The 128,810-nt window shown below is 39.2% G+C and overlaps 3 protein-coding genes, 1 long non-coding RNA gene and 1 other non-coding gene across 9 annotated transcripts in view; 3 read left to right on the top strand and 2 right to left on the bottom strand.

Annotated features, from left to right (window-relative positions):
* The first annotated feature begins 22,042 nt into the window (after window positions 1-22,042).
* Window positions 22,043-63,000, top strand: PRKAA1 (protein kinase AMP-activated catalytic subunit alpha 1). Of its 4 annotated transcripts, XM_050793426.1 has the most exons (10): window positions 22,258-22,353; window positions 38,019-38,070; window positions 45,190-45,331; window positions 47,314-47,407; window positions 50,950-51,094; window positions 53,349-53,436; window positions 55,146-55,370; window positions 57,603-58,089; window positions 58,201-58,327; window positions 59,819-63,000. In XM_050793426.1, the coding sequence occupies exons 4-10, from the start codon at window positions 47,348-47,350 to the stop codon at window positions 60,061-60,063; spliced, it is 1,377 nt and encodes a 458-aa protein (XP_050649383.1). In that variant the 5' UTR covers window positions 22,258-22,353; window positions 38,019-38,070; window positions 45,190-45,331; window positions 47,314-47,347; the 3' UTR covers window positions 60,064-63,000. The 4 variants fall into 4 exon arrangements, with proteins under 4 accessions (XP_050649381.1, XP_050649384.1, XP_050649383.1 ...); XM_050793424.1 differs by lacking the exon at window positions 38,019-38,070 and having other exon boundaries at window positions 22,043-22,353; XM_050793425.1 differs by lacking the exons at window positions 22,258-22,353; window positions 38,019-38,070 and adding an exon at window positions 40,086-40,369.
* LOC126956459 (uncharacterized) lies at window positions 31,306-66,732 on the bottom strand. The gene is made up of 3 exons (XR_007726381.1): window positions 66,578-66,732; window positions 59,949-59,998; window positions 31,306-31,791 (listed from the first exon to the last, which is right to left on the bottom strand). It is a non-coding gene; the product is annotated as an uncharacterized LOC126956459 (long non-coding RNA).
* LOC126957774 (small nucleolar RNA SNORA57) lies at window positions 31,537-31,672 on the top strand. Its single transcript, XR_007726942.1, has one exon. It is a non-coding gene; the product is annotated as a small nucleolar RNA SNORA57 (small nucleolar RNA).
* A 79-nt stretch (window positions 66,733-66,811) lies between the features above and the next one.
* TTC33 (tetratricopeptide repeat domain 33) lies at window positions 66,812-110,446 on the top strand. The gene is made up of 5 exons (XM_050793430.1): window positions 66,812-66,924; window positions 75,465-75,686; window positions 92,938-93,019; window positions 94,786-94,917; window positions 105,535-110,446. Exons 2-5 carry the CDS (start codon window positions 75,466-75,468, stop codon window positions 105,886-105,888), a joined length of 789 nt encoding a protein of 262 aa, XP_050649387.1. The 5' UTR covers window positions 66,812-66,924; window position 75,465; the 3' UTR covers window positions 105,889-110,446.
* A 13,393-nt stretch (window positions 110,447-123,839) lies between these two features.
* Window positions 123,840-128,810, bottom strand: part of PTGER4 (prostaglandin E receptor 4) — a 13,390-nt gene continuing 8,419 nt past the window's right edge. The window contains exon 3 of one of the 2 annotated variants that reach the window (XM_050793428.1): window positions 123,840-125,798. In XM_050793428.1, coding sequence (XP_050649385.1) covers window positions 125,199-125,798 — 600 coding nt within the window. In that variant the 3' untranslated portion in view covers window positions 123,840-125,198. The remainder of the gene's footprint in view (window positions 125,799-128,810) is intronic. The other variant, XM_050793429.1, reaches the window with a different exon arrangement.

The raw sequence follows: 128,810 nt of genomic DNA, 5'->3' as shown, positions 1-128,810 counted from the left end.
GCCCTAAGCCTTCCATCACATAAGGAAATAGCATTTGTCCGCTTTTGTCTTTCTATCGCTTCCACCATGTGAAGACACAGCATTTGTAATGATGCAGCATTCAAGGCACCATTCTGGAAGCAGAAATGGCCCTCACTAGACACTGAATCTGCCTATGCCTTGAGCTTGGACTTCCCAGCCTCCAGAACTGTGAGAAATACATTTCTTTTGTATATAATTGAAATAGCTTGATTATATATATGAATATATAGTATCATTTGAATATATGTCTCCACCAAATTTCATGTTCAACAGTAATCCCCAATGGTGGAAGTGGGCCTGGGTGGGAGGTATTTGGGTCATGAGGGGTGGATCCCTCATGGCTTGGTACCACCTCTAGATAGTGAATTCTCATGAAATCTGGTCGTTTGAAAGCATGTGGCACCTCCACCACTCTCGCGTGCTCCTGTCCTACCATGTAAGATGCCTGCTCCCGCTTTGGTTTCCACCATGAGTAAAAGCTCCTTGAGGCCTCCCCAGAAGCCAAGCAGATGTCGTTGCCATGTTTCCTGTACAGCCTGCAGAACTATGAGCTAATGAAGCCTCTTTTCTTTATAAATTACCCAATCTCAGGTATTTATTTATAGAAATGCAAGCATAGCCTAACAGAACAGTCTACCCAGTTTATGGTATTTTGTTACAGCAGCCCAAACAGACTGAGAATAGTTTTACAGCTTGCCTCAGTGGTTAATCAGCAAAGTGATTAATTCACTCCCAATCAAAACTTGTTTGAACATTGGTTTGCTAATGATCAAAAATAATTGTCAAACAGGCAGACTATCCGTGATGACGTGACACACACTTTCTCAACTCCAAAAGGGCATCTTATATTTGTTTCGTTAAGGAAGTACCTTTCTATAGCTTGCATGAACTGACCAAAGAGGCAAGAAAGTAGGGAATCTTTAACATAGAGCTAGCAGCTAAGGCATACTATTTAAGATCAGACATAGTGCCTTAGAACACAGCCACCCACAACTTGGTTGATTACATGATACAGGTGATGCAAGTGGGCCTGGACCTGAAACTAGACCTAATAACTAGGAGGAAATTTTGGGAAACATTGGACCAGCATTCCCAACTCTAAACATGTGCACTATCACAAAGACACAATGTTTTACCCATGGAAATGTGTTGCTGTATTATTTATAATACAAGAAAGTAGAGCAACTGTGCTGGGATTACAGGATGTGGTGGCTCATGCCTATAATCCCAGCACTATGGGAGGCCAAGGTGGACAGATTGCTTGAACCCAGAAGTTCAAGACCAGCCTGAACATGATGAAACCCCATCTCCACAAAAAATACAAAATTTAGCCAGGCATCATAGCACATACCTGCAGCCCCAGCTACCAGGGAGGCTGAGGTGAGAGGATTGCTTGAGCCCAGGAGGTTGAGGCTGCAGCCATGAGCATGCCACTGCACTCCAACCTGGGTGACAGAGTGAGATTCTGTCTCAAAAAAAAAAAAAAAAAAAAAAAAAAAAAAAAGAAAGAAAAAGAAAGTAGAAAAGTAGAAACAACTGGCAGGGTGTAGCTCATGCCTGTAATCCCAGAACTTTGGGAGGCTGAGGTGGGTAGATCACTAGAAGACCAGCCTACCCAACATGGTGAAAACCCACATCTCTACTAAAAATACAACAAATTAGCTGGGCATGTTAGCAGGCACCTGTAATCCCAGCTACTTGGGAGGCTGAAGCAGGACAATTGCTTGAACCCAGGAGGCAGAGCTGCAGTGAGCTGAGATCGCACCTCCATTGCACTCCAGCCTGGGCAACAAAAGTGAAAACTGAAGGCCAGGCACGGTGGCTCACACTTGTAATCCTAGCACTTTGGGAGGCTGAGGTGGGTGGATAACCTGAGGTCAGGAGTCCAGACTGGCCAATGTGGTGAAACTCCCTCTCTACTAAAAACACCCAAAATTAGCTGGCCATAGTGGTGGGCACCTGTAATCCCAGCTACTCAGGAGGCTGAGACAGGAGAATCGCTTGAACCCAGGAGGTGGAGGTTGCAGTGAGCCAAGATCATACCATTGCACTCCAGCCTGGGCAACAAGAGCAAAACTCCATCTCAAAAAAAAAGAAAAAAGAAAAAAACAAAAAGAAAAGCAGAAACAACTAAATCCCCTAACTAGAGGTTGAGGTTGAGTTAAATAAATTATGGCACATATTAATGAACTAGTAAAACAGCTCTTCAAACAAACAAACAAACAAACAAAAACAACCAAGGCTTTACTATAAAGCTTCAATAGTCAAGATAGTGAGTATTGGTATAATAATAGATAAATAGATCAGTGAAACATTATTAATAGAGTCCAAATATAGGCTCACACATATATGGTCATTGATTTTTGACAAAGATGCCAAGGTAATTCAATCAAGAAAGAATAATTTTTTCAACAAATGGTGCTGGAAGAACTAGACATCCATATGCAAAGATAAAATAAAAATAGAGTCTCTGTTCTGAGACTTAGCAGAGTTAATAAATAAATAAGTAGAATCTCTGAATGGAACTGCAGGTGAACAGGAAGAACGCTTTTAATAAAATTAAAAGACTCTCAAACCTTGACTTGTACCACTAAGTCAGGATGGATCAATGATATAAATGTAAAATCTAAAATTCTAAAAACTTATGAGAAAAACAGGAGAAAATCTTTGTGACTTTGGGTTAGCCAAATATTTCTTAGATATGACATAAAAAGCACTATCTATTTTTTTAAGTGATACATTGGGCTTTATCAAAACTAAACCCTCTGTTTTTCAAAAGACACAAGAATATAAAAGACAGGTTTGGAGAAAATATATAAATACATATATTTATATACATATATGTATTGAACATATATGATGTGTATTTATATAAATATATGACAAGCGACTTGTATTCCGAAGAACTAGATTTTTTTTTTAAAACAAAACAATTTTTAGGCCGGGCGCGGTGGCTCAAGCCTGTAATCCCAGCACTTTGGGAGGCTGAGACGGGCAGATCACGAGGTCAGGAGATCGAGACCATCCTGGCTAACCCGGTGAAACCCCGTCTCTATTAAAAAAATACAAAAAACTAGCCGGGCGTGTTGGCGGGCGCCTGTAGTCCCAGCTACTAGGGAGGCTGAGGCAGGAGAATGGCGTGAACCCAGGAGGTGGAGCTTGCAGTGAGCTGAGATCGGGCCACTGCACTCCAGCCTGGGCGACAGAGCTAGACTCCGTCTCAAAACAAAAAAAAAAAAAACAAAAAACACAAATTTTTTGGCCGGGCGTGGTGGCTCACGCCTGTAATCCCAACACTTTGGGAGGCCAAGGCAGGCGGATAATGAGGTCAGAAGTTCGAGACCAGCCTGGCCAATATGGTGAAGCCCCGCCTCTACTAAAAACACAAAAATTAGCCGGGCATGGTGGCGTGCACCTGTAGTCCCAGCTACTCAGGAGACTGAGGCTGAAGAATCGCTTGAACCTGGGAGGCAGAGGTTGCAGTGAGCGGAGATCATGCCCCTGCACAGAGCGAGACTCTATCAAAAGAAAGAAAGAGAGAGAGAGAAAGAAGGAAGGAAACAAAAAACAAACAAAAAACTTTTTTTTTTTTTTTTTTGAGACAGAGTCTCGCTCTGTGGCCCAGGTTGGAGTGCAGTGGCATGATCTTGATCTTGGCTCACTGCAAGCTCTGCCTCCCAGGTTCATGCCATTCTCCTGCCTCAGCCTCCTGAGTAGTTGGGACTATAGGTGCCCATCACCACGCCCGGCTAATTTTTTTTTTTTTTTTGTATTTTTAGTAGAGATGGTGTTTCATCCTGTTAGCCAGGATGGTCTCGATCTCCTGACCTCGTGATCTGCCTGTCTCGGCCTCCCAAAGTGCTGGGATTACAGGCTTGAGCCATCGCGCCCGGCCAAAACCAATTTTTTTAAATGGGCAAAAGATTTGAAAAGATAGTTCATCAAATAATAAATATGCATGGCAAATAAACAGATGCAAAGATGCTCAACATCATTAATCCTTAGGGAAATGCAAATTGAAATACAATGGAATAGTACTGCACATCTACTAGAACGGCTAAAATAAAAAATAAACAATGACAATATCAAGTGCCAATGAGAAATTCTTTGCTGGTAGAAATGAAAAATGATATGGCCATTTTGAAAAAAATTTGGCTGTTTCTCACAATTCTCAGTTGCAAAGATAACCAACCTAAGTGCCCATCAACGAACGAATGGATAAAGAAAATGTGTTATATATACACAGTGGAATACTACTCAGTCATAAAAAGGAATGAAATAATATCTTTTGCAGCAATTTGGATGGAGCTAGTGGCCATTATTCTAAGTGAAGTAACTCAGGAAGGAAAAACCAAATATATGTTCTCACTTATAAGTGGGAGCTAATCTATGAGGATGCAAACGCCTAAGAATGATGTGATGGACTTTGGGGACTTATTAGGGAAGTTCAGGAGGAAAATTAGGTATAAAAGACTACACACTGGGTACGCTGTCCACTGATTGGGTGATGGGTGCGCTAAAGTTTCAGAAATCACCACTAAAGAACGTATCCATGTAACCAGAAACCACCTAGACCCCAAAAACTATTGAAATAGAAATTATTTAAATGTGGCTGTTTCTTATAAAGTGAACAATACATTTACTATACAACCTCAGCAATCCCAGTCTTAACTATATTTACTCAAGAAAAATGAAAACACAGAGTTTTGTGTGTGAATGTGTATAGCAGACTATTCCTGCTCCAAGAACTGGAAACAACTTAAACATTATAAGTAGAGAATGGACAAATAAGTTTTGGTATATGCATACAATGGAATACTATTCATCAATAAAAATAAATGAACTACTGATACACGCAACACAATATGGATGAGTCTCAAAACAAAAGGATTATACTAAGTGAAAGGAGTTGGATACAAAGGGCTACACACTATACAGGTCCTTTTTTTCTTTTTCAGACAGAGTCTTGCTCTGTCTCCCAGGCTAGAGTGCAGTAGCGAGGTCTCGACTCACTGAAGCCGCTGCCTTCTGGGTTCAAGCAATTCTCCTGTCTCAGCCTCTGGAGCATCTGGGATTATAGGTGCTCAGCTCCGCGCCCGCCTAATTTTTGTATTTTTAGTAGAGACAGGGTTTCACCATATTGGCCAGGCTGGTCTTGAACTCTTTGTCTTTTTTTTTTTTTTTTTGAGATGGAGTCTCGCTCTGTTGCCCAGGCTGGAGTGCAATGGTATGATCTCGCTCATTGCAACTTCTGCCTCCTGGGTTCAAGCAATTCTCCTGCCTCAGCCTCCCTAGTAGCTAGGATTACAGGCACCCACGACCAGGTCCGGCTAATTTTTGTATTTTTAGTAGAAACAGGATTTCGCCATGTTGGCCAGGCTGATCTCCAACTCCTGACCTTCGTTGATCTGCCCGCCTTGGCCTCCTAAAGTGGTGGGATTACAGGTGTGAGCCACCACACCCAGCTTGGTCTTGCATTCTTGACATCTAATGGACCACCTGCCTTGGCCTCCCAAAATGCTGGGATTACAGGCATGAGCCACTGTACCTGGCCACAATTCTCTTTATATGACATTCTGAAGAAGGCAAAACTATAGGGACAGAAGTCAAAAGGCATAAGGGAATATTTTTGGATGATGGAGGTATTTTATATCTTTATCGTGGTATTTACACAACTATATACAGTTTCTTTTCTTTTTTTTTTTTTTTTTTTTTTTTTTGGAGATGGAGTTTTGCTCTTGTTGCCCAGGTTGGAGTGCAATGGCGCAATCTTGGCTCACTCACTGTAACCTCCACCTCCCGAGTTCAAGTGATTCTCCTGCCTCAGCCTCCCTAGTAGCTGGGATTGCAGGCATGTGCCACCACATCTGGCTGATTTTGTATTTTTAGTAGAAGAGGGGGGTTTCTCCATGTTGGTCAGGCTGGTCTCGAACTCCTGACCTCAGGTGATCTGCCCGCCTTGGCCTCAAAAGTGCTGGGATTACAGGCATGAGCCACTGCACCTGGCCACAACTATATACATTTTTCAAAACTCATAGAACTGTATACTTAGGCCAGGCAGGGTGGCTTGCATCTGTAATCCTAGCAGGGAGGCCAAGGCAGGAGGATTACTTGTGCTCAGGAGTTCGAGACAAGCCTGAGCAACATGGTGAGACTCTGTCTTTACTTAAAGAAAAAAATATATATATATATACACACACACACACATACACATATATACACACACATATATATGCACACATATGTATACATACATATATCTATATATAAAACTCTACACCTAGAAAAGGTGAATTTGACTAATTTTTTTTTTTTTTTTTTTTGGAGATGGAGTCTCGCATTTTTTTTGGAGATAGAGTCTCGCCCAGGCTGTGCAATGCGCAATATCAGCTCACTGCAACCTCTGCCTCCTGGGTTCAAGCAGTTCTGCTGCCTCAGCCTCCCAAGTAGCTGGGAGGCTGCCACCACGCCCGGCTAAGTTTTTCTATTTTTAGTAGAGAGGGGATTTCACTGTGTTGGCCAGGCTGGTCTTGAACTCCTGACCTCGTGATCTGCCCACCTTGGCCTCCCAAAGTGCTGGGATTACAGGCATGAGCCACCACGCCCGGCTGGGTGAATTTTACTGTATGTAAATTATACTTTAGTAAACTTGTCTTTGAAAAGAAAGAATAAGAGAAATTAGAAGATGATGGAGCAATACCTTCAAAATTCTGAAGGAAATGTTTTCCAACTTAAAACCCTGTACATATCCAGCCAAACTATAAAGTGTAAGAATAGAATAAAGATTTCCAACAAATATAGTCTCAGAAAAATGTGCTTCCCTGAGCCTTTCTCATGAAACTACTTGTGGGACACATTTCTCCTAAAACTAGGGAGGAAAAAAAAAGAAAAAGAAAAACACACAAAAGGAAAACTTTGGCATACAGAAAACAATAAATCCAACACAAGAGAAGGAGAAAGGGCGTATCCAGGATGGTGTTGAAGGAAGAATGTTGGATGATAACTGTGAGATGGGAGTAGGAGGCAAACAACTGAAGCAGGTAAGAAAGCTCCAGGATAGCTGTGTTCAAGATGAAACTGATAATACACTGTATGCATTTCAATGTCTTGAAATATTTCAGACAATTGGTAGAGAGTTTGTGTTGAATTAATAATAAGTACATAGAAGTCTAAGCAAGTAAAAAACATGATAAAGTCTTAATTCCAGACCAAAAAAAAAAGTTTTTAGTAAAGGCCAATTATAGTGTATGTAATCCAATGAAGCACCTAGAAGATCCTCTGTGTTAAAATTTCTTAGTTAAGCAATCAAGACCCATTTCAGAAAAAATAAAGTATATCTGAACAAATTCCTAACAGAAAGAAAGCGAAATTCCCTTGCAAAACCAACTTAATTTCTGAAATTAAAATCTCAACACATTTCATGATATATTTGAATTTAATTGTTTTACTCTGTGTAAGAGAAACAACAGATACAAAGACTGAGAGAATTAAATTAGTAATTCCATGTACTGATTATGTATGCGTCTTAATTTGTTTGGGCTGCTATAACAAAAGGTCTTAGGCTGGATAATGTATAAACAATAGAAATGTATAGCTCACAGTTCTAGAGGCTGTGAATCAATATCAAGGCACAGACAGGCTTGGTGTCTGGTAAGGGCTCTCTACTTCAAAGATGGTGCCTTCTTCTTGCTATCCTCATGTAACAGAAGGGAAAAGCAGCTCTCTGGGGCCATTTTAATAAGGCCATTAAATCCCATTCACAAGAGCAAAGTTCTCATGATCTAATCACCTCCCAAAGGTCCCACCTGTTAATATCATTGAGGGTTAGGTTTCAACATGTGAATTTTGGCAGGATGCAAACATTCACACCATAGCATTACATAAGGAATAATGTTCTTTTTTTTTTTTTTTTTTTTTTGAGACGGAGTCTCGCTCTGTCGCCCAGGCTGAAGAGCAGTGGCCGGATCTCGGCTCACTGCAAGCTCCGCCTCCCGGGTTTACGCCATTCTCCTGCCTCAGCCTCCCGAGTAGCTGGGACTACAGGCGCCCGCCACCTCGCCCGGCTAGTTTTTTGTGTTTTTTAGTAGAGACTGGGTTTCACCGTGTTAGCCACGATGGTCTCGATCTCCTGACCTCGTGATCCGCCCGTCTCGGCCTCCCAAAGTGCTGGGATTACAGGCTTGAGCCACCACGCCCGGCCGTTTACAGAAAAAGAAAAATAATTAGGTCTTTATCTTTTCTTTCTTTCATTATTAATTACTGAAACCACCAAAGCTATATAATTGCTTAGTTCTTTGGAGTATTTTATCTTGAAATATACAGTTAATGGGCTGGGTGCTGTGGCTCACACCTATAATCCCAGTACTTTGGAAGGCCGAGGCAGGCAGATCACGACGTCAAGAGATCAAGACCATCCTGGCCAAGATGGTGAAACCCTATCTCTGCTAAAAATACAAAAAAATTAGGCAGGTGTGGTGGCTCTTGCCTGTAGTCCCAGCTACTCGGGAGGCTGAGGCATGAGAATCACTTGAACCTGGGAAGTAGAAGTTGCAATGAGCCGAAATCATGCCACTGCACTCCAGCCTGATGACAGAGCGAGACTCCGTCTCAAAAAAGAGAAATATACATTTAATGTAATATTTGACAAAACTACACTATTGTAAGATTCCTTTAAAAAGTATAAACTATTTTCAAGTGTTTGAAAAAATATATTCAAGTGGAGACCAATCTTGCTTAAATGTTTTTATATCTTATATTTTGATTATTGCAAAAGCATCTGAGGCTGTCAGAAAAGATATGGAAGATCCTTAAATGCACATTGCTAAGGGAAATAAGCCAGTCTGAAAAGACTATATACTGTATGAGTCCAATTATATGACATTCTGAAAAAGGCAAACTATAGAGATAGTAAAAAGAGGTGAAGGGTTAAATAGGTGAAGCACAGGGGATTATTATTTTAAGGTGATGAAGCTATTCTATATGATACTGTAATAGTGGATATATGACATTATACGGTTGTCAAAACCTACAGAACTTTATAGCACAAAGTGAACCTTAAAGTATGCACATCCTTAAAAAAAATCATTTTGGGCTGGGCGTGGTGGCTCATGCCTGTAATCTCAGCACTTTGGGAGACTGAAGTGGGCAAATCGCTTGAGCCCAGGAGTTCAAGACCAGCCTGGGCAAAATGGTGAAACCGTGTCTCTACAAAACATACAACAAATGAGCCGGGCATGGTGATGTGTTCCTGTAGTCCCAGCTACTCAGGAGGCTGAACTGGGAGGATCAGATGAGCCCGAGAGATTGAGACTGTAGTGAGCCGTGATCATGTCACTACACTCTAGTCAGGGCTACACAGTGAGACCCTGTCTAAAAAACAAAACAAAACACCCCATAAAACATTTTGGAGGTTGTGGTTGTGATGTAAGGCCTAAACTTAAGGCTCAATATTACGTGGTGTCTTGACATCTGGTAAAACTGGGAGGGCCTTGAATTGCCTAGTGTTAAGTTCTCCTCCCCACTCTGCTCCCATGTGTAAGCTCCCCCAGCCAAACAACCCTCTTTGTCAAATGGACCAGGCAAAGTTCCTGCTAATCCCTGAGGAGCGGGTTTCAGTTTCCTGCCAGCTCTTGGAATTACTCAAACAACCAATTACATCCTCCACGGGAACCAGGAGCACCACATCCTCTTGATACCACAGAGCCTGCCTCCCACAGCTTGATTGTTAATTCTGCTCCTGAATGCAGAGTGTGGCCCTGAGTGGTATGCAGTATTCTTTTCCAGGCTGTGAGTATATGTAACTAATAGACTGCTGTTCACATCATCTGTTCTGTGTTGGGTGTTATGTGTTCGGTCATCCCCATTACCCTAGGGTACAAATCCCTCCCTCACCAACAGGGAGAATAGCAAGTGATTAAAACAGAGATTGGGGGAAATCTCAGATGGAATGCAGATTGTGACAACATGACCTATCTGGTATGATACAGGTATGAAACAACCTCACTGAAAAGAGTGGAGGATGGGCCAGGCACGGTGGCTCACACCTGTAATCCCAGCACTTTGGGAGGCCGAGGCGGGCGGATCACCTGAGGTCGGGAGTTTGAGACCAGCCTGACCAACATGGAGAAACCCCGTCTCTACTAAAAATACAAAATTAGCTGGGGGTGATGGTGCATGCCTGTAATCCCAGCTACTCGGCAGGCTGAGGCAGGAGAATTGCTTGAACCCTGGAGGTGGAGTTTGCAGGGTGAGCCGAGATTGTGCCATTGCACTCCTGCCTGGGTAACAAGAGCAAAACTCTGTCTCAAAAAAAAAAAGTGGAGGATGGCCAGGCATGGTGGCTCATGCCTGAAATCCCAGCACTTTGGGAGGCTGAGGTGGGTGGATCACTTGAACCTAGGAGTTCGAGACCAGCCTTGGCAACACAGTGAAACCTCATCTCTACAAAAAATACAAAAAAATAGTCAGGTGTGGTGGCGTGTGCCTGTAGCCCCAGCTACTCTGGAGGCTGAGATGGGAAGGTGGCTTGAACCCAGGAGGTGGAGGTTGCAGTGAGCCAACATTGTGCCACTGCACTCCAGCTGGGGGGACATAGTGAGACCTAGTCTTTCCAAAAAAAAAAAAAACCCAAAAAACAAAAAACAAAAAGAAAGAAAGAAAAAGAAAAGAACGAAAGAATGAAAGAAAGAAAGAGGGAAAGAAAGAAAGAAAGAAAGAAAGAAAGAAAGAAAGAAAGAAAGAAAGAAAGAAAGAAAGAAAGAAAGAAAGAAAGAAAGGAAGGAAGGAAGGAAGGAAGGAAGGAAGGAAAGAAAAGAGTGGAGGAAATACTTGCTTATCTAGGGAAACGGTAGAGTCTAAAATTACCCTTGGAAATCAGTGGAGGCTGTAAGATTAAACGCAAAAGGAATTGCACAAAAGCACTGGACTTAACAAGATGATAAAAAAAATTGATATTGACAAGGATAAAGGTTAACAATTTGCATATTTGTATAAATGTACACTTGAACAATTAGGTAAATGGATAGTAGATTATGGAAGTTAGCTTCCTTACTCTTGGAGTGGGAGTTTATAGATAAGCAAAGGTAGGAGGCTAGAACAATCCATAGGGTAGTGGATTAGAATTGCTTGTATGGATCAGTGTGAAGTCACGTTTAGCTTAACATATATAAGGATGTGCTATGGTCTGAATGTTTGTGTCCCCCCAAACCTTATATGTTAATCACCAATGTGATAGTATTAGGAAGTGGGGCCCTGAGAGGTGATTAGGTTATAAGGTTAAAGCCTTCATGAGTGGGATCAGTGCCCTTATAGCCAGAGAGCTGCCTTACCCCTTCTACCATGTGAGGACAAAGCAAGAATGCACAATCTGTGAACCAGGAAACAGGCCCCCACTAGACACCAACTCTGTCAGCACCTTTATCTGGGACTTCCAGCCTTCAGAAATGTGAGAAATAAATTTCTGTTGTCTATAAGCTACCCAGTTTATAGTGTTTTGTTGTAGCAGCTCAATCATATTAAGACAGGATGGTTCCACATGTGGAAATATTTAGAAATATGGGTATTTTTATTGGTTAATACACACACATCTATTTCTTTGCTCTGTCAGCAGATAGGATCTAGATGCCACAGCACCCCAGAAACAATGAGCAAAGCTAGCGCTGAATCTTGGTTTCTACTACCATTCTCCAATAAAAGTAATCAGGACCCCTTGGAGAAATGACTGATTCTAAAACTAGAGCAGGGGATATACAAAATGGGTCTGGAGCATCTTGTAGTGGCAGAAAGTAAGAAAGTGCTAAACAAAGAAACAATACAAACTATGTTGATGGAGGTATATCAAACGGATACAGGAGCCAACTGAAAGAGCACCCAAGGACTAAAGCTGGAATAACCTGAGCAATAAGATAAATTGACATTAGTTTATAATCCAGTGCATAAAATAAGCCCATGAGTCCACACTGCTATAAATAAATGACTCACTGAATACATAAATTGAAAAGAAGAGACAAATCTTCCACGAAGAATTCCAAATAATTAATTTGTAAAGCACTCACAGAACCCAGAGAAACAGTTTACTTATGTTTACTGGTATATATACACACACACACACACGTATATATGTATGTATATATACATATATGTGTATATATGTGTATATATGTATGTATATATATGTATGTATGTGTGTATATATATATTTGGTCTCTGCCACTGGTTCCTAAAGCACTCATAAACAGGGGCACCAGGTAAATCTTTTCTTCTAATATTTGGTCTTTGTCTTCATTTCCTGACACAGAGCTCCTAAATCTCTTGGAATTTCCTAGGTAATAGGAACATTTTTTGTTCTGATGAGGCAGCTTTCGATGGGCTCATGGACAGCCTTCAGGATGGAGGGTGGGTACCAAGGGAGCCAACTATGTAATTAGAGGATTGAAACTTTTCTGTCCTACCTCCCAATCTCTGGAGAGGGGAGAGGGGCTAAAGGTTGAGTTTATTACCAATGGCCAATGATGTAATCACTCATGCCTATTTAATGGATCTTCCATAAAAATCCATAAGGACAGCGTTTGGAGAACTTCTGGATTGCTGGATATGTGGAGGTTCCTGGGGGCGGCGTGCCTTGAGAGGGCATGGAAATTCCATGCCCCTTCCCAGATGCTTTGCCCTATGAATGTCTTCCATCCAGCTGTTCATCTGTATCCTTTGTAATAATACCCTTTATAATAAACCAGTAAACAGAAGTAAACTGTTTCTCTGGGTTCTGTGAGTGCTTTACAAATTAAAAGAACCCGAGGAGGCGGTTGTGGGAACCTCTGATTTATACCTAGTTGGACAGAAACATACACAAGTCACAACCTGGAGTTGTGGGGGTGGAGAGTCTTTCAAGACTGAACCCTTAACCTATGGGATCTGGCATTACCTCTAAGTAGACAGAGATAGAAATAAGTCAGAATGGAATTACAGGACATGCAGTTGGTGTCTGCTGGAGATCTGGTGTCAAAAGTGTTGTATTGAGTGGTGTTTGAAACTATAAAAAAGTGTTTTTTTGGTCTGTTTTTTGTTTTTTTCCCCTATCTCATTCACTTGCTGTAACAGAATACCATAGACTGGGTGGCTTTATAAACAACAGGAATTTCTCACAGTAATGGAGGCTGGAAGCTTGAGATCAGGGTGCCAGTACGGTTGGGTTCTGATGCAGGCCTCCTTTGAGTTTGCAGACTGCTGACTTCTTGTCATACTCTCAGGTGGTGGAAGGAAAGAGCCAGACAGTTCTCTGGAGTCGCTTTCATTTATGACGGCTCTACCTTCATGACCTAATTACCTCCCAAAGGCACGCCTCCTAATAATATAATCACATGGAGAATTAGAATTTCAATATATGAATTTTGGGAGGGACACAAACATTCAATCCATAACATCTAAATATAAGACAAGGCTCAGAGCAGTGGCTCATGTCTGTAATCCCAGCACTTTGGGAGGCCAAGGCACGTGGATCCACAAGGTCAGGAGTTCGAGACTAGCCTGGCCAACATGGCGAAACCCCGTCTTTATTAAAAATATAAAAATTAGCACTGCTACAGGTGGCACACACCTGTAGTCTCAGCTACTTGGGAGGCTGAGTCACAAGAATCACTTGAACCCAGGAGGCGGAAGTGGCAGTGAGCCGAGATCCCAGCACTGCACTCCAACCTGGGTGACAGAGCGAGACTCCATTCTAAAAAATAAATAAATAAATACATAAAGTATCCTGGATGGGATCCTAGAACAAAAAAGGGACCTTAGGTAAAAACTAAGGAAGTTGGAATAAAGTGAAGACTTTAGTTACTCATAATATATCAATATTGATTGGTTCATAAATCATAACAAATGTACCACGCGATGTAAGGTGTTGACAATAGGGAAAACTGCGTGTAGGGCATATGATAACTCTGTATTAGTTTAACAACTTTTCTGTAAATCTAAAGCTGTTCTGAAAAATAAAGTCTATTTTCAAAAAGCATTTGGGAAGGCCGGGCGCGGTGGCTCTCGCCTGTAATCCCAGTACTTTGGGTAGCCGAGGCAGGCGGATCACCTGAGGTCAGGAGTTCAAGACCAGTCTGGTCAACGGGGTGAAACCCCATCTCTACCAAAGATCATAGACAGTCATGGTGGCATGCATCTGTGGTCCCAGCCACTTGGGAGGCTGAGGTGGAAGGATCACTCGAGCCTGGGAGGCAGAGGTTGGAGTGAGCTGGAATCGTGCCATTGCACTCCAGCCTGGGTGACAGAGTGAAACTCCATCCCCAAAAAACAAAACAAAACAAACCAAAAAGCATTTGGGAAGCTTAGAGAATAATATCCAGCAAAGTAAGTAATAAATAAACAAGGAAATAAGGATCTTAGGGGAAGGAAAGTAAGATAAATCAAGGCATGAGGTTAGAAGACTAAAATGTATGCCTTTAGGAGACTACATCTTTGTTAGAGTTAGCTGTCATTGTGAGTCAGCTGAATTGAAAAAGCTTTGCAGATTTGTTTCTTAGAGCATCCCCCAGGGCCTGAGGCTAGAGGGCAGCAGCTCAAGGTTGGAGGGAGCTAAGCTGGGCCGGCTGCACAGGAGGTAATCTATAAGTGATATTATACACTGCCCCACTGCGCCCCCCAACCCCGAGGGTTGAAAGCATCACTAGAATTTCTATTTACCTGAGCTTCGTAATTGCCTGAGCTCTTCTAAGAGGGATGTGGCTAAACAGAACAACTTTGACAATCCACTTGGTCGGGGCGGATAAAACTCCCCGACCCACAAACACACTTAGATGGCCTGTTAACTGCTGTCTAAGAAGTCAGGGTCTGGTTACCACAAGGTCTTTGTTCACTGGGGCACTGATTCAGCAGTCCTCTTTCTCTGTCTTTCCACTTAAATAAATGTTGGATAGTTTTTTTTATTTTTTATTTATTTTATTTTTTATTTTTTTGAGATGGAGTCTCACTGTGTAGCCCAGGCTGGAGTGCAATGGCATGATCTCAGCTCACTGCAATCTCTGCCTCCCGGGTTCAAGCGATTCTCCTGCCTCAGCCTCCCGAGTAGCTGGGACTACAGGCGCCCACCACCACGCCCAGCTAATTTTTTGTATTTTTAGTAGAGACGGGGTTTCACCATGTTAGCCAGGATGGTCTTGATCTCCTGACCTCGTGATCCGCCTGCCTTGGCCTCCCAAAGTGCTGGGATTACAGGTGTGAGCCACCATGCCCGGTTAATGTTGGATAGATTTTAAATAATTTTGTTTTGAAGGAGACCAAATTCCTGGTTTGAATGGAGAGTCGAATAATTAGCTTACTAAAGGCATCTACATGTTTATCGGCTCTTTGTAGTACCAAAGTATAATTCAGTAAAAGCAATTTTAACAGTGACCAAAAAACAGGACAAATTACTCTCCCTTGCTGATGGTCTCAAATGATCCAAGGGTACAGTTTAGACTATCAACATATTCTTCAGGTGCCCATCCGAGGATATACCTTCTCTTAGCTGATAAGAATAGGGCACCAAAGAATTTAGAGTTACGTCTTTTGGTAAATATATATACTTTGTACTGCTGATTATGTATAGATCCATACATCTGATAATCAGCAAGTCAACTGAGGGGTGGACAGGGTTGATATCTTCTTGTTAACACTAAGGAATCCAACCAGGACTAACCAACCACATCCACATGGAGATGGGCCAACAGAGTCCTTGTGAACAGTGCAAAAATTTTCCCTAGAAGACAGTTCTGGGAAAACTGTGTGGCTCATGCCTGTAATCCCAGCACTTTGGGAGGCCGAGATGGGTGGATCACGAGGTCAGGAGTTCAAGACCAGCCTGACCAACATAGTGAAACCCCGTCTGTACTAAAAATACAAAAATTAGCCAGGCATGGTAGTGCGCGCCTGTAGTCCCAGCTACTTGGGGAGGCTGAGGCAGGAGAATCGCTTGAAATCGGGAGATGGAGGTCGTAGCTAGCCAAGATCATGTCACTGCTCTCCAGCCTGGGCGACCGAGCAAAACTCCGTCTCAAAAAAAGCACACAAAAAATAAAAAACAGGTCTGGGCCTGTTCTACAAGGGCAATTGAGCTTAAAATTCATCACTATGAAGGGATTGCAAATATCTTAGCCTAAAATAATTTCAAGACGCAGTGTGGTGGCTCACACCGGTACCCAGCACTTTAAGAGGCTGAGGCAGAATTCCTTTAGCCCAGGAGTTGAAGACCAGCCTGGGGAACACACCAAGACCCCGTCTCTACAAAAAATTTAAGAAATAAGCTGGGCGTGGTGGCACATGCCTGTGGTCCCAGCTACTCAGAAGGCTGACATGAGAGGATCCCTTGAGTCCCGAGGCTGAGGCCGCAGTGAGCCATGATCACACCACTGCACTGCAGCCTGGGCGACAAAGCAAAAGCCTGTCTCTTTCTAAACCAGGGTCTAGAAATCATCTATCATAGCTAAGGGGAGACAATTTTCTACAAGCTAATTTTAATCACTGTAACTTCTTGGGGAGCTTCTAATATAAATGGACTGCTGTTCTGTCTCTTCCACAGGTTTGTATTGCTTCTGGATCCTTTAATTATCCATGTTTTCTAAGTAAGTGCTTTGTCCTTGGATCCCTTTATAAACTGGAGAGATCGCATCCATATTCACTGCTCTACTTCATCTGCCATCTGTTCGGTGATGACAAACGATCTGTAACACTGGACTGACTTTTAAAAGAAATTAATAAGTATTTTATTGATATATAATATTTCTACATATTTGTGGGATACATATGATATTTTGTTGCATGCATAGAATATGTAACGATCAACTCAGGGTATTTAGGATAGCTAGCATTTTGAGTATTTATTATTTCTATGTGTTGTAAACATTTCAGATGATCTCTTTAAGCTATTTTGAAATATATAACACATTGTTAACCATTAGACTGCCTTATCTTTGGACCTATAGACCTGCATGACCGGTATCATCATGGATATTTTTACCTCTTTACCTGAATGTCTCTTTGATTTTTTTTTTTTTTTTTTTTTTTTTGAGATGGAGTGTTGCTCTGTCACCCAGGCTGGAGTGCAGTGGCACGATCTCGGCTCACTGCAACCTCCACTTTCTGGGTTCAAGCGATTCTCCTACCTCAGCCTCCCAAGTAGCTGGGACTACAGGTGTGTGCCACGATGCCTGGATAATTTTTTGTATTTTTTTTAGAGACGGGGTTTCACCATGTTAGCCAGGATGGTCTTGATCTCCTGACCTCATGATCCGCCTGCCTCGGCCTCCCAAAGTGCTGAGATTACAGGTGTGAGCCACCAAACCCGGCCTCTTTGATGTCTTAATGTTACAAATATTCATAATTTCAGTTGAACACCCATTCCTCTAAAATCCTACCAGAATCCTGGGAGGTAATTAAGATTCCTTCCTGGATGGGCACGGTGGCTTACACCTGTAATCCTAGCACTTTGGGAGGCCGAGGCAGCAGTAGTTCGAGACCATCCTGGCGAAGACAGTGAAACCCCGTCTCTACTAAAAATACAAAAAATTAGCCGGGCGTGGTGGCGGGTGCCTGTAATCCCAGCTACTCGGGAGGCTGAGGCAGGAGAATCTCGTGTATCTGGCAGGCGGAGTTTGCAGTGAGCGGAGATCGTGCCACTGCACTCCATCCTGGGCAACAGAGTGAGACTTCGTCAAAACAAAACAAAACAAAACAAAAAAAACAGATTCCTTCCTTTCCCTCTCTCTGCACATAACTCAATTCCTTCCTTTCTAATTCCACTTTATGAAAAGGTCTTGAGTTTTTCCTTTTCGTATGTGGTGACTGCCTCATTTCTTCATTAGATGATTGCAAGTTTCCTGATTTACCACTTTGGTGTTGCCCTTCTCTAATGTATATCCTCCAAAATAAAGTCAAGAGTTTTTAGAAATTTTTCTAAAAGTTTTGATTCTGTTATATGTCATAAGGCTCTAAATCAAAATTTACAAAGGGTATACAGAGAAAAGTCTGCCCCTTGCCCCTGACTTTTAGTCACCTCATTTCTCTTCCCAAATGTACCCACAGCTACCAATTTTGGAGAAAATAATTTATTTCTACACGGCATCTACTTCACATCTTTCCAAAGCTTATCACTCTACAAGATAATGTCCAAACTGAGAAGCACATGAGGCATTTCAGGATTTGGTCTGTTTAACTTTAGTGGGTTTACCTCTCATTTCTTCTAACAAGTCCCTCTATACATCAGATTCCAGCCCCTGTAACAATTAGCTCTTCCCTAAGCAGCCTACTTCCCTCTGTGAAAAAAAATTTTTTTTTTTTTAAGATGGAGTCTCACTCTGTCCCCTAGGCTAAAGTGCAGTGGCGCGATCTCGGCTCACTGCAACCTTTGCCTCCCAGGTTCAAGTGATTCTCCTGTCTCAGCCTCCCGAGTAGCAGGATTACAGGTGCACACCGCCATGCCTGGCTAATTTTTTGTATTTTAGTAAAGACAGGGTTTTACCATGTTGCCCAGGCTGCTCCAACTCCTGAGCTCAGGCAATCCACCTGCCTCGGCCACCCAAAGTGTTAGGATTACAGGTGTGAGCCACTGCGCCTGGCCTTCTTTACTTTTTTATTTTTATATTTTTGAGACAGGGTCTCACTTTGTCACTCAGGCTGGAGTGCAGTGGCATGAACACGACACACTGCAGCCTTGACCTCCTGGGCTCAGATGATTTTCTCACCTCAGCCTCCTGAGTAGCTGGGACTACAGGCATGCACCCCGACGCCTGGCTGATTTTTGGTAGAGATGAGGTCTCATAATGTTGCCCAGGCTGGTCTCAAACTCCTGAGCTCAAGTGATCCTCCTGCCTCGGCCTCCCAAAGTGTTGGGATTACAGGTGTGAGACACTGTGCCTGGGTGGCCTCCCTTTTGTGTGTAGAAAACATCATCTCTTAATACTTCACCATAAACATATTCAAGTTAAAGCTTTGGCAGACCTCCACAGATAAAGGTTATACTGATCTCTCATGATGGCCTTTAGCACCATATATGCGTTTTATTTTGTTTATTTTTTAAGAGATAGCGTTTTGCTCTGTCACCCAGGCTGGAGTACAGTGGCATAATCATAGCTCACTGCAGCCTGTACCTCCTGAGCTCAACTGATCCTCACACCTCAGCCTCCAAAGGATCTAGGACTATAGGTGAGAACCACCAGACCCAGCTAATTTTGAATTTATTTTTATTTTTTTTGTAAAGACAGAATCTCACTATGTTGTCTAGACTTGTTTTTATTATAGCACCTATAACATTGCTTTGTCTCCTATTAGAAGGCAGAACCATGTTCCTTTGTTTAAGTCCCTAGGATCTAGCGAACTGCCCAGTACATAGTGTTTGTTTAATACAAATAAAATATTAGTTACAATGTAGCTACAAGTAAGCTAAGGAAATATTAGCCTGCATTAATAGCAGTGTAGTACTCAGAAGTTTTAGTTCCAGCCACCATATTTAGAGATAGTCCTTGGAGAAGTGTAATATCCACCTGGCAGTATAGAGTCCAGTAATGCTGTAATAACCTTGAGAAGATGACTCCGAGGAGTCTGCCCACTCCTCGGAGTAATGTAATGAAATGTATATTCCAATACATTTTACTGAGATGGTGTACAGTTACAACAGATAGGTCAGGAAACTGGGTGTAAGTCACAGTCTACCTTATCTTTGCTTCCCCCTGGTAGAATGTTGAGTATGTAAATATTATCTCTCCTGGATGGGTGCGGGGATGGTGGAATATAGAGGACTGCTACTGTAGACCATGAGCTCTTTCAAGGTAGGGACCGTGACTTTTCATTTTTTAGAAAAATGAAATTTTCTATAGTGTCTGGCAGTTAACAAAAGTTTGAAGAATGAAGGAAGTGAACATTTGGGGAATAGATCAATGGGAGAATGAAAGGAAGACAGGGTGGAAGAAAATGTGACAAAAATTTAAAAAGGTAATTAAGAGAAAAAGCAAAGGAATACAGGAGACTTCTTAATACAGTAGTCTTACAAACAGTGAATTGGATTCAGTTTTTAACTCAACATGAATGGAAAAGAAACAAAACCAAAATTAAAAACACTGAGCAATTAAAGCTGCTTTAAACAGAGACTATGGGAAACTGGATAAGATGATGTCTAAGCTTCTATCCAATTTTTTGATCTATAATTCTAGGTTTTATCTCCCCAAAAACGCTTTTAAGTGTAAATGCCAGTTAATGACTATTTATTAAATAGAATTATAATCTACAATGGCACAAAGCAGAAACAAACCGATGTTTCTACTAAAAAAAAAAGTTATGTTACTTTCTTGAATTTTCATAGTTTAAAGAAGAGATTGGCAAATGGATTTGCAAAACTCAGCTTCAGTTTGTTCCCTTGCAACATGCTCAGTGAGTGGTACACAGTTAAGGTCCTTTGCTATCTTTTCCTTGTTTTTTTCCCTAGGGTACTCTCTCTCGCACCCTTGGGCCTGAGGAGAGATGTCAGATCTTTTTCTTTCAGGTTAGAAGAAATGGCAGAACTTTCCTGGGTTAAATTCTAGACATAATAAAAACTTAAAGTAATTTAAGATGCTATTTGGGGAGGGGAGGGAGTTTAAGGTTCCCTGCCGCACACGGAAATCCAGAGAGCTATTTCTGCTTTACAGAGATCCAAAATCCAAAAATTCTGCTTTGCAGAGATGCCTTGTGTAGAAATTCACAAGGCGAACAGATAAAAGTGAAAAAGCGAGACACCAAAAGTTACAACAGTAACCACCACACCACCTGCCCCCCAAATACATCAGTAATCAAAGATTTCTTAACTTTTTGCTCTTCAAACAATGTGCAGTCCTCAATACAGTAGGAACTTGGTGAAGGCTAGCTGGAACTGTTCTCTGCTTATCTGGTGTAATTCTAAGCTCAAAGGCAGAAACTTTTGCTTCCCCTGCAATATCTTCCTTGGAAGAAAACGGTGCCTAATGCATGTTACTTTGATTTCAGAAACAGAGAGGAGAAAATCAGGAGAATTGGGTAACTGATTTTTGTTGGGATTAAAAATGACTATTAGTTTTTTACTTTTCTTTTCATGAAGATGCAATTTTTTTGGGGGGGAGGGGCATTGACACTGGCCCAGTGCTATGACATTCCAAAACTGAGAGAATATAAACGTTTTAAAACAGAACACTTGATTTTGACTACTAATTAGAGGAGTGGAATTGAGTAACAAACTCAAACATTTTATTAAAAATAAGCAGACTTTATGCTATGGTATGGTTCCATTTATGTTTATATAATACATTAAGTATTACTCATTGTAAGTACAATAAATATTTGTTGATCCGGTTGATGTAACTGTAAGCCTTGTTCTCAGTCCAGTGAACGTATACATTTTACCGATAATCTGAAAGTATTAATTCCTATACACCAAAAGATTTGCGTATCATCCCCCTCTTGGAATACACATTCACTTGTACATATCCCCAGCCTGCTCCTCGCAACAGAGTTTGCTTTGGGGAAGAAATTTCAGGATCACCTCCAGAAGAAAACACCGACAGCGCTCCTAGAGCCATCGTGGTGTCCAGTAGCAATTTACGGGCTCCAAGCGAAAAAAGAGCGCGGGTTGGCGGCGGGGGCGGGGAGGGGGGAGCGGGAAACTCCATCACAGACGCAAGTGAAAACTCCTGCGGCTTCTAGATTCCATCCAAGAAGGAAAGATCAGAATCAAGATGAGAAAGGAGTGGCAGGGCGGTGCCCCCTGCCTTGCTTTAATTCACGCGCCCCTTGTAACAAGCCACGGATCTGCATCACTCAAGCGGGCTTCCCAGTCCTCATCTCCCCTCTGGAATCACCCGCAGAAGGGTCTTCTCCGACCCCAGAGTGGTAATTAGGGAAGCTCACTGCCGGCAGAAACTCTGCCAGAGGAGAAAGGAGCCGGGGGGGGCGACGGTTCGCTTAATCGTTCCAGTAAGCCCCTCCGCGTGCCGGTGGGCGGGCGCCCAGGCCCGAGGATGCGGGGCGAGGAGGCGGGTACCGGTGCTTCTCCCGGCAGCCCCCGCCAGCCCCGCCAGGGGGAGCGTCTGCGCCCGACGGCGGCTGCGGGGCCTGGGCTGGCGGCGCAGGGCGGTGGCTCAGCTCGGCGGCTGCCCTCCCGCGTCCCCACCCCCTCCCCGCCCGCCCCCGGCGCGGCCCTGCCCGCCCCCTCCGCCCCCTCCCGCAGCGCCATGCGCAGACTCAGTTCCTGGAGAAAGATGGCGACAGCCGAGAAGCAGAAACACGACGGGCGGGTGAAGATCGGCCACTACATCCTGGGTGACACGCTGGGGGTCGGCACCTTCGGCAAAGTGAAGGGTGAGAACCCCCGGGGCTAGGCTCGACCCCAGCTGGGGAGCCGCACGACTTCCGCTTTCGGCCCCTCTTCATCCTCCCCCGTCCGCTGCGTCCCTCCTTTCCAGGGCTGGGCAGCCCCTGTCCCGGATCCTGCGGGAGCTCTCCCCAGCCGCCGCGGGGCTGCGGCGCGGCCAGCACAGCCGGGTGGGGGTGGGGTGGGGACCAGTCGCCATGGCGACGGCGCCGCGGCCGGAGGGGCTGGTAGGTGCGAGGGGCGGGGATGAGGAGGTGCAAACTTTCCCAGGTGGGGCAGGCGGGCGGCGTGGCGCGCTCTGGGTGCTGAGAGGGGGCGCCGGGCGCGATCCCTGGGGAGACAGCCTCTTGTGCGCCCGGGTTGTGCTCCCTTGGCTCAGGGCCAGCCCATCGCTTCCTTGGCGGTCCTTGGCGTTGTCCATATTTCCGTCCTCTGTAGGAGGCCGTCGATTTACCGGCCCCTGCTGTTTCCCGAGAGCGACATGTGTTTCCGCAGAAGTAAGGTTTCTTTGTGGGTAGCCGACATCATTTTTTAAAAAAGGCCATCTCGTCGGAAAGGATCACTGGTTTCCTTCGGAGCAGTTAATGAATATAAACTGGTTCAGTATTTGCGATGCATGCTTTACGTTCTGAATGAGACTGTGCCTTTAGTGTTTCCGAATTAACAGGAGTTTCTCCGTGCGAAACTTGGTTGTTAGTTCAGATGTTGCCTCCAGATAGTATTTATTACTTTATTAATACAGTTCGTTTCCACTTATTTTCAAAGGCTATTTGTATTCTAATAAACGATTATTCTAATAAACATTTGAACTTTTGTTTTAAGAAAGGCATATTAGGTGCATTGTACACCATTCGAGTGACGGGTACACTAAAAGCCCAGACTTCACCACTATGCAGTTCATCTGTGTAACCTAAAGCCACTTGTGCCCCTAAAGCTATTGAAATTAAAAGAAAGAAAAATGTGTACTCTTTCAAAACAATATTCTGGAAATAAGCTTGCTCTTCAGTCCACCAATCCTGGCAAAAAAACGTTTAATTGCAAGTTTTGTGAGGTGTGATTTTTTTTTTTTTTTTCTTTAAAATATTTGACTTTGCTATAAGGGATACAGAGAAAGGAAGTTTGGAACTGATGAAAATAATTCATGCATTGGCTTTGGATAAATAATAGACTGACTTGCATATACTACGTTCTTGGTAAATATTTGACTTGAAAGAAAAAAAGTTTGTGAAAGTCTGTACCGTAACTCAACTGAGCCTTACTCTCCCAGAGCTAAATAAACATTTTCTGATTTTGTCTAGGGTTAGAAGAGAAGAACCCTTCCTTCTCTTGCCATTTTCTGAGTCATAGAATTGGAAAATTGTTGTATATCCCACAGGGAAGCAACTGCCTGAACCTTCTTATGAAAATCGGCAAGGCTGACAATGTCAGGAGGAAGTAAGAAGCAAATTAAGAAGCAAATGCAAGAATTGGGTAATAACAGCCATTGGGACAGGTCCATATAAGGCCAATAAGATGTTTCTGTGCCCTGGAAGTTTTAACTTTATCTTTGGCTATGATATTTCTTGTTAGCAATTACAAACTGCTTTTTAGTTTACAGGTGTTTGTAAAAAAAAAAAAAAAAAAAGTTCATTTTTGCCCCCACCCCTTCCCAGAGTTCTGCTTGGATTAGGGTGTTCATCATTCCCCTAATATAGACTTGAATGCTTGAATAAAGTCAGGTCTATTTTTTTTTCTTTTTTCTTTTTTTATTTTTGCCGAGATGGAGTCTTGCTCTGTTGCCCAGACTGGAGTGCCGTGGTGCGATCTTGGCTCACTGCAACCTCCGCCTCCTGGGTTCAAGCAGTTCTCCTGCCCCAGCCTCCCGAGTAGCTGGGATTACAGGCGCCCACCACCACACCCAGCTAATTTCGTATTTTTAGTAGAGATGGGGTTTCACTGTGTTGGCCACGAACTCCTGACCTCAGGTGATCTACCCACCTCCCTCCCTCAGTGCTGGGATTACAGGCGTGAGCCACGGCGCCTGGCCGATCAGAATCTTTAACCTGTTCATTTTTTAAGTTAACAGTTAGGATGCTTTTTGCCACAAGTAATAGAAAATCCAGCTTCACCTAGTGAAGAACTTGTCTGTGGTTCTCCAGAGCAGGGAAGGCCAGCATACCTCTTATGAGTCTCATTGGCTCATCCAGTCCCTGTGGCTAGGAATGCCATGGGCCAATTGGCTTATGCTTGTATTCCTAAGCAGGCGTTAGCAAGGGGGATGGCATTGCCCTTGGAGGAATGTGACCCTTTGATGTGTGTGTGCAAAGGAGGTGGGTGGGTGGGAGACATATTCTTTTGTTTAAAAATTTCTTTTATTTTTTAAATTTTTCTTTAAGTTTTTGGGGTACAGATGGTATTTGGTTACATGAGTAAGTTCTTTAGTGGTGATTTGTGAGATTTTGCTGCACCTATCTCCGGAGTAGTATATACTGCACCATATTTGTAGTCTTTTATCCCTCACCCCCTTCCCACTCTTCCCCCCAAGTCCCCAAAGTCCATTGTATCATTCTTATGCCTTGCGTCCTTATAGCTTAGCTCCCATGTATCAGTAATGAGAACATACTATGTTGGTTTTCCATTCCTGAGTTACTTCACTTAGAATAATAGTCTCCACTCTTATCCAGGTCACTGCAAATGCTGTTAATTCATTCCTTTTTATGGCTGCGTAGTATTCCGTCGTGTATATATATACCACAGTTTCTGTATCCATACATTGATTAATGGGCATTTGGATTTGTTCCATGATTTTGCAGTTGTGAATTGTGCTGCTGTAAACATGCATGTGCAAGTATCTTTTTAGAATAATGACTTCTTTTCAGAAGGGATTGCTGGATCAAATGGTAGTTCTACTTTTAGTTCTTTAAGGAATATCCACACTTTTCCATAGCAGCTGTACTAGTTTACATTCCCACTAGCAGTGTAGAAATGTTCCCTGTTTACCCTTTTCAACAAATGGTGCTGGGATAATTGGCCAGCCACATGTAGGAGAATGCAACTGGATTCTCACCTCTCAACCTCATAAAAAATCAACTCAAGATGGATTAAGGACTTAAACCTAAGACCTGAAACTATAAAAATTCTAGAAGATAACATTGGAAAAACCCTTCTAGACATTGGCTTAGGCAAGGATTTAATGACCAAGAACCCAAAAGCAAATGCAATAAAAACAAAGATAAATAGCTGGGATCTAATTAAACTGAAGAGCTTTTGCACAGGAAAAGGAACAGTCAGCAGAGTAAACAGACAACCCACACAGTGGGAGAAAATCTTCCTAATCAATACATCTGAAAAAGGACTAATATCCAGAATCTATGATGAACTCAAACAAATAAGAAAAAAACAAACAGTCCCATCAAAAAGTGGGCTAAAGATGTGAATAGATAATTCTCAAAAGAAGATACACAAATGGCCAAGAAACATGAAAAAATGCTCAACATCACTAATGATCAGGGAAATGCAAATCAAAACCACAGTGTGATACCACCTCACTCCTGCAAGAATGGCCATAATAAAAAAATCAAAAAGCAGTAAATGTTAGTGTGGATGTGGTGAACAGGGAACACTTTTTTTTTTTTTTGGACAGAGTTTCACTCTTGTCACTCAGGCTGGAGTGCACTGGCGTGATCTCAGCTCATTGCAACCTCTGCCTCCTGGGTTCAAGTGATTCTTCTGCCCCAGCCTCCCTAGTAGCTGGGATTATAGATGTGAGCCACCACGTCCTGCTAATTTTTGTATTTTTAGTAGAGATGGGGTTTCACCATGTTGGCCAGGCTGGTCTGGAACTCCTGACCTCAGGTGATCTCACCCACCTCGGCCTCCCAAACTGATGGGATTACAGGCCTGAACCACCGTGCTGGGCCAGGAGACATCTTCTAAGTACTTGGATAGTGTAGAGGGACAGGGTAGATACCTACACATAAATGGGTGTTGTTAGGAGAGAGAAAGGGGGACATGGATACTCAGTGAACAGGCAGAAATGGCCACTATCGTGATGATGTTGGTAATTAACACCAGTAGCCTTAATTATGCAAGAATTCTTGCAAATAATAGGGTTAGCCATATATTTAGACAATTTGGAATAAAGAAAGCTTTAAAAATTAGTTATATATATTGGTAAATTTAACATGAAGAGGGATCTAATAAAATATATGATATTGATATGCAGAAAAAGTCCCAGCATGATATTCCATGCTTATAGGAAATTTAATCTTGCGGGGAGAGTAGGCTGGAAGTTCGGAGTGATTGTTTCCTCTTATAGGCCAAAAAATTTGTTTGGTTACTTAGTGGTAGCATTTAGAGGGGAAAGTTTACAGAAAACTAGGGTTATTTTGTGATTATGCTTGAATTGTCTTTATTGTTTCCAACGCATCTTTTTTTTTAACTTCTAGTTATCAAGGTGTTAGGTTCCATGCCCTTGTGGGCCTTCCCTCTGCCCAAAAAAAGCATGGATGAGCAGAGTCATATCATTAAAATGGCAGTCTTTGTTAGTTTTTCTAGAGAAGATGATCTCTTTGGTAGGCTGGGTATGTCTTCGGCCAATGAGTTATTTATACATATAAACTATTAAATTGGTAAGTATTTCTCTTTTTTTTTTTGAGATGGAGTTTCACTCTTGTCTCCCAGGCTGGAGTGCAGTGGTGCAATCTCAGCTCACTGCAACCTCCACCTCCTGGGTTCAAGCGATTCTTCAGCCTCAGCCTCCCAAGTAGTTGGGATTATAGGCACCCACCACTATGCCTGATTAATATTTTTTTGTATTTTTAGTAGAGACGGGGTTTCACCACATTGGCCAGGCTAGTCTCGAACTCCTGACCTCAGGTGATCCACCCATCTCGGCCTCGCAAAGTGCTGGGATTACAGGCGTGAGCCACCAAGCTTGGCTTAAGTTCGTATTTCTGTGTAAAACTGCAATTTCAACTACATAGGTAACTGTACTCTTTGTGAATGAATCATCGAAGTTATTTAAAAATTCCTTTAAGTAAAAATTATAAAGACCATCCTGGCTAACACAGTGAAACCCCATCTCTACTAAAAAAATACAAAAACTAGCTGGGCGAGGTGGCGGGCACCTGTAGTCCCAGCTACTCTGGAGGCTGAGGCAGGAGAATCACGTAAACCCGGGAGGCGGAGCTTGCAGTGAGCTGAGATCCCGTCACTGCACTCCAGCCTGGGCGACAGAGCGAGACTCCGTCTCGAAGAAAAAAAAAAAAAAAAAAAAAAAATATATATATATATATATATATATATATAAACATGAACTAGAGCTATATATATCATTGTGAATGAGTCTTAAAAGTGTAAGGTTAGACCTCAAAAGCAAGTTATATAAGAATATGTATAGTCTGCTGTTATTTATATACATTTTAAAAACCTACAGAACCACTCATACTATGCTGGTGGAGTATAAATTGGTATCCTACCTCTACATGAGTGTGACAGCATTTATTAAAATTAACCTAACAATTCAACTTCTAGGAATTAGTCTATAGATGTACTCATGTGTATGAAATAATGGGTTATTCACTGCCATATTGTTGTAAATTTTTTTTTTTTTTTTTGAGACGGAGTCTCGCTCTGTCTCCCAGGCTGGAGTGAGTAGCGCGATCTCGGCTCACTGCAAGCTCCGCCTCCCGGGTTCCTGGCATTCTCCTGCCTCAGCCTCCTGAGCAGCTGGGACTACAGGCGCCGCCACCACGCCCGGCTAATTTTTTTTGTATTTTTAGTAGAGACGGGGTTTCACCGTGGTCTCGATCTCCTGACCTTGTGATCCGCCCGCCTCGGCCTCCCAAAGTGCTGGGATTACAGGCGTGAGCCACCGCGCCCGGCCTGTTGTAAATATTAATACAAAACTTTGGAAGTAACCTTTCTAATAATGTAATAGTAATGGTTTATCCATGTAGTGAAATACTTTTCAAACATTAAGAAAGAAAAAGGGAGGAACTTTGTATATTTTAGAGAACAATTTCCAGGGTGTATTTTTAAGAGGAAAAAGTAGAACAGTGTGTTTAATATGCCTACCACTTATGTATAAAACGCAGGGGCAAATCTGTATCTTAAGTGTGACTGCTTTTATATATAGAGTGTGTCTCTTTAAAGATACACACAAGCTTCGTTATGTTAGTTGCTCAATATAGGGGACTAGGTACAGGAGGACACTGTTGCACTGTAGATGCTTTTGTACTTTTGAATTGTGTGTATAGTGCAGGTATTGTGTTATCAAAATATATACAATTACATTTATAAAAAACATGAAAAATAATGTTACTGTATTTTTTATGGATTCATAACCATGTGAAAATATATAAACGTGGGAAACACAAACATCAAATTCAGGATAGTGGTTACTTCTGAGGACAGATGAAGGATAAGGGAATCTGGGAGGAGTCATGCAGGGCTTGAGTTGTATCTGTAATGTTTTATTGCTTAAGCTGATGGTGGCTCATGGGTATGTGGAATGCCCTTGATGTGCTTGAAATGTTTTGTTTGCTTTCTTAAATTACCACCCATAGCTTTTAAAGCCCGCCCTTCCCCAGGATTAAGCTATTTCCTTAACACGTTTTTATTCTTTCGATTTTAAAGTGGGAATGAAATGGTTAGGCATCTGGAATATCTTTAGTAGATATTTCTATCTTTGCTGCTTCTCTACCCCATTAAAATCCTCTGTTTCAAAGTATGATCTTGTTTCCCTGCAGGATTATATATCCAATTAGAAGAGCATTTGTTACAATGTTATGCAGTTAGACAAAGTTCCCTTAGATAGCACTAGCATGGTTGTTAGCTAATATTTAGTTGACTAATCTGCTATTCTTGTGAGGAGTGCATTGTGAATGCTGGTAACCTTTGCTCTGAGTAACGTGCAAGTCTTCCATGGCCAAAATATTTATCTTCCATTTCATTTAAAAGCAAAACCTTAGCACTATTCTAAAAACTAACAGTCTGAAGAGTAAAGTTTGAATTTTGAAAAAGGGGGGAATCCCTTAGTAATGCATATGCCTGACAAAGTCCATTTACTACATTCATTGATTGACTATGGAACAGCATTTAGTTTGGCTACAGCTGAGTTTACTCACTGGGGAGAATATTTAGCCTGGTTTTGAGAAAACAGTTTAGTTTCTGATACCATGCCAAGCCCTTTGTCCCTCTCACTGCACAGTGATGTTGGGGAGAATGGATAGGTCAAAAGACTTGGAGTCAGAAGACCTGTCCCAACTTGATCACAATAGCTTTACTTCCACAACTTATAGAATCTCTTAGGACCTCAGTTTCTTTATCTGTAAAGGGCAATACCTCCATCGTAGGTTTATGCTCAAATGTGATAATGTGAGTGTCTCCTAAGCTATTAGATGCCATGTTTTAAAAAGTATTATGCTACTGAAGGCCGGGCGCGGTGGCTTATGCCTGTAATCCCAGCACTTTGGGAGGCCGAGGTGGGCGGATCACGAGGTCAAGATATTGAGACCATCCTGGCCAACATGGTGAAACCCAATCTCTACTAAAAATACAAAAATAGCTGGGCGTGGTGGCATGCGCCTGTTGTCCCAGCTACTTGGCAGGATGAGGCAGGAGAATCGCTTGAACCCGGGAGGTGGAGGTTGCAATGAGCCGAGATTGTGTCACTGCACTCCAGCCTGGCAATAGAGCGAGATTCCATCTCAAAAAAAAAAGAAAAAGTATTATGCTACTTAAATTTTAATAGTGAAGTATGTTGGTAACTGGATTCAGGCAAATATTTCTGTTGCTTCGAGTAAGGGAAATGTAACAGATTATAATATGATGGCCTTCAATTACCAAGATTTTGCTGAGATGAAAGAGGGAGGGGAAGAATGGGTAACGTGGAGGGGATATTGCCCACCCTAAATGAGAACATTTTAGAGTCATCAGTGTTGGGATATTATTTCAGACTCTTAGAGGAAAAAATTTGTATCAAATTAAAATCGGGAATAATCATGTTATACAAAATTTACGAGGTTTCTTTAGGACTTCTCAGAGCTTTAACGTGTTAATAAGCATAGTGAGTGTACGAAAGGGACTCACTGTGCTTATTATTGACACATTAAATAATAAATGTGACTGGGCGTGGTGGGTCATGCCTATAATCCCAGCACTTTGGGAGGCCGAGGCGGGCGGATAACAAGGTCAGGAGTTTGAGACTAGCCTGGGCAATATGGTGAAACCCTGTCTCTATTAAAAATACAAAAATTACTCAGGCATGGTGGCGGGCCCCTTTAGCCGTAGCTACTCTGGAGCCTGAGGTAGGAGAATCGCTTGAACTCGGGAGGCGGAGGTTGCAGTGAGCCGAGATCGCACCACTGCACTCCAGCCTGGGCGATAGAGTGAGACTCCATCTTAAAAAAAAAAAAGGTTATTTCCTACCAAATGGAAATATAGGAAATATACATCCTTTCCCAGACATACTTGATTATGCAATCTTTTTCCCTGGAGAGTCTTCAGTTCTAGTGTGTTGTAGAGCGTACTTTAGAAAATTTATTCTAATAGTTTTCGTTTTATTATTTTTCTAGCCCATAGAAAATTAGAATCCCCACGGAGAACATTGGAGAGGGGATTTAAGAGTAGAATCCTGGGCTGGGCACAGTGGGAGGTGGGTGGATCACGAGGTCAGGAGATCGAGACCTCCCTGGCCCACATGGTGAGACCCCATCTCTAGTAAAAATACAAAATTAGCTGGGCGTGGCACATTCCCGTAGTCCCAGCTACTCAGGAGGCTGAGGCAGGAGAATCACTTGAATCCGGGAGGCACAGGTTGCAGTGAGCTGAGATTGCACCACTGCACTCCAGCCTAGTGATAGAGTGAGACTCTATCTCAACAAAAAAAAAAGGAAAAAGAAAAAGAGTTGATTCCTGATAGGCTATAAAGGCTGGGATACAAATTCAAAAAGCAGAAAACCACAGGAGCTGGAACATTCTAGGCTGGGAGCAAAAAACCCTATGCCACTAAATAACTCCCACTGTTGTCACTGTGTGAGGGTATAAGGAGCAGTTGATACTCATAAGTTAACATTTGCTTGGTTCCCAGTCTTCATGTACAGTGTGTTCCATTAATATTTTCAAAAAATATTACTTTTGTTAACTTGTTAATTTTAATGGTGAATATCATATTTCAGAAAATCCACCCTCCTTTTCTTGTCAGGGACTGACTGTGTGGTCCTGCTCCCTGTTATGTATGGAGGCAGAGGGAAAGGGGCTCTGGCCCCCTCAACATCATGACTTTGGTGCCAGCCGGTTCTGTCCTCAGTTGCCTGGATACTGAACTTCTCTGAGCAGGGCAGAACTGAGATCCAGTGGGCTGCTCCTGAGGATGCTTACGCTTTCTCATTTGATTTCAGGTCTCCTCTTTTGCTTCCCATTGCAACCAATAAAGGCCATTCCTACCATAAAGAAATAAAAAAGAAAATCTATCTTTAATGAATAAATAACAACTGTATATATTTATGGGGCACAATGTGATGTTTTGATACATGTATACATACATTCTACACTGATCAAATCAGGCCAAGTAGTATATCCATCTCCTCAAATATTTATCATTACTTTGTGGTGAGAACATTTAAAGTTCCCTTTTTTAACTCTTTTGAAAAATTAATATATTAACTGTAATCATGATGCTATGCAATACAACACCAGGATCCTGTTCCCTTAATTTTATGTAGCCATTGACCAATATCTTCCTTTTCCCCTCCAGCCCCACTTACCCCAGCTACTGGTAATCACCATTCTACTCTCTACTTCTGTGAGTTTGCCTTTTTAGATTCCAAATATAAGTGAGTCTTAGACACCTCTGACATACTGATTTCAATTCCTTTGGATTTATACTCAGTAATGGGATTGCTGGATCATATAGTAATTCTATTTTTAGTTTTGTGAGGAACTTCTATATTGTTTTACAAAATGGCTGTATTTATAGTTCCACCAACAGTGTATAAGTGTTCCATTTCTCTGTGTCCTTGTGAATACTTATCTTTCATCTTTTTGATAATAGCCAGTCTAACAGGTGTGAGGCGATACCTTATTGTGGCTTTAATTTGCATTTCTCTTACGATTAGAGATGTTCAGCATTTTTTTCATCTATCTGTTGGCCATTTATTTGTCTTTTTTATTTTTTATTTTTATTTTTTAGACAGTGTCTCACTCTGTTGCCCAGGCTGGAGTGCAGTGGCATGATCATGGCTCACTGCAACCTTGATCTCCTGGGCTCAAGCGATCCTCCCACCTCTGCTGGGACTACAGGCATACACCACCACACCTGGCTAATTTATGTATGTTTTATAGAGACAGGGTCTCACCATGTTGCTTAGACTGGTCTTGTACTCCTGGGCTCAAGCAGTCCACCCGCCTCGGCCTCCCAAAGTGCTGAGATTATAGGCATGAGCCACTGTGCCTGGCTGGATATTAGCTATATATCTGATGCTTTATTTGTAAATATGTTTTCTCAGTCTTTAGTTTGTCTCTTCACTCTATTTGTTCTTGTTTATTTGTGTTTTTTTTTTTTTTTTTTTTTTTTGAGATGGAGTCTTGCTCTGTCGCCCAGGCTGGAGTGCAATCGGCTCACAGCAACCTCTGCCTCCCTGGTTCAAGTGATTCTCCTGCCTCAGCCTCATGAGTAGTTGGGACTATAGGTGTGCACCGCTACGCTCAGCTAATTTTGTATTTTTAGTAGAGACGGTGCTTCACCATGTTGGTCAGGCTGGTCTCGAACTCCTAACCTTCTGATCCGCCTGCCACAGCCTGCCAAAGTGTTGGGATTATAGGCGTAAGCCACCGCGCCCGGCCTGTTTGTTTGTTTTTTGCTGTACAGAAGCTTTTTAGTTTGATGTCATACCATTTGTTTATTATTGCTTTTGTTGCCTGTGCATTAGGGGGTCATATCCAAGAAATAATTGTCCACCCCTGTGTCATGGAGCTTCTCGTCTAAGTTTTCTTCTAGTAGGTTTATAATTTCAGGTCTTAAATTTAATCCATTTTAAGTTGATACTTGTTAAGGGGTGAGATAAGGGTCCATTTCCATTCTTCTGTATGCGGCTACCCAGTTTTTCAAATAACATTATTGAAGAGACTGTCCTTTCCCCATTGTGTAGTCTTGGCACCTTTGTCAAAAATCCATTGACTGTAGATATATGCGTTTATTCTGGGCTGTTCATCCTATTCCATTGGTTGACATGTCTGTTTTTATGTCAGTGCCATGCTGTTTTAATTACTATAGGTTTGTAATATATTTTCAGACATGGTAGTGTGATGCCTCCAGCTTTGTTCTCTTTGGACCTCAAGTCTATTTTGTCTGAAATAAGTATCGCTACCTCTGTTCTCTTTCTGTTTGCATTTGTATGGAATATCTTTTTCAGTCCCTTCATTTTCAGTCTATGAGGTCTGTGAGTGTCCTTTATAGTGAAGTGAGTCTCTATTATAGGCAGCGTAGAGTTGGGTCTTGTTTTTTATCCATTTAGCCACTCTATGCCTATTGTTTGGAGAATTTTATTTAAAATCAAAGTAATTATTGATAGGTAAGGACTTAGTAGTGCCATTTTGTTAATTGTTTTCTAGTTTTTCTGTAGAACCTTTGTTCCTTTCACGATTACTTTCCCCCTTTGTGGCTCTATAGCTTTCTGTAGTGGTTCGCTTTGGAGTTTTTCTTTTTATCTTTTGCAAAAGCAAAGGCTTTTGCTTTGTAGTTACCCTGTGGCTTACATAAAACATCTTATAACTGGTATATAAGCTGGTAACAAGTTAACTTTGATCACATACACAAATTCTGTTTTTACTCCCCCTCCTCCATGTTTTATGTTCATGATGTCACAATATACATTTTAAAAATAATTTGTATCTTTAACAGATTATTGTAGCTTTATTATTTTTTTGAGACGGAGTTTCACTCTTTTTTTTTTTTGTAAAGGCTCACGCTGTTGCCCAGGCTGGAGTGCAGTGGCGCGATCTCCGCTCACTGCAAGCTCCGCCTCCCGGGTTCCCGCCTTTCTCCTGCCTCAGCCTCCTGAGTAGCTGGGACTACAGGCGCCCGCCACCGCGCCCGGCTAATTTTTTGTATTTTTTTTTTAGTAGAGACGGGGTTTCACTGTGGTCTCGATCTCCTGACCTTGTGATCCGCCTGCCTCGGCCTCCCAAAGTGCTGTGATTACAGGCTTGAGCCACCGCGCCCGGCCCGGAGTTTCACTCTTGCTGCCCAGGCCAGAGTGCAACGGCGCGATCTTGGCTCACCCCAGCCTCCGCCTCCCAGGGGTTCAAGTTATTCTCCTGCCTCAGCCTTGTGAGTAGCTGGGATTACAGGCACGCGCCACCACCTCCGGCTAATTTTGTATTTTTAGTAGAGACAGGGTTTCTCCATGTTGGTCAGGCTGGTCTCAAACTCCCAGCCTCAGGTGATCCACCTGCTTCGGCCTCTCAAAGTGCTGGGATTATAGGTGTGAGCCACCGTGCCTGGCCAGCTTTAACTATTCTTAGTAGTTTTCTCTTTTAACCTTTATATTAGATATATAATTGATTTACTCACCACTATTACAGTATTAGTGTGTTTTGGGTTTGACAGTATACTTACTTTTTCCATTGAGTTTTATACTTTTCATGTATTTTCTTGTTACTCATTAGTGTCCTCTTTTTTCAGCTTAAAGAACTTCCTTTACCATTTCTTTTTCTGTTTCTTTTTGTTTGTTTGTTTGAGACGAAGTCTCACTTTGTTGCCCAGGCCAGAGTGTAGTGGCGAGATCTCGGCTCACTGCAACCTCTGCCTGCTCTTTTCAAGCGATCCTCCCACCTCAGCCTCCCAAGTAGCTAGGATTACAGGCGTACACCATGACTCACAACTAATTTTTTTGTGTGTGTGTTTTTAGTAGCGACAGGGTTTCACTATGTTGGCCAGGCCTGTTTTGAACTCTTAACCTCAAGTGCTCCGCCTGCCTTGGCCTCCCAAGGTGCTGGGATTACAGGCAGAAGCCACCATGCCTGACCACTGTTTTTCATTCTTTATCCTTTTCTTCCTCAAGTCGTATGATTTCCAGTGGCCTGTCTTCTAATTACTAATCGTTTCTTCTGCTTGATGTAGCCTGCAGTTGAACCCCTTGATTGAATTTTTCAGTTCAGTTACACTATTCTTCAGCTCTGTGATTATGTACTTCTTTAGAAAATCCACTTTTCAACTGATAAACTAACTATATCCATTTCTAGGGTTGCAGTAACAGTGCCACAGATTCAATGACTTACAGCAACAGAAAATTATTCTTTGCCAGTGTTGGAGGTCAGAAATTTGAAATCAAATGGCCATCAGGGCCATGTTTCTTCTGAAGGCTCTAGTAGAGAATCTGTTCCTTGCCTCTTCCAGCTGCTGCTGCTTTTTTTTTTTTTTTTCCTTGAGACGGAGTCTCATTCTGTCACCCAGAATAGAGTGCAGTGGCGTGATCTCATTTCACTGCAATCTCCTCCTGGATTCAAGTGATTCTCCTGCCTCAGTCTCCCAAGTAGCTGGGACTACAGGCGCGTTCTGCCACACCTGGGTAATTTTTGTATTTTTAGTAGAGATGGGGTTTCGCCATGTTGGCCAGGCTGGTCTCGAACTCCTGACCTCAAGTGATCCACCCGCCTCGGCCTACCAAAGTACTGGGATTACAGGCGTGAACCACCGTGCCCGGCCCTCTTCCAGCTTCTTGTGGCTCCTGATGTTCCTTGGTTTGTAATAGCATAACTCCAGTCTCTGCCTCTGTCTTCACATGGCTGCGCTCTCTTGCTTGCTAGCTAGTTCGCTCGCTCGCTCTCTCTGTGTGTGTGTTTTCTCCTCTTCTTGTAAGGATACCAGGCATTTAGATATAGGGCTCACTCTAAATCCAGTAAGATTTCATCTTCAAATCCTTCACTAACCACATCTGTAAAGATCCTATTTCCAAATAATATAACAATCAGAGATTCTGGGTTGACATGGATTTTGTGGGGACGTTATTCACTTCACTACACTTGTTTTTATATTTTGTATGCTTTTAGTTTTATGCTTTCTTTCTTAGTTTTTGAGTAACTTTTAAATTGGTTTGATAGAATGTATTAATAAAATGTCTGTGGGCTGGGCACGGTGGCTCATGCCTGTAATCCCAGCACTTTGGGAGGCTGAGTGGGGGGCAGATCACCTGAGGTCAGGAGTTCAAGACCAGCCTGACCAACATGGTGAAACCCCATCTCTACTAAACATACAAAAATTAGCTGGGCGAGGTGGTAGGTGCCTGTAATCCCAGCTACTTGGGAGGCTGAGATAGGAGAATCGCTTGAACCCAAGAGGCGGAGGTTGCAGTGAGCCGAGATCACGCCATTGCACTCCAGCCTGGGCAACAAGAGCTAAACTCCATCTTAAAAAATAAATAAAATAAAATAAAATAAAATGTCTGTGGAATCCTAAGACATTGAAATTGATATGAGGCAGGTTTTCAGTACACTAGATTCATGTTCTGATACAGGAAGGAGGTCATAGTAGCAGTGCCTGGAACATAGTAGGAGTACCAACTGGTACTCACATATTTCTTGAATGAGTGAATTTGTATGATTGAATGCATTTTTGGGTAATTCTTATTAGTACGGGGAATTCAGTCTGTTCTTTTCAAAACTGTGTATACATTAAGAATTTCTCTGATATGTTTAACTTCCATTTATGTTTTATTGAAAGGATGTGTATGTTTATATGTCTTTCTGAGGATTATCTTTTTAAAAAATTATCAAATTTCACTTACCATGTTTGGAAAAAGCTAACTTTTCGAGTTTGACCTGGGTTGAAGTTTTGGCTTTTCCATTCATTAGCTGTGTAACTTTGGGCAAGTTATTTCATCTTTCTGCGCCTCAGTTTCCTGTAAAATGTTGCTACTGCCAGATCTTCCAGTTTGGTAAGAGTGTGTCAGTATGTTTGGGTACAAAGTGAGTATGGTACAAATATTAACTAGTAAGTTGTATACCTTAATTATGTATTATAATGGAACTAGATTTTTGTTGTAAAAAATTGTTTTTGAAAAAAAAAAAAAAAACCCTTGTTTATTAAAACTCACATCAAATTAAGTTGCTGTTTTCCTCTGTGTTCTTCTGTGACCAAACAAGTGTTCCTGTAGTAGGTGAAATCACTGTCAAGGATTGGTGTTATGTGTATATATGTCTGATAGTAATCTGTTGAACATTAACCAAAGTCAGGAAATGAGTTGAACTTTGGAAGGTAGAAATCTGAGGATTGATGGTAGTGGTGGTGGGGTAGGGGTGGTGGAGCAGGTTGGAGGGATTGAAGTATATGGGAATGGGAGCTAGATACATTAAAATGACAGCTATTATTTATTTAGCACTTATGTACCTGGATAAAGGAATGCTATTGCATCTAATGGATAGGGAGCACCAGTCAGAGCTGAGATAAAACTGGCTATTCAGAGATTAAAACAAATAATTCAGGGCTGATTAGATAAAGATGGGGGAACAGGTCTGGGAGCAGTGGAAAATAAATAACCCTAAATAATAATAGCTACCATTTATCAATCACTTCCTATGTGCCAGGCATTGTGTAAAGTGCTTTACAAACACTATTTCATGTATTTATTATAGTCACCCTTATGGAGTATGTGGTATTCTTATTTTACAGATGAGTAAATAGAAGGTTGAAGTTTTTTTAACTTGCCCAAGTCAAACGTCTAGTAAGTACCTTCAAACAGGAATAAAACCGAGGTCTGTGCGACTATAAAATCTATGCTTTGTATACATATTGCTTTCATATTGTGCAACTAGAATGAGGGGTTCAACCCTATTCAGCTCTACTCCCAAAAAAGGTGAATCTGCTAATACTACTTGTAATTGTTTTTTTCCCCTCTTTGGAAAATATTTTTATTTATTTATTTTTTGAGATGGAGTCTTGCTCTTTTGCCCAGGCTGGAGTGCGGTGGCATGATCTCCACTCACTGCAACCTCTGCCTCTCAGGTTCAAGTGTTTCTCCTGCCTCAGCCTCCTAAGTAGCTGGGATTACAGGTACATGCCAATACACCTGGCTAATTTTTTTTGTATTTTTAGTAGAGATGGGGTTTCACCATGTTGACCAAACTGGTCTCAAACTCCTGACCTTGTGATCCGCCCACCTCGTCCTCCCAAAGTGCTCGGATTACAGGCTTGAGCTACCACTCCTGGCCTTGGAAATTTTTTTTCTAACTGGTAAGAATACAAAATAGCAAGTAAAATTAAAAAAGGATCACAGTGGAATAACTATTTTCATTTTAGCATATTACCATTTTTATATAAATTTTTTTGTGTAGCTAAAAAATGTAAAGTGCATATATAACTTGTTTTTCATGTTTATAAGAACATTTTCTATAGTTTTCCTATGAGAGTCTGTTAGGTTGGAATAACAGTGTATTAAACTGTTCTCTGAAATTGGTCAGCCTTTTGTTCTTACATAATACGCTGTCATGAACATATTTATGCACATTTTTTCATCGACTTTTAAATCAAATTCTTGGAAAACTACAGATGAAAAAAAAAGATCCTGATCATGTAATTTGTGTGTGTGTTTATGAATTTGAATGGTCTCTTGACATTGCTGTCAGGGCACTGCCCCTTTTCCTGCCACTGTGATACAATCATACTTTTGTTATTTCTTCTATTACTTCAAAAGGGAAGAAGTTATACCACCATACTTTAAAACAATTAATTTATAATTTGATGAAATGCTCAAGTATTAGAAAAAAGTTTTATGGTATATCTTGATTGGTTATGGATTTTGTTCTGTTTATTATGCCTTTTGGGTGGTTGGGGGGCTTCTGTTATTTACAGGTGGGTTAATATTCTGCTCCTTATTACTCGTGAGTTAAATTATACTCAATTCCCTATTCCATAGTTACCACATTCCCTCCTATTTTTGCTAATTTCCTCCTCATTTTTTGTTATGTGTTCTATAAAATTTCCCATCACATTATTACTGCTACAACCTACTGTTTTCTACATGATTTTAATTGTATTGTTGTAAAATTCTTCTTGCTCCGCTCTGATTTCATACCTCCTATATTTTCTAATCACTCTGAAAATAGTTACACATTTTGCTAGTACAATCAATGCATTTCATAGATGAGTTTAATGTCTATTCTTTTTTTGTTTTATTCTTTTGTATTATAAGACTTTTTGCTCTTTCGTACTTTACTGTTATTTTTTTCATCATTACAGGCCGGGAAGGTCCCATAGCCCAGGTTGCTTTTGGTCAATACTGTTTTCCCCAGCAGCATTAACTGGCATGTAGGAGATGCTCAGTACATAATGCCAAAATAATGAATTTAAGAGAATGCTTTGAATTCTGATTCCAGTTCCTTATTAAATGACAGAATATATGTCCAGAGTTTTGGATAAGCTCCAATTGTTTCTTTTTTTTTTTTTTTTTTTTGAGACGGAGTCTCGCTCTGTCGCCCAGGCTGGAGTGCAGTGGCCAGATCTCAGCTCACTGCAAGCTCCGCCTCCCGGGTTCCTGCCATTCTCTTGCCTCAGCCTCCCGAGTAGCTGGGACCACAGGCGCCGCCACCTCGCCCGGCTAATTTTTTTTGTGTTTTTAGTAGAGATGGGGTTTCGCCGTGTTAGCCAGGATGCTCTCGATCTCCTGACCTTGTGATCCGCCCGTCTCGGCCTCCCAAAGTGCTGGGATTACAGGCTTGAGCCACCGCGCCCGGCCTCCAATTGTTTCTTAAAGTTAATTGAGGTTGAAATTCAGTTGAGCAGGGTATCATAGGAGTTTGGTTGGTTTGTGATGGTTTGGGAGTTCAGGCCCAAAGGGATTCTGTCTTAGTATTCGTTCCAAGTCTGAGTCCACCAGTATTATCCAGTACTGTGGGTATTTCCCAGTCTTGTTTCAGCTGAGCAGCTATCAAGAGAAAGTCTGTGCCAAGCCAGAGCTTGGAGATTATTGGAGGATGTGTTTAGCACCATGCTTCGGTTTCAGCCTACTTGTTCTAAGAAAGAAGGTACTTCCTGAAGCAAGCTTTAACAGTCAAATTGGCTGCTCTTAATCACATCTAATTAGTACTGGAGATTGGAGAACGTCTTACTAGAAAGCAAAATGTGCTTCATTTTCACAGTTGATTTCAGCTGTGATTATAGGGTTGCCCTCCTTCTTTATCTTGTACATTTCATACTAGACCCCCATCCTTCTAATATAGTTATATCATACTTTTAAAAAACCTATATTTAGTTTTTCATAATTGTGGCTGTGTAAACACTATTTGCTAAGTCAGTATCTATGACTATGTTTTATTTCTTAGAGAACTTTAATTTTTACTGGCATTCATGAATTATCTCATTTTTTTCATTTGTTTAATTTTTTTTTAACCTAAGGCTTAATTTCTCACATCTTCCAGTGCCTTTGTAAAATTTCTCAATATGATATTCCATATGTCTAAACTTGTTAGATTATCTCTCCTCCTACCCCCAGAAATAACTATTTTGGATTCTTTGTCACATTCCTATCTGGATTTGTTGCCTTCTAGGCCTTCTCCATATCTGTTACTGTGACTTTGCTTCACCATTTTGAGATTCTCTTAGTTTTTCTACTATATTGGATCCCTTCTTTACTGGATTCCATGCCATCTTTCTTGGGTTTCTTCCTCATTTTGATGGAATATATATTCTCCAGTAGGTTCCTGAGAAAGAGTGCACAAAGGTTAAATTTTTGGAGACTTAGCCTCATGACTGTCTAAATTCTACTGATGCTGATCATAACACCAAAAGACACAATCCCTAATGCCATAATCCCAAATGTTGAAATACTGAAAGATCAAAATCTCCAAACATCAGAATCCCTAAATTCTAAAAATCTCACACATCTGAAATCCTGAAAATCATAATCGTGAAATATTAAAATCCCAAATGTTGAAATGCTGCAAGCCAACACCTGGGGTAGAAATTAGTGCATATTCGGTTGTATGAAAGATAGTTGCATCATTTCACTTGCATCATGTTAGGTGGAACGGATTGCCTTTTTATTGTATTTATTTGGAAATTAAGTATGGTTTAAGGAGTTGGTTTATAGGTGTCAAATTGAGGGGTGGATTCATGAATTTAATTTTAAGTATCAGCTTGACTGGATTAAGGAATACTTAGAAACCTGTTAAAGCATTATTTTGGGTTTGTGAGGAGATTAGCATGTGAGTCTGAGTGGACTAGGTGGGGAAGATCTACCCTCAATGTTGGTAGCCACCACTAAATCTGCTGGGGGCCCAGAGAGAACAAATTGTTGCCTTTCTGAGAGCTGGAACAGACTTTTCTTCTGCTGAATTGGACATCAGAACTCCAGGCTTGTTGGTCTTTGGACTCTAGGACATAACAGCAGCAGCCCCTTGGGTCCTGGTCTTTCAGCCTCAGACTGAGACCTGGTTTGGCTTGGTTCTGAGGTCTTTAGATTGAGCCAAGCTACCAGCATGCCAGGGTCTCTCCAGCTTGAAAATGGCCTGTTGTGGAACTTATCAGCCACTATAATCACATGAGCCAATTCCCCTAATAAATCATCTCTCATATATCTACGTATATATACATCTTATTGGTTATGTCTCTCTGGAGAATGCTGACTAATACAGATTTGGTATTGAGAAAGCCAAATATCATTCCTTCTTACTGTATTCCTTACAGCACAATGGAAGAGACCCGTGAAATTGTTCCCTTGCAAAAAGTCTGTGATAAATTAAGTATACTAGGCTACTTAATGGTGAAAGAGAAAAGTTTAAAAGCTAATTATTATTGGTGTTGTGAAAACAGAAAATCACTTAATTATAATGACCAAGCAATAATTTCCAAATGGTCAGCATATACTTACAAAATATTTAGGCCACAACTGCTCTAGTCTAAACACAAGTGAATGTTTTGAAGATCACAGAAGTGAATATGCAAGTGAAAAATATAAGAAAGCTCCCCTGCCAAATTATTCAATCAGGTATGACTTCTGCCCTTTCACACATAGTGCCAATTTGCTATGCTATGTATTTTATCTTTGCCTCATGTCTAATACTGAAGGTATAAATTTTGTAAAGGCTTTTAGAGAATTCTAACTCATTTTATGCACTTTTTTTTGCATATTTGACTCCATGAAAGTGCATTATCATGATGTGATTTAATGTGTAAGCATTGTGCATGTACATAAAAATGTTGAAACTTGCTCAGTAAATGAAGAGATGTCCATTTTGTTCATCTGTATTTGTGAAAGATAAAATTTCTCAAGATCTTGGCTCTTTGGGTGACTCTATTGCGGTTTTTGTGCAAGTGGTAGTGACCCATTGCAGTTTTTGATTGATCTTGTCAGAAGATTCAGGTTGTCTGGTATGTCAGATGACCGCAGTTATGAATCTGGGTGCACCTGATTACCAACCATAGTGATATGTGTTTATCCATTTTGCTTTTAATCTATTTCTTCATGAATACAGTTTATCTGTTCCTATTATACCCATGTAATGGTTGTTAGTATACCTGAGTATTTATGATTGCAAAAATAGGTTATTAGTGCTTATTTTATTGTGTAAAGGGGCCTATGAACTATCCCATTGTGTTTTTATGTTTCTCAAATAAATCTTTTAAAAATGGAAATAAGTGTCTCTTAGATAATTTTCTACAAATTATTTTTCCACAATTCTGTTTTTAGGATTTTGTTCTTTTGGGATTGTGATTTTTGGAATTTTAGATTTTAGGGATTAAAAATGGAAATAAGTGTCTTTTAGATAACTTTCTACAAATTATTTTTCCGGAATTCTGTTTTTAGGATTTTGTTCTTTTGGGATTGTGATTTTTAGAATTTTAGATTTCAGGGATTTTGATCTTTTGGGATTTCAACATTTGGGATTATGGCATTTGGGATTGTGTCTTTTGGGATTATGTCCTAAACCCAGATTCTGTCACCACTGACTGTCTAGTGATAGCATTTAAAATGGAAAGACAAAATGACTTGATTTTTTTCCCCTTTATTTTTAACTGCATTTTAAAAAATAAAGACTGGGCATGGTGGCTCACACGTGTAATCCTAGCAGTTTGGGAAGTTGAGGCTGGTGGATTGCTTGAACCCAGGAGTTTGAGACCATCCTAGTCAATAGGGTGAAACCTGATTTCTACAGAAAAATACAAAAAAATTAGCTGGGTGTGGTGGGGTCTGCCTATAGTCCCAGCTACTTGGGAGGCTGAGATGGGAGGATCACCTGAACCTGGGGAGGTTAAGGCTGTATTGAGCTGTGATTGTGATACTGCACTCCACCCTGGGTGATAAGAGTGACACTCTGTCTCAAAAAAAATAAATAAATAAAAAATAAATTAAAAAACAGAAAAAAAAATAAAAATAGAGAAACCAAAAAAACTAGAAACCACATGCACATGAACCAGAATTTCAAAGGTATAAGAGGTTATGGATGGGGAAATGTATCTATGGCATGAGAGTCTTTTGGGATGATGGAACTGTTCTGTATCTGACTATATAATGCTGGTTACACCAATTTCTATATGTTTTAATATCCATATAAATGATACTATAAGAAAAATTTCGGTCTATATGTATGATAGGTTAAAAGGTGAAAAATTAAAAGAATTTAAAAATACAAAAAGGTGGGCCGGGCGCGGTGGCTCAAGCCTGTAATCCCAGCACTTTGGGAGGCCGAGACGGGCGGATCATGAGGTCAGGAGATCGAGACCATCCTGGCTAACACGGTGAAACCCAGTCTCTACTAAAAAATACAAAAAACTAGCCGGGCGAGGTGGCGGGTGCCTGGAATCCCAGCTACTCGGGAGGCTGAGGCAGGAGAATGGCGTAAACCCGGGAGGCGGAGCTTGCAGTGAGCCGAGATCCGGCCACTGCACTCCACCCTGGGCGACAGAGCCAGACTCCGTCTCAAAAAAAAAAAAAAAAAATACAAAAAGGTATACAGCGAAAAAGAAATCTCCTTTCTTCCTCTCTTCCTTTAGTCTTCCAGCTTTATTTTCTGGAAGAAACCACTGTTACCAATTTCTTATGTATTCTCCTACGTAATCACTCTTAAACATCTGAACATTTGGGATGAATCTGGCAAAAGAGAAAAGAACTTACATTTGCTTAGCTATTTTCTGAGAATGCTAGATAACTACTCTTATAATACGTCTAAATATATTATGACTTTTGTTTTGCTGAGACAGCATCTCAATCATCACCCCAGGCTGGAGTGCAGTGGTGCGATCTGGGCTCACTGCAACCTCTGCCTCCCGGGTTCAAGTGATTCTCCTGCTTCACCTCCCAAGTAGCTGGGATTACAGGCATGTGCCACCACACCTAGCTAATTTTTGTTATTTGTTTGTTTGAGACAGAGTTTTGCTCTTGTTGCCCAAGCTGGAGTGCAATGGCATGATCTCGGCTCACTGCAACTTCCGCCTCCCAGGTTCAAGCGATTCTCCTGCCTCAGCCTCCTGAGTAGCTGGGATTACAGCTGCGCGCCAGCACGTGCCACCAAATTTTTGTGTTTTTAGTAGAAACGGGGTTTCACCATGTTAGCCAGGCTGGTCTCGAACTCCTTATCTCAGGTGATCTGCCCGCCTTGGCCTCCCAAAGTGCTGGGATTACAGGCATAAGCCACCATGCCCAGCCATTAATTTTTGTATTTTTTAGTAGAGATGGGGTTTTGCCATGTTGGCCAGACTGGTTTCGAACTCCTGACCTCAAGTCATCTACCTGCCTTGGCCTCCCAAAGTGCTGGGATTACAGGTGTGAACCACTGCACCCGGCCAGAATATATGTAAATATATTATTAATCATAGTACTAATTTATTAAAACTACTTCTTTTACAGTTGGCAAACATGAATTGACTGGGCATAAAGTTGCTGTGAAGATACTCAATCGACAGAAGATTCGGAGCCTTGATGTGGTAGGAAAAATCCGCAGAGAAATTCAGAACCTCAAGCTTTTCAGGCATCCTCATATAATTAAACTGTAAGCTCTGTTTATATTAAATATAGTCCAGTTATCTTTTCATCTTTTTTGTTAACCTACTTAATGTGACAAGCGAGAAAAATGAGTGACACTTCTTTTTGTTTCCTGAGGGTTTTGAAAAGTTTCTCCCTAGGTCGAGTGCAGTGGCTCACACCTGTAATTCCAGCACTTTGGAATTACAAAGTGGAGGCTGAGGCAGGCGGATCACCTGAGGTCAGGAGTACAAGACCAGCCTGGCCAACATGGTGAAACCCTGTCTCCACTAAAAATACAAAAATTAGCTGCTCATGGTGGTGGGTGCCTGTCATCCCAGCTACTCGGGAGGCTGAGGCTGGAGAACGGCTTGAACCTGGGAGGTGGAGGTTGCATTGAGCTGAGATCATGCCATTGCACTCCAGCTTGGGCAACAAAAGCGAAACTCTGTCTCGAACAAACAAACAAAAAAAGTTTCTTCCCGTTCATGTATTTTTCTAACCCCACTGATGGTCATTTAAGCCTATGTTCATGTTTTGCCCTTGTGCTTATCAGCTGTTATCTTCTCATTCTTTCCGGTCTTCTGGAAAGATGCCCTTCTGATAATGTTTGGTGCCCCACTGCTTGCTGTAAAACCAACAATGATCTGCTAGTAAAAACTCTTGACCTCCAAATGCCCACATGATGTCAGTTAGCCTCACTAGCGAGAATGCGGTAGTAGAAAGGGTTTTTCCCCATCCTGCTTATACCTGACCATACAGATAACAAAATTTCAGGAATCCAGTATTTCAAAAGGGCAGTAATCTTAGTGTTGTTTTACAGTTGCCAGTTGTAGAGTCTACAAATAACATATTTCCTGCTCAGCTTCTGCTTTGTTATGCAGGCAATAACTTAAAGCTGCTTAGGTTTTTCTGCTGAACTGGCTAACTCAAATTTGTTTCACTCTCACCTCTTCTCATTTGTTGAGTGCTATGGTTTTAAATACCATCCATATGCTGACCACCCCTAAATGGACATCTCTTGCTTTAAGATCTCTTCTTACACCAGACTCATATGTTCACTGCTGACTTTACATTTCCATTTGTATATTCGCAAGGCATTTAAAACTCAACCCGGCCCAAAATGAACTCTTTATTACTCTCCCAAACCTGCTCTTCCCACAGTTTGCACCATCTTGGCTAATAGCCAGTTACCCAGGGCTAAAACTTAGGAACCATTTTTAACTTCCCTGTTTCTTTCACTTTCTTACCATCCATTTCATTTCTTCCTTCACAATCAAGCTAGGATGTGACTGCTTCCCAGTTCCTTTACCACCGTCAACCTGGTCTCAGCCACCTTCATCTGTCTCATGAAATCCTGAAGTAACCTCCTGTGTCTACCTTTACTGTTGACAGTTAATTCTTCACACTGCTGCCATAGTTTTCCTTTTAATATGCCAGATCACATGACTGCTTAAAACTTTTCAAGCTATCTTAAAGAAGATAGCTTTTCATCTTCCTTGGAGTAAAAGCCAAAGCCTTATCATGGCTTGTAAAATTCCGTGTCCTCTGGCCTGCAGTTAACACCTTTGACTCTACATCCGATTTCTCTCTTAATATTCCTTGAACATGCCAAGCAGGCTTCTACTTGGGGACTTTTGCAGTTGTTATTCCCTCTCCTGGGTTCACTTTCCTCCTAATTACATAATTTGTTCCCATTCTTCTTTTAGGCTCAGCTCAAATGTTACTTTATTAGAGGCCTTCCTTGAGTACTCTGTATACAAAGATTCCCCTCAATTTTTTTTATTTTTCTTCATAGCATGTTCCACCACCTGAGATACTGCTTATTTATTTAGTGTCTGTTTCCTGGTTCCTGGAACATGAACTCCATGAGAGCAGAGAATTTTTGTTTCCTGCAGTTTTTCCAGCTCCTAGCATAGTACCTGGTATACTATAGGTGCTTAGTAAATATTTATTGAATGAATGAATATACGTGTTTTAATATTCGTAGACAATGTTTTCTCTCACCAGGTACCAGGTCATCAGTACACCATCTGATATTTTCATGGTGATGGAATATGTCTCAGGAGGAGAGCTATTTGATTATATCTGTAAGAATGGAAGGGTAAGCTGTTCTGATTTAATTCTTTATGTATTTTGTAACTCCCCTTTATCCTTTACTAGCATCAAAATGTCAGCAAGCAATTTTAAGAGGTCTGTTTAATAACCAGTTCCCTTAGTCATATATTTGTTTAGAATCATAAACTGTTTAGAACTAGAAAGGATCTTCAAGATTATCTCCTTAGCCTGTTTATACAGATGTGGATACTGAGCCTCATGGCTTACATGTTTGCTTACAGTAATGTGATTTATTAATAACAGAATTGGCTTGAGCCCCAGAACTCATAATCCTCAGACTTATGCTTCCAGAGTATACAAACACTTTGTATATGTATCTTAATCCTTACAAAATATATTATTACTTAAAGATCTAGGCCTTGCTAGTCAATTCTAGCCACATTTAAATTGCATTCATGTTTTGGTTTCAGAAATCTGATGTACCTAGAGTAGTAAAAACAGGCTCCATGAAGGAGGTAGGAATTAGATACAAAGAATTTAGAGGTGGCAGGAATTTTACAGGACATTTTGAACACTACCTTAAGTTACAGATACAAAAACTCAACACTGCCCTCTGCCCATACTTTTTCTCATACCCAGGTTATGTGGTATGCAAAAGCCCCTTTGTGGGAGAGCTGTATCTAGCCCTGAAAAGAAAGCTTGTCTCACTCCCAATCTTAAGTTATTTACATTACTCATTAATTTGTTCTATATAGCATGTCTGTTTACTTTCAACAAAATCAAACTTATTAACCAAGTTAATTTTGATTTTACTATTTCTTAATATGATTCATTTCTATTTCAGGTACTCCCCTTCTTTACTCCTGCTTCTCCTTACCAAAACAAACAAACAAACAAAAGTTCTGCCTGGAGAAATGGGAAACAGGCACAATTGATATATTTTTTTCTTATCTTTTCTGTTGTTTATTTCTTGGTTTTACCTTGTGGGTGTTTCTTCATTTTTACCAGTTGAATATTAAAATTTCAGCACCCATATTTTCTATTTCAAAGGTTTCTTATTTTCTGAAATTTTCATTTCTTTAGTCTGCTGTTATTTGCCTCACAGATGTAATAACCTAGTCTGAGGATGGCATTTTAAAACAAGTTTTCCTCCGTTCCATCTTGTTCTGTACCTTCTGTGCTCTCTGCTCCCCATTTTTTTCTGTTCATTTTATTCATTTTTGTCTTTGATGCATGGCCCTTTTTCAGACATTTGGTGATTCTTGGCTGTCCACTAAATATTTAAGAATGAGGTACTAAATGCCAGGCTTATGTGGGTGGAACTTATTGATTGCTGGCTTTTCCCATAGCTTGAATACGTAGGGACTTGTCTATTTTATTACTGTACACCAAATGTTAATAATAACAAATATGTTTTCTTGGATCAGATATTTGCTCTAGAAGAAACCTTCCCATTTCCTTAAAGGCCTTAGCTTAACTGCCAGTGCTGCAGGAGCTGAGTGGGGAAAAGAGATGCAAGTCTCACTAGTTAGTATGTTGACTTTCTCTTAGCCCCCATGTTTTCCTTAGGATGCCTTATCCCTGCCTTGGTGTCCTTGAGAGCAGAGCTGGTTCAGCCTTACTAGAGTAAATTATAGGTCTTATTTCCCAATATGGGTGAGTTTAAAAGCTTCTTTCTTCAAGCACTTGTCCTGTTTTCAGCTCATCTCTCACTTCTACCTTGAGCAGTTCCCTATGTTTCCAATTTCTGAGGCTTCCCAGGGCTTTGTGTGCAGATGTTTATTTTTTCCTGGTTTCTACCCCTGTAGGCTTAGGTTTCAGCTTTCTCTTGTAGGCTTAGTCTTTATTACTGTTCATCTATTGTCCTCCTTGGTGACTCCTCTTGATTACTGCTGTCTCTTTTGTTCTTTTTGTCTTTATATACCTCTTTTATTGCTGATGTCATTTTAGTGATGTTTCAAGAGTTGGAGACAAAAGATTTAATCTGCTATGTTTAATTGGAAATGTATTTTGACTTTTCTAATCTTTCTTGATAGACATCCCTTTCTCCATCCTTTGTAATTGTACTTGTTATGAATACAGTATAATTTTCATTTTCGTAGCCTGCCTAGTTATTTTACTTTTTATATTTTGTTTAATCAAGTTTTCTCCTACTTTTTCATATTTGAACAGATACTCTTTTTTTCCTCCATGAACTTACAAATCTTCTAGAAATAAAAGTACTAGATTGCCAAAGGATTAATATTTTTCTAGAGGAACGGTATCTTATAATACTTTCTTTTTTCAAAATAAATTACTGATTTGTCTTTTCTCCCAGATTATCCATGCCCTTTAAGGTGTAAGTCTGGTTTTAGAATGCTAATTTGTGACCTGTGTTAGAGAATTGCATATTGGAGTCCTTCGCTTAGAGGATTTATAGCTTATTTATTAAATATGACTTCTTGGGAGCAGGCACATCCAAGTAATGATTGTCACTTATGTTGAAAAAAGTGATAAGAATATATAGGTACATAGAGAAGTTTAAAAAAAATACTTCAGGCTGCATGCAGTGGCACATGCCTGTAATCCTCAGCACTTGGGGATGTTGAGGAGGTAGATGGCCTCAGGAGTTCGAGACCAGCTTGGGCAACATGGCAAAGTCTTGTCTCTATCAGAAATACAAAAATTAGCGGGCTTGGTGGCATGCATCTGTGGTCCCAACTACTTAGGAGGCTGGGGTGGGAGGATTGCTGGAGCCCAGGGAAGTGGAGGTTGCAGTGAGCCGTGATGGCACTACTGAACTCCAGCCTTGATAACAGAATGAGACTGGGTCTCAAAATATAAATTTAAAAACCCAAAACAAACAAAAACAAAAACAAAAAGGTAGTTGCTACATAAGATTTTTTTTTCCAGCAAGCATATTAAACATAAAATGCTATGATATTTTATTAAATTAATTAAGGTATTTCTTGTTAAAATATCTTATATTTTGGGACATATAGCAACATAGTTGCGTGCTGGTTTATGAATAGTGCTTAAATATTACTTCCTCATGGTCTAAAATAGTATCCCCCATCCCACTGTCACTCACTGTACCCATATTTTGCTTTGTTTTTCTTCAAAACAGTATCACTCCTTCAGACTATATTTATTAGTCTATTTTCATCAACTAGATTAGGGCCTTTGTTTTATTCATTGCTGTGTAATGAATGTCTAAAACAATGTATAGCACATTGAAGGTATTTAGTAAATATTTGTTATAAGAATGAAAAATTAAACATTTCCAGCTTATAAAAGAAAATATGCCACATTTCAAGTAGATATTGAAATTATTTGAAATAACTCATGAGATATAGAGGAAGGCAAGCTGTTACAATGTAGTCATATGCAAATGATAATATTAGAAACTTGAGTTACTGATTTGGGTTCCAAGACCATCTTAGCATTTCTGTTTTGTGCTACAGGTATCTCCTCCTCCTGTCAAAAGTATCTCATAAGTTCATTTGGAAGATTTTCATGTATTTTGACAATTTTATATGTTGGAGAATTATATATAGGACAATTTACTTTGAAAGACACACCTTTAAAATGCCTCTCTACTTTTCTTAGCTGGATGAAAAAGAAAGTCGACGTCTATTCCAACAGATCCTTTCTGGTGTGGATTATTGTCACAGGCATATGGTAGTCCATAGAGATTTGAAACCTGAAAATGTCCTGCTTGATGCACACATGAATGCAAAGATAGCCGATTTTGGTAAGGATAATTTTATAGTTTCTTACGTTCATTTCTAATGTTCTTATAGTTTCAATGAACCTATATAGAATTCTTCAGAAAACTGTAAAAGATGACATAAAGTAATAGACTGAGTATGTCAAAGTATTCTATTTTGTCTATGAACATGCAAAAATAAGAAAAGCTAAGAAATCATCTTTTCTTAGGTTTAAATGCCTTTATTACTATTACTATTATTTTATAGAGACAGAGTTTCGCTTTGTTGCCCAGACTGGAGGGCAGTGACGTGATCATAGCTCAATGCAGCCCCAAACTGCTGGGCCAGGCGACCCTCCTGCCTCAGCCTCCTGAGTAGCTGGGACTGCAGGTCTGCACTACCATGCAAGGCTAACTTTTGTATTTTTGTAGAGACGGGTTCTCACTATGTTGTCCAGGCTTCTCTCGAACTCCTGGCCTCAAGTGATCCTCCTGCCACACAGCTTCCCAAAGTATGGGGATTACAGGCATGCACCACTGCACCTGGCTGTTTAAATATCTTTAAAATTAAATTTTAAACAACTTAAGTTGGTAGCATTAGAGAGACTATTCAAAAAGAGAGTATTATTTGTGAAGAGAAGGTAGCAGCTTTATTTCCAGTATGTTCAAAAGAATCAAGTATGGAGAAGAAGGAAAGTGAGTGGGATGAAATTATTTAAAACTTTGAAAGCCAGAAGTGAACTATGTGAATTATAATTATTTAAAGTTATTTAAAACAATTTTTTAATTAAAAAAATTTATTTAAAAATTATTTTAAAATGTTTTAAATGATAGTAAATTATAATTTGTTTAAAGAACATTTTGATTGTTAAAAATGAATTTATTTTGACTGGGCATGATGGCTCACGCTTGTAATCCCAGCATTTTGGGAGGCCAAGGCGGGCGGATCACCTGAGGTCAGGAGTTTGAGACCAGCCTGGCCAACATGGTGAAACCCCGTTTCTACTAAAAATACAAAATTACCCAGGCATGGTGGTGCGCGCCTATAGTCCCAGCTACCTGGGAGGCTGAGGCAGAAGAACTACTGGAACCCAGGAGGTGGAGGTTGCAGTGAGTCGAGAGTGTGCCACTGTACTCCAGCCTGGGCGACAGAGTGTGACATGGTCTCAAAAAAAAAAAAAAAAGTTTGTTTTTTCTGTATTTCCTATATAAATTGCCATTGACCTTACTAAACCTAAGTGAAAAAGGAATCTCTGCACTTCTTTTCTTTAGGTTGGTTTTAGTTCAAATCAGATAAATTTTTTTTGTTTGTTTTTTGTTTTGAGACAGAGTCTCACTCTGTCACCCAGGCTGGAGTGCAGTGGTGTGATCTCTGCTCACTTCAGCCTCCGCCTTCCAGGCTCAAGTGATTCTCCCACCTTAGCCTCCCAAGTAGCTGGGACCACAGATGCGTGCCACCACACCCAGCTACATTTTTTTTTTTTTGTATTTTTGGTAGAGATGGGGCTTCATTATGTTGGCCAGGTGGACTCGAACTCCTGAGCCCAAGTGATCTGCCTGTCTTGGTCTCCCAAAGTGCTGGGATTACAGGTGTGAGCCACCATGTCTGGCCCAGAGAACATTCTTATAAATATTTTCCTTAGTTTTGACTACATCTATATATCTATATTTACACCTATATCTACTTAAATGTTTAGATATTAACTGAAAAATGCCAACCAAACCTGAGCTGGTTGTTTTGGTGTTTCTTTCTTTTTTCTTTTCTTTTTTTAATAGTAATTGGCTTAATTATTTGAATTTCTTATTCCTCAGTTGATTATTTTTATAGGGTGCATTTTTGGGGGAGCAATGGTTTCTTTTTGGAGTAAAACTATGAGGGAACTTTGAAATTCAAAATTACTGGCTTTTTTAAAAAAATTTTTTTAAAGAATCAGAACAGGATTAATAGGAACTTTGAATTTTAATCCTTCTATTCATCTGTTATAGATTATTTTCTCTAGTAATTTCTGTATTAATAAAACTTAAACATGCCAAGTTTTTTCTAATAAGCAAAATAACCAATAGCTTAATATTTGCATTAAACTCTTAACAGTGCACTAACTTTAAATGTTGAAATAGATTACACATTTTAGGGCATAATGGCAGAATATTTGGCTACAATAGACCATAGGATTTTGTTGAAGCAAATAACAAAATGATGATTTGTCATTTTTAATGCAAACTCAATTTTACTGTTTAATGGGGTTTTAATTTTTGTCTTTGGGAAATCTTTTGAGTAGCTGATTTTGTGCACTTTCAGGTCTTTCAAACATGATGTCAGATGGTGAATTTTTAAGAACAAGTTGTGGCTCACCCAACTATGCTGCACCAGAAGTAATTTCAGGAAGGTAGTATTTGATACCCCACCACCCTCAATACATTTGAAATTGTCTTTTTATCCTAGATTCTGTCAGTCTATAGTGTCATAGTTAATTCTAATGAAAAGAAAGAAAAATAAGGCTTATTCTTAACCACATTTATATGTGAATGAGGGTTAAGGACTACAAGTCAACATTATATTAAAGTTGTTAGAAGAGAGTACATTAATTTTTTTCCCAGGTGGAAGAAATGGAAAGTTTAAAACCTAGGGTGTTTAAAAAGTAGGTAAGACACTGGAAACTTGAATAATGCAAACATATCTAGTAGTTAGAAAAGGATTACTATTTACTTAGAGGAAAAATTAAACATGTAATGTGTAGCTTTCATTTTTTACATAGATGGCATTTTGTAGTACCTTTATGTTTCATGATAAAATGTCTTGGGGAATTGGGCTGAAGTAATCTTTAAACTTCATTTATGTTGAATCTTTGTTCTTTAAACCTTTTAGAGACTGCAATATTATAAGAATTTTAACCTCTCAATTTACTAATTACCGGCATTGAGAACATGAAGATATTTGTATAGTGTCGCTTTTTGAATAGTTTGGAAAACAGGAGAATTTAATATTTTTAAGAGTAACCCTTTGTCCTTCACTATACTACTGAAATTGAAAACAGAAGCTGAAGTTTGCTAGTTTTGTAATGAACTTTTAATAACTTTTCATCCAAACCATGCTTATTTGTGTGAATGTTTCCCATCTTGATTAACTCAGAATGCAGAAATACTGTTTTCTTTCTGTTTTCATAAGCTTGTTGGCCTAGACTGCTCAAAGAAATGAGAGCTGTGTAAAAACATGGCTATGAGTAAGGCAGGAGTACCTAATTTTAGATTTGTCAAGTTTCATCTTTTTTAAAATATTAATGTCAAAAATTCTTTTAAATATTTTTAAAAAATTGTGTTGTCTGTCTTAATTCTTTTAGGAATAAAACAATTCAGGACATGGAGACTGTGGAAAGTGTTATTTAAATTAAAAAAAAGTGTTATAACTGTGCATATATGCAAATGGGCTGTTACTGAAATGTAGTTTTTCTAGTTTGGATAAGGTCTTTCTTCAAGCTCTTGGTGTATGAGAACTTTTACTTTCAAAATAATATTTATCGATCAGTTCAGCAATACATAACTTTAAAGAAATCCTTTTCCTGAATCCAAACTTTGAATGGGTGATCTAACTAGTCTGCGGTTAACTACAGTGCACTGCAAATGAGATTTAAAAAATCTGTGAACCAATTTGCCTGGCTTTCTTTCATAGCCTCAGGATCCTTTCACCTTGGTGTAAGGGGTCTTGCGTTATTGGGATTGTGGGTTCAGAGTCCATTACTAAAGAACATTCTCAGTTGATGAAATATCACTTAATCTCTCCTCTGTAACAAAAACTAATGGTTTTAAATTGAATAGTGATATGTTTGTTCAAGGTTTGGCCCTATTGTTAGATCCAATCAGGGCCATAGTAAATAGTAGAACAGAATTTTAGCCATGGTGTGTAATTTACAAAACTTCTTGACTTTTGTTTTCAAAGATAATACTAATGGAATTAACTTTATGTGTAACATGTAGTAGTGGCTATAAAAACCATATTCTGCTTATGAATTCTTTATGAAATATCCATATTTGAAATTTTTGATTAACTGATCCTTAGGTTAAAATGATTCCTTAATCCAATTGTTATTTCCTGTTACAGATTGTATGCAGGCCCAGAGGTAGATATATGGAGCAGTGGGGTTATTCTCTATGCTTTATTATGTGGAACCCTTCCATTTGATGATGACCATGTGCCAACTCTTTTTAAGAAGATATGTGATGGGATCTTCTATACCCCTCAATATTTAAATCCTTCTGTGATTAGCCTTTTGAAACATATGCTGCAGGTGGATCCCATGAAGAGGGCCACAATCAAAGATATCAGGTAATAAAGCAATTTGGAAGTTATCAGATCTAATAGTATCCATGATAAAAGTTATGTGAAAAAAAAAGTTGCAGAACAGAATATACAGTATAATCCTGTTTTTATGTGAAAAAATAGAGTGTAGAGACACATTCATTTTATTTTGTTATTAAAAATACATAGTAAACTGATTACCTTAGGGAAGTAAGAATAGTAAGAGGGAGGGCTTTCACTTTTTACTTACACATCTTTGTTTTGAAATGTTTACAGTGAACATTATATTACTTTTTAAATTAATAAAAAAGCTAATGAAAGGCTGGTGCGGTGGCTCACACTTGTACTTCCAGCACTTTGGGAGGCTGAGGGAAGATCATGTGAGCTCAAGAGTTTGAGACCAGCGTGGGTAACACAGAGAGACTCCATATATATGTATATCTTTTATTTTTATTTATTTATTTTTGAGACAAGGTCTTGCTCTGTCACCCAGGCTGGAGTGCAGTGTTGTGATCATAGCTCACTGTAGCCTGTAACTCCTGGGTCAAGTGATCCTCCCACTTTAGCCTCCCTAGTAGCTGAGAATATAGGCATCCACCATCACGCCTGGCTGCTTTTTGTTGTTGTTTTCTTTTGTTTTTTGTTTTTGTTTGGAGTGACAGGGTCTCGCTATTTTTGCCCAGGCTGGTCTTGAACTTCTGGCCTCAAGTGATCCTTGTGCCTTTCCCTCACAGTGTTGGGATTACAGGTGTGAGCCAGTATGCCTGGCGTTAGGATTAATACTTTTCAGTAGTAAATTTGTGGGTTGCTATTTGATTTCTTATCTCATGAATTATTGTATTTTTTTTTTAATCCCAAGGAATGAGAAAATTTTAATTTAATTGACATATTTTTCCTGGTAGTATACATTGAATTACATGCAAAATTCCTATTTTGTAGGTAAAAGTCAGTATTACCAGTTTCATCTGGTTCAACCTAATAGTTTAAATTAGACAAAAATGATGATGACAAATTTTCTTCTCAAATTTGGGTGAGCCATTTCTGATGAAGACTTAAACCATTTTACTGCAAGCTTTGTTTCTCCTTTTTTTTTTTTTTAACCCCCTATGGAAATTTTGGTCTCTTTTGGTCTTCTAATGGCTAGACTGCACATTTATCTGAGAGGGAAGAAAGAAATCAGATATGGATCTAGGAATAGTAAATACGAAAGCATTAGTGTAATGAAGAAGAAGGAAAGATTATATGTGGAACTTGAAGCTTGATTACTTTCCACTTACTACACATGTTTTAGACTAGCTAAAAAAGAGACCATCAATGGCAGGGCATGATTTTATCACCAAAGGGAAAGGACAAATCATTCTCTAAAATTTATATTTTAAGATATCTAGGTAAGAAATGTTTTTGCTTGTGTTTTACCTATTTTTTTCCAATTAAAATGTAATACATGACAATTAAAGACTTAGAAAAACACCAACAAAAATAGAGAAGAGAATAAAAATTATCTTTAATCCCATGACCCAGAAGATAACCATTGTTCTTTTTTTTTTTTTTTTTTTTCTCCTCTGGATTTTATTTAGTTTTAGCAAAGTGTTTGACATAGTTCACGTCAAACATATTCTTAAATATATGAAGTTAGGGAATTAGAATAGGAAATCATTCAGGGTATGGCCTTTCCAGTCACATAGGACTGGGTTGTAATCCTGGTTCTGTCACTTACTGTCTTTGTGACCTTGAGCATGTTCATAGTTTTTTTTTTTTTAACCTCAGTTCCTTCATTTAAAACAAAGAGATATTATCTTCATGTAATTGTTTCGATGATGAGGGGAGATAATGTATATGAAGTGTTTAGCATAAAACTTAGCATATAGTAAGTACTCAATAGTTGTCTACTATTTTTGTTGTTACATTATTTTCACTTAACATATCAAAAGAGTATTATAATGAAGCTACCTAATATGTTCTCTTTCTAAGCTGGAAATAAGCTGTTCTTTGTCATTGTCATTGTCATTTGTCCCATAACTTTTTCCCCCCATTGCTACCTCAGTGCATTCTCTCTCTTAAAACCGGAGGGAGATTGGAGCATTTTCCTCAACATACACAATGAAGTGCGAGCTAGAAGAGGAAAATTTCAGTGCAAAAAGTGACAGTAATACAGTATGAGTATAAATATAAATTAGGTCATATTCTAAATTCCCCAAACTTACTTTCAGTCTCAGCTGTATTCAAAATCATTCTCCTGATCCTGCCTTTTTCTCTCAGGGAACATGAATGGTTTAAACAGGACCTTCCAAAGTATCTCTTTCCTGAGGATCCATCATATAGTTCAACCATGATTGACGATGAAGCCTTAAAAGAAGTATGTGAAAAGTTTGAGTGCTCAGAAGAGGAAGTTCTCAGCTGTCTTTATAACAGAAATCACCAGGATCCTTTGGCAGTTGCATACCATCTCATAATAGATAACAGGAGAATAATGAATGAAGCCAAAGATTTCTATTTGGCGACAAGCCCACCTGATTCTTTTCTTGATGATCATCACCTGTCTCGGCCCCATCCTGAAAGAGTACCATTCTTGGTTGCTGAAACACCAAGGGCACGCCATACCCTTGATGAATTAAATCCGCAGAAATCCAAACACCAAGGTGTAAGGAAAGCAAAATGGCATTTAGGAATTAGAAGTCAAAGTCGTCCAAATGATATTATGGCAGAAGTATGTAGAGCAATTAAACAATTGGATTATGAATGGAAGGTAAGAAAGAGATAACATTTTGATTATTAGCATATTTGGCAAACCCACAGTCTATAAAATGTTTTATAGAAGAATTACTTTTGACTTGGTTTTTGTTATACCATGTGCTAGGTTGTAAACCCATATTATTTGCGTGTACGAAGGAAGAATCCTGTGACAAGCACTTACTCCAAAATGAGTCTACAGTTATACCAGGTGGATAGTAGAACTTATCTACTGGATTTCCGTAGTATTGATGGTATGTACGTCACACAAAACAACATAGATTAGACATTGTTACTAACTTGATATTTTACTCTTTGATTCTTTTGAGGCTTCTTGACTTGTTCCTAGTAATTCAACTGCAAAGGAATAGAAAATGTGACTTCTTGTGCCTTTGCAATATTAACATTTATGAATCTTATTATTGTAGTCTTATAGCATATTGTCCTTTTAAGATTATCATCTTGTAAAATCCTTAAAGCCAGGTGAAGTCTGATCCTAAGGTGATAGTTTTCTGCTGCATTTGTTTTTTTGGTGTAGTTCATTTTGGTAAGATAAATGTTTTATTTAGAAATAAATATTGACTCTTCTGTAAGCTTTTATTTATTATTAAATAAATTTTCAGTTAAGAATGAAGTTACGGCAATTCTTCATCGGCCAATTCAGTTGCATTAAGCTACAGTGTTGAGCATAGGTGTGGTGGCTCATGCCTATAAACAGCCCAGCACTTTGGGAGGCTGAAGTGGGAGGATTGCTTGAGTCCAGGAATTTGAGACCAGCCTTAGCAACATAGTGACACTGTGTCTTTACAAAATATTAAAAAAACAATATATATAGTATCACCTTTGCTTATGGAAGGTTGCATAGAATTATTAGATGAGGTTCACCTATGAAATTTTTTCTTCTTTATAAACTAAAAGATAGTACACACATAGTAGCAGAAAGACAGGTTTGAGGCATGATATGTTGGCCAAACCAGTTTGTCTGGTTATCTTGAGGTCTATATAGTATGTATCTGCTAACATATACTAATGCAGTCTGAAATCTGAAACACAGAATGTGTTTTATTTTTCTTGTATTTGGATCAAATTTGCAACCTTAGTTTTACTAGTACTGGGGTATACCAGTTGAATGCCCATTTTTGTTTTTGTATTGTGTTCCCAACCTTAGTTGTTCTTTGATTTTTATTCATTGGAATTGTTGCTCTTTTATGAAATACTAAATGAAATATGAAGGAAAGTGGAAAGTAAAAAGCACTAAGCCGAGCATTGGGAGAGTTGGGTTCTAGACTTACCTTTTTGTTCATTTGTTACCTTGGGCAAGTCACTTCTCTGGTTTTCTTATCAATAAAGTGAGGGGTTGGATGAGATGGTTTCGAGTATACCTTCCAAATTTGAAGTGCATTGATTCTATGATTTTAGTATAGAGGGATTACATTTTATTGCTGTAGAATAATATTTATTAATCCCTAGATTGTTGGTTTACTGGGCTCTTAACCTTGGATTGCAGCTGATGAGTAGCTATACTGTACCCAACTTTGATTAGCCATCTTGAGAATACATACTGAATGTAAAAAAGGTGAATAGTTTAATACAGGCTCATTGACTCTATTTTAGAAGGTATTTAGAATAAACGTGCTCTTGATAGCTGGCCAGCAGCCCCACTTAAAGAAGCAAATACAATACTGTTACAAAACTTTTTGGGAGAAGGTCATAGACTATAATAAATTGAAATTCTTTTTACCCAGATGAAATTACAGAAGCCAAATCAGGGACTGCTACTCCACAGAGATCGGGATCAGTTAGCAACTATCGATCTTGCCAAAGGAGTGATTCAGATGCTGAGGCTCAAGGAAAATCCTCAGAAGTTTCTCTTACCTCATCTGTGACCTCACTTGACTCTTCTCCTGTTGACCTAACTCCAAGACCTGGAAGTCACACAATAGAATTTTTTGAGATGTGTGCAAATCTAATTAAAATTCTTGCACAATAAACAGAAAACTTTGCTTATTTCTTTTGTAGCAATAAGCATGCATAATAAGTCATAGCCAAATGCTTCCATTTGTAATCAAGTTATACATAATTATAACTGAGGGCTGGCGTTTTGAAATGCAATTTGCACAGGGATTGGAACATGATTTATAGTTAAAAGCTAATATGCAGAAATGAATTAAGATCATTTTGTTGTTCATTGTGCAGTACGTATATAGCATAATATACACAGTGAATTATAGGTCTCTCAGGCTCACCTGATTTTTGGCTATTTTATATTTAGTGTACACAGGGCTTTGAAAATATTAATTTACATAAAGGCCTTCATATATTATTACATGTTATATATTTGCTTCATAAATTTATTCAATAAATATTTGCCTAGAATTCTCAAGACCTTTATAGGTGATTTTGTTTTCTGGGCTCCTTAACTTCTTAAATAGCTAGTATCTTCCAGCAGTACTAACAGTCTAGATAACTTCTTCCATATCCCTCCCTCTTTGTTTTTTTGAGACAGAGTCTCACTCTGTCACCCAGGCTGGAGTCTCCGCCTCCCGGGTTCAAGTGATTCTCCCGCCTCAGCTTCCTGAGTAGCTGGAACTACAGGCGCGTGCCACCACACCCGGCTAATTTTTTGTATTTTTAGTAGAGACGGGGTTTCACTGTGTTGGCCAGGCTAGTCTCGAACTCCTGACCGCGTGATCCACCACCTTGGCCTCCCAAAGAGGTGGGATTACAGGTGTGAGCCACAGTGCCCGGCCTCCATATCCCCCTTTAAAAATTCTGTAGTGTATGGTAAGTCATATCAGATATCAGATCTAATTTAAATTTTATTTTATCTTTACAAGTCCAAAAACACAGAATTTATATATTCAGATACTCTAGGACTAATTTTAATCTTAAAATATTCCCACTATATTCTGTACACAAAATGTTCTTTTTTTGTTACAAGAGCTGAGTTGCATATACTGTAAATAAATCATATTATTTTTGCCAATTTCACAAATTCCTCTGGCTCATCATGTCAGTCATTATTGAGTATATGCAAACATTGCTAGTTATTTGATTATGTATCTTTTAAGTTGATTCAGTGCATAGAAAGACTATCTCTTACAAACTTTAAGTGCTCTGATATGACTTCCCCCCCAAATTTTATTATGAACATTTTTAAAAACAGAAACATCGAAAACCTGTTCAGTAAGCACATGTATATCTACCACTTAGATTCAGCAGTTGTTAATGCTTTGTGATTTGTTTTCTCTATACCTATGTATAGATACAGCTAGTTATGCATATACATGCATATATGTGTGTGTGTGTATATGTATATGTGCTTTTTTTTCCTGAACCATTTGGATGTTACAGACATATCACCGTGAAAATACTTCAAGTATCTCCTACAGATAATGACATTCTCCTAAAAATCCATAATATCATTGTAAAATTAATAATTCCCCAATATCATCTAATCAAGCCATATTTAAATTTCTGAAGTTACCTCCAAATTTCTTTATAGCTGATTATTTCAAACCAGGATCCAATTAAACTTTACATTTGACACTTGGTGATAACTCTTTAGTTGGATATAACATTATTATTATTTTGATAAAATGTGGAACAAAGCAATTCTATTAATAAGTGGTCACATTTGTTTTGGGCTTGAAGTACTTTTTAAAGATACTGCATTTTCCTAAGATTTCTGATTTACATTGATATTTTCTTTTTCTCATTCTTAATAATTGCATCACACAATAGATGTAAATGAAGATTTAGTCACCTCAGATAAAATTGGTATCATGTGTATGATAATATTGTATCATTTATATTTGCCTTATGTTAACTTTAAGAAATTGATTTTTTTGTATTAATCATTTTCCCATTGCAACAGAGCTATATTTTTTCTATTTTAAGAATCATATTTTAGGATTATTTTTGGCAAATACAGTGAGCACTTATGTAACCAGATGATAATGAACTCAAATGTCATGATAGCTTGCATAAATGGTGACTCTAGTAGATTTGACTTAAGCACTTGTAGAATCATGCACTGAATTCAAAAGAAAAATCTTGCTGCTTTTTATCCGGGGCTTGTTCTATTCAACTTCTAATTTGAAAGCTGTACAAAGTAATAGAAGTTCCATTTAAATATGAGTTCAAAACTGTATTTATAACTTGTTATGTAGCCCTCTCTGTAGGGGATTCTAATTTTACTTAGGGTCTCTAAATGCAGCATAATGTTCCTGATGTTAACAGAAGACTGTATTTTTAAAGTTACAAATTTGTATATAGAATTAAGTAATGGCGCTATATAAGCTGTTGTGGGGAGGAGGGAAGAAAAGGAGGAACCAATTAAATAGGACCTTCTAAAAATTGTTAATTTTGTAAACTTTGCTTCTCTTATAAGTTATTGTGATTCAGTTTAGTTACTGCATTTTATTTTGAAAATATTTAAATATTGCACTTCTATAAATAGTATGATAAATGCACAGACAATTGCAGTAAATTCTTTTTTAAGCTAGGATATTTGAAATGACAACCTTTGGTTAAGTGTGTCAAGGTTGCACAGAATTTTCACAATTTTTTTGTTGTTTGCAAATTGTTACTAATATTAAAGAGGGAGGTAAGGGAGGCAATGCAAATGATTTTTAATCTTTTTTTATTATCTTTTCAGCAATTTATATTTTTTGTGACTTTATGCAACCATATTTTTACTTTGTCTTGACAACTGAAAGATGTATAAGGTTTTTTTTTTTGCCAGAAATGTACTGTATACATAGTTTTAAATATAACAGATTTTACTGATGTGTAAAAATTTTGCCATTAAAATAATTGATTTCTCACTGAGAGGAACTTTTCTACCAGGTTGGGGCATATGGGAGCTTAATATATCATATCTAATTTAAAATAATTTCAGTGAAATAAACTCCATTGCTTTTACTTAACTTTTTCTTGAGATGCTTTTGTAGTTTTTCAGAGTTTTAGATGATTTTATACAAAATCCTCTGCCCAGCACTGCTCTTTTTGATGTTGTAGTGACACCATTCACATTGAATTACTGCTTGGTAGCCTGTGGCTATATGTGGGAACTCCATGCATCTGTGTTCTGACTGGCACCTTTGGAATGAAAGAAAAGTGTGTGCTGTCCAAATCTTTTTTCCCTTAATTCCTTCCCTCCTCTTCCCACCCATAATAGAAATTTTATTTCCACTGTGAGTTCTGACAAGAATGAAATTCCACATACAACATAACTGTAAATTGTTGGTAGGTAGAAGTTAATATTTGTGGTTCATGTATATTTTGACCAGAGTATATTTAAGTATACAATTTCAACTTCCTTGATTTAGAAATATGATATAATAAAGAAAAACTTCATTTATAATCTGTTACAATGTACTTATGTTTTTTAACCTCTGGGAAAACTCAGTGGGAAAAAAAAAAAGGCTAAGTATCTGTGCACCTTGCGGTGGCTCACACTTGTAATCCTAGCCCTCTGGGAGGCCGAGGTGGGTGGATCACCTGAGGTCAGGAGTTCAAGACCAGCCTGGTCAACATGGTGAAACCCCATCTCTACTAAAAACACAAAAATTAGCCAGTGTGGTGGCGGGTGCCTGTAGTCCCACCTACTTGGGAGGCTAAGGCACGAGAATCACTTGAACCTGGGAGGTGGAGGTTGCAATGGGCTGAGATCGTGCCACTGCACTACCAGTCTGGGTGACAGAGCGAGACTCTGTCTCAAAAAAAAACCCACCAAAACAACAACAACAAAATGTACCTAGAAATATAAAATATAGTGCCTGACCACATTTAAGTTCTCAAACATTGTGATTTTTGTCTTGACTACATGAGTCTTGATTTCATCTAAAAACCAACCACTTGAACAAAACATTATGATAGATACAATAAAAGCCAAAGTAACTACCATTTATCAGTTGCTAACACTTGATTTGGTTATAGTCCTACTACTGTTAGAATTCAATTAGTATTAAATATTGTATCCACATGGCATTGTTAGGCAGGGGCTTGTGCTAGATTGTTGACACTCTGTTATCTTTAAAACAACAAAAGAAAACTGCTAAAGAGTGTTATGAATGTATGTAAGGTTTTTTTTAGGGAATGTATAAATTGCTATAGGTATTTACCTTGGCTGTACAAGAATTGTCCAAGAAATTCTTGTTTGAAAAATCAGAATTTTTGAAGTCTTATTGTAAATAAACTTCAATTTACTGTAAATGCCAATAAATTATGACTAAATTTAAAGGATTTTGGCAAGTGATCATGTCTTAAAAAGACAGCATAAGACATATATTAAATATGTTACGTGAATCAAGATCATAGACCAGAGTTAGTAGAGAAGTGGTGAGTGAAGTATAAAAACTTAGTGGGAGCTACCCTTAAACATAGTAGTGGAGATCAGGGTTAGGTTACTTGAGAAATTTAGCAAAGACCCCTAGGTAGGGGGCACAGCTTCAAGCACCACTTACTCGCTCTGCAAACTCTATTCCTTCTAATGGCTACTATGAACTAATGACACTATGAATGTGACCATAAGATAAATCCTCCTCTGGATGTCTTGTTAGAGGTACATGTTTTCTTATTTAAGACTTTCATAGACATATATACAGAAAAGTGTACAAATAAGTATTTGGCTTAATGAATTTTCAGTGTTTCAGGTATACAGGAAACATGACCATGTAAACCTCTAGGCAAATTAAGAAACACTGCCACCACCTTCGTGTTTTTCATAATTAATATCAGAAGCAAACGGTCACTTCTGCCTTCTGTAAGTAACACAGACCAACCGTGGTACAACGTAGGAAGGCAGTGCATAAGGATGTGAATGCCAGGAGTGAATGCCATCTTGGAGCCTGGCTACTGCAGTCATGCATTGATCGTTTTCAAATATTACTGGTTCACTTATGCAGCCTGCACAAATATTGACGTATTTAAGCAAACAATGTAAATAAAAGTCACAACTAATAATGACTGATATCACAAAATTCTGGAGATACTGGGAAGCTGCCAAGATCATTATGGTGAATACCATTTTTCCAAAATCATAGTTTTTTGCCTAAAGTCTTGAATTTTGTCATTGGCAACAAACTCAATTTTTTTTTCTCTTTCCTCCCTCCCTCCTTCTCTCTCTTTTTTCCTTTCCTCTTCCCCTTTCCCTTTCCTTGTTTTTCTTGAAGTTACGGATTCCCTTCGTTCATTTTTTAAGAAAGGTTTGTCAAATACCCAAGTACTCATCTTAGTAAAATTTGTGTTCCAGGACAAAAAGTAGTTAATAATGCCATCTCACAATAGCTCTTCTTTGATACATCATACTTCAATAGGCAGCAGAAGTACTTTATGAGGACTTCCAAGTTTTTACAAAGAATATTAAGTGTCAGGGTGGTTATAATAAAGTTAACTTCTTATAAAGTAATAAAGTAACTTTATTATGCTGGAGACAGCATTCTTTTTTTTTTTTTTTTTTTTGAGACCGGGCCTCGCTCTGTCGTCCAGGCGGGAGTGCACTGGCGTGGCCTCGGCTCACTGCAGCCTCGACCTCCAAGGCTCAAGGGATCCTCCCAAGCCAGCCTCTGAGTAGCTGGGATTCAGGTGCGCGCCGCCAGGCCTGGCTAATTTTTGTATTTTTGGTAGAGACGGGGTTTCGCCATGTTGGCCAGGCTAGTCTCGAACTCCTGACCTCCCAAAGTGCTAAGATTACAGGCGTGAACCACCGCCCCCGGCCCATTTTTCCTACTGTGAGCGTGTGGTGGTGAAGAAGAGCTCCCGGTACGGTTTGGTGTCATTACTGTAATTCCTGCGGAGGCGCCAGCACCTTGACCTGCCGTTGCTTTTCCACCATCAGTGCAAACGTCAGCATTGTGCAAAGGGCAAATCACGTCTTCATATTAGTATGAAAATAATTTTGGCTTTGAAAGAGTGTCGGTGACCCTCAGGACAATGTTGGTCGACATCAATGGTTCTCAATGGGGCAGGGTGGGAGGGGTGGTTTTTCTTCCAGGGGAAATTTCACTGTCTGGGGAAACCATTGGCTGTCACAACTGACCAGTGGTGGCATCCCGTGGAGAGACCAGAGATGCTGCTAAGTACCCTACAATGCACAGGACACCCCGTCCCCCAACAAAGCATTATCCAGTTTGAAATGTTAATGGCGCTGAGGCTGAGAAAGCATGACTTCCAAAAACGAGTGTATTGGGCAGGAGAGTTGGATAAATTAACAATCTTGATTACCTTTGTTACATGCGCTCTTTTATTTTCAAGACATGACGCACAGCTACGTTCAGGCCGTAATACTGCCTTCCGAGTCCAACTCATTGTAACTTTCACGTGAAGGCTGCAGTTCAGCCTGGAGCCTCCCTGACCAGCTTCCCCGCCCCGCCGCCTCGAGCCCTTTATAACCGAGTTTTGCCTCGCTGTTCTCTGCGTCTGGCCGACCTCATCAGCTAGGCTATTAGGCAGGAGCATATCCTAATCCTTTGAATCCCGTAAAATCGTTTTCCCCTCACCTTATTCCCCACTGACTGGACGCGACGCTGCGCGGTACCGCTGGGGCGGCTCCTCCTGGTGCGCTCCTCACCCCGCGCAGCCTCATTTTCCCGCGCTCCTGCGCTGCGGTCATTCGGTGCTGCCGTTAGAGGGCGCGCCCAGCCGCGTGGCCCTGATTACTACAAATCCCAGAAGGTCATGCGGTGGGGGCGGCCGCGGTGACTTCTGGGATTTGTGGTCTCGGAGAAGGGATTGGCGGAGGAGAAAGACAGAGTCGTCTTTCCTTTGCCTGCTTCTGTGGACTGTTCGAACGCCGCGGGGTGGGCCAAACCCGTTTCTTAGGAAACCAGGGATCCAGGGCAGGCAGGTAGGAATTTGGGCGTGATAATTTCTGCTTCCAGTGGGCCAGAATGTAAACACGGGGCCTTGGGAGGTGTTATCAGGTAACTGGGGTTGCCCGGTCGGCGGTGGAAGCTGAAGAAGAGGAAAACGAGGCGAGTGGGTGCTGTGATTAGGGCAGAAAGGACCTTCGGAGTAGGAGTAGAAACCCGACGGGATCCGGTAGAGCCTGTTCGCTAGGGTTGGTCTCCAGGGACAAGCGAGTCTAGGGGTCGGGCCCGCAGTGGCACCTTCGCCAGGCTGCGCGGCCGCAACGTTCCCTGCGCGGTGGGAGGGGCGGGTCGAGCCGGCCGCTCCCCGCTGGAGAGGTGTCTGCGGCCCGGGGCGGTCCGTGCAGGCGCAGGTGACGTCCGGGGCAGCCTTTCTGAGCATTTTTTTTATTGTTGACCAATGAAGGGAAAGTCGCTAATACTGGTTTTTCTCTTGCGGTGGCGTTTTTTGGTAAATCGTTTCTTGGATTCCTCACCTCTGAATACCTCCTTCTACCCAGAAGGATGCTGTTGTGATTTCCTGATCTTGTTCATGTAGTGGTTTTTCCCTTTGGGTGCTGCATCCTCAGACAGTCAAGACAAGCCCTCTCTGGCAGCTGGGTAAATGTCAAGCCGTCAACAGTTATTGAGCGCCTACTATAGGGATCATTGTAACAGTACAGGAATTTAGAATACAGCGTCGTTGTTTAGAGTTGTTATGCCATTCCTGAAATATAATGCTGTATAAAAGGTTGAATTTGTCTGGTTTCATGAGTTTAACATGAACATGAAACCGGTGTGATCGTGGTTTACCCACATGGTTTCTTATTCTGGTAAAAAAATGTTAAGTCTAGGATGTTGGCACCTCGGGCTTCTAACTAGACTTAGGAAACCCTCCTTCATAAGAAGTTTTCATTTCATGTTCAGATAGTCACAGAGGAACAATAAACTCGTACGGCTTAAGATATCTGAAACAACTGGGAGTGTTAAATTTTCCAATGCAGAAAGTGCTTTGCATGTTCTAGGATTCACACACCTTTTTAAGCCTGGCTAAGTTTACTTCAAAGCTTAAGTCCTCCAGAAAGCCTCAAGTGTCCCTTCTCTGATGTCATGGCATCCTTTGTTTACTCTCTTGTAGCGCTTACCGTGTATTGAAATTGACTGTACTCTGTGGTTTCCAGACACTTTTGAAGAAAATATAAAACTTCGCTAATGGCCTTGATAACAGATTCATGCTTTTACACCGTAGTGGGCCCTTGATACTACTGTTTGGTATCTCTATTTATCCTTTGTTGCTTTTCCTTATCTCCGCAGTAACTATTTTAGATCTTTTCCGTTTTTCTCAAGAACTCAGATATGTTATTTTCCTTTTACTTTGAGCAGATGACTAGCCGCTGTTTGCTGGAGAAATGTGAAGCTTAGGGCATGAAATTCCTCATTTTCCTTTCCCTCCATCCCTGAACTTGCCTGTATGTTTCACTCAATATTAACTCTTCTTTTTGTCTGAGAGGAATGTATTTTTGTCTCCCTCTTTCAGGTTAAACTTGTCGATTGCTAGCGGCATCAGGCCTCCCACACCCTCATTACCTCATTCTGTCCTGGCCTCTGCAGCCTCTGATCTCTAGAAGGTCTCAAGGGATCTGTGGAGGAGAATGACTCAAACACCTGAGGCAACAGTGTGCGTGGCTTTTTCACATATGGTTGAGAACCACCACCTTGGGCCTTAACCTGTGCTTGTCCCCAGCATTTGTAACAGTGGTTTGGGTTGGAAGATGGGGAGGGTAATCGGAGTCTGAATGACCTATGAATTTAAAAAAATCTGTAGGTCTGTATCTCACTTTTTCCTTTCCTTCCGACCCTATCACAGCCCCTCATATAATCTACAGATCTGATCAATGATTTTTTTTTTCCTTTGATCAATGATTTTTATTGTAATTTGCCTCCAGTAAACACACTAGGTTTCCTTTAGTATTAGTAGGGTTCCCACAGTGCCTGGTGCCTCACATTATGAATAAAGAAAGTTTCATTTGGAAACTTGAAACCGGAAAACGTGGTCATCATTCTTGTTACCATTAGGGATAATCATAAATACAAGACTTTTTTTTTAATCTTGTCTTACACTGATATCTTGTGAGTCTTTCCTAATGATCTGTATTTTCTCAGGTTGTCCTCACTGTGTGCCTTTCAACTTCTGTTCCATAATATCCACACTTCCCGTTTTCAGCCATCTTCCCCTGTGATACTTATAATCATCTTCAAACATGGGAAACTCATTCTCCTATATTATGATCAGTCTGGGGAGAGAGTTCGCATTGTCCTTATTCCCCAGCATAATTTATAATCCATTAGTCCTCCAGGTTTAAAAAAAAAATCTCAGTTCCTGTGGAAAGCTTGTGGTTCACCTATATCAGCCTGTATATTTCTTTATTTCTTTTTTTTTTTTGAAATGGAGTTTTGCTCGTGTTGCCCAGGCTGGCGTGCAATGGCACAATCTTGGCTCACTGCAACTTCTACCTCCCAAGTTCAAGTGATTCTCCTGCCTCAGCCTCCCAAGTAGCTGGGATTACAGGCATGCACCACCATGCCCAGCTACTTTTTGTATTTTAGTAGAGACGGGGTTTTACCATGTTAGCCAGGCTTGTCTTGAACTCCTGACCTCAGGTGATCCACCCGCCTCTGCCTCCCAAAGTGCTGGAATTACAGGCGTGAGCCACCGTGCCCAGCCAAGCCTGTATATTTCTTGATTGCTGTGATTTATTGGCTCTCTCATATTCATTAAGAACTCAGACATATGACTCACAATTTTCCTACCCCTCCAAATTCTGCCATTATCGTAGGTCTTTCCATGTGAATGACCTCACAGCCACCCTCACTTTTTTTCTCACCTTCCTTCTAGTGATTACAGGGATCATTTTATTGTGCTTCACTTTATCGCACTTCATAGAGACTGAGTTTTTGCACATTGCAACTGTACAGTAACCCTGTGTCGAGCAAGTCTTTTCGTGCTATTTGTCCAATAGCATGTGTGCACTTAGTGTCTCCGTGTTACGTTTTGGTAATTCTTGAAATATTTCAGACTTTTTAATTATTACTATATCTGTTATGGTGATCTGTAATCGATGATCTTTGGTGTTAACAGTCGTAATCATTTTGGGCTGCCATGAACCATGCCCATATGAGATGGTGAATTTAATAAATGTGTGTTTTAAATGCTGTACCACCAACTGGCTATTCCCATCTCTCTTCTTCTCCTTGCGTCTCCTTGTTTCCTGAGACACAACAATATTGAAATTAGGCCAGTTAATCCTACAATGCCCTCTAAGTGTTCAAGTGAAAGGAAGAGTTACACATCTCTCATTTTAAATCAAAAGCTAGAAATGATTTTAGGAAGACATGTTGAAAGCCAATGCAGGATGAAAGCTAGGCCTGTTGCACCAAACAGCCAAGTGGTGAATGCAAAGGACAAGTTATTCAATGAAATTGAAAGTGCTACTTCAGTAAACACACAAATGATAAGAAAGCAAAAACAGCTTTATTGCTAATATGGAGAAGCTCTGAGTGGTCTAGATAGATCAGACCAGCCACAGTATTCCCTTAAGCAGGAGCCTAATTTAGAGGAAGTTTCTAACTCTTTTCAATTCTGTGAATGCTGAGGGAGGTGAAGAAGCTGCCAGAGTAAAGTTTGAAACTACTAGAGGTTCGTTTATGAGGTTTAAGAAGCCATTTTCATAACATGAAAGTGCAGAGTAAAGCAGCACATGCTGATGTTATCCAGAAAAGATCTAGCTAAGATAATTGATGAAGTTGGCTACATTAAATGAGATTTTCTTTTTTTTCTTTTTTCTTTTGAGACAGAGTCTTGCTCTGTTGCCCAGGCTGGAGTGCAATGGCCATGATCTTGACTCACTGCAACCTCCACCTCCTGGGTTCAGGCAATTCTCCTGCCTTAGCCTCCCCGGTAGCTGGGGCTACAGGCATGCGCCACCCACGCCCAGCTAATTTTTGTATTTTTAGTAGAGACAGGGCTACACCATGTTGGCCAGGATGATCTTGATCTCTTGACCTTGTGAGCCTCCCACCTTGGCCCCCAAAGTGCTGAGATTACGGGTGTGAGCCACTGCGCCCGGCCACAAGATTTCCAGTGTAGATGACACAGCTTTCTATTGGAAGAAGATACTCTCCAGGGCTTTCATAGCTGCAGAGAAGTCAATGTTTGGCTTTAAAGCATCAGAAGACAGGCTGACTCCTTAAATTGAAGTCAATGTCTATTTACCATTCTCAAAATCCTATGGTCCTTGAGAATTATGCTAAATGTACTTTGCCTATGTTCTATAAATGGAACAACAAAGCCTGGGTGATGGCACATCTGTTTACAGCATGGTTTACTGAATATTTTAAGCCCACTGTTGAGACCTGCTCGTGAAGAAAAGATTCCTTTCAAAATATTACTCATTGACAGTGCACCCTGTCATCTAAGAGTTCTAATGGAGATGTACAAGATGAATGTTGTTTTCATGCCTGTTAACACAGCATCTTTTCGGCAGCCCATGGATCAAGGAGTAATTTTCACTTTCAAGTGTTACTATTTAAGAAATACATTTTGTAAAGCTGTAGCTGCCATAGATAGTGATTCTTCTGCTTCATTTGGGCAAAGTCAATTGAAAACTTTCTGGAAAGGATTCTAATTCTAGATAACCATTAATAATATTTGTGATTCATGGGAGGTGGTCAAAATATCAACATCAACAGGAATTTGGAAGAAGTTGATTACAACCTTCATGGATAACTTTTGGGGGTTCAAGACTTCAGTGCAGGAAATAACTGCAGATGTGGTGGAAATAGTAAGAGAACTCAAATTAGAAGTGGAGCCTGAAGATGTGACTGAATTCCTGCAATCTCATGATAAAATTTGAAAGGATGAGGAGTTGCTTCTTGGGGATGAGCAAAAAAAGTGGTTTCTTGAGATGGAACCTACTCCTGGTGAAGATGCTGTTAACATTGTTGAAATGACAACAAAGGATTTAGAGTACATTATATAAACTTAGTTGATAAAGCAGTGGCAGGGTTTGACAGTATTAAGTCTAATTTTGAAAGAAGTTCTACTGTGGGTAAAATGCTACCAAATAGGATTGCATGCTATAGAAAAATTTTTTATGAAAGAGAGAGTCAGTCGATGCAGCAAACTTCATTGTTGTCTTTTTTTTTTTTTTGAGACAAAGTCTTACCCTATCACCCAGTGTGCCAGGGTGGAGTCCAGTGGCATGATCATGGCTCACTGCAGCCTTAACCTCCTGGGCTCAGGTGATCCTCCTGCCTCAATCTCCTGAGTAGGTGGGACTACAGATGTGTACCACTACGCCTGACTAGTTTTTACAAATTTTTTGTAGAGATGAGGTTTTGCTGGTCTCAAGCTCCTGGGCTCAACACCTCTACCTGCCTTAGCCTCCCAAAGTGCTAGGATTACAGGCGTGAGCCAACATGCCTGACCACTGTTGTCTTATTTTAAGAAATTGTCACAGCCACCCCAGCCTTTAGTAGCCACCACCTTGATCAGTCAGCAGCCATCAACATTGAGGAAAAACTCTCCACCAGTAAAAAGATTAGGACTTGCTGAAGGTTCAGATGATCACTGGCATTTCTCAGCAATAAAATGTTTTTAAATGAAGACATGTACTTTTTTTTTTTTTTTTTTTGAGACGGAGTTTTACTCTGTCGCTCAGGCTGGAATGCAGTGGTGCGAGCTCGGCTCACTGCAACCTCTGCCTCCTGAGTTCAAGTGGTTCTCCTGCCTCAGCCTCCTGAGTATCTGGGATTACAGGCACATGCCACCACGCCCGGATAATTTTTGTATTTTTAGTAGAGATGGGATTTCACCATGTTGGTCAGGCTGGTCTCGAACTCCTGACCTTGTGATCTGCCCGCCTCAGCCTCCCAAAGTGCTAGGATTGCAGGCATGAGCCACTGTGCCTAGCAAGGCGTGTACATTTTTAAAGATGATGCTATAACACTTAATGGACTATAGTGTAGTGTAAATGTAACTTTTATATGCATAGGGAGACCAAAGCATTTCTGTGACCCACTTTTTGGTATTATTCACTTTATTGCAGTGGTCTGGAACGGACCGTGCAACAACTCTGAGATAGGCCTGTGCTTATATATCACTTCAGCCATGTGCATCAGTGATGAGGACCTTGAAACCTGCTCGAACTTAACACACTATTTCAATTCTCTCCCTCCCATACTCCCACAATGCCCATTCTTTGGTAGTTTCATAAAGCCCTCTGATTTGTTGCTTTTCTTTATGTTTTTGGTTCATTGCTTTTTTTCTCTATTTCTCTAGTTGATCATTTGATCCAAATCTCCTTGTGGTTATAGACTCTTTTAAGAATGGAATGAAACCTTAAACACTATTCTCCAAAATGTACACAGATATAAAGAATTTTATACAATTAATATACAGTTCCCGGTGTTTCTCAGTATCTTGAAGACCATCTATACAACTAGTAAATTTTTGGATCCCTCAGTTAATCTCTTCTCTAAATAAATATTTGTTGAATTATTTCAGGATTTCCGTTAACTTTGTTTTATCGTTTATCTTGTCTTTCTTTATTTCTTACATTTGTATATCATTGCAGATTTACCAAGAAGTTCAGCATCTGTTATTTATTTATTTATTTTTTTGAGATGCAGTTTTGCTCTGTTGCCCAGGCTCACTACAACCTCTGCCTCCCTGGTTCAAGCAATTCTCCTGCCTCAGCCTCCCAAGTAGCTGGGATTATAGGCGTGTACCACCACGCCTGGCTAATTTTTGTATTTTTAGTAGAGATGGGGTTTCATCATGTTGGCCAGGCTGGTCTCAAACTCCTGACCTCAAATGATCATTGGCCTTGGCCTCCCAAAGTGCTGGGATTACAGACGTGAGCCACCATGCCCAGTCAGCATCTGTTATTTTAAAATTTACCCAATAATTTTGTGAGTTAAGTCATTTACCAAGTTTGAATCTTTTAAAACCTTTTTATTTTGGAAAGTTTTAACACATATGAAAGGAAAAAGTACAATGACCACTATGTACTCATCACTCAATTTCATTAGTTATCAATTAAAAGCAATCTAACTTCATCTATATTTTCTCTTCCATTGTACTCCCAACCTCCACTGATTACTTTGAAACAATTCCTAGATGTCTTATAATTTCATATGAAATATTTCAGTTTGTATTTCTAAAAGCTAAGGGTTCTTTTTATAAGCGTAATTACAATACTATTATCACACCAAAGAAATAATAGCCGTAATTTACCAGGTGCGGTGGCTCACACCTATAATCCCAGCAATTTGGGAGGCTGAGGTGGGTGGATCACCTGAGGTCAGGAGTTCAAGACCAGCCTCACCAACATAGCGAAACCCCATCTCTACTAAAAATACAAAATTAGCCAGGCGTGGTGGCACATGCCTGTAAGCTCAGCTGCTCTGGAGGCTAAGGCAGGAGAATCGCTTGAACCTGGAAGGCAGAGGTTGCAATGAGCTGAGGTTGCGCCACTGCACTCCAGCTGGGGGAACGAGTGAAACTCCATCTCAAAAAAAAAAAAAAAAAAAGTAGCAGTAATTCCTTAATATCATCAAATATCAAATCAGTGTTCCCATTCCTCCTTTTTCCTAAATGTTTCCTTCTGGCTGGGTGTGGTGGCTCACGCCTGTAATCCCAGCACTTTGGAAGGCTGACGCGGGTGGATCTCCTAAGGTCAGGAGTTTGAGACCAGCTTGGCTAACATGGTGAAATCCTGTTTCTACTAAAAATACAAAAAATTACCCGGGCATGGTGGCACCTCCCTTCCTTCTCTTCTTTCTTTCCTGGCAGTTTATTTCTTGAAGAAACCAGCTTTATTTTCCTTTAGTTTCTGTTTTTTGCTATCTGCATCTCTGATATGTTATTGAACATGCTTCACTTTATTTCTTATAAAATGGTAGAGGCCTGATCTGACTCAGTGTTAATTTTTGTAGGAGTACTTACTTCATGAGTGGCATGCTACCTCCATCAGGAGGTGTGTGATGTCCAGTTGTCTTTCTTAGTGATGTTAGTGGCCATTGATGATTATTGCCTACAGCCACTAATTAGGGTTGAAAAATGGTGATAGTCTAATCCTGTTATTTTCTCTTTACCTATTGGTTGGAATACTTCCATAAAAGACCAAGTTTTGGGCCAGGCGCGGTGGCTCACACTTGTAATCCCAGCACTTTGGGAGGCCGAGGTGGGTAGATTACCTGAGGTCGGGAGTTCGAGACCAGCCTGGTCAACATGGAGAAACCACGTCTCTAGTAAAAATACAAAAATTAGCTGGCGTGGGTGGTGTATGTGTGTAATCCCAGCTACTCGGGAGGCTGAGGCAGAAGAATCGCTTGAACCCGGGAGGCGGAGGTTGTGGTGAGCCAAGATGGTGCTACTGCACTCCAGCCTGGGCCACAAGAGTGAGACTCCATCTGGAAAAAAAAAAAAAAAAGAACCAAGTTTGAATTTTAAAGCTGTTTCTTTTTAATTTTCCAGAATGGCTTCCTTTGGGTGGAAGAGGAAAATTGGTGAGAAGGTCTCAAAGGTCACTTCCCAGCAGTTTGAAGCTGAAGCTGCTGATGAGAAGGATGTAGTTGACAACGATGAAGGGAACTGGCTTCATGCCATTAAACGTAGGAAAGAAATTCTTCTTGAAGGCTGTGCTGAGAAAAGTAAACAGCTGAAGGACGAAGGAGCCAGTTTGGCTGAAAATAAAAGGTATGTATTTAAAGTTGTTGTTTTTTTTTTTTAATGGAGAACAGCTTACATTTTCTAGCTCAGTGTCAGTAATGGGATGAAGAGTTATGAATTTGATAAATTCATGTTTTAAAATCTATTTTAGGTGCTAAATTAGTCAAAGAAATAAAGTGTTTCAAAGTCATCTGAAAAATGAGAGTTTGTAAAATAGTTTTCAGGATGCAATGAAAGTTTGTAAAATAGTTTTCAGGATGCTAATTATGTCCCTGCTTTGCCGTCATTTTTGTTGTGCCTAAAGAAGAGTAAATGCTAAGTAAAATGTAATTCAAGTGATTGGTCAGTAAAAGGTGGTCTTATCGCTGGAAACTTTCTGCTTATGACATTATGTATCAGGTAAATTAGGCATTTCCTGAATAGCTTTGAGGGCATGTAGATTAAAAAAACAGGTATTTAGTTATTCTTTGCCATTTACTTATTATATACTTGAATAAATATGACTTACTGTATAGGAATTTGATAATAGCTTCATTTATTTTTAGCCCTTCCTTACCTAAGTTGTTCCTATATGTACCCATTTCTTTTTTCCTTTCCTCTTTTTCTTACTTTTTTATTCCTTTTCTCCTTTTTCTGCTTAGATTTTTAAGAGGGACCAAAAATCATTTTTCATTAGTCAGTGAGGAAAAGACAAATTTTTCGTAGATTCTGTTGAGAAAACTGGATTACTACATAGAGGAAAATAAAACTGGATCTGTATCTAATACCATGTACAAAGATGGACCCTGGAGGGATTAAAAATTTGTGAAAGGTAAAACTATGTAGTTAATAGAAGAAAATATAGAATGGTATCTCTATAATCTATGGTGGAAAAGGCCTTTTTTATTTTGAAAAAATTTCAAATCTATATTAAAGAATAGTACAATTGGCTGGGTGTGGTGGCTTATACTAGTAATCCCAGCACTTTGTGAGGCCAAGGTGGGAGATTTGCTTGAGCCCAGGAGTTCGAGGATGTGGTGAGCTATGATCTTGCCACTGCACTCCACCTTGGGCAACAGAGTGAGACCCTGTCAAATAAATAAATAAATAGTATATCTAGTATGATTCCAGTTCCAGTTTTAAAAAATTCTGGCTGTGTGTGGTGGCTTGTGTCTGTAATTTTTGTGCTTTGAGAGGCCGAGGCAGGAAGATTGCTTGAGCCCAGGGGTTGAGCCTACGGTGAGTTGTGACTCTGCTGTTGTGCTCCAGCTTGGGTGACAGAGTGAGACACTGTCTCCAAAACAAAACAAAATAATAGGACAATCACATATTTCCTCTATCTAGACTCAACAATTCTTAATATTTGCTTTATCCCTGTCTTTCTACACATGCATACACACACACATACACAGGCATACATAATTGCATATTTACAGGGTTTTTTTGCTGCTCTATTTGAAAGTAAGTTTCAGACATTATGGCACCTACTCCTAATTCCTCACGTTTCTTCTAAGAATAAGGGTGTTATCTAACATATCTTTACCTAACCTAAGAAAATTAACAATTTTATATCTAATATTAGTTCCTGTTTAGGTTTTTCCAGTTTTCCCCCAAATGTCTTTTACAGTATATGTTTTTAAAACCAGGATCTAAGGAGTTCACACATTATATTTGGTTATTATGTCTCTTTAGTGTCTTTTGATGTCCTTGGGTTTTCTACTTTTATCCCCCATGACATTGACTGATGGAAGAGTCCAGACCAATTTTCTGTTTGATTGTTTCCTTGTGTGTGTCCTTTAATTTGTTCCTCTATCTCATGTGTTTCTTGTAAATGAAAGTTAGGTGTAGAGATTAAATTTAGAGTCTAAATATTTTTGGCAAGTATATGTCATAGGTAACATTTGTGCTTTATACTGCATCATATTGGGAGATAAATAACATTATATTGCCCTCTCTATTAGTGCAGCCATTAGAAAGACATTGTGCCTATGTCTGTCTCTTTGCTCTGTTTGGTATCTGTTGAGAGCCATATTTTTATAAAAATCTTTTTTTTTTTTTTTTTTTTTTTTTTTTTTGAGACGGAGTCTCGCTCTGTCGCCGGGGCTGGAGCGCAGTGGCCGGATCTCAGCTCACTGCAAGCTCCGCCTCCCGGGTTCACGCCATTCTCCTGCCTCAGCCTCCTGTGTAGCTGGGACTACAGGCGCCCGCCACCTCGCCCGGCTAGTTTTTTGTATTTTTTTTAGTAGAGACGGGGTTTCACCGTGTTCGCCAGGATGGTCTCGATCTCCTGACCTCGTGATCCGCCCGTCTCGGCCTCCCAAAGTGCTGGGATTACAGGCTTGAGCCACCGCGCCCGGCATAAAAATCTTAAAGCATTGTCCTCTGCGAAGAAAATATATTAGAAAAATTACACTTGACAGTATGAGAATTGTTGATTTGAATAAATATATGATTTTTAGAAGATGTATATATGACCAGCAGGAATAGTAGCCTAACAGGCCTTTGGTTGGGACAGAATACACTTCAGATCATTCAGAAATGTAAAATCAGGCCTGTGTGCCCTTGACTGGTATCTTCCATGTGGTGTTGAAGAGTTTGAGAATTTAAAAGAAAATGAAGTAATACTAAGCAAGAAGCACTTTTTTCTTTGTTCCTTAAAAACAAAACAAAACTGGTAAGAGTGGTGATAAGATTTCTTGTTAATAATTTTTGTAAAAATGAATCAAAGTTGAGGAACCAACATGTTAGCTTTTAGGTCTGTTTTATTTTTGATTCTGGTGTAATCTTTTATTATATTTTAATATAAAACTTAAAATGGTGCTTAAGGTATGAAATACTAGCATCTCAAATTGGGAATAAAGGGTGGAAAATAAATAACAATCAAGATCTATTAACTTAACTACCTAATGTTAGGTTGTGAATTCTCATTTGTGGTATTTTAGGCATAAAGATTTTTATCTTACAGAACTGTGTAAGATTAACTAGTGTGTCTTAGAAGAAAACCAAATGTAAATCCTTAATTATGAATACTTTGAGTACATCCATAAAACATCTTTAGAAACTCCTGTAAATGCCTGTTAAAAGTTCACTAACTTTGCTGTTTTCCTGGACCACACTAATGTGTGGAAGGAAAAGCTATTCTGTTATTGCCATTGGATTCCCTCTGAATTTCCTGTGACAGAGAAGAGATATCAGCATCGTAGACAAGCACAATAACTTTTGTTTTCTGCCTGTATGTCGAAAGATTGAGTCATTTCACTAAAACCAGTGGGATTGGATGCTTTGTTTTGGGTGGAGAACACTGTAACATGATTAAGTTTTTTGCTCTTTAGCATTTATTTTTGAGTAATGTATATACTGCTTTAGAAAATAACTAAAAAGATATATATATTTTTGAGGTGGAGTCTTGCTCTGTCGCCCAGGCTGGAGTGCAGTGGCGTGATCTTGGCTCACTGCAACCTCCTCCTCCTAGGTTTAAGCAATTCTTCCTGCCTCAGCCTCCCGAGTAGCTGGGATTACAAGTGTGTGCCACCACACCCAGCTAATTTTTGTGTTCTTAATACAGATGGGATTTTGCCATGTTGGCCAGGCTGGTCTCAAACTCCTGACCTCAAGTGATCTTCCTGCCTTGGCCTCCCAAAGTGCTGACATTACAGGTGTGAGCCACCGTGCCCAGCCAAAAAATATTTAACAGGCTATTAAACTTGATTGAAAGTAATATAAGGAAGAATAATTAAATTAGATTTAAGAAAGACTGAGTCCCTGCCTACCAAATCAACTTCATCTTAAACTGTGCTTATTTTCACTACATTTTAGCCAGATGGGCTTTCTTCATTTTTTTGAACATAGTTATTGTGCAACTTTGTGTTATGACTCTGTCTGAAAACCTTTTTTCTCTGGTTTTCTGATGCCTGTCTTCCCGTCCTTTGGATTTCTGCTCATTTGTCATTTTCTCAGCAGTTCCCTCTTTGATTACCAAGTCTGAAGTAACATCCCTTACTCACCCTTTTTCTATTACATCAGCCCATTTTGTTTTTTAGCATTTCTCCCTTTTTGAAGTTACTGTATACACTTATTTAGTGTGTTTAGTGTATTTTGTTTATATGTTGTTTTTCTTCTGTAGGAATGTAAGCTCCAGGATAGTAAGGAATTTATCTAACTTGTATAGTGTCTTCAGCTCTTAGAATAATTTGTGGTACTTACTAGGCCCTCAGTAAATATTTATAAAGCTGTGATTTTTTTGGCTATATTATGGCTAAAAAGGTTTTTGTAAGCTAGCTACCATTTACTGCATGATATCTATAGAATATATATTTAAGAACTCCAAATTAGAATATAGTATTCTGAGAATATATTTTATTTCATACCCAAACCACAAAGGGCCTTTGGGAGTAAAATTTTCTCACCCTCCTCCTGAATGAGAATATGGCACTTGATAGTAATTGCTCTATTCTGAGTCTTATTCTTTTTCTCTTTTTTTTTAATTTCACAAGGATGGCAGAATTCTTTTTCTCATAACTCTTACTCTTCCCATTCCCCTGTTGTTTTGTGTACAGAAGGCTTTGTTTGTACAATAGGAAAATAACAACAGATTTTACAATGTAGTAATTATGGTCTGGGCATTAGTGCCAGATGGCCTTGTTTCTTATAGTAGGTCTGCTGTTGACTAGCTTTGCAATATTAGGCAAGTTATTCAGCCTCTCTGTGTTTAAGTTTCCTTTTCTGCAAAAAATATCTACCTCATAATGCTGTTGTGATGTGACATGAATTCACATATGTAATGTACTTAATATATTGCCTGCCACATAGTAAATACTCAGCAAATATTAGTTATTATTATTATTACTATTATAATGGTCCTAATTATTCTGTGTCCTTGATTGGCTATATATTTCTTCACTTGCAGTTGCCTCATGGGGTTCTTATAAGGCTGAAATCCAATAACGGATACAAAAATACTTTAAAAATTAGGCATGGATTTCTACTGACAGCCATGAGAGAGTTTCTAGAACTAGACCTAGATGGCCCCAAGCAACTAGAAAATTGGACAAAAGATATAAAAAAACTGTTTTCAACCATTGGACAATAGTCAGCATAGGACTCTTATCTTTGAGAGAAGGGGCAAAAACAAGATGATCCCTATGAGCTTCCTTAATTTCTTTTTTTTCTTTTTTTTTTGAAACAGAGTCTCGCTCTGTTGGCCAGGCTGGAGTGCAGTAGCATAATCTCGGCTCACTGCAACCTCTGTCTCCCAGGCTCAAGTGGTTCTCCTGCCTCAGTCTCCCGAGTAGCTGGGATTACAAGTGTGTGCCACCACGCCTGGCTCATTTTTGTATTTTTAGTAGAGATGGGGTTTTACCGTATTGGTCAGGCTGGTCTTGAACTCCTGACCTCAGGTAATCCGCTGTCCTTGGCCTCGCAGAGTGCTGGGATTATAGGCGTGAGCCACCGCGCGTGGCTGAGCTCCCTTAATTTCTGCCTGAAGGTCGCCTGCAGGGAATGGGCACATGGAAGAGGAAAGCAGATAGACCACAGTGGTCTTACTGAGTGAGGAGATGGAGATTGGACTTTGGAGAGGCTGACACAGCTAGAAGTTGCAGAATAGAGTACCAGAGAAGAGGAAGCTACTCAGAGAAAAAGCTCCAGAAGTCTATGAGGTCCCTTTGAGTCTTTTTTGAACATTAGGCCATGCAACTATGGGGGAATTTCTGTAAATCCAGAGAAAATGACAGAGAAGTTGTAAGCTGAACCATTCCCAGCATTCATGCAGAGCAGAGAGCTATTCAAGCTTCAACCATTCAGAATGGAGTGTCTTTGATGGTCACCAGAAATATTTACTGGAGTCACAGGGGCTTATTTCTTAGTAGAATGACTACACTATCCTTGGAGGGAAGGCTACTCCAGACCTTCCCTAGAAAAGCTTTAAAAATAGGTTTTGAAGGGTTCAAATGATACTTTCAAACTTTACTGCCTGCCAGAATAGAGCCCAGTATTTTTAGTCGACAGTGTAATGTTTAAAATATTCAGCATCTAATAAAAAATTACTAGACATGCCAAAGAGTCGGAAACTGTGACCCATAAATAGGAGACAAATCAGTCAATAGAAACAGATTCAGAAATAACATAGATGATGGAAGTAGTGTACAAAGAGGTTAAAATGGTGATATAACTATATTCAGATAATTAAAGGGAAACAAACACAATGAGGAGTGAAATGGAAGATATATTAAAAAAGGAACATCTAGAAATGAAAAATACGATATCTAAAATAAAAAATACACTGAACAGTTATGCTAGTCTGGGTCCTTCTAGAAGCACATGCCAAGACTGGCTTAAACATGCAAAGATTTCCTTAGGGGAATCACTGTATGAGAGGACATGGGGTGGGAACTGAGTAAATCTGGGAGAGCTATGCTTGTCTGACCCCCAATGAAGGGGAGAGGGAGGGAAGATTGGATGGAAATGTCTTAGGCTGTCATATAATCTAAAGAAAGTTGGACAATACCTTGGATAGTCCTAAAGTCAGAGTTGTCCCTCATTGGAGTCCCATGCCCCTCAGAAGTGAACTGGTCTTATTTCTGATACTTGCAGTTAATGTGGAGAAAAGCCGTGAGATATTTATCCTTGCTGCAAATGTGGCTATGGATTTCAGAGTGTAGCAGCTGAGGTCAGCTGGAGGTCTATGCAAGATAATGGAATGACATCATTAAAGTTTTGAAGGAAAGTAAAACTGCCAACTTAGAATTCTTTGTACCACAAAAATGTCTTTCAGAAATGAAGGCAAAATAACTTTATCGGACAAACAAAAGCTGAGATAACCCATTACCAGTAGGCCTGGACTTCAAGAAATATTAAAAGAGGCCGGGCACAGTGGCTCAAGCTTGTAATCTCAGCACTTTGGGAGGCCGAGACGGGCGGATCACGAGGTCAGGAGATCGAGACCATCCTGGCTAACATGATGAAACCCCGTCTCTACTAAAAAAAATACAAAAAACTAGCCGAGCGTGGTGGCGGGCACCTGTAGTCCCAGCTACTCGGGAGCCTGAGGCAGGAGAATGGCGTAAACCCGGGGAGCGGAGCTTGCAGTGAGCTGAGATCCGGCCACTGCCCTCCAGCCTGGGCGACAGAGCGGAGACTCTGTCTCAAAAAAATAAAAAATAAAAAATAAAAAATTATTTAGGTAGAAGGAAAATCATACCAGATAGAAATTTGTATCTAAGTAAAGAATGAAAGAGTTTTGGAAGTGGTAAACATGGGTAAGTATGAAGACTGATTTAAAAAACAATTAAATTCTTTAAAAAGATGATTGGTATTAAATAACAACAACAACATTTTGCAAAATTATATAGAAGTAAATATATAACAACTGTAATAGAAAGCATGAAGGGATAAATGGAATTATATTGCTCTTAGGCTGTTATGTTGTATTCAAACCTAGACCCTAGAGAAACCATTAAAAAATAATAAAAGACTTATAAGCCAATAATGGGGTTAAATAAAACAATTAGAAGCTGAATACTTTTTTTCCTTTTTGAAAAAGCACCATTTGTAGTATTATTCCCAAATCTAAAATTGTTAGGAAAAAAACTCAGCAAAACATGTATAAGAACTATATGAAAACTACAAAATGTTGCTGAAATGTTAAAAGACCTAAATAAATCAATAAATATACACTATACTTGTATTAGTTTGTCCCCACACTGCTATAAACAAATACCTGAGACTGGATAGTTTATGAAGAAAACAGGTTTAATTGGCTCACGGTTCTGAGGGCTGCATAGGAAGCATAATGTTGGCATCTGCTCAACTTCTGGAGAGGCCTCATGAAAGCTGTAATCATAGAAGAAGGCAAAGGTAGGAGCCAGCACTTCACACGGCTGGAGCAGGAGGAAAGGAGAGTGAGGGGAGTGGGAGTGCTACACACTTTTAAGCAACCAGATCTTGCAAGAACTCACTATCATGAGAACAGTACCAAGAGGGAAATCTGCCCCCATAATCCAATTACCTCCTACCAGGCCCCTCCTTTAATACTGGGGATTACAATTTGACATGAGATTTGGGTGGGGTACAGATCCAAACCATATCAATGCTTATAGATTGGAAGACTGTATTTTGTTAATACATCAGTTCTCCCAAAATTGATCTGTAAACTCAGTGCAGTTCCAATCAAAATCCCAGCAAACTTGCGTTTGAGATAATTGACAAGCTTATTCTAAAATTTATGTGGAAATGCAAAGAACCTAGACTAGCCAGAAGAATTTTATGAAGTAAAACATACTTAGGGAACTTACATTACTTAATTTCAACCCTTACTGTGTTTTTAAATGTTATACCTTCATAGTACTAAAGATAGACATATGTGGATCAATGAAAATAATCTGTGATACAGAAATGACTCACATGTATGTGGTAAGTTGATACAAATGAAAACTCCTGGTTTTTAAAAGGCTTAATTGAGAACATGAAAAGTCAGGCCACAGACTGGGAGAAAATATTTCCAGTACATATATCTGACATAGGACTTGTTTCCAGAAGATAGAAGAACTCTTTTTTTTTGAGACGGAGTCTCACTCTGTCGCCCAGGCTGGAATGCAGTGGGACGATCTCGGCTCACTGCAAGCTCCGTCTCCCGGGTTCACGCCATTCTCCTGCCTCAGCCTCCCGAGTAGCTGGGACTACAGGAGCCTGCCACCACGCCAGGCTAATTTTTTGTGTTTTTAGTAGAGATGGAGTTTCACCGTCTTAGCTAGGATGGTCTCGATCTCCTGACCTCGTGATCTGCCCACCTCAGCCTCCCAAAGTGCTAGGATTACAGGCGTGATCCACTGCACCCGGCCTATAGAAGAACTCTTACAACTCAGTAGGAAGAAGACAAGGTATTCATGTAAAGAATGGGTAAAAAGTTGGAGCAGATGCATCACAAAAGAAAATATATGAATGGCCAAGAAGCATACGAAAAGTTGCTCAACATTATTAGTCATCAAGAACTTTCAAATTAAAACCACAATGAGATACTATTACCTAGTTACTAGAATGCTAACATTGAAATGATTGACAGTATCAAGTGTTGGCAAAGATATGGAGCAAGTTAAACTTTTATACATTGCTCTTGAAAATGTAAAATAGCTTTACCTCTTTGACAAACTGTCTGGTTGTTTCACTTATTTCATTTTATTTTATTTTTGAGATGGAATCTTGCTTTGTTGCCCAGGCTGGACTGCAGTGGCATGATCTCGGCTCACTGCAACCTCCACCTGCCGGGTTCAAGCAATTCTCCTGCCTCAGCACCCCCGACTAGCTGGGATTACAGGTGCGCACCACTACACCTGGCTAATTTTTGAATTTTTAGTAGAGACGGGGTTTCACTGTGTTGGCCAGCCTGATCTTGAACTCCTGACCTCAGGTGATCTGCCTGCCTTGGCCTCCCAAAGTGCTGGGATTACAGAGGTGAGCCACTATGCCTGGCCTGTTTCACATAAAGTTAAATATATACTTTACTGTACAATCTCACAGTTTTATTCCTAGATACTAACTCAGAAGAAATGAAAGCATGTATCCACGCAAAGACTGTTCTAACAATGTTTCTAGCAGCTTTATTAATAGTATCCATGAACTGGGACAACCTAAATGTCCATCAGCAGGTGAATGAATGAATAAATTGTGGTATTTCCATACAGTAGTATTCTATTGAGCAGTAAAAAGAAATGATTGACATCTCAAATACATTGTGCTAAGGGAAAGAAGTCAGAAAGAGTACATACCATCTGATTCTCATTTTATAAATCTGTCTAAAGACAAATTAATCCACAGTGACAGAAAAAATCAATAGTTGCCTGGGGTCAGCAGTTGGGGTAGGTTTCCCGAGAAAGGGGCACAGAGAACTTTTTGGATTGACAAAAATGTTCTTTGTTGTGATGGTTGTGGTTGTATTTACATGAGTGTATACATTTCTTAAAACTCATCAAAAAGTATGCTTAAAGTGGACACATTTTTTGATATATAAATTACACACTAGTAAATTTGATTAAAAAAACAAAGTTTTGAGTGCTTGTCAAATGTAAAATAATTCTATATTTGTTTCATATATCTTTATATGTGTTCATGATGTATTTGTGTTCTGAATTTGCTGTTATATTGCAAGTTAATTGATAGAAGAGATAATTTAGATTTCAGTAAAATTTCAAATCTGAATGTTACGTATTTTGGGGTCTTGGTTATTTTATCACTCTGTCAGCCTTCTTTAGTAACTCTTGTGCATCACTTGTAGGATAGTAGCAGAAGTCCCCAGTCTTTTTTTTGTTTTTGGTTTTTGTTTTTGAGATGGAGCCTCGCTCTGTTGCCAAGGTGGCTGGAGCGCAGTAGCACGATCTTGTCTCATTGCAATCTCCACCTTCCAGGTTCAAGCGATTCTTGTCCATCAGCCTCCTGAGGAGCCGGGACTACAGGTGTGCACCACTATGCCCAGCTAATTTTTTGTATGTTTAGTAGAGATGGGGTTTTGCCATGTTGCCCAGGCTGATCTTGAACTCCTGGACTCAGGTGATCCTACCGCCTCAGCCTCCCAAAGTGCTGGGATTACAGGCGTGAGCCACCATGATCAACCTTGAGTGGTTTTTAAATTCAGAAGTCTTACCTTAGAGTATTCATGATTCTTTTTACAAAAATCTGATTTACTCTTCTACCCAACCCCCAAGAAATTTTGGTGCTTAATAGAGATAGTATAGTGAGTATAGTGGTTAAGAATGTAGATTTTGAAGTCAGGTTACCTCCATTCAAATCCCAACTTTATCATTTCTATCTACATAAACTTTGGGCAGTTATTCTTTGTCAATTTCTACCTCATTGGTCAAATGGTGATACATATCTTTTAGAATTTTGGAAGATTAAAGAGCAAAGTCCATGTAAAAGCATGCTACCTAGCACCTGATAAGCACCAAGTGAAATGTACTTTAGATACAACAATTTAGGATTTTATATGTTCTTGGTATATTTCCTGCAGTGTTAATATATATATTTTTGTAAATTATTTTGTTCAAATGTCTTTTTCTAGAATTATTACAAACTAGGTTATACCTGCTCAAGAGTCACGGTGTTAGTCCCAACTTTGACATGTTGGCTTTTAAAGTTTCAGCCACTAGATGGTGATATTTGACTGTCTAGCTAACTGGTCTAATTTTTCTGTTAGAATCAGTTGTATGTGTATGAAGCAGGAATATAAATTAGAATTTACCATGCATTTTGTTCTTGTGTAGAAAAGTATACCTACTAATGTAAATTTGAGGGTGATCTTGCTGTGTGACCTACATTCTACAGATTACCCACATCAGTATATTTAATGACAGTGGTTTTGCCTCATGTTCTGTGGAAAAAAATAGATACAATTCTTGTAGAATGACTTTATTTTCTCACCAGCACATCTTCCAACCTTATTGTATTTGTGCCTATATGATCTGTCATCATTCCATTGTAATGAAGTGCCCTGCCCTTATCAAAGGCCCACCACTCCACTTGTACTCTAGACCCCATCCCTTTGTGCCTTCTCAGGAACGTTGTTCTAAAATAGTCCTCTCATTTTTATATCATCTGTTTCTCCTTTTCTCTCGGCTCCTTCTCACTGGCATGCAAACATACCCTGATAACATCCATTTAAAAAGCTTCTCTCCAAATGCTGTGCCGTTTCTCTGCTCCCCCTGGACTACAAACTCCATTTCTTGATGAACCATCCAGTCATATTTCTGTCCCCGTGAATCCACTGAAACTGCTTTTGTAAGGGTTATCAATGACCTCCGTGTTGTCAAATCTAGCCTCTGTTCTCATTTATTGTGCTTCTTATCATTCAGCATAGGTGACCACGCTCTTCCTAAATGCACTGCTGTCTCCTCTTCCACACCACCATGCTGTCATGCTTGTCCTTGTCTCCATGTCTTCTCCTTTTTAATCTTTGCTGGCTCCTTTCCTTTTGCTCTCCAGATCAACAATCATCTGTGTTTGTGGAGCTATTGCCAGCTTAACATAGACCTTGTATTTATTCTTCTTTCTTCATGCCTTACTTCTGTTTTTCCCTCGCTCTTGATTGCCTAGGATCCTACCCACTCAATAAAGATTTAGCCAGTAAGCTTTGGCATCAGGCTCTGTTTTCCAGGTAACCCAGATTATCCTGGATTTCTTTCTTTTTTTCACTCATACCAAGTCCAAGTTGAGCCAACTTTACATTTTCAGTGTATTGTAAATCTTTTTCCCCTTTCTGTTTTCACTGCTGCTATCCTTATCTATGGTTATCTCATACCTAAATTACTTTGGTTGTCTCATATCTAGCCTCCCTGTGCACATTTTTGTACCCTTACTGTCTGTTCTTCTCCCCTGGGTCTGACTGATCTCTTAAAAATGTAAATCAATAATTCATGTCTCACTGTTGTATAAAAACTCTGTGGATTCTTCATCACACATACAGTTAAATCCACATGCATAACTATGGCTTATTGTATTCTCTGTGATCATGGCTTCGGCCCACCTCCCTGAACTCTGACTTCCCTTCCTCTGGTTTTATTTCCTTTCCACAAAAACATGGTTTGGTCCTTCCCCAGGTTCTTCCCTTTGCCTGGAATGGACTTTCTCCAGATTTTCAGTTGTCTGACCCCGTTTTGTCACTCAGGTCTCAGCTTCAATGCGTTCCTAGGAAGACCTTTCTTGACCACCCATTCCGAGTAGCCACTAGGTCACTCCCTATCACATTCCTCCATTTGTCTTTTATCATGGCACTTATATTTTAACTTAGTTTGTTGTCTTTCTTTCTCTTTCCCCTTCTAACATGCATACACTTTAGAAAGTAAAATCTAGAAGAATAGTAGGGACCTATTATATCTTGTTGGGTGCTGCATACTTAGTACTTATTACTAGAATTCTACCTGTGCCAGGGTAGGTGCCCAGTAAATATTTATAAAGTGAATAAGCTGTTAACTATATAGCTCATTAAATTTAAAGCCACAGTAAATTAGAAACCTAATTGGGAGTAAAGTAGCTAAACACGTTGACATTTCTATCTGGTAAATGAGTGTGCTATCTAACATATTTAGCTTGATCACCAGCTGTTCTTTACCTCAGTGTAGGGCATTATCTCATCCTGCCCTATTGTAGTCCATGGAACTATTCCCTTTGCTTCCTTCCTTGTGCTAGTTCAGTTGCATACTGTTAAGATTGTCCTTAAACTGGCAGAATCAGACTTTGGTCATTTATTAACCACAGTGACTTTAAACCAAGTTTTTATCATTTAATGCTTCCTATCCAACAGCTGCAGTAGGGCTGTGTCTGTTCAGTCTGTTCCAAACTGAAGTTGAATTAAGAGATATGCTGCAGAAGTTACCAGAGACTATTGATTTGTTCAGTGCCAAGTTTCCTGTGATCTAAAAATGGAGGAACTAAGTGGCGCCACCCTTTGTTTGCAGGCCAAGAGAAGTAAACCAAAGAGAGATGAGAAGGGAGAATAATTGAGTAAGTTGATGATAGTGAAGTAAATGTCCACCATTTCTTGCTTTGTTTAGCGTGGAAAACAGCTCACTTGTTCCTTTAAACCTTTATAGGCCTCCTTGGCAACAAAGCACATTTCATTGAGTGATGCCTCTGCTGGCAGCAATGGTTATGTTTTCAAAATAAAAGGCAGTGCAGTCGAGAAGACAGGACATTTTTCTTTTTTCTCAAATCTGTGAGCCTGTGTTTACACGTGTGTGTGTGTATGTGTGTTTGTATGTATATGTATATGCACACATGCATACCTGCTTAATAAAAAGAAAAAACTAGTGATGGTCATTGTCACCTTGAACCTCTTAGTTTATTTTGTACTTCGGACAACTTAAGCTTGGGAACATAAGCAGCTTTGTGGGGTTGGGGATGGGATAAGCCATCCTGTTCTCGGCAGTAGTGCTAGTGGTATTTTGGGCAAGATAGATCTTTATTGTGCAGGCTTGCTCTTTGCCTTGAAGACTGTTAACATCCCTGACCCTCTGCCACTAGTGCCTCCAAGTCACAGTGATGACCACAAATGCCTTCTGTGGGGCGATAACTTCCTCTGGTTGAGTTGGGCAGAAAATAGGACTGGAAGTAAAAAGTAAATTTGACAAATATGATAAGCTTTTAACAGTGGTTGGGACAAGTAGATCTACGGTTGGCAAACTTTATTTATGAAAACAGCCTGTTTTTATAAATAAAGTTTTATTGGGACACAGCAATGCCCATTTTTTGAATGCATTGTTTATGGCTGATTTTGGGATACAGTAATAGAGTTGAATAGTTGTGATAGACTGTATGGTTCACAAAGCCTAAAATATTTACTATATGGACCTTTACTATGTCACCCCTTACTCTAGAGACCAAAGACCTTCAGCTTCTTCCTCACAAGCTGTCAAAGACTCCTGAAACCTCAAACATCCAAGGTCATGAGGTCCCTCTGCTAAACCTAGAATTCTAATGTTTTTGTTTTTTTCTACCCACATTCACATTCCCCTAGTCTTGGGATTTCTTATAATTTCTATACTTGAAATAATGAATGGAACAAAGTTAAGAATTAACATTTTTACCACTTTTGTCTTAGGATAGAATTTGTTTTTATTACCATTTTTTTTTTTCCTGTTGAGAGCATGCTACATCTGTCCCCTCTTTTCATGCTTTATATGCTTCTCTCTGCTGCCTTCAGGAGTTGGAGAAGGTAGGACAAATGAGACAGATAGAATCTGTTATATTAGGCTGGGCACAGTGGCTCATGCTTGTAATCCCAGCACTTTGGGAGGCCGAGACGGGCAGATCAGTTGAGGTAAAGAGTTTGAGACCAGCCTGGTCAACATGGCGAAACCCCATCTCTATGAAAATACAAAAATTAGCCAGGTGTGGTGGCGTGTGCCTGTAGTCCCAGCCACTCGGGGGACTGAGGCAGGAGAATCACTTGAACCCGGGAGGCGGAGGTTGCAGTGAGCCGAGATCATGCCACTGTACTCCATGTACTCCAGCCTGGGTGACAGAGTGAGACTGTCTCAAAAAAAAAAAAAAAAAAAAAAAAAATCTGTTATATTATTACCTTCTACATTCCCAGAAATGTTCTGGGTACTGTAGAGCATATAAGCAAATCTACCCTTTGGTTCCTGAACTCATTAGAGAAGGGAAGACAAAAATACAAGGAGGAATTAGAGCAGAACTAAATGGGAGGCATACCTGATATAGTTACAGAAAGTATTGGTCTTGTATTTTTAAGAGCTAGCTTTAAATCCTATCTTTTGTAGGACTTGGATAGTCCTTTAGCTGCTCTCAACCATTGGTTCCTCATCAATAAAGTGAGAACAAGTAATGCCAAACTTGAGGCCAGGCATGGTGGTTCACCCCTATAATCTCAGCACTTGTGGAGGCCAAGACAGGAGAATTGCTTGAGGCCAGGAGTTTGAGACCAGCCTGGGCAACATAGTGAGACCCTGTCTCTACAAAAATAAAAAAAATAAAAAAATTAGCTGGGGATAGTGGCATGTGCCTGTAATCCTAGCTACTTGCGAGGCTGAGGTGGGAGGCCCTTGAGCCCAAGAGTTCAAGGCTGCAATGAGCTGTGATCATGCCAGTGCAACGGAGCAAGACTATATCTCTCAAAATAATTTTTTAAAAAGCAAATAATACCAAATTTATATTCACTTACTTAGAGTGAATTAACTTTTTGGGAAAATAATTGTATGTTAAATAATTGTATTGAAAGTGCTTTGTAAAACATAAAATGCTTTGGAAATACAAGTATTGCTATGTGGTCTGAAGTGGTACTCATCGTTAGTGGGCTAGATCCACTGGAGGAGGTCTTCATGAAGAATGGAACATTTTAACTTGGTCTTAGAGGAGGAGCCCTTGCATAGATGAAGAGGAGTAGGAAGGCAATCTTAGATACGTGATATGGTTTGGCTCTGTGTCCCCACCCAAATCTCACCTTGAATTGTAATAACCCCATGTGTCAAGGATGGGACCAGGTGGAGATAATTGAATTATGGGAGCAGTTTCTGCCATGCTGTTCTCATGACACTGAGTTCTCACGAGATCTACAGTTTTATAAGGGGCTTCCCTGTTTGCTCAGCACTCATTTCTCTCTCCTGCCTCCATGTGAAGAAGGATGTGTTTGCTTCCCCTTCTGCCATGACTGTAAGTTTCCTGAGGCCTCCCCAGCCCTGCGGTACGCGTCAATTAAACCTCTTTCCTTTATAAATTTCCTACTCTTGGGCAGTTCTTTATTGCAGCGTGAGAATGGACTAATACAGATGTGTGTGTGTATGTGTAGCAGGGGATCCATACTAACAAAGGCATGATATGTGGGTAGGGACTATAAAAACTCTGCCGAGTGGAGCACAGCTATGCGTAGGGAGTGGTAGAAAAAAGATTGGACAAACAGTCCAACCTTTTCCTCCTAATGCTGGAGGAAAGACATTTGCTACTATTAAGTCTTGCAGAATTTATTACTGCTATCTTTATTAGAAAATTGTGAGTGGAAGGATTGTTATGAAGGAATACATCGATAAATTAATTTCCAAAGTTTTTCCTGTTGCATTTATAATAACATTTGGAAATATTGTTTAGAGAGGCTTGAAATCACCCACAATATGCCTAAAAAAGCACAAGCACTTTCTTTTTAGGTGATATAGTTACTACTTTTAGAGGTTGTATCATTAAAGCTTAGTAGATAATGGCACCACGGTACTGAATTTCTTTAATGTTGTGTATACTTTTATTATTATAAATAATCAGAAATGGTTGTTAAATTATACTAAGTATTGTTTAGTGGCATGTACTTTTTTTCTCCCTTATCTGTTACATATGAGCCCATTTCTAAGTTTTTCTGAGCATACACTATATGATCATGTGGATTTTGTACTTGAATAAGTTGCTGGACTTAATTTGCTAATCCTTTACTTTGAATTTTTACATGTATTTCATGGACTAGAAAGTAGTCCAAAAAACTGTTGAAAGTACATGACTACTCCTCCTGAAAGTAGTCTAAGAGTAGAATGGTGTTTGCCTGGGGGTGCGGAGGGGGCAATGAGCAGTTGTTGTTTAATGGGTACGGAGTTTCAGTTTGGGAAGATGAAAAAGTTCTGGAGATGAATGGTGGTGGTGGTTGCACAAAAAGGTGAATGAACTATATGTACTTAATGCTACTTAATGCCTCTAAACTGTACACTTAAATGGTTAAGATGGTAAATTTTATATTTTACCACAATAAAAAATTATTTTGAAAGTCTAAAAAAGACATATTGAAAATATGGCATTCGTATAACTTTAACAACCACAGATATCGGGAAGCAATTCAGAAGTGGGATGAAGCACTACAGTTAACTCCAAATGATGCTACCCTATACGAGATGAAATCACAGGTAATAATTATGACGAATTTCACTTTCCTTATGAAATTGTGCTATGTTTGTTTGGTGAGTGAGCAATGATGAAGCAAAATAGCATTTTCTCCCATTTTCTTTTTCAAATACAATTTCTTTGGGAAAAAATATTTCACCATTATTTATGGCTCTGTCATGCATAAAATTGGAAGTTCATTTGCCTTCACAATGAAGTTAACTGTTATTTTAGCCTAACTATTGTAAGATAGGAATAGATGGCTATCTTCTAAAGTCACTGGTGGGCAGGTGCCATGGCTCATGTCTGTAATCCCAGCAACTTGAGAGGCTGAGGTGGGTGGATCACTTGAGGTCACAAGTTCGAGACCACCCTAGCCAACATGGTGAAACCTTGCCTCTACTAAAAATACAAATATTAGCTGGGAGTGGTGACACATGCCTGTAGTCCCAGCTACTTCAGAGGCTGAGGCAGGAGGATCACTTGAATGTGGGAGGCGGAGGTTGCAGTGAGCTGAGATGGTGCCACTGCACTCCATCTTGGGTGACACAGTGAGACTCCATCTCAAAAAAAGATAAATAAATAAAAAACAAAAAGTAACTGGCGATCTCTTAGATGAAAAACATATGCTTTCCTTGTGAATTAAATGTAGTAGACTTAGCAAAATAGTTCAGTTTTCTTAAAAATGAAGATGGATTGGGTTCTAGATGAGATATTTCTAAAAATGGCTTAGTTCTTAGCAAAAGGTCAGTATAGATGCAATTTTATTAATAGTTTAAAAATAACATTTTACTTTAAAAATATGTTTCTAATATTTTGTAGGAAAGTCTGTAAAGAAAACCTCTGAGCACTTGAATAGGTTATCCAAGTGATTTTAAAAGTCTCACACAGAGCATTAAACATATTTTTGGCAGGGAATTGTTGCAATTCAGCCTTAATCTGCACACCTAACAAATATTTTTCAAATGATGATCTCAAATATAGGACACACCATTTGTCACCTTTGACTTTAGTTTATCCAGGAAAAACTCAAATAAATTATGTCATCTGAATCAAGTGATATGAGGACCTTCATTTGGATGCCTTTAATTTTCAATCTTAAATATGTATATATGAATGACAGGTTTGTGGCAAACTTTATGAAGACTTGTTTAATTTGGAATCTGATAATAATGTTCCTGTCACAAATCTTTTAAAGTGTTAATGGTCCTAAAGATTATAGATAAAATCCAGCCCTTTCCCACAGACCACAGTGGAGCTAGAACTCTCTGGTCACCCTAACTCTCCCTAACCCTAACCCTAACTTTCTGGTATATATGATTTGAAAAGCCCAGTAGTGAGAAGGCCTAGGCAATGTTTAAAATAATTTTTGTAACAGAAAGATGTTCATTAGGGATAGGATGGCTGGTTGAACAAATTTATTCCCCTAGTTTAATGGCAGTACCTGTGTTTGCCTGAAAACCACATTGTAAATAGAATAAATAGAAGTGGAACTGGAAGTTCAAAATACCTCTGAGCCACCATGGTTAGGATATGAACACTTGGTTTTGACCAGATGGACATAAGATTCAATAACTGGAAAGAGAATGGTTTATATTTTCCTAGTTATATCAGGGGTGAAAAGAAAACTATAATTTCTTACCCTGAATGGCAGAGTAAGGGGTAAGAATCACCAAAATGCTATTTTTACTGGACTAAAAATGTATCCTAAAAAATGAAAAGGGTTTTTAATGTAGTTGCTAGTTTATGAATATTACTGACAGATTTTTTGGTCTTTTTTTGCCTATAGGTGCTAATGTCTCTTCATGAAATGTTCCCAGCAGTACATGCAGCAGAAATGGCTGTCCAGCGAAATCCACATTCATGGGAGTCTTGGCAAACTTTGGGACGTGCTCAACTTGGTTTAGGAGAGATAATCCTGGTGAGGAAGTCAGATTATTATAATGCAGCAATTTTAAGTATATTTTGACTTTTTTTTTTTTTTTGAGATGGAGTCTTGATGTCACCCAGGGTAGAGTGCAGTGGTACAGTCTCATCTCATGGCAACCTCTACCTCCTGGGTTCAAGCTATTCTCCTGCCTCAGCTTCCCGAGTAACTGGTACTATAGGCATGCACCACCATGCCTGGCTAATGTTTTTGTATTTTTTGTAGGGACAGGTGTCACCATGTTGGTCAGACTGGTCTTGAACTCCTGACCTCAAATGATCTTCCAGTCTCGGCCTCCCAAAGTGCTGGGATTACAGGCGTGAGCCAACGTGCCCAGCCTATTTTGACATATTTTTGATTAACTGAACCCAAAAGTGAATAGCCATTTATCAAATCTATACAAAAAATAATTAGCAAATTACTTCTTAAAGATATTAATCCATGAACGCAATTCAGAGGTATTACTGAATATCTTTTTTATTATAGACACTAATTATATTATGATCAGAATTTTTTCAGTTACGTGACATCATGGAAATTAAAAAACATTTAACATAAAACATTGGCATTTGGTAAACCTTATTTAAATAGACAATGGGCAACTTTTTGGCTTAGTTCTTTGGATCATTAAATTTACCACATTGTAAAGTGGTATTAGTATCACTGTGGAGACAAAACTGCTAACAGATTATATAGCGGAAGCGGCCAGGCGCGGTGGCTCAAGTCTGTAATCCCAGCACTTTGGGAGGCCGAGACGGGCGGATCACAAGGTCAGGAGATCGAGACCATCCTGGCTAACCCGGTGAAACCCCGTCTCTACTAAAAAATACAAAAAACTAGCCGGGCGAGGTGGCGGGCGCCTGTAGTCCCAGCTACTCGGGAGGCTGAGGCAGGAGAGTGGCGTGAACCCGGGAGGTGGAGCTTGCAGTGAGCTGAGATCCAGCCACTGCACTCCAGCCTGGGCAACAGAGTGAGATTCTGTCTCAAAAAAAAAAATAATAATAATAATAAGATTATATAGGGGAAGGAAGACAGTAGAATATGGGAGAGTAATGGTCATGAACATTTAGACTGAAAAGTTGCTAGGCTTACTAAGGGGATAAAGAGGAAGAGTAGAAATGTGTGCAAATGAAATACTCATTGTGTAATGTTTACCATAAGCTGGTACCTAATGCATCTCTCAACTTGTCTGGACTATACCTTGTTAGTGGCAGAGGCTATCCAGGTAAGAATTAGCTGTGACAGCTTTCCTGTTGATTTTCTTTTGGCAGGGCTGTATACACCTGATAGCTAACGAAATTTAACTTCCTAACAAGTGTTTGCAAATCTAATATACAGTGCCAAATTTCTTCCTTGTTATTAAGTAAATTAAGATTTTAAAAATGGTTTTATTAGTTTTTAACAGTTCAAAATAAAACAAATTTAAAAGTTTCTTGCAAGACTAAAATTACTGATAAATTCAAAATTTAAATTTACTAACAATGGTTTCAGTAAGTTGTGGATGACTTAGATTTTTTTCTGGCATTCTTATAAATGTATCATTATTTCTACTTCCCAAAAAAGGTGTTTGTCAAATTCTCAGATATAGTAAGGAATTTCTGTGAGAAAATAATTGATTTGACTAAAGTAAGTTAATGATAAGCTAAATGAGATTCACAGTGATAGAAACCATTTTAACCAAGTACTGTTTTTTTCTTGCCCTTTAGTGTTGTCAGCTTCTCTCTTTTTACATGAAGACTTAAATCATACCAGAGTTGGAAAAAAGACTTCAAAGAATTTAGTTTTCTAACAGATTAACAGGGGAAGAAAACCCTATCATATAATACTTTTTCCTTGCCTCCATTAAAAATATATAAATCATTATCTCTTTTGCTTATAGAGTCTATGGTAATGGAACAAATCTCTAGGATATAATATTTAGTAAAGATTTTCCTTTATAAAGAAGGAAAATACACTGCAGGTGAGACAGAGACACTTTGTATCATCCAATAAAAATAATTTAATCTTGAAATTTTTTTGAATAACAGTACCAGTTCAATTTTTTTTTTCCTGTTGATATGGCTCTATCCATTAATACTGTGAAATTCTTAGTAGAATTTAATGTATTTTTTTTTTTTGCCATTTAAATGTAATTTTTAGGAATCTTCTCTGTTTTTATGTAGATTTAAGCTGTTCTCTTAAAAGACTAGAATGGTAAAAAGACGACTCAAAATGTCATAATGAAGGGACGCTATGTAAAAATCTATTGAAAGCAAGCTAGAATCTCTAACATCTAACAATTCTTACTATATATACACATATGGACTAAAACCATAGGAAATTGCATATGTAAATAGCACAGGCAGTAAATTAAAAGTCAGTAGTTGGGCATATCTCCATGAATAATTATTTAAACTTTATAAGAGTTGGATGTGAACGTTGGAAAATGTTTATAGGAGAGATATATATATGTATATGGTATACATTATATATATGGATATGGTATACATTATATATATATGTGTGTGCGTGTGTGTATGTGTGTGTATATATATATGTGACCTTATGAGAATGAGATTTTAAGAAGTGGAAGGATGAGAGAATAAGAAAGCTGAAGAGAATGGTTCTGGGAGTTAAAAATTCTGTATGAGGGAATAGGGATGTTGAGAAAGGAATATATAAGGGATTTATCCTGAAGAAGAAGGTAGAAAGGAAAGGAGATTGGGAAAGGTAATGAATACCAGGAGGTAACAGTATCAGGAAGGATTCTTCTGTTGGCTTTCCAGGGTTCTTAGCCTTCAGTGCTAGAACTAGCTTTGTGGCTTCCCTCATTCAGACTCTGTGTAATTCATTGCCAGCTTTTGCTTTTCTTCATGCCAATATGTAATAAATTAATTTTGTTTACTGATGTTTTCTCTGTTTTCCAACTCTCATTTTAGCCATTGGTTTTAATATTTTGCATGAGCAAATCTTTAATTAGAAATTTCAGTTGCATCATTTGATTCTTTTTATTATTTCGCTTTGGTAATGGTAGTAATGGGATGGACAAGTGATAATTTCTAGACAAAAGGAAGATGATTGAGAGTTTTTAAAATTTCACTTGAGGGGCTGACATCCTGGCTCATGTGTATAATCTCAGCACTTTGGGAGGCTGAGGCAGAAGGATTGGTTGAAGCCAGGAGTTTGGCCCAACCTGGGTAACATAAGGAGACCCCATATTAAAAAAAAAAAAATTTGGCTGGACGTGGTGGCTCATGCCTGTAATCCCAGCTGGGAGGCTGAGGTGGGTTGATCACCTGAGGTCTGGAGTTTGAGACCAGCCTGGCCAACATGGGGAAACCTCATCTCTACTAAAAATACAAAAATTAGCCAGGCGTGGTGGCATGCACCTGTAGTTCCAGCTACTCAGGAGGCAGGAGAATATCTTGAACCTGGGAGGTGGAGGTTGCAGTGAGCTGAGATCGCATCACTTCACTCCAGCCTGGGTGACAGAATGAGACTCCATCTCAAAAAAAAAAAAAAAAAAAATTCACTTGTAAATTTTTAGTTTAGTTAATTACTGTAGATATTGTTTGAGTCAAGCTGCATTATCTTTTCTATAATTAGTACAAATTCTTGAATTATAGCCTTTATAAATGTTGTATGTTGACACTTAAGAATTGAGGAGTTTTTTCCTTGAAAAATAAAGTTTGATTATGAGCTTTATTATTGTTCTCGTTTTTATTTTGAGACTTTGAGTCTCGCTCTGTTCCCCATGCTGGAGTGCAGTGATGTGATCTCGGCTTACTCCAGCCTCCACCTCCTGGGTTCAAGCAATTCTTTTGCCTCAGCCTCCCAAGTAGCTGGGACTATAGGCATGTGCCACTGCATCTGGCTAATTTTTGTATTTTTAGTAGAGGCAGCTCCACCATGTTGGCCAGGCTGGTCTCGAACTCCTGGCCTCATGACCCACCTGCCTCAGCCTCCCAAAGTTCCGGGATTACAGACGTGAGTACACTGTGCCTTGCCTCACAATTTCACTTTTTGAGTCAATGAATTTGCCTATTTTAGAGATATAAGTGGAATTATGCAGAATTTGCCTTCTGTGACTGACTTCTTTCACTTAGCATAATGTCCTCAAGGTCCTATTCATGTTAGATATTGTGGAATTTGCTTCTTTTTATTTTGGGAATGAGTGTAGCTCTGTCGCCTAGGCTAGAGTGCGGTGGCGTGATGTCGGCTCACTGCAAGCTCCGCCTCCCAGGTTCACGCCATTCTCCTGCCTCAGCCTCCCGAGTAGCTGGGACTACAGGCGCCCGCCACCTAGCCTGGCTAGTTTTTTGTATTTTTAGTAGAGACGGGGTTTCACCGTGTTAGCCAGGATGGTCTCGATCTCCTGACCTTGTGATCTGCCTACATCGGCCTCCCAAAGTGCTGGGATTACAGGGGTGAGCCACTGTGCCCGGCCTGCTTCTTTTTTGAAGCTGAATAATATTTCATTTTATGTGTATACCATTTGCTTTATCCATTCTTCCTTTGATGGACATTTAGGTTGTTTCTACATATTGGCTACTGTGAATACTGCTGCAATGAGCATGGGAGTGCTAATATCTCTTTGAGATCTTGATTCTTTTGAATAAATATCCAGAAATGAGATAGCTTGATTGCATGGTAGTTCTAATTTTAAGTGTTTGAAGAAACTCCATAATGGCTACACCATTTTGCGTTTTTAACAACAATGTACAAAAGGGTTCCAGTTTCTCCCTAACCTCACTGACACATCTTGCCTTTGTTTGTTTTTTTTGAGATGGAATCTTGCTCTCTTGCCCAGGCTGGAGTGCAGTGGGGTGATCTCAGCTCACTGTAACCTCTGCCTCCTGGTTCAAGTTATTCTCCTGCCTCAGCCTCCCCAGTAGCTGGGATAACAGGCGCCCACCACCACGCCTGGCTAATTTTTGTATTTTTAGTAGAGAGAGCATTTCGCCATGTTGACCAGGCTGGTCTTGGACTCCTGACCTCAGGTGATCTGCCTGCCGTGGCCTCCCACAGTGCTGGGATTACAGGTGTGAGCCACCGCACCTGGCCACCTATTTTTTTTTTTTTTTTTTGGTGATAATACCCATTTTAACAGACGTGAGGTTATATTTCATGGTGATTTTGATTTGCATTTCCCTGATTAGTGATATTGAGCATCTTTTCATACACCTGTTAGCCATTTACAGAAATGTCTGTTCAAGTATATTCAAGTGTTTAGCCCATTTTAAGATCAGGTTACTAGGTTTTTTGGCTATTGAGTTATTTCTTATATATTTGAAAGTTAAACCCTTAGATATGATTTGCAAATATTTTCTCCCATTACATAGGTTTCCTTTCACTCTGGTGGTTGTTTCCTTTGCTATGCAGAAGCATTTTAGTTTGATGTAATCTCAGTTGCCTATTTTTGATTTTGTTACCTATGTTTTTGGTGTTTTATTCATGAAATAATTTTTAAGACCAATGTTTTTTGTTTGTTTTGTTTTTTCTGTAGGAGCCTGTAGCTTCAGGGCTTACATTTAAGTCTTTAATGCACTTGGAGTTGACTTTTGTTTATGGTGTAAGATGAGGATCCATTTTCATTCTTTTGCACGTGGATATCCAATTTTTCCAGCATCATTTGTTGAAGAAACTAGACTTTCCTCATTATGTATACTTGGTACCCTTGTTGAAGATCAGCTGACCATGTTATGTGTGAATTTATTTGTAGACTGTCTATTCTGTTCCATTGGTCTATGTATCTGACTTTATGCCAGAATCATATTGTTTTGTTTGCTGTCACTTTGTAATATATTTTGAAATTCGTAAGTGTGATGCCCCTAGTTTTGTTCTTACTTCTAAAATTGATTTTGTCCACTTAAACTTTGTGCCCAGCTCAGGGAAGGGGTAATAGCAACTTCTAGCCCAAATATCCTTCTCTGTTCTTGTTAGCCCCCAGGCAGCTGGATTTTGCCAAATCCTATCAGTACTCCACTACAGGTAAGACAGAAGCCAGTCCTTTTGGTAGTCCCCATAAAAATTGGGGCATTGGACACAGTGTGGACCAGTTCTTTTCCTCCGTAGGCAAAATCTGGGGGCTGGGAATTTTCTTCACTCTATGCTGAGCTGGGGGAACAGATAGGGCAACTACTCTTCCCAAGCCTCCATTATCTCTGGTCTCCTGTAGGTGTTTAGATTATGTAGGACTTGTTTTACCAGTGGTCCAAAAAACAGGCAAGACAGAAACCAGTCCTTTTGGTAGCCACTGTAGAAGTTGGGGCATTGAACACTTACACCAACTCATTCTTTCCCTTGAGGGTAGCTGGGAGCTGCAGGGTTCTTCCCAATCCTATGGGGCTCTGCTGGGAGTAGGATTCTGGCGAGAGGGTGTCCTGAATCTCCCTTCTGGCTTTGATGAGTCTGGATTCTTATTCATCCAGGGTTCAGGAGCCTTTCAGTTAGTTTCTGGATTTCTCACAAAGGAATTTTGTTTGTGAATTGTTGCTGAATTGGTGTATTTGTTGAATGAAGGAGGGTCCAGGGCTTCCCACTCTGCCATCTTGCTGATGTTACTGCTCTGCCATTTTGTTTTGTGGGAGATTTTAAACTATCTTAAATTTAAAAATGTAATTGCAGCTCTTTGGATTTACTTTAAATATATATGTATATTTCAATTTAGTAAATATGAAAACGTTAGTAATCAAGACAGTATAGTACTTAGATAGGCATAATGTAGATATATAGATCAGTGGGATAGAACTGAAAGTATAGAAATAAACCTACATTTTTACAGTTAATTGGACAAGGGTGTCAAGACAATTTAATGTGGGAAGGAATAGTCTTCAACAAATGGTGCTGAGACAGTTGGATATCCATATGCAAATGATTGACACTGGACTCTTACTTCACATTGGCTATAAAAATTAACTCAAAACCAAAGAAAGACCTAAAGATAAGAACTAAAAGTATTATAAAACTCTTAGGAGAAAACATAGGTGTAAATCTTTGTAACCTTGGACTCAGCAATATATTAATATTTTTTAGATATGACATTGGAAGCACAAGTAACAAAAGAAAAAAGTAGATAAAAATTGGACTTCAAATTAAACACTTTCGTGCTTCAAAAGTTACTGTTAAGAAAGTGAAAAGGCAATTCACAGAATGGAAGAAAATATCATATATCTGATAAAGGTCTAGTATGTAGACTATATAAAAAACTCTTACAACTCAATAACGAAAAGAAAAATAATGTAATTTAAAAATAGGCAAAGGATTTGAAAAGATATTTTTCCAAAGAAGATACACACACAGCTATTGAGCACATGAAAGATGCTCAACATTGTTACTTGTCAAGGAAATAAAAATCAAAACCACAGTGAGATACTGCTTCACATTCACTATCATAAAAAAGATGGACAATATGAAGTATTGCTGAGGGTGTGGAGAAATTGGAGCCCTCGTACATTACTGATGGGAATGTAAATGTTATAGCCATTTTGGAAAACAGTCTGGCAGTTCCTGAAAAAAACGAAACATGTAGTTACCATATGACAAAACAGTTCCACTCTTTATACCGAAGAGAAATGAAGACGCATGTCCACACAAAAACATTTACACAAACGTTCATAGCAGCAGCATTTAAAATGGCCAAGAAGTGGAAACAACTCAAATGCCATCAACTGACGAATAGATAAGCAAAATGTGGTATATCCATACAATGAAATATTATTCAGCATTAAAAAGAAATAATGCCTGTTACAAGATGGATGAACTTTAAAAACAATATGCTAAGTGAAAGAAACCAAACATAAAAGGCTGTATGATTTCATTTATATGAAATATGCAGAATACACAGATACATAGAGATAGCAAGTAAATTAATGCTTGCCTAGAGCTGGGGTTTTGGGGAGAAATGAGGAGTAATGCCAGTAGGTATGGAATTTTCTTTGGGGGTGATAAAAATGTTCTAGAATTGATTATGGGTAATGGCTTTGTAACGGAATATTGAATTGTATGTTTTAAATGGGTGAGCTTTATTGCTGTTTTAAAATTTTAGTAAATATGAATAAAATACCTTTTAATGTTTCCTAAGGCATTAGCTTTATGCCATGAAGAGGTATTTATTTTTTTAACACTTCTGTATAGGAGGATTTTTATTAGAATATTAAGAACATATAAAGCACAGTTCCCATGGTTCCTTAATTTTTTATTTTTATTTATTATTTGTTTTTGAGACAGTCTCGCTTTGTTGCTCAGGCTGGAGTGCAGTGGTACCATCTCGGCTCACTGCAACCTGTGCTTCCTGGGTTCAAGTGATTCTCCTGCCTCAGCCTGCAGATTAGCTGGGATTACAGGCCTACACCACCATACCCAGCTAATTTTTTTCTTTTTTTTTGAGACCGAGTCTTGCTCTGTCACCCAGGCTGAAGTGCAGTGGTACAACCTCAGCTCACTGCAACCTCTGCCTCCTGGTTCAGGCTATTCTCCTGCCTCAGCCCTCCGAGTAGCTGGTATTACAGGTGCCCACCACCACGCCCAGCTAATTTTTGTGTTTTTAGTAGAGATGAGGTTTCACCATTTTGGCCAGGCTGGTCTTGAACTCCTGACCTCGTGATCTGCCCACCTCGGCCTCCTAAAGTGCTGGGATTACAGGCATGAGCCACTATGCCCAGCCGAATACTGCTATATATACCTATCTCTATGTTTTTTTTTTTTTTTTTGAGACAGAGTCTTGCTGTGTCACCCAGGCTGGAGTGAGTGGCACGATCTTGGCTCACTGTAACCTCTGCCTCTGGAGTTCAAGCAATTTTCCTGCCTCAGCCTCCTGAGTAGCTGGGATTACAGGCACCACCACCATGCCCAGCTAATTTTTTTGAATCTTTAGTAGAGACCGGGTTTTGTCATTGAACTCTTGGTGTCAAGTGATTGATGCATTTGCCTCAGCCTCCCAAAGAGTTAGATTTACAGACATGAGCCATCATGTGTCTGTCGTCTTTATGACTTCTCTAAAGGGCTGATTAGATTGTATATCTGTAGATTACGTGCAAGTTTTTTTTTGTTTGTTTGTGTGTTTTTTTTTTTTTTGAGACGGAGTTTTGCTCTTGTTGCTCAGGCTGGAGCATAATGGCGTGATCTCTGCTCACTGCAACCTCCGCCTCCTGGGTTCGAGCAATTCTCCTGCCTCAGACTCCTGAGTAGCTGGGATTACAGGCCTGCACCACCACGCCCGGCTAATTTTTTTGTATTTTTAGTAGAGATGGGGTTTCACCATGGCCAGGCTGGTCTTGAACTTCTGACCTCAGGTGATCCGCCTGCCTCTGTCTCCCAGAGTGCTGGGATTACAGGCATGAGCCACCGTGCCTGGTCGATTACGTGCAATCTTAAAACAGCTGTTTGCATGAGAATCTTCTATCCAGAGACTATACTCAGAGAAAACAACATATAATAGATTTAGACCAATGGTTCTCACCTGGAGGGCAGTTTTGTCCCCAGGGAACATTTGCCATGTCTAGAGACATTTTTGTTTATCACAACTAGGAAAGGAAACTGTGTTGGATTTAGTGAGTGTAGGTCAGGGATGTTGCTGAATATTCTACATTATAGAGGACAGCCCTTCCAAAATAAAGACTTATTCAGCCAAATATGTCGGTAGTACTGAGGTTGACCTTTATCCACACTGTAGTGGAGTTCTTGTGACTAAGCAGTATAATATAATGAATAAGAGAATGGACTCTGAAGCCAGATTGCCTGAATTTGCATCCCAGCTCTGCCAATTCCTAGCTGATACTTTTGGTTACTACTCTTTTTGTGCTTCTCTAAAATAGTACTGAAAACAATAACCATACCTACTTTGTATGATTATTGTGAGGCTAGATGAGTTAATACATGTAAATCTTCTTTTTGTTTGTTTTTGAGATGGAGTTTTGCTCTTTTTGCCCAGGCTGGAGTGCAGTGGCGTGATCTCAACTCACTGCAACCTCCACCTCCTGGGTTCAAGCAATTCTCCTGCCTCAGCCTCCTGAGTAGCTGGGATTACAGGCACCCACCATTAGGCCTGACTAATTTTTGTATTTATAGTAGAGACGGGGTTTCACCGTCTTAACCAGGCTGGTCTTGAACTCCTGCCCTCAGGTGATCCGCCCACCTTGGCCTCCCAAAATGCTGGGATTGCAGGTGTGAGCCACCGTGCCTGGCCCAATACATGTAAATCTTTAGTGCCTAGAATGTAGTAAACACTCAATAAATGTTAGCATTGTTAGGATCTAAACTGTTAACTTCAAAGATATCCACTCCCGGTACCTTTGTGATTGTGGCTTAGCTCGGGAAATCCCCAAATGTACGTACTTACTGGTCTACAGAAGCTGACAATGTATTTGCTTTATCTTTAGCCCTATTATGAGTACTCCCATTTTAATGGCTTTTATTCCATAAGCATATTGTCAGTCACTTTCTTTCAGTCTTCTATAATTTTTTTTTCCCAGTGCTTAGGGCAACACGGTAGCTTCCATCTTTTGTGTTCTAGTATATTAAAATAATGCATTAGGATGTGTATGGGTACAGTATATACGTACACAAACACACAGGATTATATTAAACATACTAATTTTTAAAAACAAAAAAAACTCTGACCTTATTTTCTAGGCAATTCGAAGTTTTCAAGTAGCCCTTCACATCTATCCAATGAACCCTGAGATATGGAAAGAAGACCTCTCTTGGGCAAGAACGCTCCAGGAGCAGCAGAAGGTAGCACAGAGGATTAAAAAAAGTGAAGCACCAGCTGAAGTAACACACTTTTCACCAAAGTCAATTCCAGACTATGACTTTGAAAGTGATGAGATTGTTGCTGTTTGTGCGGCTATTGCTGAGAAAGAGAAGACAGTTTCAGCAAATAAAACAATGGTTATTGTGTCCGCTTCTGGGGCTGTAGAGACTGTAACTGAAAAGGAGGATGGTGCTACACCACCAGATGGCTCTGTTTTTATCAAAGCCCGATGAAGCAGTATGCATAGGATTATTTGAATCTTTGATTGCCTCTTGAAGTTTTGACATAGAGACATTTACTCTGGAGATAGATAGGAGAACTCCTGGTTGTAAAATAACGTTTTTCAGATGAGGCATATAAAAACTAAAATGGCAGGATTATTGTATAGTGTTTGGAATATGCTTTAATAAGCTATGATTTATATTTCTCAAGGTTAAAATTCTGAGTAAAATGGTTTTTGATTAATAAACTTAGTTTAATCTGAATATGTAAATGAATACATTTTAAAGACAAAACTTGAAAAATGTATTCTTGAATAGTGAATAACTTGATCAATGTTACTGAAATGCTGTTTCAACTTTTGTTGTATGATAAAGGAAGTATGTGATTTCCCTCCCTCTGAGAAATATACTGCTCTTACTATTTGCTGTCTTTTTCTTGCTTCATTAGAGTAAGTCTGTCAGAAAGCTTGAATATTTTTGACATTCATTTTGATTCAAAGTTGTCATTTGGTCATATGTGGAATCTTTGAAAGTTTGGCTGAAAATGCACGCAAATGTGTACATTCTGAACATTTTCTGAAGTTTCTTTTAATTCTGATTTGTGTTTCTGTTTTGACTTTGAAGTTATAACAATGATAGTTGTTTCCTTCAGTATTTGGTAAAAGTGTGAAGTATTGATAAATATGAGAATGATGGTTTTATTTTTTAATTGTTACAGTAAGTATTCCTTACCACAAATGAGTCATTTTAAAAATATGCATTTTTAAATGAATGGCTTTTACAGATAGGTTAATGACAATTGTACTGCTATATTATCCTAGTCAAAACCAATACTTTCTCTTTTTTATTTTACAAAGCTTTAAAAACCCTGGAAACAACTTACTTCTTGCTTGTATCTTTCAATTTGATGACTGGGAATTACTTTTCTAGATAACTTTTTTTGAAACTACTCAGTGAAATGAAAAATAATTACAATTTTAAATAGCTAATTATATCTTTCTAAAAATAAAAAAGTAGGGCTATTATTAGAGTGCCAGTGAATAAATAACTTAAGCACAAAATACATAGAAAATGGAATGTGATTTATAGTACAATCTCATGAGTTTGAGAAGGCTATATTAAAAAAATATTTTATTGAAAGGCCACAATCACATTCACAAACCAATACGGTCATTGCTAATCTGAACTATTATTTTTATACCATATACTGTGGTACAATAATATAGACCTGTTGGGTTCCGTTACTTCTGACACTCAGGAAGATACTATAGGTGTATTAATTTTATCTTTGTTAGAGATGAAAGTAGCCCACTTTATGTTAAAGATCTTACTAATGTTGGAGCATGTAAGTAATGATCTACATTTTTTATGAAGATGGTTTTTAAAACTTTTGTTTTATTGGAATGCATATCTCTTTTCAGAGTTGGAGAAATTAGCATTTGCCTTGAAAAGAATATTCTTTCCTTAAGTTATATCATCAGAAAATTAGCCCTGGTTAGAGAGGTTAGTTTCAGAGTGCTCCAAAAAATATGTTATTTTATTTTGTTTAATAAAGAACATTCTCAAAACGTAAATAGGTATCTAGAGAAGTGAGTACTCAACATTTGGTATATTGTTTTGCATAATGGATGTTTGTTTATTGTGTAATTTGTGAATAAATAGTTTTTTTCTGCATTTTGAAGATTTTCCTATTATTTTGTATTGTTAGCTTTTGAAAAATTAGATTCATCTACTTAATATCTTTCTTATATGAACATAATATATTTAAAGTACCTTGCATGGTGCCTCACACATGAAGAAATGCTAGCTATTTCAGTAAACGCTAGCTATTTCTATGAAAAACTTGAATTAGTTTGGAGATATTTAACCTCAATTTCCTCTGATTTTAAAAAAGGAGAACTTTTTTTGTATTCCTTTCCTTATCTGAAAGTAAGAAGTCTCTGCTTCTAGTATTATAGGAGAGATAGTGGGATTTTTCTTGACAGGGTCTATTCCTCAAGCCCCAAAGAGGCAAGACTCAGGATGGAATGCATGTGGCCGCTAGGCCCTGTTATAAGAACCTAGTTTTTCCTCTGTATTGGCGTGGTAAGCCAAGTTAGTCTCTTTCTTACCCAGATATAAGACATAAATTAGTTTAGACATAAGATAGAGGAGAAAAAGAAACAGCAAGTTATGAAGAAGGAAGGCAGCTGATTTCTGCAGGCCCCCAAGAATGCTTATTTTAGCCCATACTCTTCCATGCATGAAGAGAAAAATGTACCCATTATTTTATACAAGGATGTGAATACTGATACACAAACATTGACTAAGCTTGTTAATTTTAATGACAAATCTTTATGAATCTGAAGAGAAATAATTGATGTTCATGATATTGATATAGATGTTTAATATACTTTCTGAAATAACACTGTTTAGTGTTCAAGTTAAATTGACTGTAATTTACATTATTCTTGTTTGAGAATTGTATGGCATAGACAATCGTTAGTCAGAGTGTCTAGACATCCAGACCATGCCTGATAACACAAGAATCATATGTCATTCTCTAGAAAACAGGCTGTTTGGTTATAGAGTATTTATCTTAAATTTATTAACAGATACTACATAAACATTGAAAAGCTGTGCAAGTTATAGATCACAGGAGCCAGATCTACTGCAGCTGGGGCCTACATACAAAATTTTATGGCAGTGGTTTCAGTATGACAATCTTTTGAATTGATGCTGCATGGTAAAACTATAAAGATTTTTTAAAAGCTCTGTCTCAGCTAGAATTTTGATGATTATAACTGAACAGTATAGCCCTTTTAGTTGTTTGAAAATTACATAATGATTCAAAAGCTTGTTTCACTGCCTTTCCCAGCACTAAGAAAATTAACAATCATTTCTTTTAATTTCCTTGAGTCAGAAGCCCTTCTAAAGTGACTCTGGACGAGCCATTCTGAGCTATGATTTCATGATACATATATCAATATCTAAATGAGTTTTGAGTTGACATAAGAATCATAGTTCCATAATAATTATCTTCAAATCAATGGATATCTTAAATGTGTTTTCTTCTTCCTTAGAGATTATTATTAAACTGATGTATTTGATAAAGAATTTTGGGACTGAGGAAGTAAGTTTTTCAAACCAATAATAAGATACTGAAATATATAAATTATAAAAAGTAATGAAATAAAGGAGGTTATCCCTAAAGTCATTTATCTTAGCTACTTGCAATTAAATATGGTTACTTTGGAAGAAGAAGTGTGGCTCTAAAGCTAGTGTAACATGAATCATGCCCTAATATGCATTATACATGAACTACTTTGGTGAGAAGGTAGCGGTGGTTGGGGATGGCTTCCTCTCACAGTGCTTCTTAGGCTATCCATTTACCAAGGAACTCTAATCTCTTCCTCTCACTTCACCAGGAAAGGAGGCAGTTTAAGATATAGAACTGGGCATGCTAGCCTCTTTTTCCCCTTTTGTGGATTTGTCATAACTGCAGAGAGCCTATGGTGTGGTCTCTTACCAGCCACCTTGTGAACCTTGCAGTGAAAGTTCTTTGCCTCTGCAAAGGGAGATCTGTGCTTGTGCAGAACTGCCCATGCCTTAGTGAGCAGGTCTGTCTAATTCTGAGTTCAATATCCGGTGGCTATTGTTGGCATAAACTTAAAGTACATCCTCTAACCTAGCCTTTTTCAACAATAAACTTAATATATTGAATCTCCATCTGTCTGTCTCTCAAGTGGTTCAGATGTCAGGAGAGGACAAGGACATTATTTTATGACTCCCTCAAACCTTAACAAAGACTAGTGCAGATTATATTTCAAAGTAAGCATGAGATATATTAAAAACCAAATGTGGGAATTCTTTCCTAATTTTAGATTTTTTTTTAAATAATGGAAATTCTATTGAAATTGAGTAGTGTTAATTACAAGGCAACAAGTAAATATTTGTTCAGGATATTTAAAAGGTCTGCTGACTTGGAATTGTGACAGACCACATTGTTGACTTTAGATTGGACTGGAAGGGAAGAATGTGAAACGAATTAGGATATCCTCTGTTCACTTCTATTAACTTTTGTAAATGAGTATAACTTAGAAATAATAAAATGCAAGTATTTTAACGTTATAGTTGGGAGAATTTTGACAAATGTAAACACCCACTTCACCACCACTACCATCCTGATATAGCATATGTCCGTCACCCAAAAAGTTCTCTAAAGCCCTTTTGCAGTTGGTTCCCCTCCATCCCAACAGCCATCCCTAGTCAACTACTTGTCTGCTTTCTGTGGCTATACATTAGATTTAACTTCAGAATTCTAGAGTTTGAAATAAATAGGCCATATAATATGCACTCTTTTTGTGTCTAACTTTTTTTTTTGCCTAGCATAATGCTTTTGAAACCCATCCATGTTGAGATTCATCCATGTTGTTGTGCATATCAGTAATAAGTTTGTCTTTATTGCTGAATAGTATTCTAGTATATGGATATACCAAAATTTGTTTAACTATTCACTTATTGATGGACATTTAGGTTGTTTCAAGTTTTGATCTATTATGAATAAAGCTGCTATGTATATAAATCACAATTCTGTGTGTGGACATATGTGTTCATTTCTCCTATGTAAATACTTAGAGATGGAATTGCTAAGTCTTATGACCAGTTTATACATAACTTTAAAGGAAACTGCCATACTGTTTTCCAAAGTATCTGTACCATATGGGATTTCTACTAGCAATGTATTAAATTAATTTCAGTTTTTCCATATCCTTGTCAATGGTTGATGTTGTCAGTCCTTTAAATTTTAGCCACTTTCATGGATATGTAGTAGTATTTCATTGTGGTTTTAATATGCATTTCCCTAATGATGTTGAGCATCTTTTCATAGGCTTATCTGACATTTCTCTATCTTTTTTGGAAAGTACCTGTTCAAATATTTTGCCCATTTTTAATTTAAGTTATCTTATTATTGAGTTGTAAGAGTTTTCCTTTCTACTGGATAGAAGTCCTTCATGAGCTGTAAGTATTGTGTATATTATCTTCCCATCTGCAGTTTGCTTGTTTGTTTTCTTAGTGATACCTTTTAAAGAGTGGAAGTTTTTAATTTTGATGATGTCTAATTTATAAGTTTTTTTTTTTCCTTTATGGTTGTGCTTTTTGTGTGCTAAGAAACCTGTCCTTACTCCCAAATCACAAAGATTTTCTGTTTTGTGCTAGAAGTTTTATAGGCTTAACTTTTATGATTAGGTCCATGATCCATTTCATGTTAATTTTGTTGTTGTTATTCATATTTTCACCTGGTCCCCTAACTTTTTGTTTTAAGCTTATTTTACTTTTTAACTTTTATTTTAGGTTTGGGGTACATGTGAAGCTTTGTTACTAAGATAAACATGTGTCATGAGGGTTTGTTGTACATATTATTACATCATCCAGGAATTAAGCTTAGTATCTTTTATAGTTATCTTTTCTGCTCTTCTCCCCGCTGCCACCCTCCCTACTCAAGTAGACCCCGTTGTCTGCTGTTTCCTTCATTGTGTTAACAAGTTATTATTATTTAGCTCCCATTTTTAAGTGAGAACGTATAGTATTTGGTTTTCTGTTCCTGTGTTAGTTTGCTAAGGATGATAGCCTCCATCTCCATCCGTGTTCCCATGAAAGACATGATTTCATTCTCTTTCATGGATGCATAATATCCCATGCTGTATATGTACCACATTTTCTTTAGCCAGTCTGTCATTGATGTGCATTTAGGTTGATTCCAAGTCTTTGTGAACAGTGTTGCAATGAACATTTGCATGCATGTGTCTTTATGGTAGAATGCTTTATGTTCCTCTGGGTAAAGGGACCCAGTTAAGGGATTGCTGGATTGGATGGTTATCCCAGCCCGCGGGATCGTCGAAGCAGGCCCTGGAGGAGGGAGTGGGAATTTGGGGGACAAGAGACACGAGAAATGGAGACAAGACAGTGCTCTGATCAAGTCTCGTTTAATGGCGGTAATGCAGTGCCTTATATACACTTGGAGGGGAAGGGGTTGGGCCAGAGGCGGAGATGATCTCATCGCAGAGGGCGTGACCAAGTAGGTATTGGTTTCTCTGGTCGAACGTCATGTTGCACCTGCGCTGTTAGTTGGTAATTTTCCCGGGCACGGGATGGTGCCTGTGCTACAAAGTAACAATTTTCGAGGCCGCGGGGGGAAAAACAAGTGAAGAAGAAGCAGAAAGAGCGCCATCTATTATGAGGTATTGATACAAAAGAGAGACAACAAATCTAGGGAGGAGGTAGAAGGTGGAAAGGAATAGAGCTCGGGCGTTTAATCATTAATTATTATTTGCTATGGCTGGGGCGCGCAGCTCTGGACAGATGGTAGTTCTGCTTTTAGTTCTTTGATGAATCACCATACTGCTTTCCACAATGGTTGAACTAATTTACACTCCCACCAACAGTGTGTAGGGTTCCCCTTTCTACGCACCTCACCAGCTAGCGTCTGTTATTTTTTGACTTTCTTATAATAGCCATTCTGACTAGTGTGAGATGGTATCTCATGGTTTTGATTTGCATTTCTCTAATGATCAGTGATACTGAGCTTTTTTTCATATGCTTTTTGGTTGCATGTATGTCTTCATTTGAAAAGTACCTGTTCATGTCCTTTGCCCATGTTTAATGGGGTTGTTTTTCTCTTGTAAATTTGTTTGAGTTCCTTATAGATGCTGGATATTAGACCTTCCTCAGATGCATAGTTTGCAAATAGTTTCTCCCATTCTGTAGGTTGTCTATTTACTCTGTTGGTAGTTTCTTTTGCTGTGCAGAAGCTCTTAAGTTTAATTAGATTCCATTTGTCAATTTTTGCTTTTGTCGCAATTGCTTTTGGTGTCTTTGTCATGAAATCTTTGCCCATTCCTAGGTCCAGGACGGTATTGCCTAGATTGTCTTCCAGGGTTTTTATAGTTCTGGGTTTTATGTGTAACTCTTTAATACTTCTTGAGTTGATTTTTGTATATGGTGTAAGGACGGGGTCCAGCTTCAGTCTTCTGCATATGGTTAGCTGGTTATCCCAGTACCATTTATTGAATATGAAGTCTTTTCCCCATTGCTTCTTTCTATCAGCTTTGTCAAAGATCAGATGCTCATAGATGTGTGGCCTTATTTCTGGGCTATCTACTTGTTCCATTATTCTATGTGCCTGTTTTTGTACCAGTACCATGCTGTTTTGGTCACTGTAGCCTTGTAGTATAGTTTGAAGTCAAGTAATGTGATTCCTCCAGCTTTGTTCCTTTTGCTTAGGATTGCCTTGGCTATTTGGGCTCTTTTTTGGTTCCATATACATTTTAAAATATTTTTTTTCTAGTTATGTGAAGAATGTCATTGGTAGTTTGATAGAAATAGCATTGAATCTGTAAATTGCTTTGGGTAGTATAGCCATTTTAATGATATCGATTCTTCCTATCCATGAGCATGAGATGTTTTTCTATTTGTTTGTGTCTTCTCTGATTTCTTTGAGCAGTGTTTTGTAATTCTAATTGTAGAGACCATTCACATCCCTGGTTAGCTGTAGTCTTAGGTATTTTATTTTATTTTTGCAGCAGTTGTGAATGGGATTGCCTTTCTGATTTGGCTCTCAGTTTGGTTCTTGTTGGTGTATAGGAATACTAGTGATTTTTGTATAATGATTTTGTATCCTGCAACTTTGCTGAAGTTGTTTATCAGTTGAAGGAGCTCTTGGTCTGAGACTATGGGGTTTTCTAGATATAGAATCATGTCATCTGCAAACAGAGATAGTTTGATTTCCTCTCTTCCTATTTGGATTCCCTTTATTTCTTTCTATTGCCTGATTGCTCCGGCCTGGACTTCCAATACTATGTTGAATAAAAGTGGTGAGAGAGGGCATCCTTGTCTTGTGCCAGTTTTCTAGGGGAATGCTTCCAGCTTTTGCCCATTCAGTATAATGTCGTCTGTGGGTTTATCATAGATGGCTCTTACTATTTTGAGCTTTGTTCCTTCAATGCCTAGTTTATTTAGAGTTTTTAGCATGAAGGGATGTTGACTTTTATCAAAAGCCTTTCTACATTTATTGAGATAATCATGTGGTTTTTGTCTTTAGTTCTGTTTATGTGCTGAATCGCATTTATTGATTTTGATATGTTGAACCAACCTTGCATCCTGAGGATGAAGCCTACTTGATCATAGTGGATTAGCTTTTTGATGTGCTGCTGGATTTGGTTTACAAGTATTTTGTTGAGAATATTTGCATTGATGTTCATCAAGGATATTCATTGGCCTGAAGTTTTCTTTTTTTGTTGTGTCTCTGCCAGGTTTTGGTATTAAGCTGATGATGGCCTCATAGAGTAAGTTGGGGAGAAGGCTTTCTTCCTAAATTTTTTAGAATAGTTTCTGTAGGGATAGTACCAGCTCTTCTTTGTACATCTGGTAGAATTCGGCTGTGACTCCATCAGGTCCTGGGCTTTTTTTGATTGGCAGGCTATTTATTACTGATTCAATTTCAGAGCTTGTTATTGGTCTGTTCAAGGAATTGATTTCTTCTTGGCTCAGTCTTGGGAAGGTGTATGTGTCCAGGAATTTATCCATCTCTTCCAGATTTTCTAGTTTGTGTGCATAGTGGTGTTCATAGTAGTTTCTGGTGGTGGTTTTTATTTCTGTCAGGTCAGTAGTAGCATGCCCTTCATCATTTCTAATTGTGTTTATTTGGATCTTCTCTCTTAATAAGTGTAGATTGTGGCCTGTTTTATTAATTTTTTCCAAAAAACCAACCCCTGGATTCTTTGATTTTTTGAATGTTTTTGAATTGTTGAAATTCAGCTCTGATTTTTGTTATTTCTTATCTTCTGCTAGCTTTGCGATTGATTTGTTCTTACTTCTCTATTTCTTTTAGTTGTGAAGTTAGGTTGTTAATTTGAGATCTTTGTAACTTTTTGAGTCAGACATTTAGTGCTATGAATTTCCCTTAACACTGCGTTAGCTGTGTTCCAGAGATTCTAGTATGTTGTATCTTTGTTCTCATTATTTTCGAAGAGCTTCTTGCTTTCTGCTGTAATTTTATTATTTACTCAAAAGTCATTCAGGACCATGTTGTTTAATTTCCATGTAATTTTATGGTTTTGAGTGATTTTCATTGTGTTAACTTCTATTTTTATTGCACTGCAGTCCAAGAGTGTGTTTGGTATGACTTTGGTTCGTTTACATTTGTTGAGGATTGTTTTTATGTCCAATTATGTGGTTGATGTTAGAGTATGTGCCATGTGGCAATGAGAAGAATATATATTCTGTTGTTTTTGGGTGAGACTTCTGTAAAAGTCTATCAGATCCATTTGGTCCAGTGCTGAATTTAGGTCTGGAATATCTTTGTTAATTTTCTGCCTTGATGATGTATCTAATACTGTCAGTGGAGTGTTGAGGTCTCTCACTATTATTCTTTGGAAATCTATGTCTCTTTTTAGGTCTCTAAGAACTTGCTTTATGAATCTGGGTGCTCCTGTGTTGGGTGCATATATATTTTGGATAGTTAGGTCTTCCTGTTGAATTGAACCCTTTACCACTAAGGTAATGCTCTTCCTTGTCTTTTTTGGTTTGAAATCTGTTTTGTCTGAAATTAGTATTGCAACCCTTGCTTTTTTCTGTTTTCCATTTGCTTGGTAGATTTTTCTCTGTCCCTTATTTTGAGCCTGTGAGTATCATTATGTGTGAGATGGGTCTCTTGAAGACAGCATACCATTGGGTCTTGCTTTTTTATCCAGCTTGCCACTGTGCCTTTTAAGTTGGACATTTGGCCTGTTTACATTCAAGGTTAGTATTGATATGTGTGGATTTGATCCTGTTATTGTGCTGTTAGCTGGTTATTATATTGGCTTGTTTGTGTGGTTGCTTTATAGTGACAGTGGTTTCTGTGTTTGTGTTTTTGTACCAGCTGCTAGCGGTCTTTCCTTTCTATATTTAGTGTTCCTTTTCAAGATCTCTCGTAGGCAGATCTGGCTGAAATGAAGTCCCTCAAAATTTGCTTATCTGAAAAGGATCTTATTTCTTCTTCACTTAGGAAGCTTAATTTGGCTGAATATGAAATTCTTGGCCAAATATTTTTTTCTTTAAGATGTTGAACATAAGACCCCAATCTCTTCTGGCTTATAGGCTTTCAGTTGAGACGTCTGCTGTTAGCCTGACGGGGATCCATTTGTAGGTGACTTGCACTGTCTCTCTGTCTGCCTTTAACATTCTTTCTTTCATTTCAACCTTGGAAAATCTGAGGATTATGTGTCTTGGGGATGATCTTCTTGTGCAGAATCTTACAGAGTTCTCTGTATTTCCTGAATTTGACTGTTGTCCCCCCTACAAAATTGAGAAAGTTGATAGATGATATCCTGAAATATATTTTATAATTTGTTTGCTTTCTCCCTCCTCCCTGTCAGGAATGCCAGTGATTCGTAGATTTGGCCCCTTTACATAATCCCATACTTCTCAGAGGTTTTGTTCATTCCTTTGTATTCTTTTTTCTTTATTTTTGTTTGATTGTCTTATTTCAGAGAACCAGTCTTCAAGTTCTGAGATTCTTTCCTCAGTTTGGTTTATTCTGCTGTTAATACTTGTGATTGTATTGTGAAATTCTTGTATTGTGTTATTCAGCTCTGTCATACCTGTTAGGTTCTTTTTGATACCAGCTACTTTGTCCTTCACCTCCTTTATCACTTTATTGTGATTCTTATTTCCCTTGGATTTGGTTTTGCCATCCTATTAATCTTGATGTTCTTTGTTCTTATCCATATTCTGAATTCTATTTCTATCATTTCAGCCAGTTCAACCTGGTTAAGAACTCTTGTTGGAGAACTGGTGGAGTCATTCGGAGGACACCCTGGCTGTTGGAGATACTGGAGTTCTTGCATTGGTTCTTTCTCATCTCTGCATGTGGATGTTTCTTTAACTGCAGTGTAGCTTGAGTACAGTCAATAGACTTCTTTTCTGGATGTTTTCACTGGGCTGAGGCTTTATGTAGGGTCTTTATTTGAAATTGACTTCTTTTCTCTGGTTTCAGAGTCAGGGTATGTTAGTGAGGTATTTTTGGTGTTGAAGTTTTGGGGTGTGATCCAGCAGGTGACACTTAGGCTTGTTGGTCAGTGTGTAGATTCTTGCTCAGTTGTATGGCTCCCCTATGGTTCCTCACAGTTGCAGTCATGTTCCCTTTCAGTGCTCTGAAAGTGTGGGTTCCTCTACCCCTTGAGAGCTGGTTATAGTTCACAACTTGGTACTCATGGGCTGCCTACGGCAGCTCTGGGGCAATCTCAGTGTTTATGTCCCTTCCCCATCATAGAGGCAGCAGAGGAAGATATCTTAATAGGGGTTGTGGCCAAGGGTCGTTTGCTTGACTCCTGAGGGCTCCACTCCAGAGAAATGCAGGTCAGGAATCACTCAGTGCAGTCAGTCCAAGCAGTGCAGTCAGTCCCTGTCTGGTAACGAGCCATGGGGGTGTGTGCAACCCATGGGAGATGGACTGGCCTCCTCTCCTTGGGTCGACTGCACCTTGTTGGAGGTATGGATAAGGAACTTAGGGTCTTTGCTCCTTTGTTAGTCCAAGGGTGGCAAGGGCAGTTTCACTGCAGAGGCAGTAGCAGAGAGGCTTTCAGCTGCCCCTGGAGGCTCTGTTCAGGGAGTTGCTGAGTTAGTACTGGCTTGATAGCTCTGGGCAGGGGGTGGCTGGAGGCCCGCGCCTGGTGGACCTGCTTTTTAGTTTTCAATGACTCCGTCTTACCCATGTTTTAAGTTTATCCCTAAATGTTTCACATTTTTGATGCAATTATAAGAAGTCTTTTTAAATTTTCATCTTCCAATTTTGATAACTATTACATAGAAATACAGTTGATTTGTGTATATTGACCTTGTAATCTATAGCCTTGATGAATTCATTTATTAGTTACATTAGCTCTTTTATAGATGCCTGGGGATGTTCCACATACATAACATGTCTTTATGAATAAAGACAGTTTTCCTTCTTCCTTTCCAAACTGTGTGTCTTTTATATCTTTCTCTTGCCTTATTGCACTTGCTAGAACTTTCAGTATACACAAACTGTGAGAATAAACTTTATTTACAACTTTTTAGTCTTTCCCCATGAAGTGTGAAGATTGATGTAGATTTTTATACTTTTTTTTAAATTAAATTGAGAAAATTCCCTTACTAATCTGTGAACACTTGTTTATTATGAATGGGTGTTGAATTTTGTTAATTATAGTTCCCGCATCTATGAGATAATATTTCTCTTTTATTCTCTTTGTATGGTAAGTTACATTTATTTTTCAGATGTTAAATCAACTGCATTTCTGGGATTAAACCCTCCTTACTCATGATGATTATCCGTTTTAGATATTGCTTGATTCCATTTGTTAACATTTTATGAAGGATTTTTGTGTCTGTGTTCATGAGGGATATTGGCCCATAGTTTCCTTTTCTTGTCATATCTTTGTCTGGGTTTCAAGTCATGATATGTTGACTTCACAAAAAATGTTGAGAAGTATTTTCACTTACTCTTTTCAATATAGTTTCTGTAGATTTGGTGTCATGTCTTTCTGTAATGTTTAAAAGAACTCACAAATAAAATCACTTAGGCTTACGGTTTTTTTGGGGGGTAAAGTTTTTAATTACAAATTCAGTTTTAAAAATAGCTATTGTGTAAATATTATTAATTATATCACATTTGATAGTGTAGTTTGATTAAATCAGGATCCAAAAAAGTCCATTCATTGCATCTATTGCTATGTCTTTTCATCCTTTATAATCTATGACTTACCCTTCCTCTTTTTTTTTTTTTTTTTCCAGCTCATCTTTAAAGGAACTGGCTCATTTGTCTTTAGAATTTTCCACGTTTTCTATTTTGCCTATGGCATTGTACCTGGTGTCATTACTGTTTTTTCTGTTCCTATATTTCCTCTTCATTGGACTTAGATCTAGAGGTTTGATCAGATTCATTCAGTTTTTTTGGCAAGAATACATCATGGGTGGCTGTGGGTACATCACTAGAAGTTAAATATTTCTTGCCATCTGTTTCTCTTTGTAATGTCAGAGCTATTGACTATGATTGTCTAGATCCATTATTTCATCAGTGGCTACAAACTGGTGATAATTCTGTTACTCTTTTGGTACTAGAAAACTTTAAAGAAAAACTTTCCCTCATCGACTATTTTCTTATGCTGGAAAGACTACAGAGTAAAGGCTGTTTATATAATAAAGGCTTTGTTCTTTGTCTTCTTACCACTTTTCAAAATAATTAGTTGGCTCCCTAGAATCCTCCAAAGGTGACCAATGAGGTATTTTGTTTTGTTGTATCATTATAAAGTAATGCATGGAGACATAATTGATATGTTTCAATCTCTGCAGTTACTGTTTTCATTGATGGCATATACATCCTGGACTTTAGCAAATAATACTAAATTCATTTTTCAAAGTGGTTGTATCAGTTTAATACTCCCAAGAACAGTATATTTTTTGAAGCATACTTGGTATTTTCATACTTTACTTATTTTGCAAATATGATTGGAGTATAAGGGTGTATTATTGTGGTTTCACTGCTATTTCTTAATTTTAAAAAATTTAGGACATTAAGTACTGACATTGTACTATAGATGAGTAAAACTTAGCTGTCTTGTATTTTCCCAAGATATTTACTACTTCTTTCTTAATTCTCAGTATAATTATAATTTAGGTTTCAATCTACATTTATGATGATGATGATGATTATTACATTTTAGAGACAGAGTCTTGGTCTGTTGCCCAGGCTGGAGTCCAGTGGTACCATCTTAGCTCACTGTAACCTCAAATTCACGGCTCAATAGATCTGCCTGCCTCAGTCTCCCAAGTAGCTAGGACACAACAAGCACGTGCCACCATGCCTGGATAATTTTTCTTTTTTTTCTTTTTTTTTTTGTAGACAGGATCTCTCACTGTGTTTCCCAGACTGGTCTTGAACTCCGCAAGTGAGACCATGTGGTATTTGGTTTTCTGTTTCTGAGTTAGTTCACTTAGGACAATGGTCTCTAGTTCCATTTGTGCTGCTGCAGAGGACATGATTTCATTCTTTTTTATGGCTGCCCAAGAGGAGTTTGTGCAAGCAATCCTGTCTCATCCTCCCAAAGCTTTAGGATTACAGGTGTGAGCCGTTGTACCTGACCGTATATTCATTATTTGATATGAGTATAATCATTACACATAATTTAGTTCACTTTGTATATTATGTTTATTTTACCTTTCTTCCACCTCTGTTTGTTTTTCATGGAGTCAATAATTGCCTTTTTTAATTCATTAGTTTCCTATGTATATATATATTACTAATTTTTCTAATAGAACTATAATGCTACCCTCAATTTTGCCAAACATCAAATAATCTATTAATTTTCCTTCTTTTTCTTTTTTCTTTTTAGTTTGCTTGTTTTCTTTTGTTTTGAGACAGAATTTTACTCTCTGCCCAGGCTAGAGTGCAATGGTGCGATCTCGGCTCACCCTGTAACCTCCGCCTCCAGGGTTCAAGCAATTCTCCTGCCTCAGCCTCCCAAGTAGCTGGGATTACAGGCATGTGCCACCACGTTTGGCTAATTTTGTATTTTTAGTAGAGACAGGGTTTCTCCATGTTGGTCAGGCTGGTCTTGAACTCCCGAACTCAGGTGATCCACCTGCCTCGGCCTCCCAAAGTGCTGGGATTACAGGGGTGAGCCACTGTGCCTGGCCTTCCTTTCTTTCTTTCCTTCCTTTACTTTCTTTTCTTTCTTTCCTTCTTTCTTTCCTTTCTTTCTACTGTGGGGACATCAGAGAGCCTTCCCTCCTGCCTCAGTCTGGTTTCACTGTGCTCTGCCTATTGCAGAGCTGTTGCGTTGGGTTCTTGTTCATTGTTCTTGGAATTCTTTTTCTCCTCCTTTGTATTAAATCCCGTTTCACCCTTCTCAAGAAAGAGAAATACTTACCTAATTATTCAGATTTTAGTGTGTGGAGTTGCTGTGGTTAAAAGTTCTTAGGAAAAAGTTATGACTGGTGTTCTCTTCTGTTCTTCTCTTCCATGGTGGGAAATGGGGTGGATGGCCTGGCAAGGTAAAGGGAATGGATAAATGATTGAATGGTAGAGATGTTGATACAAGGACCAAAGGCCCAGCTCTCTTTCTCTCTTCCTTTCTGCCAGGGTACTTCCAGTTTGGGGTTAAAGCACCAGCTGTAGCCCAGAGAAACCCCACAGTAAGCAATGGGACCAAATGTTCTCTCTTGTTGTAAGTGTCTTGTTTTTTCTGGTTCCATTTTTCATGTGTCTGGATGACAATCTTGAGATCATAATTGCAGCATCTTAGATTCAGGCTTGGATGTAATGGGGGAAGGGCATGAGGTGGGCCAGTATTGGAAGAAAGCAAACATGGTTTGTTCTGAGACTAGTACAAGTAGTTTAGGAAAAATGAATATTTGTGTAACGGAAATTTTTCTGCATTAACATTTGAGGCCATGTGGATAGCTAACAGTAAATATTACTGTGCCTTGATTTTTCCATGTCCCTTTTGTATTTATTGCCCCTAAGAGAAAACTTGTGGAGAAGACTAGCTATGGTTTGGGAAAGAACTCTTGAATTCTGTGGTCCCTTGGTCAAAGTACCATTTTATTTTTTATTTTATCATTTTATTTTAGATTCGGGGGGTATGTGTGTTTGTTTGTTAAATGGGTATATTGCATACTGGTGGGGATTGGGCTTCAAGTGTACCCAATACCCAAATAGTGAACATAGTACCCAGTAGGTTATTCTTCACCCCTTGCTCTCCCCCACATCCCCACTTTTGGAGTCCCCAGCATCTACTAGTTCCATCTTTATGACCATGTGTACCCATTGTATAGCTCTCATTTATAAGTGAGAACATGCAGTGTTTGCTTCTCTGTTTCTGAGTTAGTTCACTTAGGACAATGGTCTTCACCTTCATTCGTGTTGGTTCAAAGGACATGGACATGATTTCTTTCTTTTTTATGGCTGCACAAAGTACCATTTTTTTCTTTTTTTCAGATGGAGTCTCATTCCGTCGCCCAGGCTGGAGTGCAGAGGCCGATACTGGCTCATGTGATTCTGGGTTCAAGTGATTCTCCTGCCTCAGCCTCCTGAGTAGCTGGCTGCATGCCACCATGCCTGGTTAATTTTTGTATTTTTCTTTTTTTTGAGACAGAGTCTCACTGTATCGCCCAGGCTAGAGTGCAGTTGTGCAATCTTGGCTCACTGCAACCCCTGCTTCCAGGGTTTAAACGATTCTCTTGCCTCAGCCTCCCAAGTAGCTGGACTACAGGCGCCCACCATCATGCCTGGCTAATTTTTATATTTTTAGTGGAGATGGGGTTTCATTATATTGGCCAGGCTGGTCTTGAACTCCTGACCTCGTGATCTGCCTGCCTCAGCCTCCCAAAGTGCTGGGATTACAGGCGTGAGCCACCACGCTCAGCCGATTTTTGTATTTTTAACAGAGACAGAGTTTCACCATGTTGGCCATCCTGGTCTTGAACTCTTGACCTCAAGTGATCCACTTGCCTTGGCCTCCCAAAGTGTTGGGATTGCAGGTGTGAGCCCCTGCACCTGGCCTAAGGTACCATTTTAACAGTCCTGCAAATCTATCTTTTCTAACATACTTGATTTAATTGGTTAGATTGCTCAAAGATTACAATATGGTGTTAAAATTACCTTCTTGTCTGTTATATCCTTTTGAGATGTTAGGACTTAATAGTAGCCGATAAAGAATCAGAACTTTCCTGTGTAGAAAATTCGAAGTTCTCTAAATGGTCTGGAACAAGTGTCCCATAGCAAGAAATAAAAAATAATCTTTGCATTGCATAGCTGTTAAATCTTATAAATAAATATGGAATAGATGATGGAGCAGTGCTGGAATTCATTTTTCTTGGTTGCTAGTTTAAGAATAAATCAGGCTCAACAATGAAAAAGACACTTGCCCCCCAAAAATCATTTGTTGAAGCCCTAACCCCCATTGTGACTATATTTGGAGAGAGGGCCTTTAAGGGACGAATTAAGGTTAAATGAGGTCATAAGGATGGGGCCCTAATCCAGTATGACTGGTGTCCTTATAAGGAGAGAGGCATCGGGGATGTGCTCACCTGGAGAAACGGCTATCTGAGGACACAGAAAGAAGGGAGCCATCTGCAAGCCAAGGAGAGGGGGCTCAAGAGAAACCAACTCTGCTGACACCTTGGTCTTGGACTTTCACCCTCCACAACTGTGAGAAAATAAGTTTCTGTTGTGTAAGCCACCCATCTATAGTATTTTATGGCAGCCTTAGCTGACTAATGCAGATACATAACTCACTCAAAAAATGAACAAAATTTGCATTTAAAAATGTAAAAAGGGCCGGACATGGTGGCTCTTGCCTGCAACCCTAGCATTTTGGGAGGCTGAGGTGGGCAGACTGCTGGAAGCCAGGAGTTTGAGACCAACCATGGCCAACATGGCATGACATGTCTCTCCTAAAAATACAAAATTTAGCCGGGCATGGTGGTGCACGCCTGTAATCCCACCTAGTCAAGAGGCTGAGGCATGAGAATTGCTTGAACCCGGGAGGTGGAGGTTGCAGTGAGCCGAGATTGTGCCAATGCACTCCAGTCTGGCTGACAGAGCAAGACTCTGTCTCAAAAATAAATAAATAAATAAATAATAAATAAATAAATAAATGGCAGTTAAAAAACTGCAAAATGTAAAATATGCTAATTTTAGTAATAATTATTTGAGTCCTTTATATGTCACAAGCTAGGCATAATACTGTCTCAATCCATCACCCATACAAACTGGAGGCTTTGAGTAAAGTGTCATTCTCTACTAAGTGTATCCAAGGCTTTGTACTTTTCTTGCAACATTTCTTTAAAATTATTTCCCAATAAATTTAAAAAATATATAAAAAAGGATATAGATGATGACCTGAAACAACAAACCCCCACCCCACAAGTTTTCCCAAATTGAGGATATGCAACTCAGATTGAATGTGTATATTTATTATAACCTCCAAAATAATTTCACTTGGTACAACTGCTTCTTAAAATCATATCAATATCAGGCTCAGAATTTAATTACAACCAAGCAATTCACAAAAACACTTTGAGCAACAAAACATGCTTAATATTTCTTTGAGAAAGATCCTTCAAATATGTGTACAGCATCACTGGGAGTTACACAAAACTGTTACAAGGTGACCAGTAAGTGCCCCAAATCTGCACTTCTGATATATATGAATGGCTAATGTAACCACATTTGGGAATCTTTACATCTCAAAATAAAGCTCTTTCTGATGCAACTTGCCATCCTTTAAAATTTTAAAGGATGTTCTTGGTAATTCCTTAGGAAAGTAAAACTACACACACTTTCAGAGAAACAATAAGCTGCTTAGATTTTTAAAATTTTTTCTATTATACACTTTAATTATGGGTTATTTATTAAAGACTTTAAAAAATTTACGTTATGCTTTAAAAAGTACCAATTAGTGAGGGAAAAAGTTGAAAACATTTACCAGCATGTTAGGTTCTCCTGAAATCACAGTTTTCTGGATAAATAAATGTAATATCACTAAACAATTTTCACTATGTATTTTATACATAGCCTGGAAAGAATAACATTTTGGACTGTAATTTTCACATCTTAAATAGTATTTTTTTCTTTATCCCTTTGATAATACTAAACTCTTTCTCCTAAAAATTTATATCTATTTTATAGATATCAATCTTACTATGAATTTTCAACTTTGACTAGAACTTGTTTATGAAAAATATCTAACATCTGCAACTTCAGCTGGTTATACTGGAAGGAGAGGGCTTGCGATAATTTTATTATACCTTGTATTAACAATAAACCTTCTCACAGAGAAGAAAATACTTAAAATACCTTAAATCATATGTACAACAATAAAAATTCACATTTCATGCTTTAGTGAGACACTTAAATCATCCATAAGGCAGTCCTCATAGTTTACTGGAATAGAGCCTTTCTAATATCTGGGCCTCTGCTGTGTGCCAAATACGACGAAGCTCTGGATGTTAGGAAAGCAGCCAAACTTCTGCCATCCTCCTCTCCAGTAGAAAAACTGATAGTAGGTCTTCCCAGCCATCAAGTTGTGACCACAATCCTCTGTCATAGTGGGGTATTAACCGACGTGCTGCAGGCCTCAGGACCCATGTGAGTCAACTCGATTGTTTGCAAAGTGCTCAAAAGCCAGGATGTTCTCTAATGTGAGTTGTAGGATGATGATAGCCCTTCTGAGCACAGCTAAATGTGACATGTATGTGTCTATTGCACAGGATTTTATAAGGGTCCAGAAACAGTACTGTATTTCTTTCCTTACCTATTATATACATTTTTCTGATAAGTTCAGTGTTTCACTGGGAAATGTGACTTGCAGGGAGCTCCCCTTAGGGGCAGGCCCAGCCCTGCCGCTCCCACCAACCTCGTCCACCAGTAAGACACTCTCTGAGTCCTGACCCTGTGAAGAGTCTGAGGTCTCTGATATTCGCAAAGTCCTCAGCGAGGTGGTGTCTTTCTGGGCCAGGCCCACGCCAGGAACACCTGGAAGCAAATTCCTGCCTCCAAGGCCATTTTCACTGAGGTCAGGCAGTGAGAGGTCTGGCAGGAGGGTCTGAGATGTACTGCTGATCTCCTTCAGCTCCCGGGAGAAGAAGGAGCGAGAGTGGCCCGACATGGCAGAAGATGTCCTTCGACTGTCTGAGCAGTGCTGTCCGGAGCGCTCTCTGCGGGATCCGCCAATGCGGCAGAAGAGGCATTTGATCTTCTCTATTGCTTTACTGAGCACTGTCTTTCTCAGGAGGATATATATCCAGGGGTCTAGGATGGGGTTCACAGAAGCAATTCGGATGGCCTGCAAATCTGGATTTTTACTGACTTCTCGCTCCAAACTTGGCTGATATAACTGGTTGACGAATACTCGCACCTGCATAAGTGAGATCCGCACATTTAGATTTCATCATTCATCAACTGGGAAAACATATAAATGCTATGTCTACCTTAGCAATATTAAGAACCTGCCTTCATTTCTCAAGTTCCAGGAAAAGAGGAAGCTACATAACAAGCCTCAGAAAAACCAGTCATGGGCTGGGTATGGTGGCTCACACCTGTAATCCCAGCACTTTGGGAGGCCGAGGTGGGTGAATCACTTGAGGTCAGCAGTTCCAGACCAACTTTTCCAACATGGCGAAACCCCATCTCTACTAAAAATACAAACATTAGGCTGGGTGCGGTGGCTCACGGCTGTAATCCCAGCATTTTGGTAGGCTGAGGTGGGCGGATCACAAGGTCAAGAGATTGAGACCATCCTGGCCAACATGGTGAAACTCCATCTCTACTAAAACCATAAAATTTAGCTGGGTATGGTGGCATGTGCCTGTAGTCCCAGCTACTCAGGAGGCTGAGGCAGGAGAATCGTTTGAACCCAGGAGGCGGAGGTTGTAGTGAGCTGAGATCACGCCACTGCACTCCAGCCTGGCAACAGAGTGAGACTCCATCTCAAAAAAATAAAAACAAAACAAAAATTAGCCAGGTGTGGTGGCACATGCCTATAATCCCAGCTACTCAGGAGGCTGAGGCAGGAGAATCGCTTGAACCCGGGGGGGGGCAGAGGTTGCAGTGAGCTGAGATGGCGCCACTGCACTCCAGCCAAGGCCACAGATCTAGAATCTGTTTCAAAAAAAAAAAAAAAAAAAAAAAAAAAAAAAAAAAAAAAAGAAAGAAAAGAAAAAGAAAAAGAAAAACCAGTCACTGGAAAAATGCAATTAATATGTTCTGAGTTAGTATGGCTTTAATATTTTTGTAACTATCTTATGATTATCTTCCCTAGAGCAAAGACAGTATACAAAAATGCAATGTGAGTGCAGGTCACATATGTATAAAGTGTTCTTGAGAAACATTTTATTAACTTCATTTCTGCGAGTGCTTTTAAGTTTTTGTAACTCTAATGAAGTAATTTTTTTTCCCCCAAAAGCTACTGATTTCTCTTATTCCAGCTGTCATTTTACATAATTTAAAGGGAACTCATTTTATAAGTCAGTTAACCATCTAATCATCAGAATAAGGCCAGATTCTTTTATTTTAGTCTAGAAAGAATATGCTGAAAAGTTTTACACCAACAGCAGGATCTCCTGTCACCCAGAATGACCACAGAATAGTTTTCATTTTCTCTATGACTCTGTTCCCCAGTTATAGTAATCACGATGGATGAGTAGGAATTTGCTAAATTTAGAAGGAAGGACATCACATTTCAAATAGACGTAGCTCCACGTGCAAAGTCATGGAAGGATGAAATGATATGTCAACATCTGGGAACTTCAAATGATTCAGCGAATGGAGCATGAATTTGTGTAAACTTACATGATCATTTTATTCCTTAGAGGAAAATGCATTTGTTAAATGTACATGTATATATATTTTTTGAGACCGGGTCTCACTTTGTCGCCCAGGCTGGAGTGCAGTGGTATAATCATTGCTCACTGCAGCCTTGAGCTCCTAGGCTCCAGCAATCCTCCTGCCGTAGCCTCCTGAGTAGCCAGGACTACAGGTGTGTGCCACCGTGCCTAGCTAACTTATTATTTTTGTAGAGATGAGGTCTTTCTATGTTGCCCAGGCTAGTCTCGAACTCTTGAGCTCAAGTGATCTGCATGCCGCAGTCTCCCAAAGTGCTAAGATTACAGGAGTGAGCCACCATGCTCAGCCTCAAATTCACTCTCAAAGTATTATGATTTTTTTTTTGCCTAGATATTACTTCTAATTCCACTGGGATCATTTATATAAAAATCTCATCTGCAATTCATATAGAAATAGTAGGAGTAATTCATATAGAAATAGAAATAGTAGTATCGAAATAAAAATAATTGCCATCTATCTTTAGTAATTATTTACTAATTATTTCTTGCCTTTAGTAATTATTTTAGGTTAGGGAGAAGAGGTTGAGTCTCACAGTCAAGGAAGATACATAAAAACCACAAAAAGGAGCAAGAAGAACTCACAAAAGCACAGCTGGAGCCGTTTAACTAGGGGCAAATATCTCTAACAAGACTTGAGGACATTGCTGCCTTACTATATACAGCATAACAATGAATGACTCATGGTACATGAATCACCTAGAACAGGGATAGTTTAGTTGAGGCTGGTGCCAGTTCACAATGGAAAAGGCGATTCATTGACCATTTGCATGTGTTCTTTTGGCACTTACTAGATGTAACAATATTTGGGTCGGGATATTTCAGAAAGATTTTCAACAATTTGGATAAAAGAAGGAAGTTTAAAATATTTGAAGAAATACGTTTCATTAACCTGCAAAATTAAACTTATATTAAATTTATTCTAGAACAATACTGGATCAGTAACGTAGAACTGCATTTCTATTTCTTCCTTAACTGGAATTTAGATCTTAATTAGCTATAGGTCTCTGATCCTCTATCAAAAGATTTTTGTTCATTTCATTTGTTGTTGTTTTGTTTTGAGAACTTACACTTATTGCAAAATCTGACCTAAACTTATTTTGGCAGCAAAAACTGAACTGAACAGACTGTGAAGCCATTTAGTTCAATTTATTCCACTTAGAGTGAATATTCCTATGTTCTGGTCCAGGAGTACTGTTCCAATTCTGATGAGGATATTACATATTTTGCAATATATTATTGATTACTTCTCTAAAAGCCAAGAAATTCTAAATTCTGAAACTCATCTGCCCCTAAATATTTCGGATATGGGATTATGGGCTTGTAAATCTCAGAGAATAAAATAGTCAAAGCCTCTAGCCAAGATGAAATTAATATCTTGATATTTGGAAGACAGCTAAATCAAGAATGAACTGGAATGAACATCAGTATGTAATATCGCCTCTTAAAATACTTTTAGAAACTATGCTGGGATAAATGATAGTAACAAGGCAAAGCATACTTGATTTAAAAAAAAATCTTTACTAGTA

Source organism: Macaca thibetana, chromosome 6 (genome assembly GCF_024542745.1).
Source record: "Macaca thibetana thibetana isolate TM-01 chromosome 6, ASM2454274v1, whole genome shotgun sequence".
NCBI classification, from domain to species: Eukaryota; Metazoa; Chordata; class Mammalia; order Primates; family Cercopithecidae; genus Macaca; species Macaca thibetana.
The sequence above is the reverse complement of the archived record's forward strand: the minus strand, read 5'-3'. Positions and strand labels throughout refer to the sequence as shown.

Bases quoted from the DNA above. Each gene is read 5' to 3' on its own strand.
- PRKAA1 (XM_050793424.1), top strand. From the start codon at position 22,227: ATGCGCAGACTCAGTTCCTGGAGAAAGATGGCGACAGCCGAGAAGCAG. The intron at 22,354-45,189 runs GTGAGAACCCCC...CTTCTTTTACAG, and splicing joins CACCTTCGGCAAAGTGAAGG to TTGGCAAACATGAATTGACT. The intron at 55,371-57,602 runs GTAATAAAGCAA...TTTTTCTCTCAG, and splicing joins GCCACAATCAAAGATATCAG to GGAACATGAATGGTTTAAAC.
- TTC33 (XM_050793430.1), top strand. From the start codon at position 75,466: ATGGCTTCCTTTGGGTGGAAGAGGAAAATTGGTGAGAAGGTCTCAAAG. The intron at 75,687-92,937 runs GTATGTATTTAA...TAACAACCACAG, and splicing joins AGTTTGGCTGAAAATAAAAG to ATATCGGGAAGCAATTCAGA. The intron at 93,020-94,785 runs GTAATAATTATG...TTTTGCCTATAG, and splicing joins TATACGAGATGAAATCACAG to GTGCTAATGTCTCTTCATGA.